Source organism: Limanda limanda, chromosome 7, assembly GCF_963576545.1.
Source record: "Limanda limanda chromosome 7, fLimLim1.1, whole genome shotgun sequence".
Classification (NCBI taxonomy): domain Eukaryota; kingdom Metazoa; phylum Chordata; class Actinopteri; order Pleuronectiformes; family Pleuronectidae; genus Limanda; species Limanda limanda.
Window position 1 is genome coordinate 15,328,593 of NC_083642.1, and position 116,082 is coordinate 15,444,674.

Genomic DNA, 116,082 nt, shown 5'->3' on the forward strand with positions numbered 1-116,082 from the left:
CTGATCAAGCAGATCCCACGTATCCTGGGTCCTGGTCTGAACAAGGCCGGCAAGTTCCCCTCTCTGCTCACCCACAACGAGAACCTGAACACCAAGGTGGACGAGGTCAAATCCACCATCAAATTCCAGATGAAGAAGGTATGTTCAGCGCTACCTCAAATTTAAAACAGTTTATTCTTCCACATAGACTATGAAGCATCCTTCCACAGTCTTTCAGGACTGTCGTGACTCAAGGCCTCACGGCAAATATCTGCTCCAATTAAAATATTTGTTACCTCAATTTGTAGATATTGTAATGACTCAACTTCCAGGATGTAGAACCATTGACCGCTGCCAGCACATAACATTTAACTGAAATGCAAACATCTCTCGTTTAGCATTATTTTTGCAAAGCCGTAGTTGCACATTTTATTTGTCAGAATCCATGTCTGACCTGTGTTTTTTTTTTTCTAGGTGCTCTGTCTGGCCGTGGCCGTCGGTCATGTGAAGATGACAGAAGACGAACTCGTGTACAACGTTCACCTGTCAGTCAACTTCCTGGTGTCCCTGCTGAAGAAGAACTGGCAGAACGTGCGTGCCCTCTACATCAAGAGCACCATGGGCAAAGCCCAGCGTCTCTACTAAATGACTGCTTTTCTATGAATAAAAAGTGGAGATGCCCCAAAGTTGACTGTTTGTGTTTGTTTGTCAGATTTGCTTCCTGATGTGGTTTGAAATGTAGCTTTTTATAACTTTATGGTTGTAGATGCTTAATTTTATATTTTTGTTGATTCCAATGATCTCTTTCAACCTGAAATAATCAGGACTACTTGGTTACGTACCCACTTGGTTCAAGGTGTAGATGAAATATAATAGGACACATTTGAAGGTCCTACGGAAGAACTATAAAATAAGCTTTACAAATGCCCTGCACCTCTTCAAAGTCCTGGTTCATGTCATGAATTTGAATATGATCCATGTGTCTTTGCCGTTGATGCAAAATAGGCCTGAAACTATTGATAACATTCATAGACCAGGGTTCGTACGGTCATGGAAAACCTGGAAAAGTCATGGAATTTTAAAATGTGTTTTTCCAGGCCTGGAAAAGTCATGGAAAAAAATAATCTGCCAAAAGTTTTGGAAAAGTCATGGAAATTTGTTCTATTCTTATTTTCATGTCGTTCGTTTTAGGGATGGGCATAATTACTTGACTATTGATTAATTGATCATTAAGAATTTCATTGATGACATTTTTTCATTGATAAACTATTGCATGTTCGCTATGTGGCAGGAGGTCGGAATATCCGAGTTGCCCTGAACGCAGCACAGCGTGTCTGTTAGCAGCTGGAGAAAGCAGCCCGGAGTTAAGCCTCCGCGGCTCGGCTTCATGTCCGCACACGGACCGTCAGTCCAGGCGGAGGGTAACCCGGACAGACCCGGGTCTGGGTGAGGGGTTCCGGGAGTGAGGGCGTTACAACGACCGGACTGAGAGGTCGAGAGCCGTCGGATCGAGCTAGCTCTCAGCGGCTAGCTGCTCTCTCTCGGGGCTCAAGATTACAGCAGCGCATATTTTCAAGTGTAACATTGAACGGATCCCGTTTAACTGCCACAAGAGTTGTTCATCTTGTAATAAAGATCTCAATGAGGAAACACGCTGTTTTTTCTATTTTCACTGCATTTTAATATAGGCTATAAATAGTGAATTTTAATATAAAAATATGAATGATTAATCGAAAAATCGATCGTTAATTCTTCCGACGATCGATTAAGACAATTTAATCGAATGCCCATCCCTAGTTCATTTACGCTGAGTTTTAAATAATTCATATATTTTTAAAGAAATATGCTCAAAATATAAGCAGGCATACTTGGGTTTGTGTAATTTAAGGTACACTGTATGCCTTGGAATTCTCATTGTTAGTTTGAGTACTACATTTTGTCACTTTTTCGCGTATACACCGAGATTTCACGAAATGTTCGGTCATGGAAATTTGGTTTAATGTCATGGAAAAGTCATGGAAAAGTCATGGAAATCCATTGGTCAAAATGTGTATGAACCCTAATAGACTAAAAGCTGATTGACACCTTCCTGCTCTGAGATGACCAGTTTTGAGGGCACAATAGTTCCAATGTGTGAGACACCGGTAGAAGCAAAACATTTATAAATTTAAGAATTAAACTACTTTTAAAATAGTAAAAAACAAACCATGATTGATAAACAATTAGAAAAGAAAACCTTACAACAAAACAAATTCTTATTTAAGGGGATTCATGTGAACAGTTGTCATAACTTCATGCTGTCCTTATTCTCAGGCAGTCACTTCCAACGACTTAAAGCAGAAAAACAAAGTTAACTGTTTAAATGCCATGAGACAATGAAGTTTCACTGGATGGACAGATGGGTAGACTTGAGTTGCACAACAGCCACTTTTGATTCTCCTGAGACAAAACACCAGCATTTACTTCTACAGATAGAACATAGCAGCACTGAGAAATTACCCATGAGCCTCTTGGGCCAGTTGTCCTTTACTCTGGTTTGTCTGTGGATCTCATAATAGGATTATCTGTTCTAAGTACACGAGAGAGACTGAAGGAGAAAATGAAACAAACACAGACGGGAACTTCTTCAAATATACCTGGGATTCTAGCAACAATGGAAATCCTCTGTTCACTGTGTGGAGGCTCTGATGTAATCTGAGGGAGACGTTTGGATTATTGTTGTGAAGATGGCAGCTAAAGAAGTGATGCCTGCTGAGGTGAGTCCGGTAATCTGCCTCCTGCTCCTGTTAATACTGTTCAACCCTTTCGGTTTAATGATCCGACCTGATGTTTGTGAAGCGGTTGCAGCCTGATGCAGAGCCCAGCAGCTACCGCCTGGCCACCATGCTGGGCAGTGAGGACAGTGAAGAAGGTACATATACACAGCCAAAACAAAAACTCTCATAAAAAAGTTACAATGGCTCTAAATTTAATATGGATTTTATTTTGGGAGCAGAAACCAGTCTAGAGGAGCCGCCAATCACGAGCTGGAACGAGCTGTCCATCATAGAGCGAGTGGGCCTCAACAGGTGCAATATACTTTCACTCACAACCTTCACCCTAACATCAGAATTTATATATCTAAATAATAATGACTTTTATTTGTATTCATTAACCCTTCTTTTTTATCACAGTGTAGAGATGTCAGAGAAAGATTTGGAGGTAAGGCGCCCACTTGTCCTGCAGATTATGATGTTTATTGAGATCTGTATTTACATTTATTCCAGACATGAAAACACATAACATCACTTGCAAGGAGATGCACACACACATTTCAAATCAGACTAAAGATGAAAAGAATAAAAAAGAGGTGGTTGGAGCTGTGACACTGCTCGTAACCTGGTACCCTGGTGGCCCGTGAAACCTTTCTAGATTTCCCCCTTAAAATGATCATGATATATTCTGTGTTGTCATGTGGTAAACATATTTTATAACACACGTCTACTATCCTTCTAAGATATTTCTCTTGTGAATTTCTTTCTCTTAACTATATTGGAAGAGTTAAGAAAACAGGCCATGTCAAATTATTCCGAGGATGAAAAATTTGCTACCTCTGATTATACTTTAATAAACACATCCAAACTCGATCCTTCCTACTAACAGGAGGTAAAACCAGTTTGCAGATTGCTGGATCTAATCAACCCCAGGATTTATATGTGTGTGTGTGATGTATTTTGCATTTCACCACTCGATATATTACATAATCGCAAGTTTTTGTGTTTTGAATTATTTGTGACTTTAATCCCTAATGTTGGTTTTGAGTTTGTGGATTCTGATTTTGACCTGAAACCGAAAATATTCAGTATTTTACCATTACCTTTTAAAATAGTCTCCTCAAGCTTACGTTTTTTAAATTTGATACGTTTAATTGTCATTTCAAAGAACGTATTACAGCTAAATCAATATAGTTTATTTTAGTTTCTTGGTGAAACCCGACATAGATTCAGACAAAAACACCAAAAGAAATGTTCCCTCACTGAGAACCTGAGTGAGAAGATGTTTGTTTGTTTGTCAGTCGGCCTTCTCTCAGATCAGTCTGGCGTTCTGCTGTGATCAGTACACCCTGAAGCAGCGGCTGCAGGCGGAGGAGCACGCCCGCAACATGGCCGAGGAGAACATTCAGCTGGAGCTGACCAGAGGCAGAGAGACCCTGGAGGTACAGCCAGTATGAGGGGGTTGATCTGAAGTCTCTGTATGAAACCACCACAGAGCGGTTCACCTATGTGTGAGTGTGTGTGTGTGTGTGTGTGTGTGTGTGTTTTCAGACACTGAAGAGCTTGTGTCTGGACAGTAAGCGCAGTCAGATCCTGCAGAAGCTGGAGCTCTCTCTGGACATCCTCGGTGGGACGGTGGAGCGAATCTCCAACACGGCCGAGGTCCTCGGGGCCGTGCACCAGGTAATGTGAATTGTTTCTGGATGACTTAGCACCACTTGGGACATTTTCATTTCATTTTTATTTTTTGAATTGTGACTCTCAACCTGGCAACCCAACAAAATATTGATCCGTAACATATTCACAATTGATCTGCATGATTGTATACATTTCTAAACCTGTTTATTAGTCAGGACCCCTTGTTGTGGACTAATCTGTTATTTCCTGACAGGAGGCTCGAGTGAGTCGGGCAGTGGAGCTCATGGTGGCCCATGTGGAGAATCTGAGGAGGCAACAAGACAGAAACACAGCCGAGCTGGAAGAGGCCAAGAAGATGATCCCGCAGCAAAACTCCTCCAGAAACAGCATCGACCCCAGGGCTTCACCAGGTTTCTTCTTTACTTTAGTCCGTCTGTTTGTCTGAAGAGTTTGTCATGGGCGACATTTGACTGATGATCGCATCTCTTGTTGTAGATCCAGGGGACAGTGACAGCCGACTGAAATATCAGCAGGTACGGAGTGAACGGGACTTACTGCACCTCATCTCTCTTCAGCTCATAATCTCTTCTCCCTCTTGTTTCTATTAGCACAACAGCCGTCGAAGGATCAGTGTATCAATAATCAAAAGTCCCAGTCAAAGAAAGGTAAGGTTTCTTTACTGGGCTCTCCCACCTTCTCTTCAAGCATCATCTGTGATTTCAGTTTCTGTCGAACACAGAGTCAATGCTGGAGATTCAGTGACAAATATCACATACATGAAATGAGAAAATGAGCAAAGTGAAGAAGTAACATCAGTGATTTTGACCCGTTAGTTTGGTCACACATGATCTGACACTTACTCATGCATTGCCAACACTTAGAGAATAAAACAATATTTTGAAGTTCCTGCTAGACACTGTGTTAGATGAGGAATGAGAAATAAATTGTTCAAATTAAATTTAGAAAGTCCATACAAAATAATGATAGGCTTATTTTTTATCTCTGCAGGAGAAGAAAAAGCGAGACTCGAAGAAGCGGTCAGCTCACGGAGGCTCCTCCGGCAGGAAGTCCTCCCCCGCATGTCCGTCTCCATCCCTGAGCTCGGAGTCCAGCTGCTGTGCCATCGCCAAGGACGACGGCTACTCAGTGGACGACAGGTCAGCTAGAGACTGAGTGTTTGTGCTCTGTATCTGATCTACATGATAAATGTTTAGAATCAACAAGCATACCTGACTTTTTATTTTATTTCAGGCCAATTGATCCAAATGAAAAACCACCACAAGCTTCAGCTGCTCAGCTTCCTCCGGACACCGCGGACCCCCCGGACCCTCCTCCCACACCCAACACAGAGCCCCTCACCTTCAAACAAGTGGTCACCAGGAAAACACAAATCAAAAAGTACAGTCGGGGAACAAAAATCCATGAAAAAAGTCTGTGTTTGGCCCCTGTTGTCTTCTAGTGCTGCCACGTCACACTACTCTGCAGCTGCATCAGACCTGTTTATTTACTGATTATTATGTACAATTCAGTCAGTTTTCAAGGCAATTTACAAACAAGTCAGATTTGAATGGATCTGCCCTTTGATCCAGATCCACACCAAAAGTAATGTGTTCTTTCCTAACTCACAATGCATCCTTGCACCAGGTGTCTTGGTATTCTGTCCAATAGCTTTTGTGCAATGCTACAATCTAACAGGCAAACAAGATGGCACCAAGTAAAGCATAACCTCCCGTGTAGAGATAATTAATTTGAACCCACAGGTTTTATGTATGGAGTTTGTTTATCTGTTTTTTTAACGGCTGGATTACTGACCTTGTCGCAGACTTTGTGTGACAATGACTTTGCCGTCTGTAATTTAAGTAATTACAAGTTAATCTGGCAACATGCGTCAATGAAACACAACTGTTGACATTTACCCAAGATTGGGTAAAAATAGCAGACTCTGTTTGAGGCTTTTTCTGTTATTTTCATTTTAGTTTTTTTATTTCCTTTTCAATGTTGTATGCATTATAAAACAACATAGGCCATGTTACGCAGTTCCCATTATAGCTTTGCTTGATATTGTAGTGCAATAATTCAGCCAGAGTAACATCTTTAAATTGTGTGCCTCTATCACAGCTCCCCTCTGGATACTCTGCGACAGAGACACAAGGGCAAAGCTGCATTGTCAAAGAAGAAGTTAGAAAAGGAGAAAAAGAGAACAAATATCTTCCGACGGATCTCTGCGGGAACGTAAGTAAAACATATTTATTCAAATAATTTAGATGACTGCGATGAATATTTCCTCCTCACACACACCGACTGACTGACGCTCTCACCAGGTATAGCTCTTCTTGGAGACGTCCTCTGGCTCACTGGCTGTATCGCTGTCGCTGGGTTGTCCTCTGCTTGTACCTGTTTGTGCTCTTCTTTGTCATCGTGCTGACGTACGTTCTGTGGAAGCTTCACAATGGAACATTTGAGCCCTGATCTTCTGGAACCATTTGACTTGACTCGACTGAAGAGTACGTGTGTAAACCACCTGGCTGGAAAGCTCTTTGTGTGTACAAAATAAAACATTTTGATGTAACTCTGTTCTGAAATACTTTATTTCATCTCCAACTTCTAGATAAAAGAAACACCACAAACATCGTTTTCAGTCACATTTTTATATTTATTATAAATATACAAAAAAATATCAAAACTGATACAATCCCTTGGTTAGTAACAAAACAGCAAACTGCAGTGAAAACATTCATCAAACCACCGTTAAAGGCATCAGTGATTAATTATCAAGAGTAACAAGCAAACGTTAGTTATTCTTACTTCACGTCATGGATAGACAGATGTACAATTGTAACTTTATATATAAATTTCATTTTCAAATTTCCACAAATAAGTCTCTATGTTGCAAAGGGAAATTTTAAATAGTAGATAAATATAGTGTATCGGTTCAAATTATATTAGGAATGAGAAAGCTTATTTGAAAACTACTTGAGGTGTGTGCAAGCCACAAAGCAACTTTCCATCTGACACGTTTATTAAATTTATGAACCGCAGTTCACCATTTCAATTTTTTATCAACATGTAAAGGAAAATTATTTTAAAATAAATAAAAGTGGTATATCACCTTACATTAAGTTTTAAATTAAAAGAAGAGAGAAATGTGCTCATCGGGGGACCAAACAGGTCCGTGGTTTCTGCATCATGTCAACATTAAATCTCACAGAGAGTCCAAAGACGTAATAAATACAGAGATAAATAAAAAACGAGTAGCACAAAGTACATCCTACTGAAGAGGCTGCAGAGGCCTCAGCTACACCTGGCTCACGATTTCAGCGTCCTCGGCCACAAACCACTGGAGCGGAGTCCCGTCTGCAGCTCTCTGGAGAATCACATTACCCGAGCCCTGCAGAAAACACATCAACACATGAGATCAGGGCTCATCTTGTGCATTCTGTACTTTTTTAAAGCCAAAAAGCAAAAACAATTTGATGGTTCCACTTGTGGTTCAATTTACAGGGGAGCTAAAGGGAACAAAGGGGAACTAGGCCCCTCGGAAAAGGACCTGAGCTCCCATGAAAGCCAACTGTGAGATTATTGGGGGAACTCGTACACATTACTGTCACAGGTCACCGGCTTTGATTTTCTGTACAAAATGGATCCTCAAATAAATAGTAATCATTCAAAAGTAGAAATAATCCAAAATCATTCATGAAAACAACAATATGAATATTATATTTAATTTCTGTCAATAGATCCTAAATCCTACACACTGGTCCTTTAATTCCTCCTGTCCGACACACAATTCAAAATGGGATCAAGGTGTGTTAGTGGCCTGTTAAATTTCCATAATTATAAGTACCAACCTGTTTAAATGGATGCAGGTGAGGTAAGGTGGAGCTCTGCTGATCCAAGCTGTCCGGCCATAACTTCTGCAGCTGATTCCTCTGATGCCACGATCTCAGCTCCTCCGACACAATCTCCCTGGGCATCAGCCTGATGGCGTGGTTGGGGTACTCCTTCAGAGAGGGCGCCCGCACCAGCCTGGTGTAAGGCGGAGGGGGCTTCAGGATTCTCCTTGGGGACGACGCTCCGTCTTGACACTGTCTTTGCAGAGGACGGCGCGTCACAGGGGGAGTGGAGAAGAAGCACTTCCCCGTGGCCAGGTCCTGAGGGGACAGGGGGCCGTCTTCTGCCATGGCCTTGACACAGCTGGACTGGATGTTGTTCTTGTGGGAGCCCGGGAAGCTGGAGGGTGTTTTTTTCTGCGCTCCGAAGTGGAACCCGTAAGGCGGCGGGCAGAGCTTTGGCATCTCAGTCGGGCCCTCCATGCCAGGAGAGCTGATGTAGGAGGAGGACGAGTGCTCCGAGCTGCTGTCCTCAGAGCTGGACTGGCACAGGCGCAGGGGGGAGTACTCTGGAGAACGCACCATCAGGTCGGCCAGGCAGCGCAGCTGGGGAAGCTTGGCTCGTCCTCGGCTGTTTGAGCCGAGGCGCTCCGGCTCAGCAGGCGGCTTGTTTTTGGCGAGTCTGAGAAGACACATCATGTGAAACTGTAAAACTGAAGTTCATGGGTTTTTATGCTCTTTGAACATCAGGTGATGGATAAATCTTATGCCATTTACCTGAAGGACTGGGTGTATTGGCGACGTATGTGCAGCTCGGGGGTGGAGGGGGCGCTGGTGGAGTTGTTGTGGCGCAGGGCCGAGTTCTTGATGAACTGAGACAGAGGAATCCTGCAGCTCTCTGTTGATACCGGGGGTGGTGCTGGACTACTGCACACAGCAAACACAGGAGGGACAACATGAGTCATGCAGCATGGAGCAGATCTCCTGACGGCAGACTGTCCTTCATAAAACCTGAACCAGTGGCAGGAGGTCATCTTTACACATGGATCTCAATATTATTCATTTTTAATACTGAAGATGTTCTTGGCTTAGAAATTCTAACTGTATAGTATAGTACTGGTTTGGCACATCCATCCAAAACATGAACATGTAAGCTAAGCTTTGTGTGAACTGACATTTGACCATGTGTTTATTTTATGAGCTAAATGTGTGCCAGCCACAAACAACTGTTAAAGAATAAAGTGATTTTTCTCTTTTAACTATCTTCTCCGTTTTGATTCTCATGTTAATATCGTAAAATGGAAAGATATGTTAATATTTATTTAATGTTTAAATCTCTTTCTGTTTTAGTTTGACTCTAACGGGTAGAGTTGTGTATTTCAATGTTCTCGCTAGTTCAAATCTGGCAGTGATAGTTAATTGAGCCATTGAAGTAGTCAAAGGGTTTCCATTGGCCTTCCCAATAAAATCAAGGCTTGAGGCTGACCAGGTTTCATATATTTACATATATTTTTACCCGATAACACGTTTATTACCCGTTAAACAACTGTTTAGGAGTTTGTCTGTGGGTTTCCAACCCGCTGCAGGACTCATTTCGTCGGGTTGTTAACACACACCTGGACCTGCTGCTGCACGTGGACTGAGCTTGTGTCGCCTTCTGGTACGGCTGGTCCAGACTGGTCTCCTTCCACGGAGAGTTCTGGATGGGAGAGCGCTCATACTCCACACTGAGCTGGCCTGATGACTGCAGGGACTTGGCTGACAGCTGGAGGGGGTCGGGATAGGAGGTGCCCAACACAGGAGGAGAGATGGAGCTGGACGAGTCCAAGTCTGTGGACGGCCAGAGAGAAGATCAGGAGTGTGAGAGAATGCTTTGTTTTTATCGTCCCTTGACTTCAAGAAACGCTGATTCCGACTAATCTTTTACATTTTCAGCACACAACGATATGGATGCTTCATTGAAACTGCTGTCTGTTCAATTGGCCATCACACTGCTTCAAAATAAATCTGATCTACATTAGCTATAACGTACAATGATAGAAAGTAACTAAGTACATTTACTCAAGTGCTCTTCTTAAGTAAAATTTAGAGGTACTTGTAGTTGAGAATGATACTTTCTACCCGTACTCCATTAAACTTTTAGACAGAAATACAATTACTGTGCTCTTTACTTCACTACATTCTTTTTACATAACTGCACATTACATTGCAGACTCAAACAAAATATAATTAGCAAATAAAATATGATACATATTTATAAGTTAAGATCAAATATGGCTTGATTCATCCATGGAGTACTACATAATAATATATCTCTTATTCTAAAATATAATATTCTGCATCATGAGTGCTTCTACTTTTGGTACTTTGAGTATACTACAATGCTTATACTATTGTTCTTCTACAAAACATTTAATTGAATGCCTTGCTAAAGAATATGTCTAATGAACTGTTGATTGGCTGATTCCTCTCCCGCTGACTTCTGTCCTCTACATGTTTTAAACAAACAATGAGAGAGTGATGATATGCATATAAATGAACCCCCCCACTCACCTTCATCCAGAGCCACCACATCAGACAGGGAGCTGTCATCAGACATGCACACATCTGCAAACAGAAAACAAGCATTATATTAGTCTGTTGATGAGTGCAGTGTGCACATGGGCCACCAGGGAGCAGCAGCCTCCCTCACCTTTGTTTCGACTGGTTGCGATGCTGATGCACGGTGAGTTGCACTCGCTCCTGATCCTGGACTGGAGCACGGCCTCCTTCAGGTCTTTCACTTTCTTCTCCTCCCTCTTGCACTGCTGCAGCCGGCTCTTCTTCTGCGGTTTGCTGAGTTTCTCCTCCAGTGAGAGTTTGCGAGCCGCCTCATAAATCTGCTGCTGTAGAGCCAAGTCAGTTTCCAGCAGATGCAGCTCTGAATCCTGCGACAGAGGCAAGTTCTGACATTTAGATTTAGCTCACAGGTTGAAGCCTCTTTTGCTCGCTCATCAAAATTACTGAACAGGCTCGTACCTGTTTATCCAGATGGATGAGACCTTCATCCAGCTTGAAGGAAGCTCCAATCCTCCTTCGGATCCGAGGGAGCTTCTCATCTGGCATCAGAGGATAGTCAGAGGGAAGTGAACCAGTCAGCTCCTGAAAAAAACAAAATAAAAGATGTGATTACATTAATGGAAAAACTAGAAGGCAAGTCCTCCACCAAGGCTCAACAAGCTAATGACACCACATTTAAATTCAATAGATCCAGATTATTGTTTGGATCCAAATCCAAACAATCAAGATCCTTGAATTATTCTCAGTTAAAAAACTATCTTGTAAAGTTTCAGAAATCCTGGATCTGCTCCCTGATCCAGATCCACATCTAAATGTACTGGTTTCTTCCCTGACCCTGACCCATGCAGCCTTCCACCTAGTTTGGTGGAAATCCGTACAGTAGTATTTGCTTAATCTTATAATGTAAGAAACAAACGGACAGGTTTGAACCACCTCCTTGGCAGAGGTAATTTTGCCACACAGAACACTATCCTAACCTTTCATTGAGGAGCTCCTCATTAGAAATAAAAGCTTGTTAGGGCCTACACGCGTTTGTCTACCAGGGCTACTTACTGCCTCTCTTCTGCAGAGCGTCCTCAGCTCCAGCAGGCACAGCTCCAGACTCTCCTCCAGAGACTGGTGCTTCAGCTTCAGGGCTCTGGTGTGAGTGGTCGGGTCCTTCCCCGGGGACGTGGGGCTGTCTGGACCTGCAGAGGAAACACAGAGAGGATCAGATCAAGCTCTCCTCACCAGCCTCTGTATCTACCATGGAAATAAGTATATATTTAATATAAAATATAACATAAGTATACTAGTTATAACTATATTTCTTCTGGATTTACACTGGCATTGGTTCTTATATCTTCTATCTAAGCAGGTCAGTGATGCACAGTTTTTGTTTTTCGGTGTTTTCTCATGGTCATGCCTGCATGGTGCCGTGTCATGTGGGCTGCTGCCATCACTGTGAGCCTATTATGTGAGCAGTACGTCAGAGAGGGCCATTATTAGCTCAGAAAAATATAACACTCAGTGTTTATAAATAACAAAGAAAATCCCCTGAACTTTATTTTTAAACTTGAAAAAAAGTTCCTCTAAGTAAATAACATTTAAACATTATCAAAACACACATTTTTATTGAAAAAATAAGTCACTAATAGCTGACCATTAAACTTTCAAATATGAATATTAGCCCTAAAATGAGCATTGTCATTGTGTTTTGTTATTGATAGTTCAGCCTGAATGTGAAGATGAAATGTTTGGGAGTTAGAGGGGTTATTTCTGTGCTGATAATCTCCTCACATGTTCTTACCAGAGTGCAGGATTATCCCACTGTCGGTGTCACTGATCTCCTCTTTACTCTCGATGGCCGTCATCTTCACTCTGGGTTCTCAAGTTGTTGTTTATTAAATACCTGTTGAAAAAGGTTTGTTGGGGTTAGCGAAATCAGATTGGTCACTTAGTAGAGGAGTAAAGATTCTGCTGTTGTTTTGCAGCCACATGGCTTCATTCATTCAGGCTCCTCCTCCTTTACTTAACAAAGGTGAATGACTGGCGAGTGTCCTTTCACACACTTATCCATGCAGCTCTGTGTCTCCCTCCCTCCTCCTCCTTCTCCTCCTCCTCCCTCTGCCTCCCATGCTCCATCACAAAAGAGGCAGACCCCCACGGTTGACTCGGCACATGTGCAGGGGTTAATCCGTATCGTGATGCCATGGTGACGGGGCACGGTGCGGCTGGCTAGGGGAGCGTGTCCCAGTGAGGCGTGTCAGAGGGCGTTTAAAGAGCCCAGACCCCAAAAAAGAAAGCAGATGGCGGCAGGAATTACCCCACTCAGGCACTGCACCTGTTCCCCCCCGAGCACCCCTCCCTCAGCTCCCATTCAACCAGTGTCCAGAAAACCCTCTGGGGGCTTTGAAGTGGAAGAATGTCTCAATGCTGGGCTTGTCCACACAGCATCGGATCACAAGGTCCCTGCTGACTCCTGTGCAACGCTGCCCATTTTCAATAACACACTTTCACAAACAGGCGAGCACAATACATGTTTATGGCCCACACTGCTCCATTGTCGCTTTCCCACCAAACATCTGACTGACAATGACCCAAAATGACTTCTGGAGCTAGAGGAACAATGGCAAGAAGAGGAAAACAACAACAACAAATTGGAGGTTGCATTTAAATGATAAGTCAAGGCGTTTTAAAACAGGCCAGGAGATCTGTGTGTGACTGATTTCGGGAAATTGCCTCAGGACAAGAGAAAAAACAAGTCCAAGAAATGCTGCCTTTATTTTTATTTTAGCTCAAGTTCTTGATCTCACATGTCTGCCAACACACTCAACTTCTTCTTAAAAAGGCCAGCAGGTCACAAGAGACCTTGTTGGCTTATTGGCCTGCATTGCATCAATGCCACACATTCATTCAAGGGACAGTTCAGAAACTTGATTAATCATGAGGCAGCCTCTTTGTTAAAATCATGTAAATACTAGAATGTCACTCCGTAGAGCACCTGCCTCCGCCAACACCTAACAGGCCCCTTTAAAGTCAATCAAGCTGCACCAAAATACACACAAACATAAATATCAGTTCCCTGAATGTACCTGATGTTTTCCATCAAGAACCATGAATAATTCCCTATTTAAAAAAAAACAGTATCTGATGGAATAGATCAGAACCCTGATCCCGAGCCACACCACACTACTCCTTGACTCATATCACATCCTTCCGAGTTTCAATCCATCCAGTAGTTGTTGAATAATCTTGCTTATAAACAAACTGACAGGGCAGATACAATTCATATAAGAAGTAAATGATATCCGGAATAAAGGGGTGGAGGGGTGGAGGGGGGTGGGGGGGGCAGGGTGACTTAAAAACACAACATGAATGAGTGTGTTGCGAGGGGCTGCTGTTTATAATCCCCAGCTCCTGTCTCATGCTTAGTGTTTGGAGATCGGTATCAGGCCTTTTCCTGCAGGGACCAGGAAGACTCAGAGCCTGTGAGGATGAGAACGTCCTCTAACAGGATATTATTGTGTATCCCGTCGGCCGGACCCATTCACCACAGCAACTCATGTGAACTGACACAGCTATACGAACAGCCAGTAGCACAATGAGGCAGAGCCAGGCAGCTCGAGTCAGTAAAACAACAGTGCAACAAAGGCCCTGTATCCACCGACCGGTCTGAATAATCTGCTGTAGGCACAATATCTGCTGACGACTCTGCTTCAGGCCTCAGCTGCATTGTTTGGCCGATATTGAGACACGGCTGCAGCTGAGAGGTGGAGAAAGGAACAGTGCTGAGTTAAAACATTTTACCCTGCGAGGCCCGGGGTCTACTGTACTCTCAAAAAAACGCCCGGCTGCAACTCTGCGGCGCTCTCTCCCTGAAAGACGTCAACAGGAATCCAGCCCGGTAATCAGACACAGGCAGAGTAATGTGGGATTTACCCGCTTACACCCCATAACTCTCTGAAGACTTTCACAAGAGTCTGTGGTCGGGGGATGTAGGCTGAGTGAGTGGGTGGGTGAGGGAATCTCACGAGAAGTTGCAGCTTATTGCAGAACCATTTATCATAGCTTTCAAAAAAAAAACTTGCAAGAAAAAAACAACACTTTTCTAACAGAAGCACATTTCCTGACGGATTAGGAGCCGATAGCACTGTCTCCACCCGGTAGACTTGATTGATGTATTCATAACATCATAATTGAGATGAGCGTGTGATCACTGCTAATGAAGACTCTGGAAATAGGGGATGCGAGCTGAAGGTCCACACCCATCCTTAGCTCGCTCGCCCGACCGTGACAGCGCAACATCAACGGAAGTGGGTGTTTATGGCAAGAGATCACGATGTGGACTCACTGTCTCGCAGACTTCCCCCCCCCCCACAATTTCCCATGAGCCTCTGGAGCTGCGATCTCCTGGAATGCCGCCACCGCCGCCGTGCTCATTACCACTGTGGTCGGCCCAGGAATTACCAACGGGGACCGGCCTCGGCGAGGAAACAGTGAGGGATGCCTGAAACCAGACCAAGGCCTGTTTGAACCCTGTAATTAAGATTCTCCGCTGAGTGCTGATACTATGGAAGAAACCAAACGACTTTACAGCATGCCTTATTTCAGAGTCTGATGAGGAGCCAAAATCCATTCAGCAAAATGGATCCACTCTACACAATATGGGCTGCTGGAAGAAAAGTGCATCAATGTGGGGGAGCGGCAAAATAGGAAAAAAAAAATTGAGTGTTGTATTACACAGCAAGTCACTGGAGTCAGATCTTCGCCTGGAGAAGCCGTGTTGAGTTTGGAAACTCCACAGACAGCAGCACAACGCAGAGTGGAGGCTATGATAACATGAAGTTAATGTGAGCCATCGCTGTGAGGCGGTGATATTAAAGGCTTAAACACTGTGAGCCTCTTTTATTTGTCAGTGCTCATTCAGATCAACACTGTGGAGCAGTGCAGAGTCTTGCAGCTTTCCAACAGACACAATACAGGGTAATGAGCACCACACCAGCCTGCACTCGCTCTCTGGAGGCCATATGCTGTCCAGACACAGCAGCACTGTCACAGCCCAGCGACAGCGTAAATACAGAGGGCAAGAAGAGATGCTCCATTGTTCACCAGAGGCTGAAGGGCTGCCCGGGTATCACTGCACCTTGTCCCTCTGAGGCTGAGGCATCCGAGTGGACACCGGTAGTCATCACAGCCCACTGGCAGGAAGTGGGTTCTGTCTTTCACCCATAAGTGGCCTCAGTTAACACATAAAAACCAGGGGGACTCCAGGGGCATATCAACACAGAGGTGTTGTGTTTGGCACCACAGTAGCACTGCATGTCTGTCAACATGACGACCGTTGGGGGATTGTGTTTATTCTGCTGCAGTGGCAGAAACATCTGCCACCCTCAGGTCTGTGGTCCCACATTTTTATTTCTTAAAGTGAGAGCAGCCTATTAAACTAATATTAATGGTAAAATACAGACCAAGTTATCATTTAGCAAGAACCCGACACATCATAGTTAGTGATATTAACAATACTGAAGGTTAATAACCTTTCCTTTACAGGTACTCTACTCTATTCTACCCTTCTCTTCTATATTCAATTGTATTTTTATGGGCTTTCCGATTTTGAAATGGAACATTACATTTTGTCTTTGAATTGTTTGTATATGAAAAGTGATATGTAAATAAAATTGCCTTGCCGTGCCTACACTATACTATAATACACCACACTATACTATGCTATACTGTACTTTGCTATGCCATGCTATACTATACTATAATATACCATACTATAATAATCCATTAAAATGAAATCTCTGCAGTGGTATCAACAATAATATGTATGTCAAAGTAAATTTACTCACTACAAAGAGTCATTCCTTTCATATTGGTATTAGATTACTATAAGGAGCCATTTAATTGAAGTACTGATGAGTACAAGGAGAAAACACTTGAGTACATTATAAGTCCTTAATCACTGTGAAGTACAGATGGTTGAGTAAAGCAAGTTACCAGTGTGGAAAAGTAACTAAGTACCTAAGTACACAAATACTGGAATAACCTTTGAGGTACTTGTATTTGAGTATTTCAATTTCACACTGATAGTTTTCAGAGAGAGAGGTGTACTTTAAACTGCACAAGATTTATTTTGTTATTACCACTCACTTTAAGTATAAGACATGACCACAATATGTATCATATGTTTTTTCATTTTGCAGCACAAGAGGGGGGGTCGATTACATAACACCATGAAAGTGGACATTTACATTATAAGTACTGTCTTACTAATGCTACTTACTCTGAATGTAGAACTTTAAAATATTTTGATAGGATCCATACATTAAGTAACTCCATTGCTATTACTATGCAATAAGGAAGAAGAGTGAGCACTTATCATTATGACATGATGCTTTGTAGCATTTTTGCATAAGGTATTATAAACAGCAGAAATATTCACTTCCATTCCACTGGTGTCTGTTCTATAATGTTTATTAAAACATTATGGTCTTGTACCATCCCTCCCTGACCCCTCTCACACACTGGTTAGAATCATGTTGCAGCTCTTCCTCTGCTCCTTCTCTCCCATCACAGTAGACCTTGTTATAAAGTTGTGTACTCACTTTGTGTTGTGTCCTGTGCTCCTCTACCGCATCTTCTCTGCACACAGCAGCAGTCCACACTTTCTGATCCTGTGTGAGAGTGACGCCTGGGACATCTGTTTCAGACCAATCCACTTCCGCTTGGGGGGGGGACTTCAATTAACTTTACTGAAGTAGTCAAAGTTAAATACCTCTTAAATTTTACATGTTTGTTTTATTTATTTTTACTGATGTTCACAACTGTTTGTTATCAGGGAAGTGTTTTTTTTTTATGGGAGAAAGTAAAGAATTAGCTGCTTCTGATCCCCCCTGCACATTTTTTGTAAATGGTTCAGTCCAACACTGCGGACTCTCCAGACACACTCTGACTATTGAGGTGGGGACACAGCACGCGACTCTCTGAGGGGGCTTTTAATTTGAGAAGACCCTCAGACGATGAATGGCCGCAGGGAGAGACAAGTTTTGGTAGAAAAAAAGGGAAAAGACCAGAACAGCTGGCAAGTATATGTGAGTGTTGAACCAGACCTCACTCACTATGAGAACTATGATGATGAGCCACTCTTCATCCCAGAAGACGTTCAAAGAGCATTCAATAGACACTAATGCACTTTTGATTTCTACACATGCAAATATGTATCTACTGTGTTGAGAGTGTTTCTTGCATTTGATTTCATTCTCTTTTTCGTTTACTTTATTTTTATGTAAAGCTGCCAAAAGCAACTATAATGCTTAATTATTTAGTTTCCATTTACCATGAGGACACAATTTAAAATGCCCTTATAATCGGTGATCTATGGTTAATGCACCTTTTTAAGCCAAATCAGGTCAGTTGTAATTTGTGAATAAATGGTCTGTGTAAATACATTTAAAAAATAGTTTTTTTAATGGTCAATAGATTGCTTAGTACTATTTAATGGATCAGTTGTATGTCATTGAACATGATATCACTTTGGTTGCCAGTTTGTGGAATATCCTCCTTCATCATGACACTTGAGTTTATCAGCGAGAACCCTCCAAACCTTAGTAAGTCATTAATACATTTCACAGGGTTTCTTTTTTGTTTTAAGCTATTAGCAAACGTTAGTCAGCTGCCTGTAAATGTAAATACAGTAGAAAGGCTTCTAATAACACATCAAGTTTTAAAATTTTAATAATGTGCTTGTAACTCAATTTCGGTCCAGATGCCCTTTTCCCAAAGGTGACTGGTCAAGCGTTCCCATGGAGGAGTCTCCCTAATGACACACAAGAAAAGGTGCCATATTGGAAGAGGAATTTCCATGACCTGGCAAATACATACATCTATAAAGCATTGGTCAGTGATTTATTAATTGAGCCATTGATTACGGCTTTAAACCCTTTATAGATATTAGCGCTGCCTCAGCAGAGAGCACCTTCTGCTCCACTACATTTCACAGGGAAGTACTTTTTACTCCACTATATTTATAATATATTTTTATATATTTATATAACCAAAGATTCAGCTTTTACATACAAAACATGTGATAAACAATTATTGATTGTGGTGTTAAATCATGAGAATCTAAAAAAATATTTGTATATACATATATTGTAAATTAAAATAATCTCTACCTTGACAGTGCAGTTTTTTATGCATTTACAAAGTACAGTTTTAAACACAGCAGTATTACTCTTATAAGATATTTCTAATTGATATTGATAGTTTTACTTTACTAGCAATAGGTCCGACTACTTCTTTCACTATTGATTTTATGTTGAAATGCGACTTTTATTTGCTTGCAGCCGGTGGCTTCACCGACTAGCCCAAATGTCTCTGGTGCTTTAACCAGGCCCTTGGGTATTCCTGGCCTGTGTACCCTGAAAAGCCTCCTCCAGATGGCCTGTGCTTTCTCCTCTCCTCCCGTGATGGAATGAAAGGATCAGCTAATTAAACAAAGTCCCACATCCATGTGAAAGAAGCGTGAGAGTCCTCGGGGAGAAGAGCTGCATGCAAATCAGTCCCCAGTGCTTTGAGTTGTTTCCAACAAAACAGTTGCATTTCTGCAAACCATAAAGCTTTTTATTTCCACAGAACACAGACACGCTACAAATAAAAAGTCATGACAGAAACAAATAAACAAACATGCAAATCTGTAGCACTGGGCAGGGTTTCTATTGATGCAAATCAGTTCTGCTGAAATGTGTCTGTGAGCCATTTCATAACAGTGGTCTAATAAAGTAAGAATGGTGCTTGACTGATGTGACCCCAAAGAAGCATGAGAAGTTGATTTGATAAAACAGATTTTCAAAATGATTATAGAAAACATAAAAAAAATCCAGCCTCTGAACAGTAGCAGCTTCTTCCTTAACAAGTGTTGATCCACATTGATATATATTATAAATAAATACATACTAATGATAAAAAAAATAAGCAATTCCACTCAAACATCAGAAACAGAACCGGGACATTTCTAAAAAATGGATAATGCATTTCCTGGTTTGTCCTCAAACAAATTCTGGTATTCAAATGATAGTTAAATCCACAAAGAGATGTAAAGTCAGAAGGTGCATCTTTTTGTTTTTTTTATGAGAATCATATGTGAGTCACAAAGGTCAATCAACAATGAACTCACAAAACAGTGAACAGAAACATTCAGGGCCACTATGGTGAGATGCTGCAGGGGCTGATGGGAGCCCGGAGGCCTCACTGCTCCGACGTCTGAGTGCGCCTCAGGTTGTCCTTCACACGGACAAACTCTGGGATCTTCTGCTGGTTCTCCCGCTGCCTGATCTCCTCCTGCTCGTACTAGCAAAACAGAGCACGAGTCAGTGTTACGGTAGAATTGATGGGACTAACAACTCATAGACACATGAACACGTGACAAGGGGCCTCACTACATGGGGCTTTTTGTGAGGGGTCACAGTCACCAAAGGTTCGGAGACACTGGTTCAATCTTAACCCAGTGCTGACATCTGTTAAATATTATTTCCTCATGAAATAAAAGTTCCAACACGACATAACAGAAAATGAAAATTGTGAGTACTTCATAAGTGTACTCAAGTACACTAACTATGTTGTAAAAGTTATAATATAGTACTTGCATTGGCCAATAAACTCCGCCTCTGCCTTGTCAAACCCTTATGGTAACAATGGTAACACCCGCAACAAATGTGTGGTTAGGCCAAAGAGAATTTATTTATATTTTGTCATGTTTTTCTTAGATGTCTCCCAGCTGCGTGTTATATCTGACCTCTTGCATCTTCTGCTGCCTCTTGCGGAGCTCCGTCTCCAGATCTGAGGGCCGGCGTTGAGCCATCTCCTCCTCCTTGTGCAGCTCCAGTCTGCGCTGCTCCAACACTCGCTTCAGCTCAGGTTTCTCCTCCAGCAGCAGGCCCCTGCAAGGTCAGTACACACAAACACAGTCACATCATGCCCTGCTCCATCTCTGATGCTGAGAAGATTAATGGTGTTTTTAATGTTTGACCTCTTGTACCTTTTGTGGCTTAGCATCAGCTCGCGGTGCAGGTTCTGGTAGCTCGGTGGGTCCGCTGGGGAGCCGTTCAGCTTCCTGGGGTGGACGGTCTCATCGCCGCTGCTGTCTGCTGTGGACTGACGGGACAGTAGCTGGTAGCCTGCAAAATTCTCTGAGGAACACAAAGCAGCAAATATCTCAATCTGTTCCTTCAACTCCTCACAGCCCACACACTCAACCCACATGGCAATAAACAAAGGAAAAACTTGACCCTTCTCTAACTGATTAACAGTTTGTATGTTCTTGATTAATTGACTCATAAAGTCAAATTAATCAAAGAGAAAAAAACAATGACGATTCAAAACTTAAATATAATGGAACTCGACTTAATTTGATCAGGTTCAAGCTTATTTTAACAAACAAATCAATCAGTCAGTCGTTTAATCAGACTGATTGATCCACAGCATTTGATGGGTTAAATAGTTGATACTTCATATTCAAATCCACTGTGCTATCAGCTGTGTGCATGTTTGAATTAGTTTAACTACTATTATTTCGGAGCAATCGTGCATTAAAGTACCTTTTTTGTGACGCCCATATCCTGGTTTCTGTCGCGTGAAAGTAGAAAAAGAAAAGATGTGCTGTTAGTCATTGGACAGAGTTAAACATGTTGGTGGTGTTTTTGATCTTCACCTGACTGGACCGAGTGCGTAATCAGATGAAGGCTAAAAGGGACAATGCCTGCTGTGCTGCTTAAGCAGGTGAGCTGTGTTTACGTGGAGAACGGAGGTGACGTAACTCTGTCCGTCAGAGGAACAATAACGTTAGCTTTAACCACACTGAAAGGAATATTGTTATATTTGTTTGTTTGTTTGTTTATTTTGACAGGGACAGTGCATATTAATAGACATTTCTGTAAATATGCCAGATTTAGCCAGAAGGTTAGTTTCCATCTGCAGTCCTTGGCCAGATGTAACAATAGGCTCCCTAAAAAGCAAATAAGCAAATAACAGAAAGAGTTTTAAAAAAGAACATAGAAAAGCAACAGATAAAACATTAATTATAACCACATACAAGTATTCAGTAGTTCAAGCATTAAAATACATGAAGCATGCAGGACAAACAAGAGTCAGCATCAAACAAACACAAATTGAAAAGGTAGACTAGGACTTATAGAGGACATCTATATGTGTTAGACATCGAGGCAGTAGCCCACCAAAGCAGACAGTACATGCACAACAAACTAACAAAAAGTCGACATGACAATAGTACATGAAGCAGCACAGGAGAGACATAGAACGAGCTACAAAAAGCATACAAACAAGCAAGCATACAAAGTAAGTTGCAGGACAAATTCACAGACACGCTGACACAAGGAGGCAAGAGCAGGCGGGTCAAGTTTAGTGCTGGCAGATCATATTATCAAACAAATATAGAGGGATTAGGAAGAAAACGATGTAAATATCTTGATTTAGACACTATGCTGTAGGCTCCTATGGTAACAATACCTCTGCCACACCCTCTGAAACCAGATAACTTTGAGGAGAGGATCACACTGAGCCGGGAACAGATGGCAGATGCTGTTGATGTCTAGCCTTTCTCAGAGAGACTACAGGTTTTTCTCTTTTATAAGCTGTCCTACAGAAGATCCAGGGCTGGGATGGATTCCAGCAAAATCACTCATCCTCATGTCTCAAAACTTCTCCTTCTCTCTTGAACAGGCACTCTGAATTGATTTGTCATAACCTTTAAAGATACTTTAACCCTAAAATACATAAACACAATATTTATGTTTTGCATTTAAGTGATCAAGCTGCATATCTGTTAGTAGCTAAAGAAAAAATACAGTTTATTTTTGACCCCATAGTGAAAACGCTGTGACCATGTTTTAAAATTGGGTTTTAAAAAGTCACATGAGTCACATGTTCACCAGCAAGATGTGTCTCTATCAGTTTTCTGAAGTGGTACAACAGCTATCTGAGAACGAAGGAAGAATTTGTCCACAATTAAGAAATAAATCTTTAGATATGGAGAGCAATATCTAATGACAACTCATATTTTTTTTTATTTAAATGACATTATGAAGTAGATAGAGATGTGAGTGGTTGTTTGTCCCAGTGAAGGCATCCTGTGTCAAGACGATCTATATCGTTGATCATATGAACAGGAATATAAGGTCTGTTGGACACATTGTATAAAAGTCTAAATAAGCCTTGTTACTGTTACCTCTCTCAGGCCACCAGACCAGACACTGACCTGTCCCTCAGACAGTAGTGAAGGCCTCAGAAATCAACTTGCAAGAACTCACTTTTTTTGCAGTTGACCCCTCCATGGCAGGAAGGTGGAGGTCCACTGTTTCAGCGCAGCAGCAGTGAACCTGTTTCAGTCCATTTTTTGATAGAAAGAATCACAGCTCCTCACGTTGCCTGTTTGTCTGTTGTGTGGTTCTTTCTGTGCTCGAGTCCAACATGCTGCTGTTCACGAGGGAGCCTCAGACTCGGAGTGAAGCCTGGAAGTAGTCAATAGTGGTAGTAGACGCTGAAATCTTATTAGGGCATTCAAGATTACCTCACAACCCCAACAGGTCACAGGATGCTAGATTAGTTAATTGCCACCGACAGAAATGCAGCTTAAATCCAACGTGTTCTCACAGGACTCTCTTCCTTTTGCAACACAGAGTCTTTGTCGATCTTCATGGTTTCTGAGCATCATGTATGTGTTTTTACCACTTCAACATAAAATTACATGACACAGACTTTGTTTATGTATTTTTATGACATTTCTTTTTTGATCATCTATTGGGAAAATACAAATTATTATTACATACTGTACAGTTTCATACATCCTACAACTGATGGGATGCATACAGAACAGAACACGGTATGACACGTGGATTCATTCAAAGTTCATTGGGTATTCACATTTTTAACATGAGCTGTGTCCAGGAAATGCTTTGACTGACAGAGAGTTGTTGATAGAGAACGACAGATCGATATGTCTAGTTTTTATTATTTCTATTATTTATGGATGGATTGAAATTTACAGATGAGAAAAGAGTAAAAACAAAATAAAATAAAATATTATAAAATTATTAAAAGGTAACATAAAGCAACCTTCTTAAAATACACTTACAGTCATACACCTACAGCTTGCTGTTTACATATCTTTTTATTTACTGTGCCTATAACATTGTGTTTTATCCTGTTTTGGTCTTGCTTTGTTGTATTTCCATATTTAAACCCAACATGTGTGCTGTGACGTTAATTTTGTTATTAAAATATCGAACGTTTAGTCTGTGTTGATGACCTTTCTAAGGCTGTAAAACTGTAATTTCTGAATTTAAAAGTAAGTAATATCGAATAAAAGGAGAAAGAAGAGAAGATCGTTTCCGTTAATGGCCACACGAGGTCCCTATACTTCCGGTTTTAGTTTTTCCCATGATTCTTTGCGGCCATGTGATATAAAAGCTCCCCGGAAGTTCCGGGTCCTTCATAGAGTGAATGGCGTGTGTTTGTGTCGTGTGTGAAAGAGAGAGAGCGCGTGTGTCGACTGCTTGTGTGAGTGAGTTCGTGTCGTATGCTTGTGTGAGAGAGTGTGTTTGTTGGTTCTAAAAATCTACACAGTGATCTTATTTGATCCGGTCGGGCCTGGCTCGGCTCTGACCGGAAATGATAAGAAACATGCTATCGAGCCTCCAGGGCGATGAGCAGCTGCATCACGAAAAGCTTCGAGCCTTCCACTGCTTCTGGTTGTGGATCGAGATGATGAGTTGATCAGATATACTAGTTCACTGCGGTGTTGAGTTCATCTCAAACCTCCGCTTTGGACAATGAGTAAAGAGGCGATTCTGATCTAACCACAACAGCAGCAGCAGTGAGGAGGGGGAAGGGGGGGCATGGATTGTGTTTGGAACTTCTCTCGTTCCAAGATGCCGCCATGATGTGAGGAGCATCGAGGGGGTTACCTGGCTTTGACCTGAGATGGACAGAAACTCGGGGTGTTTAGCCCTTTAGCCTCACGAAGAAATGAACATGCATGCTTTTACCTTTGACTGGGTAACTACCCTGTTACCCAGTCTGTTGGATGATAACTGTATCAGTCAATATCAACCGAGATAAATAAATTATATCAATCTATTTGTGTAGCCCATTTTCACAATTTTCCTCATGACCTGATTATATAAAAACCTGTTAATATCTCGTGTGTATATATATATATATATCACAGCACACAAAGCACTCTACCCGAAAAAAAAGTGAAATAACCTTTAGGTCGTAAACAACTAAACTTGACAAATTATATAAGGCCATCCATTATTATACAAACTAGAACTCTGTAAAATCAGAGAATGTAGTTCGATAAAGTACTTTTTAAGCTTTGATTCAAAGGAAGGAATCCATACTGACTAAAGTCTGCAGTTTTACATGGACTGGGTTAGAAGCTCTGTCCCACTTAGTCCTCAGTGGAGAATAACTTTAACTTTATTTGTAATAGTATACTTCTGGTGACACAACTTGTTTTGCTGCCTCCCAAGTGGCCTAATGATCTTATCAGAAAAAGGTGATTGCAGGTTTTACCACCACATGTACACACAATCCATCATATCAGGCCCGGACACGGGTATGTCACCAAGAAGTATTAGTAATTGAGTTAAAATGAAAAGCTTTATGATAGATTTTACGATATTAGACTGTGCTGCTTTTATTTGTGTGTAATTTTTCCATTTCAAATAAAATCTGTCTTCATCCAAAAAAGCTGCAAAAAGTTATTTTTATTGCATAGAACTCACAAGTATAAACACATTGTCTACACTTCCTTTTATTCTATTACTTTGGTAATTTAGCCTTTCAAATTATAACATCCCACAAGATCAGAGAAAGAGTCAGGGCATGGTGATTTTATTTCACACAAAGTACGCTGGAATAAAAATGCAGGTAGTAGCATGTCCTTTATAAGTCTTTATCAACATCATTAATGTATTTAATCAAAGAACGGTCATATAATTTAGATTCCAGCTCAAAAACACACTTTATATGAATGAGTATTGACTGGGTTGACTGTACAGTAATGCAAAACAGACTTTCATTCAAGTAAGAATTTGTTTTGATTTTGTTTGTGATCAAACCAGAGTAATTTTCCACATGGGTTTACATTATTTGAAATAGTTTTTACAGATGTCCATATACAAACTGATATCACCAGTGGTAGATTGAAGGATAGTTCAGGATAAGTGATTGAAAAATGTTTCATGAAACACAGCTTAAGTTAATATTACTTGTATTAACATTATTTTATACAAGATTTCTTTGCCTTTGTCATCTTTACAGATACAAAAATACCGGAAATTTGAGGGTGCTGGACACTTTTTTTTTACTTAACTGCTTTTACATTGTCAGAAGAGGAAAGAAACATGTATAAAGAGTATATTTTACTTTGCTTCTATGAATGTGGAAATAAACAAAGAAATTAATGAATTAACAACAAAGAACACGTGTTCAAAATACGAAATCAATTATATACAAGGGTTATATAAACAGCTATGTCCCCAGTTTGACACAAGTTGCAGACATTTGCTGCATGTCACCCTCCTCTCAACGTATTTTCTATCAGTCTCAACTGTCAAAGTAAAGGTGTACAGATCCAATTAGACATTGAAAATTCCTTCAGAATACGTAAATTTTCACCACTTTCTAACTTTCTGCAAATTTTGGTAAGAAATTGAGCATGTTAAAGCCCTCAAAAAGCCAATTCATTTGCCTGAATAATAATAATAATAATAATAATAATAATAATAAAAATTTTAGGGCTGCAAAGCAGCACTGGGTGGGCCCGAGCACATCCATTTTGAAGCGTTGCATGCTTTTTGTCTGAAAAAACAAAAATAACCAGTTCTGAGAGAGAGAGAGACGTAACCTTTGCAAGACATAAAGTTTCCTTTGATCTAGGAAGACTGAAATCAAAGGATTCATGGTCCATGTATGTCCGCGTTACAGAACATCGTGTTTTAATGGCGTGTAATCAAACTTTGACACCACGCCACGGTCACACCGTGTGATTAAAAAAAAATCTGTCAGTCAGTTTTTATCTCCATCTTGTTGTGATGACACTCATCTCAATTTGAAGTTGATCCGATGAAAACCCTGGTACAAGTGTATCAAAGAAAAAATGTGGAATATGGCCAAAATGGCCACTAAATGCAAAATAGCAGGCTTCCTGTTGTGTTTTTCCAATTGCACCAAGAGACTTTTTTGTTTGTCTGGTCATGATACACCTGTATATCGATTTTTGTGAAGATAGGTCAATGGGAACACCTTCTGGGGGTCTCGGGGGGTCTCGGGGGGCACCGTTGAGCCATTTTGCGACGCCCATTGAAAATTCCTTCAGAATATGTAAATTTTCACCACTTTCTAACTTTCTGCAAATTTTGGTAAGAAGTTGAGCATGTTAAAGCCCTCAAAAAGCCATTTCATTTGCCTGAATAATAATAATAATAATAAATAGAAATAGTACAAAATAGAATAAAATAGAATATAAAAATGTTTAAATAGAAAATAAAATGTATATATCTAAAAAATATATATATAAAATAAATATATACAGGAGCAGTATCAAATGTGATTCAACTTGTAACAAGAATAATATAAAATTTTTAGGGCTGCAAAGCAGCACTGGGTGGGCCCGAGCACATCCATTTTGAAGCGTTGCATGCTTTTTGTCTGAAAAAACTAAAATAACCAGTTCTGAGAGAGAGAGACGTAACCTTTGCAAAACATAAAGTTTCCTTTGATCTAGGAAGACTGAAATCAAAGGATTCATGGTCCATGTATGTCCGCGTTACAGAACATCGTGTTTTAATGGCGTGTAATCAAACTTTGACGCCACGCCACGGTCACACCGTGTGATTAAAAAAAAATCCGTCAGTCAGTTTTTATCTCCATCTTGTTGTGATGACACTCATCTCAATTTGAAGTTGATCCGATGAAAACCCTGGTACAAGTGTATCAAAGAAAAAATGTGGAATATGGCCAAAATGGCCACTAAATGCAAAATAGCAGGCTTCCTGTTGTGTTTTTCCAATTGCACCAAGAGACTTTTTTGTTTGTCTGGTCATGATACACCTGTATATCGATTTTTGTGAAGATAGGTCAATGGGAACACCTTCCGGGGGTCTCGGGCTGTCTCGGGGGGCACCGTTGAGCCATTTTGCGACGCCCATTGAAAATTCCTTCAGAATACGTAAATTTTCACCACTTTCTAACTTTCTGCAAATTTTGGTAAGAAGTTGAGCATGTTAAAGCCCTCAAAAAGCCAATTCATTTGCCTGAATAATAATAATAATAATCATTACAATAGGGTCTCACCAGACACCTTTGATGTCTGTGCTCGGGCCCTAATGAGGTGTAGGAGAAGCAGAAAAACCATTGCCGACGCACAAAAGCTACACTGAGCATCTTGATCACATTTAACATCGAATAAAGTTGTACAATGCGAGTCGAGGGGTTAATGATCAGCAGGGAAATTACTGAGATCCCGCGATAATGACCGGGAGTTTTTACGATGACGTCGACCTAAACACACGTGACCCACATTGTCCAACCAGCCGTCAACAACAACGGGGCAAAGCGCGGGAGGGAGACGCTCACATGTAGCGCTGCAAACAGGAAGCTGGTGTTTTTATTATAACTTCTTTTAAACATGGCGGCGGCCGTCAAGCGCCCGCGGTCCTCACAGGCTCACAGCAGCTCGCAGACCAGCGTCAGCAGCCGGCCCAAGGAGGAGGGTCGCTTCGTGGAAGGATCCATTCTTCGCATCACCATGAAAAACTTCCTGTAAGTCACCTCCCCTCAACTGTCAGTCAACAACCAGGACCTGTGCTAGCTGCGCCGCTAAGCTAACATGTCTGCCTGTTGCCAACGTGCGGTCTGGCCCCTGTGGGAGCAGGACACAGTCGTGCACGTACAGAGCTAAAGCAGAAGACTGTTAGTAAAGATGGACGATGTGTTTGCTCATCGAAGTGAAGCCAAAGCGACTCCCCTCCCGGTACCCGGCTGCCCTAAAGCTCACAAACCCCGCCTCCTCCATGTGAGTGGATGGGGCATGGGCCTAACAAAGAAATGAAAATACACGTAAAATAACGATCTCAAAGTTAGTCTCTCTGTAACGTTAAGTAAGTTAAGTTAAAAATGTCATTTATAACACTGATGTAAGTTCAAGAGCTCATCCTCCCCATAGACTGTAGATGTGTCTCAATTCAAGGGCTGCATCCTAAAGGCCAGTGCGTCACTGAGTTGTCACATTTCATAAGCACTTTCAAATGTGTCCGATGAATGTGTCCTTTCATCCCTGAGAAACAAACCTCACTGCCCAATCTATCATTGCACTTTTGTGACAAACTGTTTGTCAAAGAGATAACGGTGCAGGCAAGTGACGTCCACTGCCTGAGTATCGGGTTGCATCGTCTTGGAAATTTGTGAATAATAATCGGTGCGTCTGTTCTTCACAAATAAACACCCAGTGGATGCAGATAAACACATAATAAGCATTTAGTATGAACTCAAGGGGATTTGCAGCATTTCCCTGAGTAGATTCTTTAGCAGAGGCATATGTCTAATGATCAGTTTAGTCTCTAGACAAACCCTGAACTGAAGATACATGAAATGGATCTGCTCTCATTGATTTATTTATTGTCAGTAGAGGTGCTCTTTATTTCAGAAAAAGGTCTGTGTCTGCTCTATGTCTGTTGTAGAACACTGCAGGAAAACCTTTAATATTTGCTCTGTACTTTGACAGAACCTATGACCTCTCTGTGGTGAATCCTGGACCTAATCTGAACATGATTGTTGGAGCTAATGGAACTGGCAAGTCCAGCATTGTTTGTGCCATCTGTCTGGGCCTGGCAGGCAAGACCGCTATCCTGGGCAGAGGCGACAAGGTACACAGCAGAGCAACACTGTAGCTGCACTTTATCAGGCCTTGGTTTCTTGAATTGTATCATTCAAGGCTGACATGTAGGTTTTCATCTGAGAGGAACAGCACAACTGTTCTTTTTTTAATACATTGTTATTATAATGTCATTCATCGTCCTCTTGCACAGCAAGAATCACCCAGTCTAATTATTATAAACTAATATTAGCTGACAAATACTTTTGATAATTATGATGCCTGTTAAAAAGATTTGTCTCTTTGTTTGTTTTTTGTAGGTTGGGCTTTATGTCAAACGTGGGTGCACGAAGGGATTTATTGAGATTGAACTGTGAGTTATGTGACACACACACACACACACACACACACACACACACACACACACAAACACACACAGTATTGTTACTAGGAAAGGTAAGCTTTTAGATATAGTCAATTTTATCCATTTGTGTTTCATTTGTACGGATGGCTCTGAGGAACCAGTTTAGAATGTCGATATTAATCTTTGTGATGTAATTTAGCAAAAAATAAACATATTTCAGAAGCCATGTCATGATCTAATGAATAATAATTGAATAACATTCTGTCAAGTCTGACCAGTGCTATGTTTACCTGATTGTTGGAGCACACCCCCTTGTTGTTATTGAAGGTACAAGGTTGGTGGCAACTTGGTGATCCACAGAGAGATTCACGTGGAGAACAATCAGTCTCAGTGGATGTTGAACGGAAGACCCAGTAACCAGAAAACTGTGGAAGAGGAGGTTAGAGCTCTGCACATCCAAGTCAGCAACCTCTGCCAGTTTCTGCCTCAGGTATGATGTTATGCTTAATTAATCCTGTTATGTGGGATAGAATTATTTGTGCTGTAATGTCTTAGCTCTAAGAAGTTAAAAGCTCAGGTTATTCTTAAAAGCCATATCCGAATAACTTTTTACTCACCATTTTCGATTGATTTGGCTGGTTTGTCCCTTTAGGAAAAGGTGGGGGAGTTTGCCAAAATGTCCAAAATTGAGTTGCTAGAAGCAACTGAGAAGTCAGTGGGACCACCAGAGATGTACGAGTACCACTGTAAGCTCAAAAACTTTCGCAACAAGGAACGAGAACTGGAGGTAAACCAAGTCCTTTATTTAAGGGGAAATGCTTTGGATACAATTTTGTTGATGTTGAAAACTCAGTACTTTTTCAAGAGCTAGTAAAAAATACAAGAACAATTTTGTGTGTTTATTTATATATATATATATATATATATAAAGGTGTATGTCTTAACATTAAACATAGTTGTAATTTCTTTGGATTCTGTACTGTAGTCACAATCAGTTCTACATCATCGATTATTTATATATATATATATATATATATATATATATATATATATATATATATATATATATATATATATATATTTTTTTTTTTATCTGTATTAAAAAAAATATATAAAGAGCATTTTGCTTCTGGCACCTACAGGTTTATCAGTGTCGGTTGTGGTTTGTTTCCCTTTAGAACGCTGTGAAAGACAAGGTCAGCTTCATGGAGAAGGCCAAGCAGAGGCACGAGAGGAACAAACTGGATGTGAACCGTTACTACGAAAAGAAGAGACATCTTGACGTGATCCTGCTGCTTCAGAAGAAGAAACCGTGGGTGGTGAGTGGTTGAAAAAAAACATGAGAAAGGGAGAGAACTGAACATTGTGCGCACTCGGACAACACTGAATTCCATCCCTCTTTAGGAGTATGAGGCCACCCGTAAGGAGCTGGAAGATGCAAAGAAGGAGCGAGATGAGGCTAAAAAGCAGCTCTCTGCCCTGAAGCAGGCCCAGACACCCATGCTGAGGAAGATCCAGCAGATTGAAGACAAAATGAAGCCCACCGATGCACAAATAAAGGCTAAGGTAAAAAGGCAAATATTGATAGACTCTGAGTGATGTATCTGAAGAATAGCAGTCAGGTCTTAAAGAAGAAATGTGGGAAGTTATGTTATTTTCTGTAGAGCTGTAGAATACCCTTGAATTAAACTTTTCTACTTCTTTAAATGCAGTTTTATAATAAATGTACTAGACAATAACATCCAATGAAGAGCTATTGTCACGTGCAGGCACCCATGACTATAGACTAAGTATATTTCTTAAATGTTAAATAACCATGTATAAATCAGGAATAAATAAAATTACTTAACGTTTTTGGCCTAATATTGTTATCAGAAATCAAAGGCCTGGGTTGTCAGTATGTTTCTCTACAGTGAAATGAACACTGAAATTTATTATTTGTGATATGACAGTTAAAATGAGTTGAACAATTTTTCAGACTGCGGCCATCAGAGACGCATCAAACAGGTGCAAACAGAAACAAGATCAGTTGGATGGAAAAGAAAAAGAGGTAAGACTTCATCTTTGGGACTGAACAAAACATTGAAAGTCAAATTTGAATCAGTTTTTTGCGAAGAACACAAACATGTCATTATACACTAAATATACTTCCATCTTAGATTCAGCAGCCAAGAATGCTCATGTAAACATTTGTTCAATCAAGCAAATTAACAGCAAATATTTATTTTTTGAAGAGGTTTCAGATTATTTCAGTTCATTTGAAAATGGTATGCTTTGTTAGTACAATATAGTCCCACTTAATAACATTTAAGTTGTCCATATTCTGAGTATAAAGTAGCCTTGATCTGCAGCTGTATGTTTTTCATAATAAACAACAACTCTCCTTTGCAGATCGACGATACTAAACAAATACTGAATCTCAAGCAAAAGGAGGCGGAAGACCAACAGAAGCGACTCAGCAACACCCGACGCACGATCGATGACTTGAAGACAGAACTCGCCAAAGTCGGTGATCAACAAGATGTGACGCCTCAGATCAATGCCATCAATGTCGAGCTGAGAAGCATCCAGGAGGAGAGAGCCAAGCTTGAAGGAGAGAAGGCTGACCTTCAAAGGGAGAGGAACAACGTCTTTGCTGAGTCCAGGAGTGAGTGTTGTCCACAGTGTCCTCTGGACCACATTACAATGCTGCCTACTCAGGGACTTGAACTCTGCCTTTGTCTGTAACACACAGAGTTGGTTTCATGTAGGTTATGTTTATTCATTTTTATTGCCAGTGTTGGAGAGGAAGCTCAATGACATGACCAACATGATGAACGCCAAAGAGGAAAAGCTGCGAGGACGCCACAGGGACACACATTCTGCTCTTCAGTGGCTCAGGCAGAACAGAACTGTTTTTACTGGGAATGTTCATGAGCCCATGATGCTGATGGTGAGTATCAGTGAACCATGTTTAGCATTGTTTCAGAACATTTAATAAATGGATAATAACACACTATAATATAGTTGTAAGCAGATTTCTATTTTTCAAATTCTGTACATACAAAAATGCACACACGATAAAGATAAGTGAGTTCAGTTCCGTCAGGTTCAGAGGTAAAACCTGAGGTAAATGGGAATAAAAATATTAACAATTTAGGACATGTTCCCTTAAGAAACTGAAACCTGGTTGGTTTACTGATTAGAATTGTGATGATATATATTTTTTAAATGAGCCATGTATTGATTCTTTCATTATTTGTCAGATCAATGTCAAGGATTCTCGTTTCGCCAAGTATGTGGAAACTCACATCCCGTTCCGCGACCTGCGGTCGTTTGTCTTCCAGAGGAGAGACGACATGGAGACATTCATGACTGAGGTCAGCGTTATACAGAGCGCAAATTCCAGTTAAATTTAACGTCCGATGATTCAAAACTTAGTGTGAAGAGTTTTACCCTCCCAAATCCAAAACTGTACACTGTACCCTCAGGTCCGTGACAAATTGAACTTGAAGGTGAATTCCATTTCTGCCCCAGAGAGATCTTGTTCTAACGAGAAGCCAACCCTACCTATCGAATCTCTGAGGTGAGAGAAAAATAATTAATGTAATGAGGAATAAAATCAACGTGAACTGTATACTTTTGTTTAGGTCTCTATATTTATATAATGTTTGATCGCTGTTCTTGACCATTAAGTTTCGTACAAATTTTAAAAAGTGTACATATTCGCAGGCGTTTCGGGTTCTACTCCTACCTGCGTGAGATGTTCGATGCTCCTGATGAGGTGATGAGTTTCCTTTGTCACCAGTACAAAGTGCATGATGTCCCAGTTGGCAATGATCAAACCAAAGCATTGATCAAAACGGTACGTCCATCTTTCCACATTATGTCTTCAGAACAGCACAACACTGAAATTATGATGTTAGAAAAAGGATGTACTGGATGTCGGTGATGTCTGGAAAAATGCAAAACCCATGAAAAATGCAAAACCCATGAAATTACACACACATCACCTCTAAATTGACCAAACCTGACAGAATTGGTCTGTCAGGTTTAATTTTCAAGTTGGGTGAGCGCTAGTATCTGCCAAACTTTCTGTGCATTTTCTCTCTCAAAGGTGATTGAGGAGCCCTACCTCAAGGTGTTATACACGACAGAGGAGAGGTACACGGTGAAGAGGTCTCAGTACTCTAAAAAGATGATCACGAGCAACTCTGCATTGAACCCGTCTCAGTTCCTCAACATCACTGTGGATGCTGAGGGGAAACAGGAGCTGGAGCAGCAGATGAAGGTGAGATGCTGCATTATATATCTGAGCACAGCCCAAACACTTTTCTTTAATGATTTGTTAGTAGGAAATCTGGCATTTCTCGATATGTACTGTGCCTTAAGAACTGTCTGTCAAGATCTTCATTGTCAACACCCACTGTGACCAGGCAGGTGAACTGAAGCTACGAGACATTGAAGAACGGCTCAAGGCCCTGCAGAAGGAAATCATCGTCCTGGAGCGTCGAGACAATGAGCTGTTGGCCGAGAAAAAGCATCTCTCTGAAGTCAAGGGCAAAAAGAGACAACTGGAGCAGAAAATCAGTACCAAACAAGACAGGTATGTCTGTGGTGTAACATGAACAGTAATGTCTTGTGTTTACATAACTTAAGGTTTGGATCTCTTTAAAGACGTGTTAAGGCTGTTTTACTCTTCACCTTCCTGAACATTTATACTTGGTGTACAAAAACACTCTGTTGTTGCCCTGCAGAATAAGGTGTTTTTTTGTGCTTGTTTGACCAGTGAGAGACATTATAGCTGTTGCAGTGTGTGTCGATTTTATACAAAATAATAAACCAGCCTTTATATGTTGTCTCTCCCTCCCCGTGTGTTTAGTCTCCGGCATATGGAGCACAATGTCATTGACCTGAATGAGATTGAGAAGGGGATTAAAGTGAAAATTGCAGCTGTCAATTCACAGAAGGTTTCCATCGTGGCAGAGTTCATGGCCCAAATGAAGGTATGGCTACATTAGGTTGTTCACACAATAATAGCTGTGGCAAGACGTTTCTGACATTTTCTGTCTATGCCCTCCTCCCTTCTTTTTTTATGTGATATGTCACTGTAGGATTTAGCTAGATTTACAATAAATATCTGACAGCAATTAGGTCTTGCATTATTAACCAAACGCAAAGAAAGACTGTTTATAATTGGATTAGTTTATGAATGGATTTTTAAGAATAATGCTTTTTCATGTAATTTTTCTAAGAATGCACACCTATCCTCATGAGTTCTCTTGCCTTTGTCTGTCTGTCTTGTCTTTGACTGTCATTGTGCTCTTTTCGGTGTCTGTAGCTGAGGGCCAAGCTCACTATAGAGAAGGTGTACCTGGCTCTGGACACGGTGGGGCTGACGGAAGAGAAGGCCCAGCTGGAGAATGACTGTAGAGAAGGTGCCTCGGAACTTAAGTCCACGGATGTAAGTGTTTCACATAAAAGGCAGGATGGATTGAGAACACTTTGCTCACTGAAAGGAACAGGGGTCATGTCTGCATTTGTCCTGCAGGGCTCTCCACGATATTCCCTCATTTATTTCACTGGCTTATAACAACCTATTAAGACCTAAGGCACTGAACAAATCATACTCTAAAGCCGAAGCATTGTTTGAAAACAACCACCTAAACCTGATGGTTTTCTGAAGGACTGAGAGAAATGCCAACATTAAAAAATACTTTTATTTTTCAGCCTCCGAAACAGATAGAGGCATGAAATAAAAAACATTTGAGAACTCCAATACTTGGCTTTGATTGTAAAACATTGCCCCCTCCCAAATGTCAGAAACTTTAAAAAATATACACTCCACTTGCTAATATCGTCAGCCATTGTTTGAAGAAAATTTTAAATGGGAGACAAATTATGCTCGTTTTTGGGGTGCAGAATTTGAATTATGGGCATTAGTTGAATAGGTATAAAGTCTCCAAAGTTCAGAAAACGCTTTAGTTTTTTGAATTGCATTCACTGCTCCAGCAGCTGAAGAATCTCGCAGCTTTAAAGCCCAGTGTGCTGTGATTGGTCAGCTCGTGTTGAGCTCAGGTACGTCAGGACGAAAGGAAGCTGTGAACAGATGACGCTGCAATTAAACACAACACTGAAGATTATTTTAAATTATACTGGTATGATTCATTGCATTGTGATGTAGACGTAGGGAGGAGCCTGCAAACATATCGGCTGGTTTTAAGTATATTCACACATCCGTTCTAAATATATTAAATGTCCTTGTGTTCTTGCAGCAAAAATGCCAGCGTCTGGAGCAGAGGAAAGTTCAGCTGACAGAACAATGCAAAGGCCTGTTGAAGAGAGGGAAGTCGATCTGTCGGCTGCAGCCTAATGAGTCCTTACCTGAAGACCTGTGTAACGTTAGTGCTGAGCAGTCTTATCACTGCATTCCCTTTCTAGACGATTATCTTGTAATGCAGGATAATCACAACTGTGAACAACTTTTCAACATAAAAAAACATGATTCATAATGCTTTATTAAATGTTAATGGTTCATGTTATGTTAACGCAGGCATTCAGCAAGCTGCCAGACACACTGGACGAGATCGATGCCATGCTGAATGAGGAGCAATCCAGAGCCGAGTGCTTCACTGGCCTCAGTGAAAGTGTAAGGATCAGAAGCGCTTAATGTTTTACAAACTCAATTATGTTCATTCTCAGAAGGCAGTTAGAAGCCTTTCTCAGCCTGGAAATCATGGATGAAATACAGATCATTTTCTATCACGATTGGCAGTAAATTCCAAATTGAAGTATTTGCAAAGTCATGAGTTTAATCGTAGCACCAATATTTAGGAAAAAATTCAATAAAGATTTTAATGCTTGTGTAATGATTTGGACAGATTAAACTGCTATATAAGAAATCTCTACAGAAAAGTATGAAGAACAAATAGTTTGATGCCCGGAAAATTATTTGTTGTGTTTTCCAGAGTGTGAATGTTTGTTTATTCTTCTGTTTGTTTATTCTTTCTGCTGTGAAGGTTGTTGACGAGTACAACAAAAGAGAGCAGGAGATCAAAAATCTGGAGAACGAGCTGCAAGATAAGAGCACTGCTCTAGACACCTACCGACAGAGCATAGCTGAGGTCTGTAACCAATTTTATTTTTATTATTATACAGTTCTTTTTCAAATAATGCTTCAGTCTGTTCTTCCTGATATGACAGAAATGCCACCTTTTGTATAAATTCATGTATAGAGACGTTGTTTGTGTCACAGGCGAAGGAATGTTGGCTGAACCCTCTGAAGCAGCTTGTTGAACAGATAAACGTCAAGTTCAGCGACTTCTTTCGCTCCATGCAGTGTGCCGGTGAGGTGGATCTGCACACGGAGAACGAGGTAAATACAGACACACACTCTTGATTAAATTAAATTTTTTTGATATATTAGTCCAAATTTATTTTTGGCCTTTTAAAACCTTAATGCCTGAGTTGCACAGGACCCATGTGTAGCGAATGGTGGTTCAGGCTAGAGTGCCAGCTAGAGTGCTTTTATTTTGAAACAGGTACAAAACATAATGTGACATATTTCACTGACATTGAAACTGTGGTGAAAGATCCCTTTCACTGTCTATTCTGCTGTAAAGTGCATACGGTACATGGAAACAATAGGCAACTGAATCTGTGTGGTTGCTTTCCGACGCGCATTTACTTACGATGTGGTCTGGGCATAAAATGTAATACTTGATTTCCACCGTTCCACCACCTCTGTGTCACACGTTTCGGTAATGCGCAAAATGTGAACATTCATGTGTGTCAAATTTAGCATTTTGAATGTCTTGTGTTTTGTTTTATACACATTTCTCTTATACTCAGCACAACATATGTGCTACAACTGAAACACCAGCCAGTTCAAACTGTGCTTTATTGTAAAACTTACCTCTTAATAGTGGATCCCACACTACTTCTAGCAAGAGGACTAAAGAAGAATGAAAGAGAAGAATAGGAGCATTCATAGGACGCGTTTAGAATAAAATGTGTTATCATATCATCACAGTGACAAAGCTGTTTGTCCACTGCAGGAGGAGTACGACAAATATGGGATCCGTATTCGGGTTAAGTTTCACAGCAGCAGTCAGCTTCACGAGCTGACGGCGCACCATCAGAGCGGAGGAGAGCGGAGCGTCACCACCATGCTCTACCTCATGGCCCTGCAGGAGCTCAACCTCTGCCCCTTCAGAGTGGTGGATGAGATCAACCAGGTAGCTAACGCACACACACATTACTTCAGTCTCTTGTGGAGCCAGTGCATTATTTACAACCTACTATAACCAAAGACTAAGAAGTTTGTTAGTAAGTAATTATATAAAAATAATCCAAGTGCATATAGAACAAACTCTTACCTTAGAGTGCCTAAAAAATACTTGGTGATTGAAATATGAAAACAGAAAAGTTCAAAGAAGTGGGAGAAAAATGATAAACCCTGACAGCAGTGGGGGGAAAGGATGTTGCTTTGATGTCATGTGTCAAAATGACGTTTGTTCTGCACTTTTTCACGTTATGAACAATTAGAAAAGCTGTAAACTTGACCTTTTTTATCTTTGTCTCCAAAATGAACAGATACAGACAGATTTGAAAGGATCAAAAGTTCATACCCACTTCCTTGATCAATCACTTCATAACAAATTTGTGACTGTACATATTGATTCATTCTTTTGTCACCTTTATACGCCCCTTGGTTTTACAAGTATCTCAAAAATGTGGATCCAGCGTCACTGCTCACTTGTTTGGATGTTACAGAGTCTGTTTCTCTTTTGTGTAGGGGATGGATCCTGTAAATGAGAGGAGAGTCTTTGACATTGTCGTCCGAACAGCCTGCAAAGAGACCACGTCCCAGTACTTCTTCATAACACCCAAAGTGAGTGTTGCTACTTTCTAATGAGTCAAGAGTCTGATCTTTACATTAGATACCATTTCCCCTTACTGATACTGATTGAGATGCCTGGCTTTTCAGTATTACAGATACCAAGTGCAGAACTGCATTTAACAAAACAACATATTTTAACAGACGTGTGCTACTAACCCTTTATTGAAATGATTATTGCTATCGTTGTTGTTTAACCTGTCTCAGGTTAAACCCTGTGAAAAAAAAGCCACTACTAGGCATCTCTTTGCTGCTCTAAATACTCTACTGTCCAGTGGCAGTGCAATGCAAAGAACAAGTGATTTATGGGAAAATAAAATTGCTTTTTTATGATATTATTTAGTGAAATTAATATACTTTAAAGGGAAAGATTCACATCCCTGTCGATGGCCGACCTGGGATTTTGAGCTTTATCCGAGGCCTTTCTGAAGCTGGTATCTGAACATCTCCACTGAATTTGTTATTAAAAGATGTTGCTCATAGTGACAGACCCAAACCAGAAACAACCACAAAGTTAGCAACCTGTTAGTGAACATAGTCGAGAATTAAGCTGCTAAAGAGACAGAATTTAGAGTAAATATTGCCAGACACATGGTTTTAAATAAAATGCTCGACTTGCTTCATATCTGGATGGATGTGTAAGACGGCAACAGAACATTTACAAACTGCGTTTAATGACCAAAAAGTCAGTGAATGCAGTTTTTAAATGTTCTGTCGTAAGCTGTCTATCTATTGTATTATGTTTATGCACAAGAGTCTCTCCTCCTCTTTTTCCTGAACCTTGTCTCCCACTGTGCGTCTCCAGCTGCTGCAGAATCTCGAGTACGCCGAGGAGATGACCATCCTGTTTGTCCATAACGGCCCCCACATGCTTCCTCCCAACCAGTGGGACGAGAAGGCCTTCATCAGACGGGCGTTGCAGAGAAAAGCCCGGACATGAAACCATCCAAAATGTACAATGAACAATTGAGCATTTGAAAGACAAGGTTATAGATTTATACTGAGGGAGTTTTTCATTTTGAATGAGACATTTAGAAAACTGCTTTATTGAGAGTAAAAATAATCCCTGCAGCGTTTGCACTTTTGTTTGTCCATGCAGAAACATGTTAACATGTGCAACAGTTCCTTGCATATTTATATATTTGAATAAAATGTTCTGCTGTTTTTATTTAAAATGGGTATATTCATTTTTTATTTTATTTTATATCTCACTTGAAAACCTCATTCAGTCTGCAGTACAGCATCAAGTAGGTAACTTTTTAACTGAGAAATAATATTCGCATGAAAAAACATTCATGCTATTTTAACTAACCATATGTGTGTCTTTGTTTATGACATATCTTTCAATCGGCACAGAAGTAAAGACAAAATTTAAATATCTTAGTCATGTATTGGAAGAGTGAGATAAGTGTTATTTTTATTCCACTTTTATTCTAAAAGATGTTCAGTGTTTATCAAGATATTTGTGGTTCAAGGGTTTTATCAAATCAAATCACCATCAGTCACCTTTCAGTGTTCAGCGTCAAGTCTCAAAAACGCTTTTAGATAAGTACCCGAAGCTTCATGTACAAAAGAAGCTGCCCATGTTCTCCCTGAGGTATTTAAGAAACACTTTCCTCCAGACCGAGACTCATAATAGATCTGAATCAGAAGCATTGCTTTATATTAGTTTCTGAACAAAGATGTTATCTGCTGTGATGATAAATGTTGGGAATTTTATTTTAACTGAAGTTCCTCAGTTCTTCACTTGATGCTGTGAACCGAGCGCCTCTGTGGGTCGACCCACACGACGATGTCTCTCTTCGGCAGATTTTCGTTTTCATGTTTCCTGTAAAATATGATAGATATTGTTGAACACAGTTTCAAGAGAATCCAGAAAGGCCATAATGAAGCCGGTCCATCACCACAAACACCCACCTGTGGTCCTCAGACACGCTCTCCTTCTGATATAAAGTCTGGTTCTTTTTATAGAAGAGGTCCTTGTCGTGATCATAAACTGAGCTTAGATTGAAGTCGAGGCTGTCGTTGGGAGCCTGAGGTGAAGAAGACGAGTGGTGCATTTAATAATATAGTTTTGGCTGTATAAGAGAAGGTGAACCCCCACCTGCTGGAGCTCACCTGGAGTTCATCGGACATAACACTCCGTCTGGTGCTGGCCAAAGTTGCTCTATCGTAGAGGCGACTCCACGGCTCCTCAGTCTGGGCCAGGTGTGTCGGTTTCTTGCATGTTTGTCTCTTCACAGAATGAGGGCAGGGGAAATGTATTCAAATTTACAAAACAAATTAATGTAAGTTAAACCAAATTGGCATCGCCTGATGGGTCACTCGTTGCTGAGGGTCATTTTAATTTGTATTGGCAAGCAGCAAGAGCAATGTTGTAGCCATTAGACTCTACAACACTCTGGAAGGCCACATTAACTTCAGATTAATATCAATAAGCACAAGTGAGTTATCAGTAGGTAAACTATAAAAACATCAATAAATATAATTGAGTTATCAGTAGCTAATCTACATTAACATCAGAAACATTAAACACCAGTGAGTAACAGGAGCTAAACTATATTAATATCAGATTAACTATGCACATTAGTGAGTTATCAGTAGCTAATCTACCTACATTTACATAGGTAACCAACAAACATCAGGTAAACATATAAACATTTAATAACATTATATGGCACACCCTTAGGGAATTAATTATAACACTATATTCATAATATATTGAATAAAATTGTCCTTTTTTGAATATATGGAATGAAAGCTTGAATATATGGAATTATCATTTGAATAAATGGAATTCTATTTTGAATATATTGACCGAAAGTTTAAATATAGATAAATATACTCACCAGTTGCGGTCTGAAGCCGCTGAGGCTGAACTCGTTTTCTAACTTTGGAGAGGGGAAAGGATCCCTGCTCGACATCTTAAATAAGAACACAACGCTAAAACCAAAACACCATCTGGTTTCTAAGCAACCAACACTTTCCGGTTGACCCTTTCAAAATAAAACCTTTGTTGAGGAACTTTTCCTCCCTTCAGTATTTTTATTTTTTTTAAAGTGTGTGTTTTCAATCCACTTTAATATTTTATTCCATTCATAAACATAATTAATAATTTCCTAAATTAGTGACAGATTCATTTTTGCAATTGTTTCACACCGAAAAACATTCTTAGGGTCTGACTCTGTTCAGAATTGTTCTCATGAGACTGGGGGCTTTGCAGATTAAACACCTCTGATCATCCCACTGAGCTTCAACTGTAAAATGACACTTATAGATGAATGCATGAGTAAAACTGATCATATAATGTAATATTAGACTTGAATACGTAATAAAACACCATTAAAATACTGTTAAATTACACTTATACAAGTATGCATCAGTAATAATTATCATATAATTAGGGCCCGAGCACTGACAGGCACTGACAGACAGTAAGGCCCTATTGAAATTGTAAGGATTATTATTATTATTTTTAAGGCAAATGAATTGGCTAAAATGAGACATAGACCTATGAAATTATCCTAATGAATACTTTTAATTTTGAGGATTCAAGTACATTCTGCAAGACATCACTTTTGTAGTTTTAATTGTGTATTTTTACAGTGGGATCTAGTTATCTTTTCTTACATTTCCCACCACTGCTTTAGAAATTATTTTCCCATTTATTTAACTGCTATGTAAATTTAGAAATGTATACTTACTGTTTATAAACTGTTTGGTTATGCAGCTCCCAATACGTCTGGAGTCTTTTCAGGAGATGATAGCAAACAGTTACCGGAGCCAATCAGCTTCCAGTTGACGTGTTACACCCGCCTCCTGCAGCACCTGCACCTGAGGGTTGGGGTCAGACCTTCCGCTGCTCCATCACTTCAGCACTGACGGGAGGCGACCATGCATCGAGGCCTGATTCACCTGAGCCACGTTTCATTGTGGCTGCTTTTTGCACAAGCCTCTGCGGATCTGCACCTGTGCACGGAGGTGAGGATCTGCGTGACTCTTTTGATCAGGGATCAGGAACAACCCCTTTCAGAGTTTAACTTAGTTTCAGGTACAAAGCTTTTCTCATGTAAATACAAAACTTTTTTTACACTTACAAAAAAAATAGCAGGAATATAAGATAGACATTTAATCTAAAAACCAACAAATTATCCATGTGTGTTGCTCTGAGGGTAAGAGACTTTTATAATGACAGTTGAGCCTTTTTGTGAACACAAATTCTAGTTATTTCTAGTTTGACCTAAAGCTTGTTTAACAGCTTCACTCCTAATGTCTGACTACAGTGAAACCTGCTCAAGTTCTGTGTTTTAAATGTGTTCTGCCGGAGAACTGACAAATTATAAAAGTACATTTTCTAAATGGCAGTTTTGAATAGGTACATTTCAACGGTGTGTTTCAGCAGCACCCGACGTTCAACACTTGAACATGTCGTGTGTTTATGGGAAGTGAACAAATGTTTGCTCTCTGAGTGTTTGAATTACATTAGTCATTCCCTCACACTTGTTTTACCAGATCTACCATATGCTGCATCGACAGCTGCTGTGCACCCCCGTCCTCACACCTTCCATGTTTTTCACTTTGCATAGTAACAGAACAGTTTGATAAAACATTTAATCAGCTGACTTTATACATTACGCCTGAGTGTGTGGTTTACCAGGGAGATGTGAGCTTTTATTTTCATGATAAGCAGGGAGCTCTGGTCGCTGGCACTTTTTCCAGCTGACTCTGTTTCCATGCCAGTCCATTGACCATGAGAACCAGCGGTCACGATGTCCCGTTGCCGTGGTTTCCTCATGTTTGTTTCCAGTATAGGCGATTAGGCTGCAGCCCATCTCCACAGTTTAATGCATTTTTACATCAGGTCCTCCCACATAGAGCCATGTTCACCTGATACCCCCACAGCTAATGTAGCAGCTCTAATCGAAAACACAGCCCAGAAGAGTGCTTCTGCTGCTGTGTGTGTTTCTGTTAACTATTAATCTCACAGGGGGGCCTGGATTAGTGCTGACTGACCTTCCCAGCAACAGCAGGCTGGTCAATGGACAAATCTCAAGATCCCACTGTGCTCAGTATTCATGACTTGCTTCAGAAGGCGTCAGATCAACAAGATAACCGTTAACGCTGTGTCACATCATCCCAAATAACATCATTAAGGGTGGGGCAGTGTTTGTCAGTCACTTACTGTAATTATCTCAGACGCAACGAACAAAACACAAAGGGGGGGGGGGGGAAGCTCTGCACTTGAGCTCCCTCTGTCTCCAAAGTTCCGTGACAATACCGAAATTCCCTGTTTACAGAAGGAATAGATGAATCACCATTTCTCCCCCATCGGCCAAGTAAATAAACCCTGAGGCTCCAGACTCAGCACATCCTTGATGAATGAGATTAAAAACAGTTGAGACCGACTCCTGGGTCAATATTTGCTCCGACTTTTATTTGTAAAAGAGGCTGGCCTGGTTTGAGAAAAAAAAAATCCAGAGGTATAAAACAATCCGATCGTGCATTTTTTATGACCATCGTAAAACTCTATTTCACGTGCATCTCCTGCAGAGCTGCAACAGTCAATGATTCCATTAGTCAGACTGAGAGTCAGTAGCTTCCTTCAACCAAAACTTAAAACTTACTTTTTTTTGTGCAGCGTTCTGTGATCTGACCTAATTCTAGTTTTTATTATTGTTTTTGGGACATGACTTCTATTTTTTGTATGTTATTTATTTTAATATATTTGTTCTTGTGTGGTTTTTAAAAATGCTATACAAATAAATAAATGGATAAAAAAATGAATACATAGATTAATGGATTGTTTGATTCTGTTTTAAGATTTTCTAGTTTTAGTTTCCAAAATGTGAGGATTTGATGCCTTTCTTTGTGATACATGAAAGTAAACCAAATATTTTCTGTTTTGTAACATTTGGTTCGATGAACCACAATATTTGAAGATGTCAACTTGGAAAGTTTTTTCTCTGGTCCACCTATTTTCTATAATTCAATGAATTGGCAGATCGTAGCTCTTTTAATTCTACTGTGGTGTTTTTCAACTTGCTGTGTGAACCTCACACCTGTGTTATGTCCTTGCAGTCGGATTATCACTTTGAGTACACCGAGTGTGACGTACTGAGCTCTCGATGGCGAGTGGCGGTTCCCAACAAAGCCAACACGTGCACAGGTCTACCAGATCCAGTCAAAGGCACACAGTGCAGTGAGTTTCTTATTTTTACATGTTGTATTTGTAAACCTTCTGAAAACCTTCACCCTATGTTCCGGCTTTCAGGTGTAAATATAAAACTGTATTTATTCATTGCCATGGTCACGTCTCCATGAATCCTCTCTTTTCTGTTTTTGCCCCTTGTTTGTTTCCTCCTCCAGCCTTCTCCTGTAGTGAGGGGGAGTTCCTGGACATGCAGTCACAGAAGTGTCAGAAGTGCGCTGCAGGCACCTACTCTCTGGGCACCGGGGTGGCGTTTGATGAGTGGGACAGCCTGCCCACAGGTTTTGTCACCCATGGGGAGGTAACAAATGGAGGGGAAAGCCAGACAGACTGCTCCAAGTAAATATATACTGTTCCTCACAAAGTCTTTATTTTATCTCTTTTGTCTCGATCGATAATTCTCAGTGTTTAGTTGGTTTTAAGAAACATTTAACAGTCTCTGCTGCTGATGTTGTTACAGCTCAACCTGGACTCCAAAGGGTGATTACATCGCCTCAAACACAGATGAGTGCACAGCCTTGTTGTCCTACGCTGTGAGTCTGAAGGAGCCTGGGACTGTGTCCTTCGAGTATTTCTACGAGGAGAGCAGCATCTACTTTGAGTTCTTTGTAAGTGATTTAAAGTGACTGTGGGTTGTGATGAAGCTGTTTTCAGGGGGAAATACCTGCTGACCTCGAGTTATTTTCCCTCCTCTCCTGCAGATTCAGAATGACCAGTGTCAGTCCACAGACTCTGACAACCGCTGGATGAAGACTTCAGAGAAAAACTGGGGTAAATACAAGGTTAGTCCGAGGGCAATCTCTAGCCTCTGGGGGCAACGGAGAATATTTTGGGGTTCCGATGTAGACAGTGGACATCTGGGCCAAGACTCTTCTGTCCCCTGTACACTGTTTACAGTGCAGTTTCGCTTATAAGTTAAATTGAAGGTTTCTCCAAACAAAACACAAACAGCGATAGATTTTGTAGGTGTTTTAGGTCCAGATGCTGCCCAAAAGCATTTCCGTTAATGGGATCTGCAGCTTTTTCCTCCAAAGTCTTGTCCCCTGCTTACAGATTCTGTATATTCACATACAGAATCCGTTTATAGAGATTTATCTGTGCTCCTCTATTTCTCTTCTGTTCATCTTTCACTTTTCACACTGACTCTGTGCAGGTTGAGCTGAACAAGGGCAACAATGTGCTGTATTGGAGAACCACAGCATACACTCTGCCGGCCGACACTGTCAAACCTGTGCTTTTGAGAAACATCGCCATCTCAGGTAGACTTACCCCTGAGTGTTGTGAGCAACCCGGCTAAAAACCCTTCTTCCCTCCTCCTCTTCTTTTGTCCTCTGTTAATGATTTTTTTCCCTCCAGGAGTGGCCTACACATCTGAGTGTTTCCGCTGTAAACCTGGCACCCACAGTGCTAAAGCAGGATCTGCCCGCTGTGCCCCCTGTCCCGCGAGTACCTACTCCACTAAGGGCGCCACTGTTTGCCATCAGTGTGAACCAGACAAATATGCAGGTATTATAATAACGCTCTGTCCACAAAGAGTATCATATCACTCACTGCCTCGTTCTTTAACTCGGCATCGCGTTTGTAGATGAACCACTTTGTATTTGCATATTCCTGCACGTATAGCACAGTATAATATAGTAATATCTGCATGCAAATACAGCATTTACAGCTCTAGAGGCCACACAGAATGTGCAGTTTCTTATCACTGGATCTTAATGTAAGCTGTTCTTTTCCCTTCTTGTATCCGGCTTGGTTTTCTGTTTTTCCAGAGGCTGGTTCAGGGAGCTGCATACCGAGACCAGCATGCACAAACAGTGACTACTTCTACACTCACACACCTTGTGACTCTGAGGGAAAGGTAATGTGGACACAAAGCCTTGATACGTGGAGGCAGCTGTCATGCAGCCTCACCTCTGCTGAACCTGCCTCATATTTATGCCTCAGCGCTGCCAACAGCTACCGGCCAGAGTCAATATTATTCTGTTAGTGTGTCTGTCTCATTCTGTTGAATGCTGGAGCTGTTTCAGTTTGGTATGAATTACCACCTGGACTCGTGGATGAACTTATTAGAAGTTAGAAGTTCAAGGTCAAAATTTTTGGGCGTTTTAAATTTGATATCTCAAGAAAACCTGGAGGGAATGTCTTCAAAAAATGCAAAAACATTGAATTGCCTTCACAGATTAATTGATTCGATTGTAGTGGTCAAAGGTCAAAGTTCAAGGTCGCTGCGGCCTCACAAAACATATTTTTGGCCTCTTGAACACTATATATCAAATCTGAATTTTGAGAATGTCTTCAAATTGTGACCCTTTGTCACTTGGACTCAAAATTAATCAAACTTTACTGGTTGATGGTCATTGTGACCTCATATGACTCTGGAAAAAAACATATGATGGCTGACACTGCACTGGTTGATGGAAACACACAACAACTGGGAGATCTTTCAGAATCCTACTGGTCACAATCATCTGTTGTAGCTGTTGTGTTTCCTTAGATGTACATTGTCGTAGCTGATTGTGTCACAGAGCCACTGGTCACCTCTTCCATGTGTTTATATCTGGCTTGTTGTGTGTCTCAGACGCAACTCATGTACAAGTGGATTGAACCGAAGATCTGTAACGAGACCATCGAAGGAGCGGTGACGCTTCCTGCATCAGGGGAGAAACACACCTGTCCACCATGTAACCCTGGCTTCTTTGTCACCAACTCCTCCACCTGCCAACCCTGCACCAACGGCCTCTACTCAAATGGAACAGGTACAGAGCCACTATCTAACTAAGAGTCTTTTTTGTTTATAAAAGCTTTAAACACTGATTATACAGCACTTGTTAGTGGTACTACTTAACCCCTTTTTCATCCAGTTTTGAGTTACACACTGAAACCTGTATGTTAACGTGAAAACACATTATCTACCCGCAGCCTGTTCTCAGTGTGATGTCGGCACGGAGCCAGTGGTGGGGTTCGAGTACAAATGGTGGAACACGATGCCGAGCAACATGAAGAGCTCCATCTTCAGCAGAGAGTTGAGGGGCTCCGACCACAGAACGGGTAAGAAAATATCAGGCCGCACAGCGTCCAGGAGGGTAGACGTCATAACAGCTGATCTGATAATGACCTCAGAGCATCATGGAATAAATGTCCTGTATAAAACAATCCGGTTTGACAGAATAACCTTAACTAAATATTTCACCAAGGCAATTTCCTGGATGTGCAAATATACTTGGCAATTAAAAGAATTCTGATTCTGATTCTGATTCTAATGGTGCAGAGGTTTGTAAACAGACCTTAAGATCATTAAGTCAATTATTTTGCCTGTGGTCAGAGATAAATGTAAATGTCTAAACCTAACCCTGTTTTGTGTGTGTGTGTGTGTGTGTGTGTGTGTGTGTGTGTGTGTGTGTGTGTGTGTGTGTGTGTGTGTGTGTGTGTGTGTGTGTGTGTGTGTGTGTGTGTGTGTGTGTTGTTGGTCGGACACAGACGGTATTTAAAGAAATACGAATTAGCAATTATAACCGCTTGGACATCGGTTTGATAAGAATCATGTTTGTCCATGTTTTCAATGATTTGTCCTGTACTCGTGAGTTTTTAGTTTGGGCTCCGTCCTATCCACATGGACGAGGCATTGGGGGAGCTGTTAATTCATTAACCTAAATTAATTTTGACTTGACTAGTGAGTGCTTTCTACCTCATTTGTGCTTTTTAAAATTTAGTCTTGTTCCACATCGTATATCTTTTTTTAGAACAAGCTATAAAAAGGTTTCTCACATATATTATGTGTCTTGATGGTTCTCCCACATGAATCCACCCACTACAAACTGACTATGATGTCCATGTAAATGCATGTGTTGACTTCCTGACCTGACTTCCTGTGTCCTATCCACATGGACGAGGCTTTGGGGGAGCTGTCAGGTCGTCCATCTTTATAAACAGAGTAGGGTTTAACAGCTTATGTATCACTGTGTTTTTTAATCTGTATTCACAGCATGGGAGGTGGCTGGAGAATACGTTTACACAACCCCTGGGGATCAGGACACAGATTATCTGATGCTGATGCTCAACGTCCTTGGATACAGGTGAAGCCAAACATTTCTCTTGAGGAAATTATTCAACCAACTTTCTGTACAGTGTGTGTGTGTAAGAAAAGTTGATTGAATTGTCGCGTGTCTCCGCAGGCTGCCTCAGTCTCTGGCCAAAGAAGGTGAAAGGACTGAACTGTCTCGCATCACCTTTGTCTTCGAGACCATGTGTACAGCCGAATGCAAACTCTTCTTCCTCGCTGTGAGTTAAACTCTCTGGGTCAGGTGACGATAAAGACATCGAGCATCACATGAACCAGAGTGTGAATAAAATGCATTTCTCTGCAGGGTTATAATCAGTGGAATAACGTTGTGGTGGAGCAGTGGAAAGGCAGCAGCAGCAAACAGTCGTACTCCTACCTCATCCAGAGCAACAGCACCGTCGGCTTCACGTGGACGTTTCAACGCACAGAGGAGTTGAACATTGTGAGACACGAACACAGCAACACAACCCAAAACACAATGAGATGATCTGTCTCAGTCCCTCGGGCAGATATGAACATAAATGCAAGAATCAAAAACTTTACATTACTGACTAATCAAAATGTCAGCATCATCTTAAGAAGGACGGTTAAAGACATTTTTAGTTTTAAAGTTTACCTTGTTAATTCTATTCTCCCTGTGATAGTGTTTTATTTGTGTTGCCTAATCAGAGAGAAAACCATATAAATAATTATCATTACCAGGATAAGCATAAAATAATAAACTAATTTAAACACTGCGTGAGGGAAGCAGCAAGAGGTGAATAAGATAAAGCACAGAGAGAAGGTTTTACCTCCAAACATTGCTCTTAACACTAGAGGGCACTGTGGAGCTGTGTGTCTGCTTCGGAAAAGACAACATGACCTTTGGAATGCAAGTGCACTGAGGATAAGATATACCGTGGATATACATTCATGCATTTTCACTTTTACTTAAGTAAGTATTACCTTACAAATTGTATTTAAAGAATCAAAAGTAAAAGCATTAGTTAACCCCAAAAATCAAATTTTAGAATATGCAAATTATATATATTATTTCCCCCCAGGATCAACCAGGTCTTATCTTTATCTAAAATAATACATCATATTTATTTGTTGCTTCTATTTTTATATCTCTAATCGGAATCTACAAAGTAATGGGATAAATAAAGTAGCACAAAATGTAAATACTCAAATCCAGCCCCTTCAATTTGTGAATAGTTACAGTACTTAAATTTATATTTATAAAACATCTCACTGTGTGTAGAAGGACTCGCTTTTAAAGGACTCAACTGGTTACTGAGACCTAATGCTTCTCTTCCCTCAGGAGAGGAAGTACAGTGGTGACATTGCAAAGATCTACTCCATCCACATCACCAACGTGGTCGGAGGTGTAGCCTCACAGTGTCGCCGCTGCGCCATGAGCTCGGACGAGGCCTGTGTTCCCTGCCCACCGGGACACTACATGGTCAACAGGACCGGGTTCTGCAAGAAATGCTCGGAAAACAATATCATCAGGGCTGAGCAGCCGTTCGGAGAGGACGCTTGTATCCGCTGTGGTCCAAGCACGAGGAGAAACAAGGTGAGATGAACAAAATGCTGGTGACTGAGAAACTCCAAAGACAAAGCCATGACGGAATCCATCAGTTGTGAGGTGACTTCATGTCCTCTGGCTTGTTTCTGGAAGATTGAGGATTTCAATGTTTTCTTTCAACACATGAACATGACTCTGTTGTAGAACAAATTACAGTATTAACAATAATGAAATGATCAAATTAAGTTATGTTGATTATGATTTAATATTTGCTTCCCTGGCAATTTGCATAAGGCTTCAAAATATAATTTGGGGATTAATGGATGAAAAAAGGTGAAACAATCAAATCAGACAATTTAGCAAATTGTCATTTGACGGGTTGAACCCTCAGCATATCTAAAATCCTAGAGACTGAATTGAATTCAACTATATCTGTATCTATATCTGTATCTATATCTATACATGATAATGCTTGTTCTTGTGTACCTTTTCTCCCTTATGAAAAAGAAAGGATGAAAAAAAGGAGTCATTTTTAGATTTAATTGTTTACAGCTTATTAACCTAATTAATTTTGACTTGACTTAAGTGCTTTCTACCTCATTTGTGCTTTTAAAAATTATAATATACTGTATATCTTGTTCCAAATCGTATATCTTTTTGCATGTAAATGCATGTGTTGACCTCCTGACCTCCCCCTCCAGGCCTACTCAGCGTGTCTCAGTGACTGTACGCTGGATGTGCAGTCGAGAGGAGGAGAACATCTGCACTATGACTTCTCTGCTCTGGCCAACGTCACCGGCTTCCACAGCAGCCCCCGCTTCACCAACAAAGGCCTGAAATATCTCCAGAGCTTTAATGTGGCTCTGTGTGGGAAAGAGGTCAGAAAGTCAGAATCCATATTTATGTCTTTGTGTAAATTACATTTTCACCCGGACTTTCACCTGTTACATCTCTCACAGGGTCGTATGCCAGCTACCTGTGTGGACAATGCAACGGGGAGTGGGAAGGAAGTCAAAGGTTACGTCTGCCAGTCCACTGTGGTTCCGTCTGAAATCAGGAGTCAGAGTGTGGTGTCCTCACAGCCGTTCCTCATCGGGGACTCACTTGTCGGTACGGACTGAATGACCCACCTGTGCAATGCCATGATATATTTGTACGATCAGATATTCAGTCGTCTGCTGAAAGGTGTGATGAAAATGTCCAAACATTACTGAAGGGCAGTAAACTGTGGTAGCACAGTCTGTTCTCTCACACACGCGCGGGTGATGTGTCGCATCAGGATTTTTTCACTCAGCATCATAATGTCTCAGTGCTTGGAAAAACCTTTCATTCTCACACTAATGTGAAACCCTTGGTAAATATCACCTAAGGATGTTCTTTCCATAACTTCTCTCTCTGACTGTGCCTTATTTGGTCATGAGTGTTTCATAGATAAATAGAGAGCACTCTCATGTAACTCCTCTGTTGGTTTTATTGACGCTAATGGTGCTTCAGCTACTCGTGTTTTTCCCATCGATTATTTACTCTGCTGTCGTATAGAACTACATCTAATTGCGCCTAGATTATATAATATTACCGTCGTCAAGGAGGTTGTGTTATTGCCCCTGCCTCGTTGTTTGTTGGGCTGTCAGATTGTCACTAGAATTACGCAGAAACGACTGCGTGGATTTCCAATAAACTTGGTGGAAAGATGGGGAATTGGCCAACAAAGAACCCTTTGAATTTAGCTGCTGATCTGGACAAAGGGCCAGAACCAGGAACTTTCTTTAACATTGCGAAATAGGATGTTTTTTCATTTCGCAAGGAATAATTCATCGGTTTGATTTAAAACCATGATTATGGCACTGATATCTATGAGGCTCTTCCAATCATGAGTCAGTCTCAGTTGTTTATCATAAGGTTTCACCTCGTTTTTATAGCAACAAATAACCAAACACACCAAAAACAGTGTGATATTGACTACCTTAAATAACAGAAACTATCTTTGAGAATAATGTATTTATTGTGTACTTTGACTTTTTAGTTTGGACCATGTCCCATCCATTGACACAAGGCAGGGTTTATAACCTATACTGCAGCGAGGGGGCGATAAAGGCTTCACTTTAAGGGACCTGTCATGTCGTCCATCATTACATCAAAACAGGCTTTGTTATGTGGGGTGTTGCAAGAAAAAGATGGTAGAGCCATTGGTATGAACTGTGTTAATATAATTTATCAGATAACAAGCGTATGTTACATGTTGTCATTGTGAAGGTGTGACCACTGACACGACGCTGAGCAGCATCTCCTCTCCTGATTGGCTGTTCCCCTCTACGTCCATGCTGCCAGACGTCATCTTCTATTACAAGTAAATACGATCAAGATTTATCCAGTTTTGTTCAATCCACTGTGATGAATAGATAAGTTTAGACCTTTACGTTTGTCCTGTTTGTGACATGTCCAGGTCCAGTGAGACGACTCAGACTTGTAAACAAGGCAGGTCGGCTGCCATCAGACTGAGATGTGATCCAGCACTGACCGCTAAAGACCACATCACACTGCCGAGGTATCTCACACCACAACCCAGCTCGGTTTTTCTGACTCAGCTCTTTGAACAAAGTGGCTCCCTGGAGAAACATTTTTTCCACGCGAAGCTTCCAAACATCTCTTTTACTTTGTTTTCCTCCACAGAAACTGTTCAGAAGGGACGTGTGATGGCTGTGTGTTCCACCTCCTGTGGCAGAGCCAGCATGCATGTCCACTCTGCACCAAAAGCCACTACAGAGAAATCGTCAGCGCTTGTATCCAGGGAATACAGGTATAGAGACAAAAAACACTTTACCTCCTCAACCCCACAAATCCATCACAGATCAACACGAAACTCATCCTGTGTGACAATAAATACTTAATAGATTGTAAATATACAGAATATGTAAGAATAGATTACAGGAAAGAAGATTGTTTTCCAGTTCATGTGATCATTTAACCACAAAGAGCAGCATCTTGTATTTTACTTACTGTGCTGTGTGTGTATGTGTGACACAGAAATGATGATCTTCATCTTCATTTAAAGGAATAGATCAATCATTCAATCAATCAATCAAGCAATCAATCAATCAATCAATCAATCAATCAATCAATCAATCAATCAATCAATCAATCAATCAATCAATCAGTCAATCAATGTTATTTATCCCTTAAAAACAATTTGAGGATTATTTCCCCCACAGAAAACCACCTACGTGTGGCAGCAGCCGTTGCAGTGTTATGGAGGAGTGTCTCTACCAGCACAAAAAGTCAGCGCCTGTGTGAGTCTGGATTTCTGGCTCAAGTTTGGTGTGACCACTGGAATAATTGCTGCTGTGCTGCTCATCAGTGTCAGCTGCTATTTCTGGAAGAAGACGCGCAAGTGAGACCATTGAGCTCCACATTCTCTTTTGGTTGTTTGTTAAAGTAAAAGCATGAACGCTTTTCCATTCAGATTTCTGTATCCCTGTCGTCCTCCACCTGCAGACTGCAGTATAAATACTCCAAGCTGATGATGAGCTCCGGCGGTCAAGAGTGTGAGCTGCCCACCGCAGACAGCTGTGCTATAATGGAGGGAGAGGACGCAGAGGACGACCTCATGGACCTCACCAAGAAATCTTTTTTCACCAAGATTAAGTCCTTCTCACGAGAGGTTTGTAAACAGCTCCACTCACACATACACACAAACATTGTTGTACTTTATCTTAGTGAGGACACACATTGGCATGATGCATTCCCTCACTCCTCGCCCTAACATTAGCCATCATGACTAAACACCAAGCCTAAACCTGATTTATAATTATTTGATAAAAATCCTTCCCACCCCGCAATTATTGGAATGGCTGCCTTTCAACCAAACCTCGGTGCGTAACCTTTAATAATCACAGCTCAATGCTTTTTCATTTTTGTTTTTCTCCCCCTTTAAAATCATAGAAGGTTAATTTTTTATTTTAAAACTTAAATAAAACAATTATTTTCTCACCTTAACCATTTAGATTCTTTATATTTAATCCAGCCCTGCTATTCTTTTCCTAACCCTAACATTTTATGAGTATCTCAATATCCAACATATCCCTGACATTTAGTTTTTTCCATTATTTTCTATTTCAATATTTAACCTAACAGATTTTATTTTTGCTCAACCCTGACCTCCTCCTCCCATTGTCTTTTCTTATATGAAGCTAAAACTAGTTTCTACGGCTAACTATGCGTTTTATATATATATTAATATATGCCTTAATCAGAAAGAATAAGAATCAATATGACATTCAAAAACCAGTGGCCAGGGCTCGCTCCCTACTATTTAATTGTGTTATCTTAAAGTTCTCTATCCTGACCCTAAAAGCAAGTCTGAGGCTACAAACAGCTCTTTGAAAAAGTGAGGACCGACCTAACACTCCATGAGGGGTATTCTCAATATGGTCCTCACAAAGATATAAGTAAAGATACAGTACACACACACATACAGTATGGGGCTGCTTTTCATGCTTCTTGTTATTCTCTCTGCGTGTTTCAGAGGTCGTCAGACGGATTTGACTCTGTTCCACTGAAGTCGTCATCTTCTCGCCTCCAACAGGACGACGAGGACTCGGACGAAGCTTGAATCAGACGATGATCAGATCTTCGATAGTTTGACATCAACACGCCTCCAGCAGATGTTTCTGTGTTGTTCTAGAGAACAGAGATGGGCTGTGAACGGTTTTCATTTGTTACAAAGGATCTAGGCTTACTGAGGGAGATTCAAATATTGTTACGAGTAGTGATTAGTGTTATTTTTCATGTTCCAAATCTAATAGTTAAATACAAAGTCTCCACATTGGGGATATTCTGTATTTTAAATACTTCAAAACTGTGTTTCAAAGATTATCTGAGACTGTGGATGAAGCTACACTTTTTATAGATGTGATTGTTTGTGTACATTTTACATAAATGTTACTATGTATTTCATTTTTCTCTTTTTATTAGACCACAGATCTAGTTCAGTCAGATATTGTTATTTGGTAATATATTATTTTTATTTGCTGTGGCTTTTGAAACCCTTGTCTGCTGCATTTAAGTTTAGGACATTATTTTGTTTTACTGTGACGTAAAGACATTTTCTACACTGAAAAACTACAAATGTGCATCTCTCAAAATGAATGAACTCAAGTGCTGCCTTCAGGTTCTTCTTGTAATATCACATCGCAGAGCACGAAACATTTCATCACTTCATACACGCATGCACGCACACACGCACAAACACACAATCGAACACACACACACATTGTAAATGTTGCTTAATCAAGTATGGTAAACATTGATTAGTGGTAAAGAAAAGAATTGTGCTTGAGTAGGATACTTCCGTTTTCTGCTACTTTACACTTTTTATTTGGAAGACGTACCACTGTGTTGAAATACTGTTACAAATGACTTGAAAGTCATGCATTCAAGATTTTGCTCTAGTAAAAATTCTAAGGTTTTAGCATCAAATATCCTTCAAGTACCAAAGGTAAGTTATCAGCCTACAGAATGTAATGTTTCCGAATTTATTACATGATCGATACTCGATGATAAATATTGATCCATTTATGTGTACATCACTTAAGTTGCCGCAGTAAATGCAGATTACTTACTCATCAAGAAAGTATCATCTTGTCCTTACCTACAACAACAACAACAACAACAACAACAACAACAACAACAGTAATAATACAATTATAATATTTGTATTTAAATAGTAGCATTCAGCTGTTATAAAGTGCTTCACAAAGAGGACCAATAAAACAAGAATACACAACTTTAAAGACAAGAAGCAAAATAAAACTATCATTTAAGATCGAATACAGCATATTATATAACCAAAAAAATCCCAAATAGAATATAGAATATTAAAAAAAAAACTTAAAAGTAATGTAAAAAATACATTATATGTCTTATTTTATATAAATAGTCTAATTTCCAAAATTAACAAGGTGCTACAGTGCTTGCAGTAAGGACACCCATGATGTGTCAAAAGTACGACATTTGTCTAGTGGTAGAAGTATAAAGTAAAAGTAGAGTAAAGAGCAAATTTCAAAACTCATTTGCAGAACATATAGCAGAATATTTGTATTCCCTTATCTATCTCATTCTGACTTCCCTGCTTCTGCAACAACGGAATTTCCCCAGTGTGTGGATCAATAAAGTTTTATCTTATCTTAAGGAAATGTAGTTGGTTACTGTCCACAACCGGGTGTCGAGGAGGAGTCCCCTTTTAATTGCCTGTTTGAACGAACTGTTATTAGTCAGTTGTTCTCATGTGTTATCACATATTAGTTATAGACGAACAGTTGTTTCTGTAAATATGAAACATAAGACTTGACTTCCGGGAGCACTTGAAAGCAGCAGTCCGTCTGTCCTCCCGTCGGCTCCTCTCGCTGTCCCGGGTCGTGTGTTCTCGCGGGATTTGGCGGTGCAGGCGGTTAGTGGGGGGGCTGTGATCTCGGAGGTGCAGAGCAGGGAAACGTGCACGACGCAGCGGCAGCAGCAGCAGCAGAGGACGGTGGTTCTGCAGCCTTCAGCGCCAGGGCGGCTCGGTAAACACGACACAAAGTTGTCCCACGGTCGAAGGATCCCGCTCGTTTCGCGCCTCCTCGCTTCGGAACTTGTGGAGAAGTTGAACTCGGGCTCGCCCGGAGAGAGGACCCAGGCTGAAAGTGCAGTCGGCGGCTGGTGCTGCAGGAATGTCGCAGAAAGAGAGACCCGTGTTCTACCGACAGGAGGTCAACAAGACGATATGGGAAGTCCCGGAGCGCTACCAGAGCCTGTCCCCGGTGGGCTCCGGAGCCTACGGGTCCGTGTGGTGAGTCACTTCCACCGTCCACCGTCCACCCCCCCTTCCCCCTGAAGTTAGCCCGTCGCCTGGTCACCTAACTTAACCTCCATTCATTTAGACGAGGCCTGTGCAGCAGATGCTAAAGTTAGGTTAGCTCGTCCTGCTTGTTTGCTAGCGAGTTGGAGCCTCGACTCGAGAGAGAAAAAACATGCGGACTTGTGTTGTTTTACGGCGGATTCTCCACCTGTAAAAACCATAACTCTCCTCTGGAGCTCCACATACAGGAAGTTGCTCACTTACATCTAAGTTTAACTGCGGAGAAAGCATTCGTGCGATCGGTGTGTTGCATGTGTCAGCCTCGAAACTGACTCATCAACTGTCGGGTTCCTCTGCAAAGTTTCAGGTCTCCAGATCAGGCTTGTGATGATCTGGCGATGTACGAATCAAATGGAATCGAGTCGATCACTCTTGATAGTTTCTACACTACAAGGTTCTCGTGTTGTTGCCTGAATATCAATTGTTTTACAGTAACACTGGAAACTCCCACCAGCACGTTTGATGAGGTTAGCAGACAGCTGTATCCGGATAGTTCATGTGTTTGTGACTCACCACCACAGACTGTGCAATATCTGATCATATTAACCTTATATCTTTTGAAAACAGCCCGTGCATGTTATTGTGCTCATGTTTTCATCACACTGCTGCACACGCACCTTCATTTGACAGTTTACAATCTGCGAATATCTGTATTTTCTTTATATTTAGCTTGAAAAAGACTGAAGCTATTAATTTTCTTTTTAAATAGTTGCAGATTATATTTACTTGAATTGACTTATTTGAATCAGCTAATCATTTTAGCCCCAGGTGTCATGTTGTTTGTCAATATTGGCAATCATACAAATATGCAATCTGAATAATGTTTCAGATATGGCTGCAACTAACCACAATCAGCATTATTGAAATCTGCATAATCTCTTCTGAGTTATTGTTAATTTATTGGATTTCTAAAATAATAGAAAAAGCAGCCATTGTCTAGGTTATTTCCACCAGTTACATGTCGTCTTAAAAACACTAAAAGCTCTTAACTACCATTGTATATTGACTATTACCTCTCGATATATTTTAGAGGAGAACCTGCTCCCTCCGTGGAGCCCATTCTTTTTATGACTAGAATTGTTGATGAGAGGAAAATAGCTGATCCATGAGTTATTTTAACTCACAGTCCATTGATCACAGTTACTGATTAACTATCATTTTTGTTATGTTTGTCCTTTTTTTGGACTGGTTTTCTGGTAGTTTAAAAAGCATTGTTGTAATTGTGTATGACTTAATTACAATCCAGCACGTGTGACCCTGCAAGCATACATTTTCTGGTCATATAGTTCTTATGTGTTAGATTGTCTCATCCAATTAATAGCATGTCTTAATTAAAGCATTTTTACAGTGCAAAAGAAAAAAAAGTATTGATAAAACAACCTGCAGAACAAACGTTTGTATTTACCGTTGAGATCCAGTCATACCTGCTCTCTTATTGTTCTCTTATGAGAGCAGCTTGTTGTTCAGGTGGATTAACCTATCATGCTCTTTGGTGGAGGGAGAGTATGCTTTCACTGAATGACGCTTTCTCTTTGGTGTGTTGATGAAATAGGTTATGCTGTACTATCTAGGACACAAGACTGTCAGCCGTGCACTTGATTTAGTGGGCAGATGTTTGTTTTGCAAATGGAAGCTGACAGCTGTGCTGTTGCTGGGCAATAGGATAATCTGTTGCTGGCCAGATTACTGACTGCTCACCAGTGTGATTGTTTTTTTTTTAGCACTCTGCCTTGTGTATCTTCAGTGTTTACATGATGGACTCTACCATTAAGTTATGAAGAATCTCTCACCAGTTTTGTTATGCTGGAACGGCTCCATCTTAAGATCTGTTTGACATTGTAGTGATGACACACAACTGAAAATGTCTACATCACCAACCATAAGAAAAAATACTTATCATTGTAACATTTATTTTAAAAATGTAATATACAGCAGCATTAGTCTTTATACATTACTTTTATTTAAAGTGTTTTTAATTGATCTCTTATTCAAACTTGCACTACAATGGCACCATGGAAGATCTCTGCAATATGGCATTCATAGTCATAGACATATGGACACGAGGAGCCAGGGAGTGAACTCTGGACGACGACCTGTTTAACCTGTTTCACCTACTGATGAATATTATTTATATTTCCTTATCAAAGTGGAAGAAGGCGAGGTAGTATCAGTTTGTGCAGCCTCATAGTTTATTTCAATGTAATTGTGGACATCTTTTGAACAGAGATCTTAAGAACATACCTTTTCTACTGTCTACTGTTAATCAACTCATATTTTGAGCTTGAGCATCCAGTTTCTGGAAAGCATATCTACAGTATTTTCTTAAATCTAGTTGTTGTGGAAATCTTAAATGTCGACAACTTATCTCAGCGTGTATTAATTCAACACATTTACACAACATTTCATCAAGACAATAATAAAGGCTGGATGGGAAAAGTGTAGATTTTGGATCTACAAACTCTTGATGTCTCCAGTCTTGGGTCGGGTGTCTGAGTCCCCAGTTTGACCCAACTTTTGGTACATTCGTTTTTTCTACGCTATTCCAAAGCTTTCAAGCCCTTAATGCAGAGACCCCTGGAAATCTAGATGGCCCATTTTTGTTTGAATAACTTTTTTTAAAATATTTGGTTAAAAAAGAAATACACCCATGTTTGCATCCTGAAAATACTTGTCTTGCTTGGAGACTGGTTTCGTTTTAAAATGAAATTGAATTAGTGTGGATGTATGTTCGGCTGAGCAGGAGGAAATGTTAGGTTTGAGTAAAGGACACTCAGCCTTCAGAGTGAAGGAGTGATGCAGGCAGGGCTGCTGCCCCCAGTCTGCTGAGAGATGACATTTTCTGCTGATGTCGTCTTTTTTCCTCAGCCTTCAGCAGCCCTTCCTGCAAGTAATTTGATTTTGAGAGCAAACTCAGCCCATTCTGAGCCATAGGAAAATGTTGTTCTCATCTCCCTAAAAAATGACCTGCTTGCTTTTCTAAAGTTCATCTCTAGTTGAACCTGCTCAGTACTTGTTTGGCAGGTTTGTATCATTAAAGCAGCCCTTGCTGGCACAACAAATGATCCGAAACAAGTTGTTAATTATTAATGAGCTATAATATTTAATGTTTTCTTCAACAGTTCTGCATATGATAGGAAGAGTAATTTGAAGATTGCTGTGAAGAAGCTCTCTCGGCCATTTCAGTCCATCATCCACGCCAAGAGAATGTACAGAGAGCTGCGGTTGCTGAAGCACATGAAACATGAAAATGTGAGTCAAATTTTTTCTATTTTGGTTTTGTCTGATGGTAAACAGAATATGTATTTGATTATGTAATGCCTGACAGTCTGTAGCTACAGACTTTAAATCTCTGTCCATTGCTCTTTGGGTTGTGAATCTGTCAATATATAAATCATTTTTGTTTTTGTGCAGGTAATTGGCCTCCTAGACGTCTTTTCCCCAGCTACTTCTCTGAAGGAGTTCACTGATGTGTAAGTTTACCCCAAGTAAATCCCCAGTTTCCCTCTCTGTGCACATTGACTTGGGGTCAGAGAGTCACCTCAGCAACACTTGTGCATAATTTAACAACAGGGTTCAACAAGCTGCAGCCTTTAGTTTTGCAGCAGTGGACAATCCTAGCTTTGTCTAGAAAACACCTGGAGGCCTGCCAGGAGGCCAAAGCAGAGTGGAACACATTTTAGGCAGACTACTCACTCTAAGTTATTCAATCTCTGCCTGTTAAAAGACTTACTTCAATACCAGCTTCCTTCGCTGGGTTCCTCAGTATTTAGCTTTGTTGCACACATTGTAGTTACGTTGCTTATGGCAAACATATAGTTGTTATTGGTTGATGTTGAAAGTTGTTAGAAATGGGAAGTGAGAAACTAGACAATGACTCATTCCTCAGCCGTGCTTGCTACCTCCCCCGTTGTATGTAGACTGGATTTTTCCTCTTCCTCTTCTTGTCTCCAAATCAGATTGTGACGGATTTTAGTCGACACCCGTCTTAAGAATGTGCCTCAACTGTAACTTTGAGCTAGATTTATTTTCCTTATGCATTTTCGAGTTCATATTTAAAATGTTCTTTGCCGCAGTGAGCTGTGCTGCACCCAGTTTGAGATCCACTTCAAATCTGAAGCTGTGGCCAAGAACATTTCCTCATACCTAACACGTCATAAGTGTTGGAGGAAACACACCTAAATTCTGAGAGAAATAGCTGACTTCAATTCCCAGAAACGCTTAGTTCTGAGGGTCAACAACAGAACTCCCTGATCTTAAGGATGATGTTTCATCTCATTATTCCTGGACAGCTAGTCAAAGCTCATACTTGCTGTCTTTGGCGGACCAGAATTTAATTCAAAATTTTTTATATAATTTCTGATGTTGGCAAAATTCCACCATAAATGATTTTATGCATTTGTTTCGTAGTTCTATTATATTGGAGTATTGTTAGGAAGAAGTGGAATCAAATGGACAATAACTCTGGTTTTGTTGTGTTATTTTTTAGCTATTGGTTTTTTAGGAGGATGAGTCAGGAAAGAACCATTAAAGGTTGGTGTAAATCTGGGGCGAATCTAGGATTTTTATATTTCACTTCCTTTAAACATTTGACAGTCATAGATCTTGAGGAAAAACCAAAACAGGCACATGTAGGTAACTGTTATCTATGAGGTTGTGAAATGTGTGCAGCTTGATGGAATTTAAGAGAACTGTTGGGCCTTGGTGAAGTAATGCATCTTCCTGAGTGACATTCTTGTTTTTTTATTAACGTTATATCATGCATATAGCAGTGTTAAAGAGCTTTAATACTAAATTGGTGCAGGGTGTCTTTGAATGAGCAGCAGTTTTGCAGAATTGTTGCATAACTCGAACAGGAACATAGACATTTACTGGAACCTTTCCCCCACACGTGAAGAAGCAGTAACTGCATGTTCTGCTGTTAAAACTGAAAGTTGTCCTCCGAAAAATGTCCCGTGCTCCTCCCTGATAAGCACAATGTGAAGGCAATGCAAGATCACACATGTTGCCTGTGTGTACACTGGAGTTCCGAGGGAGACTAAATAGGTGGGTCGTGCAGAAGCAGAAACGCATTCTCTGGAGCTTCTCTTGCACAACATGGAAGACAGGTCGTCACAAGGAGACATGGCTTTCTTTGTCTGCTTATCTGCTGGAACATTTGAAATGTTCTGCGTGCAATGTGATCTCTAGAAAAAATCTCAGATATGCAGGTTCTGTAAGTTCGGTCTCCCCTCTGCTCTAAAAATACAAACTGAGTCACAACGCTGCAGTAAGGCTCCTCGCAGCTCCAGCCATGCTCCTGTTTCTATAGGAGAGAGGAAAACAGAGGTCACTATTTATATCTCCCTTTTTTCCAAGGCGGGTGAACTTTGCAGAGAGTCTGTGTCCCTGCGAGTGCTGCTTAGAACAAGTTCAAGCATAACCTGGTGCTATTTTAAAGCTGTGCTCTCTGTGCCGTGTGAGAATAGAAGATTATTCCTGACATCGATATTTGCTGAGCAGCAGACTGACGGAGGAGCACGTGGCTCTGTGTGTTTTGGCCGCAAAACTGCCACTGTAGCATCCTGCTGCTCCTTTTCTTCCATCAGTTCTGACATTTTTAAATGCCCTGGGATTAGATTTGAATTATGCACTGAGGCGGTCCTATTAAGCCCATTTATCTGGGTGTGTTGTTTAATGACATTCCATTTGTGAAGGGCTTGGCCTTCTCAGTGCCTCTGGAGAGAAGTGAGAGTGGAAAGAAGTGGCAGCTAAACTGGCTTTAAGCTCACACAGCCATATGGGAAATTAGTTTCATCCTGCAAACAACTCTGGGGGTAAAAAAGATGGAAGTGCAAATATATTGATTTCTATCCTGGCTTTTTGTGATGTTAGAAAATATGATAGAACTTGTGATGTTTATCTCTTTAAGGTGTGAAAACCATCTTTTCTCATCGGCAGGTATCTGGTGACTCACCTAATGGGTGCAGATCTCAACAACATAGTGAAATGTCAGAAGCTCACAGATGACCATGTGCAGTTCCTCATATACCAGATCCTCCGAGGATTAAAGGTGAGATTAATATATTTGATCGCAAGTGGAAAGCTCTGAATGGATGCATTAACCCCTGGCATTATAATGATGAATGCCAGGGGTTATAATTCATTAATATAATGAATTATAGTGACCCCACATGCGTCTTGTGAACACGTATGCCATTTCTGTTAATGGAGACCGAGTTATGTTGTTTTTACCCAATCTGAGTGTATAAGCGCGTCCATTGTCACTTTGTGTATGTGTATCTCGGTCATAGTTGAGTTGGAAGCTTTTACACTAAACAAACTAGATATTATGTGTTCAATAATGATCTTAAGAGATGGTAAGATACAGATGTTGTTGCCTTTGGATAGAGTTATGTCTCCTATTTGCACTTGTTTCCAGTCTTAATGCTAAGCTAACTGGCTATAGTTCTGCATATTGAACTTCTTCATCATCCAAGTCTCAGAAAAATTGGGAATAATCCCATTTCACAAAATGTGGAGTTGTTATTTCAAATTGTTCTAAGAATGATCAGGTTAGAAGAATTATTTTAGAATATTTTTTTTACTGTATTATCAACATACTGTATCTTAGGTGAAATTGTAATTTGATGTACGTGCTCTCCATCTCTCTCCAGTATATCCACTCAGCAGACATCATTCATAGGGTAAGTGTCACGTTTGATTTGAACCTGACAAATTTTAGTTTAGTCAGTTTTATCCCAGTCCCGGGGCCTCCCCACACCTTCTGGCATAGGACCTTTATTTTCCATTTATCAGTCTTTAATTTCAATATTAATGAAGAAGAGACATACTTGTTTTTATTTTATTTGACTATTTCTCTCGAGCAGGAATGTTTTCTGGAATCAATATTGTTTTTATTATCACCTAAACTTAAATCACAGTAATTCACATTTATGTATTTTCTCCCTACAGGATTTGAAACCCAGTAACCTGGCAGTGAATGAAGACTGTGAGCTGAAGGTCAGTGAACTGCTGCTTTCATTTAAAACATCAGAAACCCCAAAGCTTCCCACAAATGTGAATATTTACAACTCTGTTACACTGTTCTCAGATTTTGGACTTTGGTTTGGCACGGCACACTGATGATGAGATGACCGGGTACGTGGCCACCCGCTGGTATCGAGCCCCAGAGATCATGTTGAACTGGATGCACTACAACATGACAGGTACAACCTGACTGACGCAGGGTTTTTGAAGCCCATATCAATATAGATGTTTGTTCATATTGAGTGTGGGTACAGTAACAGAAAAGTTTTTTAGTGATATATCAGCTGATAGTCATTTATCCACCTTAAACCATGAAATAAATTGTGATTTTTAAAAGGTTCACTTAAATGTATTCCTTTTTAAATATGTAACTTCGGCCTCTTGGGATCTCTCGATCCAAACAAAGAAGCACAGGATCATGGGAGTTATTATCTTTAACACCACACAATCCTCAGAATATGGCAATGTATGATCCATTACAAGTGACCAATACAAACAGCCAAAAGAAACAGGAGACTGGCTATCGGTGTGCTTTTCCTTCATCATAAGTCATTGCCCTGGAAGTGATAACAAAGCCACAGTTACTTCTCAATTATCAGCTGACATAATTTAACTGAAATTGTACTAATATTTGCTGATTTATTGTATTAAAGCTCCTTTGTTGTCTTTCTGCCTCTATACATCATGATGTTGTTTTACAATCAAATCTTAACATAATTTCCCTTCTTTTCTGTGTTTCAGTTGATATTTGGTCAGTGGGTTGTATAATGGCAGAACTCCTCACTGGAAGAACCCTGTTTCCTGGCACTGACCGTATCCTTTTCATTTCGAGAGAACAGTATATATGGGACATTGATTTTGTTATGGTTTCACTCATTTATTTAGTTTTTGTTAGCATAGTAAAAGGGGTGGATTTGCAATCCTTTGTTTTTTGTGTCCACTCACGACAATCTGCTTTTCTGCTTTTCTCTTCCAACATGATGCCGCCTAAGGTGCCTTTTATATACATTTTTAAAAAAAAAGTAATGAAAACATAACACACAGTACCTTTTGCGAAACATCCCTCTGTCTGGACACGTACCCTCTGCTGCAATGTTTCTACTGGCGTGCTTCAACTCCTCCTACACCATCAGTATGCATTGTTGGCTGGGGTCCACTTTCTGCCTGCACCACTGCCAGTCTTTGTAAGGGCCTAACAATCTGCAGTGTCTCTGCTTAGAATTGTGTTTATCTCTCTCTCTCTTCCTGCCAGTGTTTTCACACTAACGGCTGTGCTTGTATGTAGGTGTACAGTTGGGCTGTCTCCACTCTTTTCCTGTTGTGCGCTGTCATTATATAATTTGTTCTGCTTTCACAGGTTTCACATTGACTTCCTCTGCTCCTCTCTGTGTGAACCAGTACAGTAACTATAGTAAAACTGAATATCAAACATGGTTTTTAAGTGGTATAAGTTTCAAATGGAGGTAAGATTCCTCCAGCATCTGGTCTTCCTTTACCGTGTGCTTGTAGACATTGATCAGTTGAAGCTAATCATGATGCTCGTCGGAACACCAGGGCCCGGGCTCTTGATGAAAATATCTTCAGAGTCTGTGAGTTCACAAAAACAATGCAAGGTTTTTCTCTAACCCAGTTTTCTGCTCTAAACTAAAACTTGCCCCTCTGCTGTTCAGCATTTGTATAAACTGTAGCAGCTTTCTAATGGACAGCATGTTTTCCATCCTTCAGCTGTGTGGGTTTGAGACTTGCTTTCTCCCTCTTTAACTGAATGAATACAACTGTTTGCTGTGGGATCATTGTGACACAGGTGATTGAGTGCTGGCTTTCACTGACTGCAGTGCAAAGTGATGTGTAATTCTCTCCTCTACATCTGATGATCCCTCCTCCTCCTAACTTTGTTTTTGTCGCATTTTGCTTCAAAGCTTGAAGTTTGCTTTTCAACATAACATTGTAGTGCATCTTCGAGTTTAGCCCCACGGTGTTGGGTTGAGAAGCAGCTTCTTAACCAACTCTGCTCTATCGCTATACTCCCCTTGACACAAGCTTCATAGATATAAACCAGCTTCAGCAGATAATGCGTCTGACAGGAACGCCCCCAGCATCTCTAATAAGCAGGATGCCCAGCCACGAGGTGAGCCGGATCCACAGTTGCTCTCGTTAGACCAGACAGAAGAGCGGGGTGGGAGGACAGTCACACCTACTGTATTATACTCTCCCTCTTTATATTTTATGCTGCCCAGCTCTTAGCTTAATGTGCTCGCTGTTATCAACCACACTAATGATAAGAGTGCAGACTTAAGGGACTACTCCTTTTGTCAAGTGGGGTATAAAGAGGAGCATAACCTCTTAAGGCAGGGGTTGAAGTTTTTGGCTTTCCTGTGATATCGTAGTGTTTGTGTGATATCTGACATGCTTGCATGTGATTGTAATGATTGCCACAAGCAGCTCTAAGCCTGTGTGGTGAATACATGTCCATGCTTGTCACTTCACCCCAGTAGTGTTAGGGTGTCTTTTCAGAGATAAACATGCACATTGAGCAATAGCCAGGCCTGCTGTTACTAACAGGATTTTCTGTGTGAAAGATCCTTCCCTCTGTGGTTTTCCTTCTGTTTTTGTTGCACAATTCTTAAAACTTTATTTTCTTCCATTATTTTGACATAATAATTCAATGTGCAAGCTAAACCTTTTATTATACACTGACAAGGCACTTATTTAGTCAGTGGTTTATGTTAAAATACATCTTTCCTCAAAATTTCACAACTACATGAATTCACTACATTATCCAAAAATTATGTTGTGGTCTTATTTTAAAAAGGATTACAATTTACTCCAAAAATAAAAGGGAATATTGAAGATATTCATAATGTTAACAATTTGTTGTCTTACTGTCTGGACATTCTAAATACAGAGCTGCAGCAAATGTTTGCTAGTGTAGTAAACTGCAAAGGGCTCGAGCTTTAAAACCAACATGTATTATTATCTTTGTGCCACATCAATATGACATTGAATACGTTGAATAGAATCAATAGCATGAAATACTGTGAGGATGATGAAACAGGCGGTGCTGAATTTGGGCGACATGTTGCTGCTGGTAGCTGCTGACATTTGATTTACTCTATACATTTTCTCAGGCCAGGAACTACATCAGCTCCTTGCCAAACATGCCCAAGAGGAGCTTTGCTGATGTTTTCGTCGGTGCCAACCCTCAAGGTAATATGAGAACATGATTAGCTCTGTTATTGTGCAACCCCTGTAAACTGTAAATAAATATTTATTTCTAAATTGACCATTGATCTTGGTTTAAACTCTACATGAGAGGACACTATGATTTTCAAAGAATCTTTGAGTGAATGAATGAAACTCGCATATTTAATTGTGTTCACATGTTTTTCAGCTGTGGACCTTTTGGAGAAGATGCTGGTTCTGGACACGGACAAACGGATAACAGCAGCCGAGGCTCTGGCCCACTCCTACTTCGCTCAGTACCACGACCCAGAGGACGAGCCTGAGGCCGAGCCTTACGACCAGAGCTTTGAGAGTCGCGAGCTGGAGATTGAAGAGTGGAAACGTATGTCTTCATGAAATTAAATCCGATGTGCCTTCATATTTACTTAAATGACTTAAAGCTATAAAATGTGGGTTGCCTCCTGACAGTGGTGGAACTCTGTTGCGTGTTGAAGTCTCCTGACGTTTACTCTTGTCTTGCAGGATTAACCTTCGAGGAGCTGTGCAGTTTCGAGCCACATGCCTTTGATGAGGATGACATGGAGTAGTAGGACGTGCCACCCACATCCCAGCATCCCACAAATTTGTAGCGACCTTAAACATTAGTCGTAAACAAATGCTCAGACACTTGTATTAGTCCTTATTGATCAGGAAAATATTGTCCATGATTAGCCTTTAGGTAAAGGAGACCATTACCAGCGCATAGAAAGCATGAGCTCGACCAGTTATCATTAATTGTCAATTATGAACCACTGATGGTCCAATGCTGGGAAATGTCACTCGTTGCCAATAAGTGGCTTAATTTTATATTCTTCAGATATTAGCAAAATTTAGACGTTGACTTATCACTGTGACTCTGAGATGCTGAAACACCTGGTCCTATAGCTGTGCTATTTTGTGTTTAAAATTTTCTATTGAGTAACTTATGAATAAGCTTTTGTATCTATCTATCAATCAAAAAAGAAATATGCTAATATGCTGGTCTGCCACTCACCCTGCCACGGTGTCACATATAGCACTGGGTCACGTGTATTTGTAACATGAGTTTTGATTCAGTCATCGCCATGATTGTTCTGTATTTAAAGAGATACGTTTGAAGGGTTTCATATCTGACTGTGAATTTTACAGTTTTAAAGTTTTTAGATATGTCACAAACTGAGAATATGCTTGTTCTGGGTAGTCACTGACCTTCAGTGCTCACCAAATGAATTTCACACATTTTAATGTTCATAGTTTAGACGCCCTGTGAGACATTTCTGCATATTTTGGCTACACGGAAAAATCTGAGCCTCAACTGTTAAAGGACAGTGCTTTTCAATGTGGCACCTAAGTAGGAATATAAATATTTATGGGTACCTGCTCTGCTCAAAAATATGTAAATATCTGTGCCATATTTTTTAATCTCTGATATATTGCAGTTCTGTTATGAAGCAATCACTTAGCATGTACAGTACATCAGTTACAAGACTTTGTGTGTGTCTGCAAGGGTGTGTTGTTAGTTTACAGGCATTTTAAGTGTCATGCTGAAACATTTAATAGAAATACTGCTTAAATGTGTAAAAGAGGGATTCTACATGTATTTATACTTTGTGGAGGTGGTATTTATAGACAACAATCGAAAGATCCCTTTAACTATTTTCAGTCCAGCAGAGTTACTACTATCTTCAGTCATTTGTTTAACAAATTAAAGACTTATTTTTAAGAGACATGTGCTGTGTTTATTGCCTCTACTGAAAGGTTTTTTACATCCTTATTTAAAAAAAACAAGATCAGTATGGCTAGTGATCAGTGTATGAATGAATAAAATAATGTAGACGACCATGACTCCTTCATAGCATCTGTATCTGCCCTGCTGAAGTGGCATCAGGCAAATCTGAGACGGACAGAATAAGTAGAGAAAAGAGATGTAGGATTTGGTGGTCAAACTGACATGAAAATAGTATTTTATTGTCATTTATTGTTTTGTTTTCTCCAGACATTTAACTAACACCGAGATATTTATTCTGTAGACGAAAAAGAAAAGCTGCCAATGTCTGATTTTTTTGCTTGAGAACTTACTAAAGTTGTTTATTTAACAGTAGTTGAATATCCTTTGCATTTAAAGCAGGTACATTTCTCCCGTATTGCTAAACTTGTGCACAGTTTTTTAAAAGTACTTGGTAGGTTGTTGAAAGAATTTCTGAGTACTGGCTGCACTCTCTGTGGATTGAGTTTGTCTCAGTGTCCTTTATCACCTCATGAAATGTCAGGCTGACTCCATGATGTTCACATCAGGGCGCTGAGGGCCACGCCATCTACTGCAGGATTCTGTTCTTGTCTCTGGGAATAGTTCTTTATGACTTTGGCTCTATGATGTAAGTCCTACACAATGTATTGTGTACAGCAGACCGTTGTCTCTTGTGGCTTCACTCTAGTAAAATACAGAGGTGGAAAGTAACCAAATACATTAATGACAGCCTTGTTTTTAATGATAAATTTATGGTCAGTATTTTCTTGCCACTTCCCTTTTCAATACAATTCACAGAGAAATATTATTGCTCTATTCCAACTACTAAAATGATCCTATATAATATTTTACTTTCAAAACATATGAAGACCTACTATTAAAGGGATAAAAACACTTTTAAGTCAATCAGATAACATTGGTTGATTTGTCAATAAAAAAGAAAGTAATCCTTCAGACATAAATAATAGCCTCTCGGATGTGCAGATTTGCTCAGTTTTCCTTGTATTTATTTTGATAATTACTTTTGATTGATTAAAAAATACCTTTGAAAGTGTCTTTGGGCTCTATGATTAACATATCTCACTATTTCCAAGATAAACAAACTAAATATTGAACAGTTTAATCTGTTATCAAAATAATATTTATTTGCAACTATATGAAAATATAAAAAATTGTTCCATCTCTAGAAAAGTGGTCAAAAACAAAACCTAGTCTTTTGACCCTTAACCTGAGCAGAACTCAGAGGTCTGTCTGTGCTCATGTTGATGCTACCATTAAAGGTTCAGTGTGCAGAATTTAGTGACATAAAGTGGTGACGTTTCATGTTGCAGCTGAACACCCCTCACCTCACCCTCCCCTTCCAGACATGAGAGAGAACCTGTGGTTGCCTTCGGTTGTCATAAAAACTCAAAAGGTGTTTAGTTTGTCCAATATGGGCTACTGTAGAAAAGATGGCGGCCTCCGTAGAGAAGACCCGCTCCTGATGAAAATATAAAGTATTTAATATAAAGGGCCCATTCTAGGGTAGAGACAACAACAATTCATACAATTCAGATGAAACACACTAGTGAAAACATCCCTAGTGTTATTTCATGTTCAATATTTACAGATTAATCCCTTTCACCTAAATAATAACTTTAGAACAAACGAAAAACATCTACTTTATGAACTTCTGTCCATTCCATCATCATCCTCCAGTTGAACTTTAAAAAAAAGAAGAAAAGGCTTCATAGTCTGCTTGATATGAATGGTAAGAACATCTGTTAAAAGCGACCCAGTTGTATTGTGCTCTACTGACAGGTGATGAAAGAACTTTCAGTGTAATGCAACACAGTTCAGCAGCACCACAAACTACATCCTGTAAATGTATTATTGAATCTACACCTCTCTAAAACTTCCTTTCTTGTTAAATCGGAACATAAAAACATTCAAAAGGCCATGGTTTATTGCAGGACTGTCTGCAGACTTTGATAGCGTCTAAAACATAGACACATGTCAGCTTTTGTTTAATGCTTTTGAATTAGTTTAGTTTATATATGATGAAATGTGTGTATATACAGAGTATTGTGGATTTGCTTCCTTTTCCTTTTGTTTTCTCTTGCATCTGCTGAGGGTAATGTGATGGGAGATGTGAAAAAAGCTTTTTATTGCTTAGGTTTATAGATGTAATAGTTCTATATGGAGTAATTTTGTATTATCTTTAAAAGAAATAAACTAAAATTCAGTACAGCGTAAACCTGTGACAAGGCCCGACAGTCCCCAACCAAGCTGCACCAAATTACACAATGTTATGAATATCAGTTCCCTTAATATAGCTGATTTGTTTTATTAAGATTAAGGGATTTTTCCGGGGATATATGGTGAAAGTGTCAGAGGAATGGTTTCAATTGTTTTTGTGTAATCTTTCTAATAACGAAACCAGCAACAGACAGTAGTATTATGTGTATGTATACTTGTATGTGTATAAAGTTTGGTTTGAACATATTTTTAAAGTAAAATAAAATCTATTTGTTGAAAAAAAGTCACAAATAGATATCAGTGGCATAAGTAGTAAAATAAACCCCACAACATAAATATTCAGTTACATAAATAAACATAGATTTCATTTTCCATCCAAAAAGGAGAAGCAACATGCTCGTCACGTCCTTCCCTCATTTATACTAAATCATTGAACAAAAATGAGAACTAACTCCTCTCTCCCCCTTGTGACCATCGTGTATAAGTAAGTTGTGTCTTATGAAACCATAAGCAAAGCTGGCAGATACCAGCGGCCCAGATCTCCTACTCCACTTGTGATTTAGTTTTTGGTAAATTAACAAACTGCACATAACTTAAGGAATCTGAAACACCTCTGTAGAAAATCAAAGCCCTCGATGGCACCTGAGTAACCTTCAATGTGATTGAAATGTGACTTGTCGTTTCCATATTGAATCAGCTATGAATGCTTATAACTGATACACACACGGTGCAATAACTACTCACACAAACTCCACCCAGTTAAAGTTGTTACTTCCTTTGCAACAAATGTCACACTGCATTGTGCTGTTGACACTGTGTTAATTTGCATAGGACAAATAAAACTCGTAACTTGAAACCAATGGTTGTAAAAACAAACAAAATTCCCTTAATAAACTTCGTCCGTGATGTTGATTCATCAGTAAACAAATGTTAAAATGTGGCAGCAGCTGGTTGATCGTGGCTCTGCCTTCAGGGGTCATGTGGTTCAACCCCGATCCACACCCGGGGCCCGACAGCACATGTCTGCACACAGGGGCCTCCTGAGGGACTCATCCGGACATGATGTGTCTGACCTGCATCTTCACCTTCACTGGAGATACTTGGATGCTCAGGAGGAGACCTGCTCACCCTCCTCCTTGTCATTACTCTCCTCACCTTCCTCATCTTCTTTACCCTCCTCATCCTCCTCATTTTCCTCTTCCTCCTTAACTTCCTAATCCTTCTTGTCCTCTTCATCCGCTTTATCCTCCTTATTCTTCTCACCCTTGTCATTCTCCTCATCCTCCTCATTCTCCTCATCCTCCTTGTCCTCCTCACCCTCTTTCCGTACCTTCCTCATCCTTCTTGTCCTCTTCATCTGCTTTATCCTCCTCATTCTTCTCACCCTCCTCATTCTCCTCGTCCTCCTCACCCTCCTCATCCTCTTTCCTTACCTTCCTCATCCTTCTTGTTCTCTCCATCTGCTTTATCCTCCTCTTTCTTCTCACCCTCCTCATCCTCCTCGTCCTCCTCATCCTCTTTCCTTACCTTCCTCATCCTCTTTATCCTCCTCATTCTCCTCATCCTCCTCACCCTCTTTCCTTACCTTCCTCATCCTTCTTGTCCTCTTTATCCTCATTTTTCTCACCCTCCTCATTCTCCTAGTCCTCCTCACACTCTTTCCTTACCTTCCTCATCCTCCTCGTCCTCCTCATCCTCTTTATCCTCATCATTCTTATCACCCTCCTCATTCTCCTCATCCTCCTCCTCCTCCTCTTTCCTTACCCTCCTCACCCTCCTCATCCCCCTCATTCATCTCACCCTCCTCATCCCCCTCACTCTCCTCACTCTCCTTACCCTCCATATCCTCCTCATCCTCCTAACACTCCTCCTCCTCTTCACCCTCCTCATTTTCCTAGTCCTCCTCACCCTCCTCATCCTCTTTTCCTCCGCGTCACCCCGTGAGCAAAACCAAGCAGTGCGCATGCGCGGAGCGTTCGATCACTGCCCGCTGTAGCTAACGGCTAAGCTGAAGCCAACATGGAGAGGAAAGGTAAATGTCCACACGGACACTCACTGTTAGCGGCGTATTGTGTATGCCTGGACTCCGGCACTGTGTGTGCGAGACACACGTTGCGTTTAGCCGAACTGCGTGCATCCGGTCCGGGGTGTGAATTCAATTGAACGCGTCTGTCACGCACCGTTGAGCTGGGGCGAGCTGCGCTAGCCGTTAGCTTTAGCTTCAACCGGGTCTTTGACAGGATTAGCGAGCTGCGTTGAGCCTCCTCAGCTCGTTCGGTCTCGTTCTGATGCTAAAGCAGAGACAGATAGACCGTGTTCACCCGAGCAGCGAGCCCCCCCCCCATGCGTGTGTGTTTTTATAAACGACTCCATGAAACGTAGCGGGGCTGAGATGAACGTATGTGGGCAGCCCGGTGACTTAACTGACAGGGTCTCCGGTGCGAAACCCGCTGACAGATGCAGCGCAGGTTCTGATTTAAAGACCGTGAACACGATCTACCGTGAGCCACAATGGCACGGGGCTGGGAGCCGAGGTGTTCGTGTGCTTCACCTCCCACTGTGTCATCTGGCTTTGTGTGTCTGAGAGTGTGTGAGTCCGAGATCAAATGTCAGCTCCGCACGATCCCCAGCTGAGTTCATGTGTGTGTCTGCTCTCTGCTCACAGTTCTGGCACTGCAGGCGAGGAAGAAGAGGGCGAAAGCGAAGAAGACCAGCAAAAAGTGAGTGGGATTCCCAGTGTTCATCCCTCCTTCTCTTCCTGATCCCCCGTCACACCTGCGTGCGTGTTTGTGTGTTGTGCTCCCCGGGGCTTGTATATGTTGCGTGTGTTGTCTTCTTGAACGTGGCCCCACACAGATGCGAGACTGACAAGTGAAGGTCATTGGCTGCATGTTTGCACTCCCACCTAGTTCTGGTCTGTGCCCAGTCCGGAGGTAAAGGAGAGAAATGCTTCTTAATATATCTCAGAAGAATCCGGAGCACACTGGGTTGGGATCCATAGCTTTCCATTTGTTTCCATGGATGATCAGTAGTGTTTTCCATAAAGCTCCGTTTAGAAATTATAAAATCCCATTTGTTATTTCAATCCAATTAAATTGTATTTTAATATACTGTACATAATCTCAGGTCACTTTATGGAGAAGGTCAAGACCCTTAAAAACTACAGAGAAACCCAACTGTTTATGAGCTGTGGAGAGAATAAACTCCCTGATTAACTGGAAGAAATCTCCAGTAGAACCAGACTCATCTGCTTTGACCGATGGGGTTCAGCAGAGAAAAATGGGGAGAAGAGAGGTGGGTGGAAAAGAGGGGAAAGAGGAGAGAGAGATAGGGGGGGAGGGGGAGAGAGCGACCTGGAACGGTTGGGTACCATGTTTCAGCTCTGACAGACTCGTTGTTATAATGAAAACAATAATGGTGATAATTATGGACATAAAGATGTTATTAATGATAATAATAATAATAACAATAAATTCTAGGACTGCAAAGCAGCACTGAGCGGGCCCGAGCACATGCAGTTTGAAGCGTTGCATACTTTTGCCTTTTGCCTGAAAAAAATAAATAATGACTGAGGAAATATTGACACATAGACCTGTTCAGGCTTGGACTCTGATCATGAGACAGAAGTTTGGCAGGGATAGGACAATGCACGGTGGAGTTATGACAACATCGTCTCCTTTGGCGAAGGATGCACATTCGCCGTACCTCAATGTTCAAACGGTTTGAGGAAATGTCCCAATTCTGAGAGAGAGAAAGAATGAGGGAGAGAGACGTCACCTTTGCAAGACATAAAGATCACTTTGATCTTTGACCACTGTCATTACAGGAGTGGAGTTATTTGTTTACGGCTCTGCATCAAAGGATTCATGGTCCATGTATGTCCAAGATACAGAACCTCGTGTTTTAATGGCGTGTAATCAAACTTTGACGCCACGGTCACACCGTGTGACGATAAATCGATCTTTGAGTTAGTTTGTATCTCAGTCTTGTTGTGATGACACTCATCTCAATTTGAAGTCGATCTGATGTAAGCCCTGGTACAAGCACCTCAAAGTAAAAATGTGGAATATGGCCAAAAGGGCCACTAAAGGCAAAATAGCACTCTTCCTGTTGCGTTTTTCAAATTGCACCTGTAGACAGTAAGTTATTTGTCAGCTTTGTATTTGTCTGATTGTAAAATAATATGTCATTCAGGTCCAGTATCTTCAGCAGTTGCACATACACAGGCACTATGTTGTCCAGTTGACTTGTACAACTCCTGAATATTATAAATTACACTACTCAAAGGTTATGTCATACAATCAAGGATCAGGGAGAAGATAATACAACATTCTGGGATGACAATATACCACTCAGGTGTCGAACTTAAATACTGATTGTTTTGGCGTAGCTAACAATCTACTAATCATGCCATCGGCGCCATCCTCGGGAGCCTTACATAACAGCCTGTGCTATATTTAAAACAGGAGAAGGAAGAAGCCCACATCAGCTCACCGAACCATGGTGTTTCACTGAAAAAGGCGCCGCTGCAGATATTTATCTCCTCACAGTGTTATGCTCATGGCTGAAACTTGCGTATCCATCAGGCACAAGAATTATAAGACACTAAGAGATGTGACTTGAAATAGGACTGTCAGATGATTTTAATATTGGATCACACAGGCAAAGAAATACGAGAATCCAATACAAATTTGAGCCACAATGCTTTGTTTTTTCAAAAAGACTGCTATTAGAACAGTGTTTGTCTCCACAACCACGTTTCATCCCTGTCAACACTGAATGAGAAACAATGTCTGCAAAAAGATAAATGATCAGTTCCAGGCCCGATTGGATCCATCAAATGTGTTATTTATTACATAGTTTGTTCTTATGCAAGAATAGCAGATGGATTTCAAATGGAAAAGCCTTCATTAAAACATGTTTAGTCCAAACTATTAAGTAATAAATTGCAGCTGTTTGTTCAGCAATTGGTGCACAAACAAGCTTAAAACCTCTTTGCTTCAAATAACGACGTCATGGCATGCATTTGCAGATTAGGTGGAAACCAGCAGCTCATTTGTTAAGGCTCTTATATACTACTACGAGTCCGTTTCTCGGAGAGGTCTCAGCGGGAGACAAAGAGTCTTTTTGATTTTTACTTCTCCGTTAGTCTACGTCCGAAAAAAATTCACCGCCAAACCCATAGGTGGCGCAACGGAAGACGAGCTCAGAGAAGCCTACCCCATTTGGGAAGAAGAAGTCCACGTGTCTCTGTTGACATGTTAGCTTGCGTCCCACACACTGAACCATGGCAACTAACAGAACTAAATAAAGTGAAACCCAGCGGGTCAAAATGCTGATGTAATCGTTTCTTAGCGCAGCGGTTCCCCGGTCTTGTTTCCGAACTGTGTTGCTGATTCCACAGCTTGAATCTGCTTGAGGCTACATGTAGCTAGAAGCTACCCGGAGCTAGCTCCCCCCCAGCTTCCACACAGAGTCAGCAGGGACTCCCGACACTAACTACTACTATCCAGTGTTTGCTTCTAACCTGACGGTATTATAGAAACAGTATCATGATAGAAGTGGAATTAAAGTCGTGACGGCGGGTTCTTGCACTGTTACCACCGCAGTTAGCATGGTGGCTAGCCTAGCCCGCTAGCCTAGCCTGCTAGCGCCGTTTTGAAAGCTCGTTCTAACCGTATGTGACCGTGCACACATGTCGTCAGTGCTCGAACGAGCCATCGTCAGCCGGACAACTCCGCTGGCTTAACACACACGTCACATTAATCGTAGAATCATAGTTGTGTTTGGGTTTGATGCTACATGGAAGTAAACAGGAAGTAAACAGGAAGTTTGAGGTCCGGAAATACGGAAATGACGTCATACGGAAACGATGTCGTTCGCGGACCAATCACAGCCAAGAGCGGTCCGTCGGGTCTCCAACACAAAGACGGATAGTTAGAAAAATCAGACGTGTACGAAAAGCTGTCCGACGCCCTCGGAGAGGACGTTTCACGACGGATAGGGCGGTCTTATCTGTCCGTAATAGAAAAAACGGAGAGGCATAAATTGGCCTTTAGACATTAACAGAGCAGAGAGTTTAGGAATTCATTTCAGTGTGCGCTCTGCTCACTTTGCTCCCACCGTGATGAGCAGCCTTAATCTCCTCTGTGGAGGAAGTAACATCAGGCTGCCCGGCTTTCAAGTTAATATTAGCAACCGAACTGTTGGCAAACACATTATGGGATGTTACACATTATCTTGCCCATAAAAAGGTCGTCTTGTGCTTCGAAGAAATGCCAGGACCACAATATTTTTGTTTCACATAGATAGTTACAGGGCTAAATTCAAGAAACCTCAAATGAGAAATGAATCTATAAATCTGAAGTACTTGACTGCCGGCCATCCTCTTGTATATTGATGCCTGCTTTGATTTTTAGCTGCAGTTATGTTGAAAACACCAATCAATATATAGATCTATATAAATCTGAAATATAAATGGTGCTAGGACACTTGCTCGTCAGGGTGGGGTGGGGGCTCAGTCTTCTACGACTCGCTCTAGATGGACTTTGTCTCCTCTGTCCGTCAACTTGACACAATGACAAAAAAAGCTGAGAGTTTTAACCGTGGAACACCAGTGGTACACAAGCTTGGGCAATCATATTTTATCTTATCAATGTTACATGTATTCTTTCCTCTTAAATGCAGCTTACTCTTGCGATTTATGACTGAGTGCAAAAGTCTTGATGCAGCAGAGTTTATATATATGTTTTCCTCCTTAACGGGGATTTACAGCGGACACTTTGCCCGAAATAGGCCTGGTGTAAAATTAGTAAAGTCATTCTCATGCAGACATGTGTCGACAGCTGTGCATTAAGATACGAACCCTGCAGCGCAGATTCCTTTTAGAAGTTTGCTGTGTTTTGTCGTGTTCTTCAGTGAGACGTGTGTGGAAGGAGGATGATCAGTGCGGATCTGTTGTGGCAGGAAGGTTTTGACAGGCTTGGCACGCATGAACAATTATTTTACAACCCACGTAATTTTGCATTGCTCTCTTACAGTCGCTGCAATGAGGCTGTTGAGTTATCAGCGTATATTTGTTGCAAAAAATAAACAGATAAAAAAAACGGTATCATTGCAGATTAGCTCTGGACATTTCTTATTTATCTGAGTAAATGTAAAAGTTCAAAGTAATTTTTATTATTTAAGTTTCTGAACGGTGTTTAACACATATTTAACTTGAAAGTGTATCTTAAATTCAATGGCTCAGGGCAGAACTTTAGAATCCCTTCTTTCAATGATATTCAGGTCAGTTTACATCTTAATTCCCAGTCGATGGTTCAAATTAACAACCTGGCTCGGATTTAAAGCAAAGATCGAGGTGTGATTTGATATAAAGGGTGGGGGCTGATGAAAAGAATTTATTCAGAAATTCTTGATGAATAACATCTCTATCTAATAGAGACTTTGCCGTGAGGGCCCAATACACTTAAGAACAATCTGCCAGAAGAGATTAGACCAGTTGCCTATTTTATTTATCTTCTTAAGACTCATCTCTTTTATACTGTTTGTTGTAAAGCACTTTATTACTTGTAATGAAAAGTGCTTTACAAATAGTAATTATTATTATTATTGTTATTTTCCATGTAAAGCATCTGTTAAAAAGAAATGGATTTTCAATAATTCAATCACAGGTTATTGGTGAAAAGTCCAGCAAAGGTTACTGCTCAGAGGACTTTTCACACTCGCACTAGGACTGTGTGAGAGACTGTCAGGGACTGAAGTCTGCGATGGTTGGTTTGTTTGTCCTTTAGGCCCCAGCCAGCCAATCCCAGAAGCCGACAGCCGCCCCAGCTCGAAGCTTCGCCTCAGGAGCCAGAGGAACCTGAGGAGATTCTTGGCTCTGATGATGAGGAGCAGGAGGATCCTAATGACTACTGCAAAGGTGAGTCCTGTCTCACTCTGTGCTCAGATTAACCTGGTATTACCTGGTAAAGTGTTACAATAACCAGTGTATTTTCTTTAAAGCCAAAGGAGTTTTTAATTGGTTATGAAACGGTCTTATTTAATTACCGCTGCCTCTTTATGATCTACAACAGTAAATGAGACAATCAAAACATAAATTCTCAATGTCTGTGACCCCCCCACTGCCCGTGTCGCATTTGGTACTATCACGCAGGAATCACTCTCTCACTCTGCAATTGGAGCTGAGAGAGACAGTGGCCAGAGAAGAGGATGTAAACTGAGGCAGACCTTGATTCATGTTTGGGTGACGCATTGTTTTCTTGGTGTGTGTCCTGATTTCACTATGTGTGTCTTTTCACTCCTTCCAAAACAAATGCACACACTGTCTGGACCGAGGCTTTTAAGACCGATGACAGTTGAAACACTCCCGCTTTGTCCACAGAGTAACCAAAATCAACGAAAATTAAAAGTTCCTAATAGGACCTTGAATGATGTCATAATCGTTTTTTGCACTTGAGATGTTCACATTTTTGAGCTAACCAGTAAATGTGCATGTTCTTCTCTTGCAGGTGGCTACCACCATGTGAAAGTAGGAGACCTTTACAACGGAAAATACCATGTAATCCGAAAACTGGGCTGGGGACACTTCTCTACTGTTTGGCTCGCCCGGGACATCCAGTATGAAAAAAAGCTTTTTTCTGTTTTGTTTTTGAGACCTGATGTTAAATAACAGACACAGTAGCAGCTGACTGAGACTGTTGTGATAAGACTTTGAACTGTGCTTCCTGTTAGTGAGCACTTCTTGCTTTGTGGTTGCAGGGCGAAGAGGTTTGTTGCAATGAAGGTGGTGAAGAGTGCAGAGCACTACACAGAGACGGCAGTGGATGAGATCAAACTCCTCAGATCTGTAAGTTGCAGAACTCTCTGCACATAGTAGGTTCAAGGAGTTCATGTCACACAAATCAGGAATCACTGTAAACTTACACAACCATGTTTTTGTGGTACAAGTATAGACAAAGCTTTTACAGTTAATTATAACACATAGGGAACTAGACAACAGGACTGTACAGTACTGTGTGACAAGTTTCAGTTGTTTAGTCATGTGTAACAGTAACGCATGGTTACAGAATGCTTAAAGGGACGTTAATGTCCATCTTATATAGGCCCAGTCAAATATTAGTAATTTGATCCCTTTCTTTGTCCTCAGGTAAGAAACTCTGACCCCAATGACCCCAAACGTGAGATGGTGGTGCAGCTGCTCGATGACTTTAAGATCTCTGGTGTCAATGGGACTCGTATCCTTTGCAGCCAAATAATGCAAATCCTAACTGGTCTTTTCTGACTCCAACTGGAAAGACTGAAGCCCATTAAATCCTGGAAAAATAATTTTTCAGGGAAATGATTGTTTCCTTTCCTCGGTATCAAATTTAGCCGGGAAGCAGTGTATAAGTAACAAAGTAAACAGCAGGTGTCGGTTTGAATAAATGGAAACTTGTGTGTCAGATCTCCACTGATCACAACACTTTGGCCCAGTTAGATCCCCGAATGCCACCAGGATAGCTATAGCTGTAATATGATACTCCTGAACAACACTGTGCTGTGTAGACTCAGGACCTGCCCTCTTTTCAGTATAAATAATGCTCCGCCTCTCGTAGGGGAATGACCTCAGGGCCTTGACTTTTTCATTAAATGCTAATTCCTTCTAATGTGATTTCAGTTTGGTTTTACCTGGACATTGTTTATACCTTGACTGCTGTGATCTTCAGATGTCTGCATGGTGTTTGAGGTGTTGGGGCATCACTTACTAAAGTGGATAATAAAGTCCAATTATCAAGGGCTGCCACTGCCATGTGTGAAGAGCATCATAAGACAGGTAATACGATACTGTCAGTGCCACACCTTGTGTATGCAGATGACACGTGATGAAGCTTCAGCTGTGTGGCTGTGTGAATGGGTGGAAACCAGTCAGGCCAGAGCATGTTGTTATGATTCAGGATATATTCAGTGAGTGAGCCTCATAACATGCCTCATGCAATAAGAAAATTCTAAAGTGTTTGCATTTTTTAGCCAAGGAGCTTTTGTGATTGAACGAAAGAGTCAGTAATGGTGGCCTATGTTGCCACTGAAGCCCCTTCCTCTGCTGGCAATGGCAAAGGAGTCCACCCCTGTTTACCTGCTAATTTTGGTGTAAAAGAGGTTTAGGCATTTCCTTTTTTTTAAACGTTATGACACATTAATTTTCTAGGTACTCCAAGGTCTGGACTATCTGCACACAAAGTGTCAGATCATCCACACAGACATCAAGCCAGAGAACATCCTGATGAGTGTTGATGAGCCTTACGTCCGGAAACTCGCAGCCGAAGCTACAGAGTGGCAGAGGACTGGGGCGCCACCTCCCTCTGGCTCAGCAAGTACGAGACAAACACACGTGTTCAAATGTTTATTCATGAGCACAGTCTGATAACAGTTTGTACTCATCCGATATTCTCTTTTCAGTAAGCACAGCACCTGCTCCAAAACAGGTACAAACCTTTTGTTATTATTATTTACTTTTTGTTGCGGACATCAGTCTCCCATGTTGCTGTATGACATCATTTTAAAGCAGTCCTAAAAGTATTAAGTATATAAGAGTGCGAGCCTCATTTAATTCCCTGTGTTTATCGCTGACAGACAGTAAAAATGTCCAAGAACAAGAAGAAGAAGTTAAAAAAGAAGCAGAAGCGTCAAGCTGAACTTTTGGAGAAGTGCATTATGGACCTGGAGGAAATGGATAAAACCACAGAGACAAGAGAGGAGGAAGATGAAGAGGATGAGGATCCACAGTCTCCAAAGGGGCGAGTGTGTGCTCCTCTCAGACAGGTGTCTCTTCAGCAGCTGGGAAATGAGGAAACGGATGGTGAGGGGCCTACGTCACTGGAGTAACATGAGCCGGTTCAAGTTGTGCTGTGGTAAGAGCCATTTCAAGAAAATAAAAATAATGACACCTGTCCTGTCCGTCTGTCTGTCAGAGAGCAGTGTACCAGCAGATCTCCTGAGGGCGGGACCAGAGGGGCTGCCGGAGGTGAACTGTAACGGCCATGTGGAGGTGGAGCAGAGACAATCCCAGTGGAGGGACGAGGACCAACACAATGGCAACGCAGAGGCCACAGAGAAATGTGCCAGTGAGGAGGAGCAACACGAGGAGTCCCCTGCCCACCACGCCTCCAACGGTGTGGAATCGGCTGATCTCAATAAGCTGGACATTCAGACGGATGGCGGGGGCGATCACAGCAGTGGAGTTCCTGAAATACTCCTTCCTGCTGGGCTGGAGGAGGGAGAACTGGATCAAAGCGTTTTGGAGGATGAGGAGGGAGAGGACGGAGCCGACTGCCAGTATAGAACCCAAGAAAGCCCAATAAACGGTCAGTTGGCCAGAATCCGTGATATCTACTATGTGCTAACAGGTTTTGTGGTGTGGTTTGTTTTGGCTGGGCTGCCTCGGATGTTTAACGAAGGCTCAGCCATGTGAACTTTGTAATATTGATTGTCAAACAATTTATTAGATTCCTGGTCCATCCTCATCGCTCTCTGTCTCTCTCTGCTCTCATTCAGACAAGCTCACAGCAGGAGCCCTGCTGGTTAACCCCCTTGAGCCACTCAATGCAGACAAGATCAAGGTCAAGATTGCAGACTTGGGAAATGCCTGCTGGGTGGTGAGTAGTCTGCTAATGACCTGAGGGATTTCCTGATTAGGGATGAAGTCTTGCAGCGAGGGACATATCCACTGTCATCTTGCTACCAAAATAGAAATGCATCCAGCTTTCATCTCTTGGCTCTTATACCGTGTACTGACTCACTTCAGATGCTGAATGGCAAATGTGGCCTGGCACCGTGCTTTTAATTCTTCACAGATTTATTGTAGGTTTTCCATGACGAACATCACACGAGAAAGACAACATGACACTACAAAGTCATGGCTATTACACACACAGGACTAGATTATCTTCTGCGGGCATTACTATTTAACACAGTGTCTACATTGGAACATATGCATGCACATGCTTTGCTCCAATACATTTTTTAAAATAGATATTAGAGGAACAGACATAATGGTTGAGGGTAGTAGTGTGAGATGAACAATGGCCTTGTTGTATTACAAAGTTCCCCGAGTTTCATGTTTCAAACTGAAACCGCGTCATTTCTTTAGAAGTCTAGAGGCAGCGTTCAATGCTCTCTGCAGTATTTTCAATTGTGATATAGTATATTGTTCAAGTTATGATGAGCACGGTCACACACACGCACATTTAGCAGTGAGGAAGCTTCGCCTCCAATTCACTTTCAATCTGTGCGTGCGAGGAGGCGAATAAAACATTTGTTTCCTGTGACAAAGCAAATCAACAGTATGGCTTTGAATGGAGTTCAACTTTGGTGCACTTCTACCTGCAATAATGGCTTCACGTTCCCATATGTGTGACTGTGCCCTGATACAGTTCTCTAGAGTCTCCACTCGTTTACAACTTTTGAATTTATCTCTTCTTGCCTCTTTCAGCACAAGCACTTTACAGAAGACATACAGACACGGCAGTACCGCTCCTTAGAGGTGCTCATTGGGTCTGGATACAGCACACCAGCCGATGTATGGAGCACAGCCTGCATGGTGAGAGATGACACTGACAGGCAACTTGTATAATAATACAACCCAAGAAGAACAATCATAGTGTGCCTCAGTAGAGCTCATTATGGGATTGCAGCAAGTTGTGTGGGGGAATAAATCTCCCCCATCATACAGTGACGTTTCCTGTGTTCATGATGATTGTGTTGTCTCCGCAGGCCTTTGAGCTCACCACAGGGGACTATTTGTTTGAACCACATTCTGGGGAAGATTATTCCAGGGATGAAGGTAATGCTGGGACTTTCTGTTTTGCTCTATTTTCTGTCAGTTATAATTGCACAATGTTAATTTTAAGGGTTTTTATCACTGTTGGTAAATGGTTATTGCTCCTGTTAAACAGCTTCATTATGTTTTTCTTGTTAAATGGCCCCACAGCCCTTTTTATTCTCACACTGAGTTATATAAATTGTTAAACGTCTAATAATAATTTCACCACACGCGCTACATGTTCTTCACTGCAATTCATGTGCAGTTTGCACAACATTTTGCACTTTGCTTAAATCTCCACAGCGTTAACACTTCAATGAGGTACTCCATTACAGTGATGTCAAACTTAAAAGTAATATAGCCGCGGCTCACGTGATGATGAGTACCAGCATTCCTGTGTTTATGTCCTCTCTTAACTTCTTAAATCACAATTTCTGCCGCACTGGATACGGGGCCATCTTTCCCTTTCCTCTCTCCCTCTTTCTTCACCTCCTCATCACTCAATTTCTACGCTTCTTTGTTCGCCTCCTTGAGGCGTTCTCCACGTAAATGTTGGCTCGTTGCGTAGCTTCTGCTGTGGCATGTCTGTCTGAGATTCCAGTTTTTGTTCATCTGCACATTTCATCTGCAGCTGTGAATCGACTTGTTCACCTTCGTGAACCTATGACTCTGCTTTTTTTCCATTCTACCTCTGCTTTCTCTGTTGTTTGATTTATGGGCTCTTTTTACTAATCACTCCTCCTGGATCAGATCTGCTGTTCCTGTTTTTATGCAAATAGGGTAGTTGGCTGTGCTCTAGGCCTTTTTTAATGCTATATTTACCTGTTTTCCTGAAGGAAAGTTCATGGCCTATATGTGTTCAAATGTTTGTAAATGCGTAAAAAAATAATCCAGAATTCTCATACATGTGCTTCTTGTCATACCACATTGTCATCCATTGTTCCTAATACATTGTTCCACGACTGTTTGCCATCTCTCTCCGTCCCCATCTCATCTCATCTCTCCCAAACTTCCTATCTTCCCTCTCCTCCTCTGATGTGCCTCATTTCCAGACCATCTCGCTCTCATGATTGAGTTGCTCGGTAAAATCCCTCGCCACTATGCTCTGAGTGGGAAATACTCACAGGAATACTTCACCAAGAGAGGTATGCAACCCCTCTGCCTGTGGCCTGCTGTGGGAACAGTGGTGGACGGCAGAGAGGAGGATAAAGGTTCCCGACGGCACGCTCACAACTACCAAAGCTGTCGGTGTGCCCATAGCACCGTGAGCAAAATATTCAATACAGACCAATAAATGTCTGAATGGTGTCTTCAGTCATGGATTCAAGTATCAGTAGCTCTGCCAACGACTGCCTGTCAGAAGCACATTCAGTGCCTCCCTTGTTGTTGCCAGAGGGCTTGGCTGGATACGTATGGTACTGATCCCTGCTAGGTAATTTCTCCTGACTTTTTGTCTCTCCACAGGAGAGTCGTATATAAGGTCAGTCACAGCAGTCGAACAAATTTAATCAAATACATTAAGTATATCACAGATAAATTTAACTAGATTTCATGGCTTGTTTTTAAGCACTGGTCTAAAGTGTATAAAAGTAGTTTCCTAATATAAAATGAAAGTGTTTTAACCAAAATTACTTAATCTTTTAACCGTATCAGTGAAAATATCTAAAATTTAAAGTGAACCCAGGCTCAGGAGCTGGTTGGTTTCAGTGTCAAGCTTTAGAGCACGTGTGGAGGGCAGAGCTGCCAATCATTGTGACTCAGATTCTTGTAGAGCGGAAATGAGTTGTCGATTAATTGATTAGTCCATGGACATGTAGTCCTATAGTCTTGATAATGTTATATTTTAGTTTATAGATTCAGAGATTTATTTTTATTTGTTGAAATTTGATTGCCATGAAAAAGTCCAGAATTCAGTTTGCACCCGTTAATGAATTAGTGAAGAAAAGGGATAAAGCTCTGATAGAATTGGCTTCAGCAGATCTCGGAAAGATCACATCTGCCATTTGTACCTTAAAGTAGGAATACGTTATTGAACCATGTCTGATGGCTGTGTTTGAGATCTGGCCTGTGCACACCGACCTCTGCAACGATCTGACCCGTGTGCGTGCCGTCAGCCTGATGCCGCTCGTCCTCCGCCCTCCGCCCTCCGTCCACACACCCACAGTGGGCCTGTGACTCCGACGCTGTCTGATGAATCTGTGGTTTGTCTTGTTTGTCTTTCCCCTCTTCCTTTCGGCAACCACCTGCCTTGTAGACCATATAGCGCTCATCATAGAGCTGCTGGGGAGTGTCCCACGCAAACTCATAGTGACTGGCAAATATTCCAAGGATTTTTTCAGCAAGAAAGGTAAAACAAAAAGTGTCGGTGTCGAGTTTGGAGAGATTTCCGTCCGTCTGTCCTTAGGATCATGGTCTAGTGTTGCTGATAATACTCATACCTTTTTATTTTAATTTATTGTTAAAAACCTTTTGGACATTGAATATAACCTTTTTAAAAAGTTTAAAAAGATCAAGTATTCCCTGTATGAAATATCTCTAGATAGTTATAATGCATGTCCATGGTGTTCTCATAGATTTAACTGTCACACAGTGTAAAGTTGTGCGACTGTGCCTCTGATCCAGCGCTGTGTGTGTGGTCGTCTGCAGGTGACCTGAAACACATCACCAAGCTGAAGCCGTGGGGGCTGCTGGAGGTGCTGGTGGACAAGTACGAGTGGCCCCGCGAGGAAGCTGAGTGCTTCACTGATTTCCTGCTCCCCATGCTGGAGCTGATCCCTGAGAAGAGGGCCACGGCTGCAGAGTGCTTGCGCCATCCCTGGCTCGCCCTCTAGTGGACACCTCCAGCCCTTGCACCTCCCCTACCCTCTTCCCTCCTCTCTCCAGAGACTGCAACAGATCACTTTCCAGTTTGGGCATATCAGATGAATATTTATTTCTTTTTTGTTTTGGATTTATCATGTTTTTGTTATTGAGCTAATGCTTCTGTGTATGTTTGCTTTGTATTTGTTGGTTCTTCTCTCGGTGTGATGACGTCAGGAAAACGAGAGGATTATATTTCTTTGTGGTTACGTTGGCTCCAACTGCTGTGCTTTGTCCACCCATCCGGCTAAGCAAACCTGTTATTGTACTGCTAGTGACTCATCCTTGTTTGTTACACTCCTGCACTAAAACTTCAACAAACCAAGGGTATGTAGCTTCATTGATCATTTCGTCCCCGTAAAAAAGGCTTCACCCTTTTCCTCCTTTTCATTAGTGCTGTGTTCCTTTTTTATGGATTACTTTATCTCATATTCAATCTAAGGTATACATTTTGTATTTGTAAAATAGTTTTAGGAAGTTGCACACTGGGCTTACATTCACACTGACTGCGGTAACGACTACTTTCTTACCGAGACATCCACTGTCTAAAGTAGGTCATATTATTTAGCCACAACAAATCACCTGGTATTTAGCGTGGTTAGTTACCTGTTGGAAATTAGATAATTCTTTCCCATAGGAGGCTGGTATTCTCATACACTTAGTACAATTCAGGAAAATAGTGTTTGAAAGGTTTCAGAAATTACAGCGTTTTAAGGAGCCCAATTCAAAGGAAAAAAATAAGTGAAAATAAACTGTATATATCTGTACCAAAGAGTTTGCCTTTATGTATATTACAGTTATGTACAGTTTCTAACAAATCGTATATCCTAGCTAAAAGGATTTAGCTGGGTAGCTGTGTTTTATTAAGAAACGTATGGAAGGTGTGTTTGAGCTCAGTTGTATGTGTGGCCAACATATCACTAACATCTGTTTTTACCATAGACATGAGATCTGATGTTACGCCACAAAAACGATCGTATCAGAGTGACTTACGTTTCTGTCGAGACCTCTGTGAAAATGAAATTTACTGTTTCAGTGTCAGATTCAAGAGCACCGACTTTGTGTGAGCTGTCGATTTACAAATCCGTACAACACAACATACAATAAAACAGATTCATACAATACACAATGACTGTCATGCCTGTTTTTCAGTCTTTATTAGGTTCTGGACATGAAGTATGGAACTGCTATAACTTTATAATTAATTTGCTAATGAAGCAGTAAAGTTCTACATTAGTATAGCTAAAAAAAAGATAGATACAGTTGTGAACCAAACTGCATCATGACATTTTGAGATCCTTGTCTTGACCCTTGTTACCTTCAAACTACACCACACTTGTTCTGAAAGTCTGTCCATCAGTTTTTTTCTGAAAAAGAGCAGACAAACTTTGTTTTAGGGTTTTCCAATTCTCGTTCACAACTGGTAACACTGGTCAGTAGACATCCAAACCATAGACTGTATATAAGATCCAAACTGAAGTTTGAACTAAAGCAGAGAGACAGGTCTAATAACTGAAGAAAGCAGGAGCAGTATAGAATGACAGGACATGCAGCACATGTCTTGGCAAACGGATCCACAAAATCATGTATATAAAGTAAATAAAACACAGAATTGCAATAATTACAAAATAGTCAAAAGGCCCAAATTAACTAAGTACATTTTGAAAGACTACACATTAAACATCCACCTCTCCTAAAAACAGGATATGCAAATATATAGCTCAACATTAGTTTTCACCTGAGCTATGACAACGATGAGAGATAAAAATTCTAAAGTTCTCAAGAACACATGCATCCACAATTTTCTTGACATCTGAACAAATCCCATCTGGTGAGGATCATGGGATATGATCAAAAGCTCCAACATCGTCACTTAATTGACCTTTTGATATGATTTGCAAAAAGCTTTTTGTGACATGTCACAGTAGGAAAATCACAGGTTTAGATAATATAATCAATGATAGCTGAACTGTGTTTTCTGGGGCACCTGTGCTTTTCAAACTGTGACAAGTACGAAAACATCTCCGGTAAAACGTCCCCCCGAACTAAGAACAGGGACTTCACTTCCCTCGCTTCTTCCACACCCTCAGCCTTCACCAGTTTTGCAGTAACTCACCTGCTCCGTCCATATCGAAGTCGTCCGGCAGCAGTTTGTCTTGTCGGTTGCCGAGGGTGAAGGAGAGAAACGCCAGGAGGAGGGCGTCCAGGATGCTGATGATGGCCAGGATGTAGGCCCAGCGCACCGTGCAGTTCCCCAGGCTGTACTTATCCGTCCTCTGGCCACACATCCTCTTCACCTCCGGAGAGTCCCAGCCGTCCGGGTAGATCATGCAGCCCATTACCATCAACACGGCTGCGGGGGAAGAAGGACTTAGAAAAAGCAGAGTCTTGCAATAATTACCCCTTGTGTGCTATTACACATGCTTAATAATTACGAGAGAGATTTTTTTTTTTTAGCCCTGTGTTGATGCATCCCAATAAAAGACCAAAGGTTTCATTTATTCATGGTGCAGCAGGGCCAAAGATGCTCTGTGGAGCTCTTTCTATTGTGTATTCTTACAAAAGGTCTTCAATCATTTATGGTTTGTATCTGGTTTTAGTTTCCTCTGGGTTTCTGCCAAAGTTGCTGTACGAATGTAGAATTTAGTAAGTGTCAACCTAAAGATCAATGAGCTGTCCCCTTACACAGAGTGCTGGTAATGAACAAGTAGATACACTCGTGAACTGGGATTTACTTACTAAGGGGGACAGAGCTTTTGAAATAAGAGCCCCGAGGCTCCTGAACACTGGGCCTGAGGAAATACGACAGTCCGATTCAGTAGCTTCCTTTGAATCAAAGCCGAAAAAGTACTTTTATTTAACTACATTTCCTAAATTTAACTCTACTGTTTATTATTGGACCGGCTGCTGATTATTTATTCTTCCACGACTGTTTTTATTTGTTTTCAATGTAAATGTTTATGTTTGTGTGGTTTTTATTTGTAAAACTCTGTGTAGCAGTTAAAAAATTCTCAGGTACTTTATTCTAATAATGTATGTTCCAGTCTATGATACTTTATACACCACCACATTTACTTAAAATATATAGTTACTTGTTACTCTAGATTAAGATTCAGATTTTATATAAAAAAATCAACATGATAAGCCTAAATTAAATGTATTGTTCTTGAATTGTTGGTTGAGGCTCCTCACAAAAAAACCTATTGTAGCTTCTTATCAAAGTGATGTTTCTGCTCTCTACTTCTGAGGGAGTTTCACTTAAACGGCTGTTTGAAGCCCCAAGAGGTCACATTTTACAATACATAATAAGAAAAATAGAGAAAGTAGAAAAGATCTATGTTACCGAATTCTATTTTTATTTATTTATGCCACATTAATCCTCTCTCAACTTTTCAGATTTATAACGTGAACCTTTTGGTCCTTATCCTTAGCCACAGGCTAACTGAGCAGCTATACGTCTTTGAAAATGCTGCTGACAAGTCGTTGCATCTGTATGAACAATCTCTTTTATATGAATTATGTTATATGGTTCACACAGGAGATATTTTTACACAAAATTTAGACTTTTACCATTCTTATAGTGTATTTTACTGACTACAGGATAATTTCTTAAAAAACTGTTTTTACATCATTGTATTACTGTATTTCGCTTGAGAGAAGGATCTAACTTCTCCAAACACTGGTTAGATATGCCTGCACCTTATACAATACAACTATAGTACATATGACAAAGACCTGGCTCGTTTCCTTGGCCCTGGTATGTCTCAGGTACAAGTTTAGATCGGTTAACAACACAGCGACACCTGATTGTGTTACATGTAACCAATCCACCCACAGAGGTGTCAGAAACCAGATCCTTTATTGGCTTCCACAGCGATGAACAGCACATCGAGAAAGAACAGCACATCATGTGTGAAACCAGAGAGGTGAGAAGGCAGCTAGATGAGGGTTCATGAGAGAAGCACAAGTTTTACTCTGAGGTGCAGAATGGTGGTTAGATTTAAAATATTTAGTTTGATCTTTTCTGGGACAATGAGAATGTTCGGTCGTTTGAATTGAATGGTTACAAACTGATACTAGAACAAAATACAGGGGTTTAAACTTGCAATTTATTTTTGTATCACATTCATATATATATATTTTGCATTTCTCCACAGACGGTAACTTTTAACCCCGGCCAAGATTTTGACAGTAACTCAAACACATAATATCAACAGTTTCCTTTTCTAACTTCCACTTTAAACTTAGTGGTTTTTTTTGACTGGATGAAACTGCAATACTATTACCACAGTCTTTTTTCATTTAGCCTTAATTCCTATTAGTGCCTTTTGTGTTTTTTTCTTCTTATCTTATAAATGAATGAATTGTGAAGGATTGAGCAGGTAAATTAATTAACAAATAATTAAATTTAGTTGGGCTCAGAGTTTTCTCAATTAATACTATCTTTTAAAATAGGAAGAGCTAATGTCATCACAGGATTAGAATAAATAGAAAAACCAAGAAAGCAGAAGCTAAATTATCTCTAAGCAGACAGAGAAACAGACAGATAGATAGATAGATAGATAGATAGATAGATAGATAGATAGATAGATAGATAGATAGATAGATAGATAGATAGATAGATAGATAGACAGACAGACAGACAGACAGACAGACAGACAGACAGACAGACAGACAGACAGACAGAAAGATAGATAGATAGATAGATAGATAGATAGATAGATAGATAGATAGATAGATAGATAGATAGATAGATAGATAGATAGATAGATAGATAGATAGATAGATAGATAGATAGATAGATAGATAGAGATAGAGAGAGAGATAGAGAGATATATAGATAGATAGATAGTTAGATAGATAGATAGATAGATAGATAGATAGATAGATAGATAGATAGATAGATAGATAGATAGATAGATAGATAGATAGATAGATAGATAGATAGATAGATAGATAGATAGATTGATTGATTGCCGGATAGATAGATAGATAGATAGATAGATAGATAGATAGATAGATAGATAGATAGATAGATAGATAGATAGATAGATAGATAGATAGATAGATAGATAGATAGATAGATAGATAGATAGATAGATAGATAGATAGATAGATAGATAGATAGATAGATATTAATCAAAAGGATAAGTAGGCTATACAATTTTATATTATTATTATTATCATTATCATTATTATTATTATTTATAGTAGTTGTGATAGTGGTATAAGCAAATTCATAAGGAGTAGATTTAGGCTACACACTCATATGAAATGGAAGTACATGAGTAAACTGCAGTACAGCAGTGTAGTAGCCCACATGTACCTGTCTCTCACCTGAAGCCAGCTGCATCCACGCACAGATCTTGTAGACGTTCCCCGCGTTGCAAAAGAAGAAGAGGCTGAAACAGACCATGGTGCCCACCACCAGCAGCATGGAGGTGCCCACGAAGAACATGGCGGTCCTGAAGGCAGGCGAGGGGATGGAGGCGAAGTCCAGCATGCTGCCTTTACATATGAGCTCCGACGTGAGCGCGTTGCCGATGCAGTAGTGGAAGAGGCCGAAGTATCCGGCCTGCGGCGTGTTGACGCTGTCCCCGATCCAGAAGGGCTGGATGAACACCACCACCGTGATGATGACGAAGCAGATGGTGAACACTGCCCACATGACGCCGATGGCCCGGGAGTTCCTCACGTAGTTGGTGTGGTAGATCTTTGCCGCTTCCTGCGCTGGAAGAAGATCCATGTCAGCAGAGAGGAGAAGAAAAGCTCAAAGAAAAAGTTGGAATCTGATCCTGCAGCTCTTAAAAAACTCTCCCAGAGTGTCTGATTATCTCTCCTGTAATAAACCTACACGTCCAGAGACTTCACACCACCACAACACACAGACACACACCTGCTGTGGCAGCTTCACACTCACAGACCTCAGGGTTCAGCACCCTGGACAGCAACTCACTAATTCATGACGTGTTCTGACGTCACACTCAGACAGGTGCAGTGTGGGCAAACAAACTTTTTACTAGGACGCTGGAAAGTAAGTAAATACTTTGAACTTTTATTTACTTCTAGGTAAAGGTAAATTTGAATGGATGGCTTTTAAGTGGTAAAAGCATTAATAAAGTTTTCTTTAAGTTATACCTATTAATAATCAGTTTATAACAGTTTTCTGGTCCAGGTCACTTTACTGCTGTTGTTGTATTTTGGTAACTGCACTGGGTCTAGTCTTAAATGGTCTCACATCGCACAGTGGTATTTAGTGAACCCATGGATATTGATTCTGATAGTTTGCTGAAGGTTTTATGGCTGATGCTCAGGAAGCTTTAAATAAAGTTTGCTGATATTAAACTCAATGTGGTGCCAGGTAAGTCCTCATATTGGAGCCCTGCTTATCTGAAAGCCTGCTCCCAGCGACGGGAACGCAATAATAGATTTTATTCTGATAAGTAAAGTAAAAATAAAATGAAATCCCATGGATAGATTATGGCTTTTGACCGTTGGGAGATAAGACGCTTCCCGGTGCACTAACCAACAATTGGCCCACAGGTCTGTTTTTAGCTCAGGGACATATGTGACAAAACTAACAATAAACACACAGCTAGCTTCAGACGCACACGCACACGCACACGCACACGCACACGCACACGCACACACACACACACACACACACACACACCTCTGCACGCTGTATTCAACACTAGAAGTAAAACACAACTAATGTCATCAATACATATATACAGGCCCAGACCTATGAGTCTTAATACAGTTATTAATAAAGTATTCTAAATAATTTTCTTTGTATATAACATTTTAGTCTGAAGTAGTACTTATCATGTTTTGAAGCCCCACCCTCTCATTTATCAGTATAAATCAGTGATTTTTGTTGTTGTTGTAAATCATTTAAACAACATTGGCATTAACCTTGAAACCACAACAGCACACATTGTTTCACTCCATGCATTTCACTCCATTCTTAATGCCATCATTATCAATGATCATTGACAACCCTGCCTCCAGGCTGACAGGGGCAGCCGGACAGAGCGTGCCACCATCTGTGCCTGTCTCCCTTGGGGGAGAGTCAGAGTCGGTAACAAGGAGCTGGAGGACCTCCTACATGACATGATGCCATGTTGTGGAGAAACGAGGTCCAGGGATGAGTGGTTGTCCTGCTTCTCCACGGGAATGATGTCTGTCGGCTTCCTGCAGCTCCCGAGGAAACAATCAGCTGCTGGGTCGAGGGGGTAGAAAGAGAGAGAGACCACCAGCTCTGGAAGTTGAAAGAGAGAGGGATGAGATGGAGAGGAGACGTCAGAGTATAGATGAAAAAACACTAATCAGGAGCATTTTGTGGAGAGAAGAATGTGGGGGACGCTGCTTCTGAATGCTGCTCTAATGAGGTGTAATCCCTGAGACGTGTGACAGCTTCTCAATCGGCTGACTGTCTTGTTAGGATTTCACCGAGAATCTTAGTTTCTTCAGTGAGACGAGGAGATGTGCGGATGGAAACAACACCTCCCCACACACACACACACAAATATACCTTTAAACCTATAAAGCTGTGTTGATAATGAAAAAATAACAAATATAATGTTTACGGGCTGGAAAAAGGCAAACACGTCCCTGTTTACAGCTGGTGGCAGATATTGCAGTGATTGGACAGAAGAGCCCAGAGAGGTGGAGGTGCACATCTTGATAATTGCCTGTCTTGGACATCACACACATATCTCATCTGTAGAAGAAGCTGCATTTTTGCTGGCGTGGTTGGTGGGATAGTTATAGTTACAGGTGACCTATTCTTTAATTAGATGTCCTATAGATTAATGTGCTGCCATTTGGGGGTAATTGATAGAGTCCTAATTGCCCAAAATAAGCTTTTGTTGGAGACTGTTAAAAAATACTGCCCTCGCCATAAATTAAGGTTACAATAGCGTGAAGTAATCTCTGTTCTTTCAATAACTTGCAGGTCGAAAAGAAGCCAAAATTGGGAAAAAGCAGCTTCCATCATTGCTTTCATTTGACACAAAAGGAAACTAATTAAAGCGCTAATGTACTTCCTAGTTGTTGAACTGCTAAATTGATTTCATCGTGAGCCTAGAGGAATTAAGAAAAATTCTATTCACATAATAAAAAAATAAAGAGCATTGTGTATTTTGAGTTGAATCTTGTTGTTATTGTTTGGGTGCATTTGTATTATTACCTTACACTCCAGCTCAACCCTTTCTCTCTCTCCCTCTCTGAATTGAGAGAACTGCTTTAGTGGATGAATTTTATATTTATTCATTAGAAAATTCTTCTTCTTCTTATGACCTTCCTTTATTTATTTGACATCCAATTAGAGTCCCTTGTTTTAATATCTTTGTTGGTAAATATTTAATTATTCCATTAATCATCGCAGCAGCACTTATCTTCTTGTTTGTGTGGGTTTTAATTGACATCCTTGTTAAGAAGGTGGAAATGCTTTAACAAACAAAGATGACTTTTGCTTAATGGCATCATAATGCAAGACTGAATGATTGGTTGTGACATGTACGGCATTACTATCTGTACAGGCTGTGTGGTTTATGTCTTACCATTAATGTGAGTGAATGTATATTTTTAATGTGCTTTCATACTGTTTATGTTTCTCTTCTACACATTACATTTTTTTATTATTTCTTGTTTTATGTGATGGACTGTTGGAAGAATAGCTCAGCAGGAAAGAAAGAAAGAAAGAAGTCAAAGTAGAGAAAGGCTGAGGTGAACTTGGGGAATTTGTTTAATTCCACTTCCACCTGTTGAAGCCATCTGTATTTGACCCAGAGCAGAGCTGCTGTGTCACAGCTCCTAAATGAAGATGAACCTTGATGTGCATGTGTCTGAAGGATTGATGTGTTGGATTTATAGCAGATGTTAACCAGGAAGTTAATAAAGCTTTTCTACAGCCCTGTTGATTTTATATCCTCTGTTCGCATCGAGATCCAACATTAGCAGAGGGAGGAAGTTGGAGAACTCGCAGCTTTGATTTCTGTGGCGTCAACGTCTCATGAAAATAAATGAAAGCTTAAAGCTCTTTCCGTTTAATGAGGAGGATGAAACATTGTTTGCATTCACTTCTCACGCATCCCACCATCTGCTACTTGAAAAGTTTCTGCACTGGAGAGAACAGAGACGGAAATTATTTTAGTTTTAGTCAAAATCATTTGTCTTTGAGCTGCAAACTAATTTGGCACATTTCTGACAAAAGTAAATGTGATGACATTGCATGTAAAAAGTGTGGCAATGTGGAGTCTTCGAACGTAGGATTAAGTAAGATGTAAGGTTTTATCAGGAAATATAATGATTGAATGATAAATAATTGAACAATCCTCCATGTGCATCCTTCTGTAAGTGTGAGCCCTGAGATAACACAGGACCCATGATTCAATTCTATAAAATGTGAAGTGTATAGTGGCAAATCCTAAAATTCATTACCTGTAGGCACTTCACAAACCAGCTGGCACAGAGGGAATCAGACTTCTGCTTTGCCCAGTCGCTGTAGCCAAGCTCAGTGTGGATAACATGACTTCAACCAAGTAATTAAAATGAACCTGGAGTCATTTAATGACACATCCTCATCATCCATAAGTAGATGTGACATGAAATGATGACATGCATCACAAGTCTTCAACTCTAAGACATCAGGACGCTGCAGCAACATCCTGTTTGTTTTGTGGTTGAAAAGAAACAATTCCATTGAAGGTGCAAATAATGAATGGATGTCAGGACAGGCATTGTTAATTATTACATCTACTACTACTTACTTAGAGGAGCCACAGTAACACTTGAAGGACTTTTGGGTTGAGTGTTTGGACTCTTTACCTCAGACGAGGGAGTTCTTAAGTGAACCTGATAGCCGAGCTCTTCTGCCTTGTCACTCTCGTACCTCGGGGAGTCAGGTTTGTTTATCCATTTGTTCAGTAATTCCTGATCCTCCCTGCAGTTCGGAGAGGCTGTTAAGATGATCTGCCACTTTGGTTTGCTCTGCAGCAAATTCACGAGCTATACTGAGGCACCCAAGAGCAAAGTGAAGAGGGCTGCAAGTAAATACATATAACCCAACTCTCTGCAAACCACGGCTTGCAGAACATAAATGAAGGGATGGATAAACACACTGCAGAATGAATGAGGGCTGTTTGAAAACGGTTCCTTCGTTAGCAGGGTTTAACACAGGAGATGTTGCAGAGGGCAGCAGGATGCCTTCTCACTATTTTGAAAAGAATGTGACTTCTTGTGTACAAAAGGGTGCAACATTTAATCCATGTACATTTTCCAGTCATAGACTATAGGCCTATATAAAGATGGAGAATACTTCCTCCTCCCACTATCCAGAAATGAAGCCAAAATATCCAGGATATGAACACTGCCATCTTGTCCAGTTGTGTAGTAGCAACGGAGGGATGGAGCGCGCTCTGCTAATCAGGAGTCAGTCTCAGCTGACGACATTTCACTCCATATGTATAACATCAAATAACTAAATAAGATGAAACCTACTGGAAAAAACATGAACATAAGAAATAACAGTGTACTTTTACTTTTATTTTGCTCCATGTCCCGTCTGATAACATGGAGGCAGGATTTATTACCTTTACTGCAGCCAGCCACCAGATGGCAATAGAGATACTTTGGCTTCACTTTTGGGCAGCTGTCATGCTCGTCCATCTTTATAAACTATGTCTATGGTTCCAGTATGTCATGTGACCTGTTAAAGGTTCAGTGTGTAGAAAGTAGTGACATCTAGTGGTGAAGTTTCATGTTGCAGCTGAATACCCCTCACCTCACTATCCCCCTTACAAGCATTAAAGAGAACCTGTGGCAGCCTTCAGTTCTCATTAAAACTCAAAAGGTGTTTAGTTTGTCCAATCTGGGCTACTGTAAAAAACATGGCGGCCTCTGCACAGAGGACCTGCTCCCAATGTAAATATAAAGTATTTAAATATAAAGGGTCCATTCTAGGGTATGGGGAACTTTGTACAATTTAGGGGATTAAACAATAGTGGAAACATCACTAGGATTATGTTGTATTCAATTTCTTTATGTGAAATCCATTCACACTGAACAGTATATGATCCATCCATCCATTATCCGCACACCTTGAGGGTCACAGGGAGACAATCTCACAAACTCACATTCACTCCTAAGGGTAATAAATGGCATGCTTGGTATATCATTGACTCCAAAAACTTGAAATGAGTAGTCTCAGTTCAATCAGTTTAACTTGATTGTGAGTCTATAAAAATCCCATTAGAGGCAAATAAACACTTTAAGATGTTGATATTGGAAACTCCAGAGCTTGATCAACTCTAATAAACTGGAACAAGCCTTTGATCAAAGCTTGGGCAGAGTATATCAGTGGTCTGTTTTTGCTTTATGTTGTGTGTGATGTACACAGGTAACTCATTACTGACATCAGGTCAATTACAGCACATCTTTAAAGGACGACTGTGAGTTTTCACTGAGCTGTGATGAACCACTGCAGATTGTCATAGCTCCAGGAATTAATGTGTATGAATGGATGGAGTCACAGGCCATTAAACCTCCCCTGGTCCTTTTTAAATGGCCCTAGTTCTATCTCCTCGCTTCTTCATATATCTCTTCATAATCCAATATGAGGGCTGTGAGTAAAATGGCCTGTGGCAGTTTTAATAACCTGGCAGCTTTATTACATTTATGGCCAAACTTTCATCAAATGAGCGACATGCTTATTCCTCGATGTGATTAGGGCCTCTGGTGGGATGGAGAGCAGGGGACATCATAATGTTTTCCAGAGAGTGTGACAGATATTCTATCATCATATGTTCCTTCCATTGTATTGTTGTTTAACGTTGTGTGACTCATCCTACCTCGCACTGAGGAGTCTGTCTTTGTTTGGGAAAGAAGCTGTTTAAATCCAACAACCAGTTCTCACCACAGCCGAGTAGATTTAGACGCCAGCGGCCATTAGAGGTGAAGCCTTTAATCTGAATATTAAGTCTTTCAAACAAATTATTTATTTTGTGAGGGCGCTGATCATTGATATTGGTGGGAGGAGACAGCCAAGATTTAGTTAGTCCTCTCTACTTAGTACTCAGTTGAATAGCTCACTCTGATGAGCACGCAGAGAGGTTGTTACAGGGGGAAACTGTCCCTGAGTGTTTGTCTAGCATCCCGCCATTTTTGCATTTTTATTCTCATCAGGGTCGTGCACATTTCGCATTATCCTCCTAAACACCTTGTTGTGTTGCATCAACAGCCCCGGCACTCAGCTGTCTACCGTGGCTTTGTTTCCCTGCAGCAACAGCGCTTGAAGATAATGAGCACTGGGAGATTAGTGCAGGTGTAATAGTTGCAGCAGCGAACGAAACAGCGAAAGCCTCATTCCCTGCTCCCTGATGTCTGACCCTGCACTAACGTTGTCTTACGGCAGTGCAGCTCCACAGATGCTTGTTCAGCCGGCTCGGAGGCCAATTTTCTTTCGGCCCACCTCTGTAAGATTCATCTCGTTTTGGCAGCAGAGGAGCGGTAGATGATCCAGACCCCAGATCTCCAGATGCATTGTGTACTATCAGATATATAAAAGATATAAAATGGGTTTCATATCCCCAGCATCCGCAGCTCTACTGTATTTAGAATCACTGAGGCACACGCCATGGTAACAGCCGTTGGAATGTGCGTATGATGTCACACTAATTGGACTCCCCCACCATCACCACCGCTATAGACCTTCAGCCTCTGTGCAAAAAAAAGCATAAATGAAAACACAGAAAATTCCTCAAAGTGGTTTTCCTTAGCTCTCATTGCTTCAATGAAGAGGATCTTTTAAATGGCAAAGATTGTCCAAGAGGGGGCAGTATGCCATTGAGTGTATGGAGTTAGTAGTATTGAGTGTGTAAGTCTTCCCATACTTCAGTGAAACAAACAACCCAACACCTAACACCTACAATAGAGAGAAAGTATGAATTGAACACATTCTAACAGCCGTGTTCTTCCTGGAGTTTATCTATGTTGTGTTCTGAGGTTGAAAAAGACCCTTATGTGTTTTTTAACTGAATCCTCCTCAGCGGCTTCTAATCCTCCTGTGGGTGATTGCATTAATTCACAAAATCTTCTGTCACACGCACTGATTTTCATATCCAAACATGCACCTGAGGAATCTTCCCTCGCTGCCTCCTTCTCTCTTCCTCTTTTGGATCTGTGACTGATGTGTTTATCCCCTGCACGTTTTGCAGATGGACCTTTATGGTTTCTTGGACCGAGGCCCAGTGAGTGTGTGAGTGTGTGTGTGTGTGTGTGTGTGTGTGTGTGTGTGTGTGTGTGTGTGTGTGTGTGTGTGTATGTTTGTGAACATGATAGGTTTTCGATGAGAGGTAGGGGGGCATCATTCAGTGCTCCTGACAGACTGAATCCCAGTGAAAATCCCACTGCTGCCTCTCCCTGAACTGCTGCAACGACACCGTCTCTGAAGCTCACACACGCTGCATGAGATATCAGGGGTGCAGTTATGCAAGGGCATACGTGACAAGGGCGGCATATTTTATCTCCTCTTTATTCTCTCCCTTCTTACCTCCCTCGATTGATTTGATCGCGTGCAAAGACCCGAAGCTGTGAACTTTGATTGCGTGTGCACACTCTTTATCGTCTAATATCAAAGACCCTCAATTGATTAAAGGGAACACACCTATAATTTCAATCATTATGTTCGGTGCCCTTTTGAAATGTCACCATCAATATGTCTGTCAAGAGGCCTGAGCAGAGGCGAAGGTAGCCGACCCCCCGCGCTTCTCTCTGTTCTTGTCGTGGCTGCTCATTTATTTTTATGTACCGTCTCTGTGTCAGATCAGATGTGATTTAGATTGTCGGTGCATGTGACAAGGCTGTGCTGCCAGAGAGGAGGTATTCTTGCTGTTAATTGAACTGTGAATGATTTTTTCTTTTCTTCAGCCCACTCTCCATGTCACCTTTGTTCCTCCTCTGCAAGTTCACACCATGCTCTGCAGAAGAGTTTACAGCACGATCTCAATTTCTTCCTCTCTGCCTCTACATCCCCATTACATGCAGTAACCGCATTCAGCGTGTACCATGAAATATTCATGCTATACAGCTTCTGCTCTTACTATACAAGTAATCAGTGCTTTACTCTTTTGCGAGCGTCTTACTTTAAATGATGCAAGTGATCCACCGACAAAATGCCAGTTTGGAGAACGACTCTGGGAAATGGAGACAAGTGGAGGTTTTATCAAGCACACCTCCAGCACATGCACAGTTCACCTCTGGGCTCCACCAGCTAGTTCCCTCTTTTCATCCAATCACAGGCTGACACACTCACCTTGAGCCAATCACCTGCTGTCAGGTAAGATCAATGAGCCCGCCTCCACCCCTGTACCACCTCAACTCTGTGTACCTTCTCATCTGCCTTCAAACCATCCAATCAGAATCCCCTCAGTCGTCCCATCTTTCATGCTCCATTCCTCATGACCACCAGCAGTGACCAGGCTCCTGGTGAAAGTCTCCTTCATAATCCATAGCCCCTAATTCATAGGACTGCTCCCATTGCGCTGTACTTCCTGCTCATGTCTAAGTGACACAACAAATTCCTATGTTCACAATAACTTAACATAACTTAATTTCATTCTTATATAGCAATTTTCATTTGTTTCTCAATAAGTCTTCTCAATAAGGGAAATGTAGCTATTGATCATACACAATGTAATCATGTTCATTCCCCCTATGTATTGATCATGTATCGTTCCTCATTAGTTAATCAGAGTGGGATTTGGAAAATTGCCACGGCAGTCTCTTCAGGTTGAAATACACAACTCAGAGAGTATTGATAGCACTCTCATATTTTATATCACAGCACGTAGCCTGGAAACTTGGAGGACACTGTGGAGGACACTCTGTCCAAAGTACACATTAATGACAGATGGGTGGCTTTGTGACTCGGTGTCAATCAGGTCCACAAACGCTGCTCTCTGCTTCCAGTCTGTAAGCTAAGCTAACCAGCTGCTGCTTCCATGAGAGAAGTATTAATCTCCATATCTCAGCAAGAAAGTGAACATGAGAGTGAGAAGAATTCATTTAATTGAGAACAGTGTCAGTTCATTCAGGTCACAAAGACAAGCAGAGCCACGATCCAGTCCATCCACAGATATCTATACCAGCCCACATCGGCTGATGGCTCTGCTGATCCACTTCCATGCATTCACTTGGCAACAGCTTATATGAACCCACCTCCACTTCAGATCCTCCTTTTCATACTGAATCTGACTTAATCAGTTGTCATTGGTGCCTGTTCTGTGTCAGAGCACATACATCCATTATCTACGCCACTTATCCCTCTGATGATGATGGGAGGACTGGATCCAATCCCAGCTGACATCGGGTTAGAGGAGGGGCACAACCTGGACAGGTCATCATCACAGAGACAACATACATTAACACTTATGGTAAAATCCATGCAGAAATGGGGAGAACATGTTAACTCCATCTGGATTCAAACTGGGGACAGGCGTCAGTGCTTACTGTACCACCGTGTCGTCAGAACAGAGCCACAAATACAACCTGTTAACTTGTAATTATTGAAATCAATTGATTTGATGAAAGTGGTCCTAACTGAATTGTGTTTCATTTCTTGTTGTGTGTGTTCTCACTGGAGCTGCCTCAGCACCATCTGCGACCTGTTATGATACCTTATGCATTGCAGTGTGGGACAGTGTAGTGCTCATCAACAGCACGCTCAAGCATGAAATTAATTCAGAGAGCACATTGATGTCTTTGAGCACACTTATTGTTGTCATTTTAGATTATGCATTAATGTGGTGGACCAGGTGCCACAGCCTCTGTGTCTCGCTCTCTCCTCTTCTTTACACATGCACTTACTTTTCAGGAGGGTTGTTGAGATAAACGTCAACCACACAAACACTATTTGCATGAATTACATGTGAAACAATGGTGATGATGCCCAAGAGCCACTGGGTCGAGCATCTCTGGGTACAAAGAAGATTTCTTCTCTCATAAACTTTAGTTCTGCTCTCTTCTCTTCATGTTGTCTTCCTTTGCCTCTACTAGAAATCTCTTTTCTGGAGATTTACAGTTGGTATTACTTCGCTGAGTCGAATTTTAAATCACTTCACACCGCTGGGCGTTTAGCCATTATGCTTCTCTGTTATCCACGAAGGTGCTCCATCACATAAAGCGGTGGCTGTGGCTAAATACCGCACAGCGTGAATGGGGATCAAATCTTTTTACGAGAGCTTCTGCCGACCCTGAACAAGACGTTAACGTTCAGCGCGTCTGCTTCTTTTCAATCACAGACAGACAGGCAAGGTTGAGGAGCAATGGTGCAGCCCACTGATCTTTATGAAGCATAACAGCATCCAGGTTATGTGTCGTTTTGTCATCTGGCTGATAGTAACACACACACAACACATTCTATAAGCAGGGGCGGATCCAGTGGAAAGCTGAATGCAGAATATTAATATGAGGAAGTTATGAGTCCTTCTCACTTCAAACACCTCCTGTCTGGTTTGATGGTACAATGGAGGTGAGCAAGTTGTCATTTCTATGGAACATTTCAAGTGGCAGCTGCTGCTGCTGCTGGTGCCGAGGTGAGGAATAGCTCAAGGGGTTAAAGACACCACAGAAGGCCTGTGCTGCTACCAGCTCTCAGCACTGATGACTTTTTTTCCCCCCTGTTTGTTATTTCTTCCTTCTCTCCCCCCAGACAGCACTGACTTCCCCAAGCCCCTCTGAGCATGTGGATGCCCATCAACTTCACCAAAATCACGCTGCTCCTGTAATGAGCGAAACCATAATGGCAAATCCTGCACGGAGCCTCCCCCGGCTGTGATGGGTGCACCAGAGGGCATGTGCACAGAGAGCAGGGAGGGGGGGAGGAGCTCTCCTCATTATTTAGATGTGAGCGCCACAAGGGTCGAATAAAGGGAGTGGAGTCACATTAATCATCCTGTCACACGTGTGAGGTTCCACTCCAGAGACAGGAGTTCCCGCCATCACACGCTCGACAACAACTAGTGTGGACGTTGAGTCAACACTCAGCGAATACCGCAGGAATACAGCTCTCTATATTTCTCTACTTTCCCGGCAGATCCCCCGCGGTAATATCTGAGGATGTGTGCTGTAATGATAGTCCACCTTTTTGTAGCTCCGGCTCAGTGGTACTCTGCTGCTCCTGGATCTGATCACTGTGTGGGAGGAATCCTTCTATGTCTCCTCGGTGAGCCATTGCAGGAGCACGGCGCCTGCTGGCAGCCTTAGCCTACCATGGCAATGTTCACATATCACTATTCATTCATACGGTGCACATGGGATGAAAGCAAATATTTGCATAGATATGGCTTTGAGAAGTCCCTCCTGCACGATAGAGAAAACAAACTTTGATCAGGGTGGAAAATGTCTCGATGGAGGGGCAGGGGGCTACAGAGGGGCTACAGAGGGGCAGGATATGAGATGAGACCCTCTGCTTGTTGGACAAATAGATGTGATCAAACTGTGGGAGAGGTCAAAGCCTCTGGTTGTAAACCAGCCTGCAGGGTGATGATGCCACTGCCACTGCCATCATTTTTTATCAAGCACATGTATTATCACTATTTCATTAATAATGGTTTGAGTTTGAGTGGACACAAACTAAATAGCTTCAGTTAGCATCCTGAGGTACAATGATGACTGGGTGTTTCTGTTGCATGAAGAAAGTGAAATTGAAAATGTAAATGATGCTGTGGCCTGGGATCCTGTGGATGAACAGATGATACATTTCTCTCAGGCTCCCTGCCTCTGAGGTAATTCAATTCATTTTCCATAATTGATTGACATCGGACGATGTGCCGTCCGCACTTCTTGCAAGCAGGCGGCAATAATGAAGGAATTTCGTGCAATTTGGCTCCTGACTGCAAACTGTATCTCTTTGGAAGCGATGACAGCTTGTGTGTTTGTGTGTGTGTGTGTTTGTACTTGTTTTTGTAACCTCTTTTGGACATTTTCCAGCATAAATACTGACCTTGTGAGGACCAGTAGACCTCATGAGGACCTATATCCTGGCACCAATGAGGCTAAACCTCTTTTCTGAGGTCCTGGTTACAGGTAGGGCTGAGATATGAATTATGCTTAGGATGGGTTTAGGGCAAGGTAAGGATCGGTCATGGTTAAGGTAGGGATAAGGTTTGGGTCAATGCAAAAATCCCAGTAAGCATAGACAATTTACTTTGAAAACCAGTGTGTGTGTGTTTAGTCTAACTCTATATTTGTAAGAGAGAGATTTTATTGTGACCAGTGCAGTAATGCAAGTGTGCGGGTGTATGTGTCTCTTGTTTATCCATGTTTGTAAGGACCGGTTTGAGTTTTAAACCTTGACAGACGGAACAGTTCGTCAGCTTTTCACTCCCTCAACAGGAGGAACCTGTGGACCTGTCAACTCTGCCTTGCTTCTGTTTGTGCTGCTGACATTTTCACTTTTGCAGCCTTTGAAGATATTTGGATTTTCTTTTTGCCATTAAGCTCTTTCTGTCTGTTGCTGTCAAACGTGATACTGGAAGAAGAACAATCATCTTTTATTTTGCAGGTGACAGTCTGGCTCTTTCTGTGTCGTGCCATACATGATTTTTTTTTTAGAACTGTCTCCATCCTCTTAAACAACTGAGATGCATTAACTTCCGAATTTGCAAAGTCAGACCTCGGAGGTTTTTTACTGGAAATATTTTTATACATGTTCATTCATTATTTTTTAACAGTTGTCTGACTCAAATATTTGTTATTTATAGGTGTCGTTAACTGATAACCAGGAGCTTATGTTTTTCACCTGTTTCTGTTGATGCAGGATTACACAAAAACTACAAAACTGATTTCCTCCACACATGATGGAGGGATGGGGCCTGATTCTTTGAAAGATTCCATTACATTTTTGTGCGGATGTGGATTAAGGGCCAGTTCCAGGATATTAATTCACTTTCTTTAATGTTTAATCACAAATATATCATTGAGGTTATCAGACCACTTCCCTTTGTCTTTTATATTTCTAAGAACTAGACAATTATGTGCTAGATTGTGCTGCTTTGGTCGTCACTTCATCAGTACTAGGGAGTTATCAGCCTCACTAATTTCAAGCATGTCAGTGTTTGAAAATCTACTTTTGCTACACATGTATGGTCACAGTTAGTAAGAATGCAAGAATTAGGTCTGCGATGGGACACAAACAGGGATCCCTCCTGAAAGTCAGGGAAGGTGCGACAAAAACAAAGTCAAGATGCATCATGGGAGGAGTACAGGGATTCAGGGTATTTCATCTTATTTCCGCCTGTCTTACAAATCTAACAACTTTATGAAAGAGAAACACTGAATACAAAACACTAATCGCAAATGTGTCTTGATTGATAATATTTTTGATGAATTTATTTATATCATAATAACTTTATGACATTTGATAGTAGTATGAGCTTAACAGACTCACACAGACACAGTGGTTTTAAAAGTCAATGCATGCAGTGATCTGATGCAATCCACAGCTACCAATATAATCAGTCTACAATGAAGACTTTTATTTTATGAACAGTGCCATTTATAATATTTGTTTAAGTCTTAATGTCCTGAGTTTGCATGAATGACCAGTGTGTATCTGGACTAAGAAGATAACAGTGATACACTCTGCAGAAGGTGAGCATTATATTTATTTCTCTGAGAATAAGCAGCTCATACCTCAATCACACAACATGGCCTCTGAAGCTCTGCCTCTTCAGGCGGCTTCAAGCACACATCATGTGCTTACTCTGAAAAACATAATGTAGCAGAATGAGAGCCATGCAAATTCATCGTGACTCCTTGAAGGAGTGACCACATATATGGCAGAAGACAGACAATCTTGCATGTTGTCACTTTCATGCTGCAGCAGCGGCAGCAAACGGGAACAAAAACATGTGGCAGGCAAGACAAACGCAGCCCAATGAGCCGCCGTCAAATGATAGCAACTAATTAGAGTTTTCTCTTCCGCTCAAGGGTCTGTCTAATGATTAAGAGAACCCGATGAATATGTATACAATTTTGAGCACGGGGATGGATCTAGGTCAAGATGCTGGTGGATGATGAGCTCTCTGTGAAGTAAAGCAAGGAAACGTGAGGCAACACCAAGCTATTCAGAGAAACCCTCGAGAGGCACGCAGATGTGAGGGGCCTTAACTTTTGCAGATTACGTCTCAAACAACTTTATGGGGCTCTTTGGAATTCAGAGGAAGGCGGCTCATCCAGCTGAGAGGCCCTAAATGACTTCTCTGGGGATCTCTTGTGTCTGTTACCGCCTGGCATTTAAGCAGAGCAACTGGATGCATTGATTGGCTCATCGACTCACTGGCAAACAGAATGTGAAACAGATATTTATACAGACATGGTGAAGCTGTGTCATATGTCGCCGGAGCCTGGAGAAAGTCTCACCTTTATTGTGGGGTTTACAGATGGTTTGTATGCAACATCCCTCCATCCATCCATCCATCTATTTATCCACCTATTCATCCATCTATTCATCCATCCATCTATTCATCCACCTATTCATCCATCTATTCATCCATCCATCTATTCATCCACCTATTCATCCATCTATTCATCCATCCATCTATTCATCCACCTATTCATCCATCTATTCAGCCATCCATCTATTCATCCACCTATTCATCCATCTATTCATCCATCCATCTATTCATCCACCTATTCATCCATCCATCCATCCATCTATTCATCCACCTATTCATCCATCTATTCATCCATCCATCCATCCATCTATTCATCCACCTATTCATCCATCTATTCATCCATCTATTCATCCATCCATCCATCCATCCATCCATCCATCCATCCATCCATCCATCCATCCATCCATCCATCCATCTCTCGGATATGAACGCTGCCATCTTGTGAATTTGGAGCCCAACACATGTTCAACTAATGGTCAGTCAGTGTAAGCAGTAAATCATGATGTTTCACTCAATTTGTATTGCATCAAAAAATTTTAAACCAAATGTGATGGTTTAAATGTCCCATACATTCACATAGTTAGGTAGGGTTTATGCCTGTACAGCAGCGGACCAATAGGAGGCGACTAAGATGCTTTGGATTCACTTTTGGGAATAAGTCATGTTGTGCATCCCTACATCCAGTCGATTGCTGGAGCTGTTTAGTTACTAATGTGTAGATTTTAAGATCCACCTATATTTATCAGAGGAGCTGGAGCCGATCCCAGCTCACATGGGGCGAGAGGTGTGGAATCACAGGGCCTGGAACACGAGGACGAACGATCATTCACCTTCTTTGGACCGGAGGAGGAAGCCGGAGTACCCGGAGACAACCCATGCATACATGGGGAGCACATGCAAACTAATAGTTCCGGATTCAAACCAATAACTTTCTTGCTGTGAGGTAACACAGCTAATCACTGCACCCACATATTGACCTGAGTGATAAATCATTATCAAACTCAAGCCAGAGTTTATCTGTCATGATGAGGATCTCCCTGGTCCCCCAGTGGTCTCTGAGGCAAACTGTGTGCAGTGCAGTATTTGCTAATGATGTTTTCAGTTGTTCTCTCTGGGATCATTACTACTGGAATTACAACAGCTGACAAATTTCACAGCCCATAGTTTTGCTCCCACCAAATTCCTCTGTCTTACACCGTCAGCATTAATAATCGGGTCGATCTAAAGAGCTGAGATCGACGTTAAAGTTTGCATCGAACGTGAGGGGGAGGAGAAAAGACTCTCAGCCCTCAAAACACATCTGAGGGCTGCGAGTAGCCACAGACACGTGATCTCTCAGAGGATATGAGAAATGCCCCCAGTATTATTTTCTGTTATTAAAATGTGCCAGCATTTTTCCCCCCTATCAATCACACTTGGGAATGATGAGAGGTAATATGAGTCTGTGGTGCATGACACCTCTCAATAAACGCCGGGATTTCTTCCAGCTTATATTTATTTTTTAAGAGAAAATGATGTGAATGAATTGCCCCCTGAAAATCTAAGTCTGTGACCCTGAGCTTTTACTTCTTCACCTGCTATCACAGCAGAATCTCAGATATTTCCTCTGTGAAAAAGCATTTACGTGCAAATTCTTAAACAGTTTTCAGCCAGAACATGCAGCACAAGTGACAGTCAGAAATACTGCATCTCTATTGGAAACGAGAAGTGCCTCCATTTTACTTTAGGACTGGGTATCTCTTCCTCGGCTTAATGAGCTGCCTGACAGGGAACTGGCAGCAAAACACGACTGGGTCCATTCACCACCACTGAAAACAGCCACGCTCCAGTGTTTTAGTGATGATGGTGTTGCAGCGGAAGACAACCACATTTCCTGGACGTTCAATCACTGTAACAGATGAGTCTCTGCTGCACACACGTACGTCTACATATGTGTCACCCCTGTACAGACATTCCCGACGTAAAGAAGGGCCTGTCCTGTGATGTCCCTTGTAGTGGTCACACCTCACCGTGTCTCTGTCACATGGTAGTAAGATAAACAAGACAATATCTCACCCCCGTCCTCCATGCATGTTTCGGTGGAGCTCCCTCCACCTCACATTGGTGCAGTGGGGCAGTGATGGACAAAACCTTGCCTTTCAGTAGAAGTCAGTTTTCTTATGTGTGACTGGAGATCCCCTCACACGGCTCCTCTAGTTACAACCTTAACATCAGCTTGCTGGAGGGATTTAATGCTCCTGTTTCATTCTCCTCAGAGAAACCACATTGACACAGTAATCAAATCATCTGAAATGGAGAATGACAAATGTGTTTCCAGCTCGGCACGGGAACATCACAGATATATATGTCACGTAAGACTGAGTGTGGCTGCACTGTTAGGATTAAAGATACTGCATCATGGAGCTGCAGTGTGTGAAGTTCTGCTGGCGCTGAAAACAAGTTTATGTCTAATTTATTTATGTATTTCTTCTTCTTTCTTCTTTTTAATCTTTAATTATTTTAGAATTTTCTGTTACGGGGCAACACGTGGGTAAACCCTAATCCAAACACATGCAGGTTGTGATTGGTTTATCTGAAACTCTTAAATTATTGTCTGTCATGTATGAGAATATTGGACACAGATGTTAACTTTGACGAATGCTGAATGCATCTGGCTATATTAATGCGACCGCAAGTGTCATTAGAGCTGACTGATCTCTAGGTTTATGTATTATTTAGCATCAACCTTAATTATAATGTGTGTTGGCCCAACTCTGTTCAGAAGGTGGTTTTGGATGTTTTAGCTTATTATAAAAGGTTCATACTTTACAAAACAGGCTAATCTATCAAAGTAATATTAAAGGTAAGATGGAAATTTGTTGTAAAAACACTGTTTATGCTGTTGCAAGCTCAGTCTGTCGAGTTACTTTCCGCTCTGTTTTTCTCTGGGTGCTCCGGCTTCCTCCCACAGTCCCAAGACATGTACTTTGGGTTTAGGTAGATAATTTCTGTCAGTTTTCCAGTTTTTTGTTTTCTTCCTTATTTTGTGAATGAAGCTGTGCACAAAGCTGAAGTATCCACAGATTTAACCAGTCACTGATTTTCAGCACAGAAAACTTTTCTCCACTTCCTGAACTCACTGAAAGTATCGCCCCTGGACATTTTTCCACACCTCTGAATTCCACAATGGATTCTCAGACTCAACACTAAAGTTTTTAGAGTGAAGTTAAAAGTTCAACGTAAAAAGTTGCATAGTTACAAAAATAGATTTCATTTCATTGAAGGAGTTATAGAATAATTACATATATCAAAGCAATCTTTACAATGTCCAACAGTCTCATCAGATACAGTAAACGTAGCTAGACAAAGTCAAACAATTTAGTTAGAGTCAAAACATTGTACAAGCAAGCAAAGTGTAAGCAGATGATAGATAGTAAAATATACTGTGTGTAGAATACAATTCATCAACACATTAGTATGATTCATTCGTACGTCAGTTGTTTTGCACTGCAACACACGGTACTATACAGATGGCACACTTGTCCTTGGAATGTCCTTTTCCACTGAGACGTTGAAACTGAAACATAAAGATAATACAAACAAAATTCACTTTTAGCATCAATTAGAGAAATCACAATATTTCTCCCACGGTACTTGCAGAGGATGTTGCTTCAAGGATTTGAGTTAGATGCAAGCAATGTTTTCAGACCGCACAGAAGAACGATGACTTTACCATCTAGTGTGCTTCTGGTTATTATAACCCTTTCATAATAAAACTAGAAATTCCAGCAGTATGTGGATGCTCATATGTTTTTCCCCGCTTCTCTGACTGTCGTCTCCTTCAGTGGTGGAACTAGCATTCACATGATTAATGTAGTAAATGTAGCAGCACCGCTGTAGAAAAGTCCTCAATTAAAGAGTAAAACTGTCTTTTCAGTGAACGAGCAGTGTGACATTAAAGTCCCAACTTCAATTCACAATCCATACATCTGTTTACTTTTTGGAAAACAAGTCAGAACTAATAACACTTCCTGTTTTCTGATTGCTGGATGAACTCTCCTGTTTGACACTGATACAACCTGATGAAGTTTATACTGAGATTTCTGAAGGGGTTTACACTCATTTATTTTCAATGGATGTCGGAGATGATTGCCTCCTCAGATAGACACTCTGAATGTAAATGCATCCTGTTTGTGTGTTGGTATGTGACTGAACTGGGACCTGATTGTCTCCCTGAGCTGTGCCTCACTGCTCCTGCAGCTGCAACCGAGCTGATGAGTCGGTCAAACTACAATAACTGACTTCCTGTTGTTGTAAAGCACCTGTTTGTCTCAGAGTCTTTGCCTCACGTCTCTCTGTCCTCCGCCTCCCTCACAGTCTGAAAACCTCAGGTGTAATGTCTAACTTTGTATAGATGGAAACTACCTTAATGCTATAAAAAGTATAATTTTTCTTTAATTTGGAAGAAGAAGAAGAAGAAGAAGAAGAAGAAGAAGAAGAAGAAGAAGAAGAAGAAGAAGAAGAAGAAGAAGAAGAAGAAGAAGAAGAAGAAGAAGAAGAAGAAGAAGAAGAAGAAGAAGAAGAAGAAGAAGAAGAAGAACGATAACAACATGGCAGCACATTTGATGAAAATTATGGATCTAAATGTTGTTTGATTCCAGGAAACATTATTATCACTGACAGCAGACATCTGCAGATTGTAAAAAAAAGAATCAACTTTTGATTGACTGATTTATTTGCACAGGTTTATAAATATACAGAGTAAACTGACAAATAATAGACAGTGCAGGGGGAGGCTAAAAACCAGCTGATAACTTTGAAAACTCAAAATTACACTCGCAGAAAATGATATGACAACCCATGAAGGTTTGCAAATGTACAATAACGTGTTAAACTGATTAATTTCCACAGTTTTCAGATGCAGGCTTTCCTTAAACAGCTCACATGCAGACTATCGTTCGACACTACAACTTACCCATGGAGAGAGCAGCAGCAGCAGCAGCAGTAGCAGGTCAAAGAGAGAAATCTACTGCAGTGCACACAACTACAGGTGAATATTTATTGCTCTGTGTTGATTGAGTGATTGTATCTACCTGCACAGGTACACGCAGAGCCTGTGGGGGTGCTCAGGTCTGCAGCAGCGAGGCTAAAGGTAAAAAACAGCTTTGAGGTCGAATCACTAACTTTCCTGAGTCCTGAGCTCATGAACTGGTCAAACAGCAGTTGAGGAAGTAAAACACACCCTGTACATTCATTGTGTAATGCTATATATCATAGCCATGTTAGAAAATTAGGTCTTATGTAAATCTGGCCCTTCTTTTCCTGGGGAACAATTTTTGTTTCGCTTTAAGTAGCGTTAGAGCACTTTGAGTTGATGTTAATATTATCAAGCTGTTATGGAGAGCAGATGATACAGAAGAAGATGATACAGAGATTATTTCGTCATTTCAGTACGAGTAAAACTGGGCTGTCATAGAGACAATTCCTGGATTCACAATGTTGCCTCATGCAGTTAAAACATGTACGATACGAATTACCAGGAAAATATGCTTTAAGCAAAAGTTGTGATACTCAAGGCTTCTGTGATTATAATATTTCATCACACACTCGACTGTGGCTGAGGGGTAGAGCGGTTGTACTACAAACTCAAAGGTCGGCAGTTCAATCCCCAGTCGTCCCCATCTGCATGCCGAAGTGTCCTTGGGCAAGATGCTGAACCCTGAATTGACCTCCACAAGAAAGTGCTGCTAATAGATGCACTGTGTGAATGTGTGTGTGAATGGGTGAATGTAAAAATGTACTGTAAAGAGCTTTGATTGGTCATCCAGACTAGAAAAGCGCTATATAAATACAAAACCATTTACCATTTAGTTTGCAAAAGAAATACAACAAGATTATGATTAAACCACTGGACAGATTACCATGAATCTTGGTTGAAGGATGGGAACTCAGTCAGATCCAGATCAGACCCAGGAATCATTTTATCACATTAGTAAACATTGGTGTCATCTTGTTGAAATCATCGGCCACATTAAGGGAACTGATATCTATATATGTGTTTGTATGAAATGTGTTGCAGTTGGATTGAATTTACGTGAACTCCTGGGCTTGGTGGAGGTGTGCACTTATTTAATTCTGTACACGTGCTGTCTATAGAAGCTTCTGTTCCACGAGGACAGTACACACAGTGATATATTGGTGCTCATGCAAAGGTGCAAATTACACCTAGTTACACCCATCTAAATGTAGAACAGCTGTGAGACCAACAGATCAAACTGTTCTTTCGCTGTATTTTCAGTAATTGAAAGTATTTAACACCTGAATGAGCATCCTCAGAATCCCCCTGCAGGTGTTAAGGTGAGGAAATGTGAAGGACCTGCCCTGATCTTTCTAATAACAATTTTTTCTCTTTTACTCGTCTCTGAGGCTCTATTTGATTAATTCCTCACTCAACTTCTTTTTTCATCTTTTTATGTGCGTATGAGTGCTTTGAGTGTAGCAGTTGTGGTAATTTTAACTAGATAGTTGAACTTTTTGGGATGAAAAGTCTTTTTAGAGATGATTTACAGCTTCAAATACAAACAAAGAAAACTTGTCTGCATGGGGGGGACCTGTAATTTAGATATACATCTGTAGTTGAATGTAGTGGAATAAATGTTCCAATATTCCAACAATCCATTATATATATATATATATCACTTATCCTGTCAGGGGTGGGGGATCTGGTTTGCTACAAATAGTCACATACAGTTCTGGAGTAACTGTAACTGTCCTTAACTTTAAGCTTCTGTTCTTGTCGCACACACACACACACACACACACACACACACGCACACACGCACGCACGCACGCACGCACGCAAACACACACAAACACACACACACACACACACAGCAGTAATTATGCTCCTGCCAGAGCTGTAGGAAGCCGGGCGGGAACAGCAGAGACCCACTCAGCAGGCAGCTATAGGAAAAGCATATTTAAGGGTGTGCAAAATCAACCAACCTAGGGCCACCCTGAGGCCTAATTACAGAGGGAACATGAGTAATGAGGAGGCAGTGTCCAAAATATGCAGCCCTCCTCCCCCAATCAGCCTCAGTTCCCCTCCCAGGTGTATAACTGTACATACAGCAGCACTTTACCCATGTGCGTAGACCTCCTACAGAGCTCACCCCTCTGAAGCGATGCTTGAGAATGATGGATATCTTGTAGCATGGACCACGAGTGTTCAAGTGTGAAAATAGAAGGTGCCACAGTGTGCGACATGGAGAGTACGATGATGTCACAAACGGAGGCAGTTCTGAGCGAAAAACGGATGATTTGTTGAGAGTTTATCCTCCATCTCCATGTGAGAGGAAGTTGGCTATTTACCACGGATAACTGAGTGGATGGTTTCAGGGGACACGGGGAGTGATTTCTTAAAAAACAGTTTTGCAGGAGAGAAACATCACTCTGGCCACGGATCCTGTCGTCTGTGATTTCCCGGTAGTTGGTCGCAGTGACTGATGGAGGTGCCACACAGATAGACACATACACAGTGTCCACAGAGCTGCTGCCGCGGTTTACCTTTGAATTATTCGATTCACAGTTTGAATTCCTTCACAATTCACCAGGCGGATTACTGATGAATCGGAAATGGAGCTCCCCAGGGAGAGCACAGCCTCCCACGCAGTCACCCGGTGATGAATATACAGTAGCCATGGGTGTGTGTGTGTGTGTGTGTGTGTGTGTGTGTGTGTGTGTGTGGGGAAATATCAAACAACAGTTTGTATTGGCAGGATAAACAGGAGGGAGGGTGTGAGGAGTTTGAGGAGCTGTCCAGATGCTGAAGGAGCATCAAGCAGCCTTTCAATTAGTGTTAAGAGCTGGTGGCTCTGCAGGAGCTGGTGTCATTTTAATAATCTGTCAAAATGAACTACTCATCCATTCATGTGACCTAAAGGTTCTGCTTCAACATTTCATTCTGACTTTAATTTGAGCCTGAAGTTTCTTGAATATAAACAGTAACAGGAAAAAAGGTTCATTAATAGCTGGATCAATTCAGCCATATAATTTCACCTTTAGGGGATGCATCTGCTCTGAGGGGATAATGGATGAAATGCAAACTATTCACGACCCTCTGTGCTTATTTGTTTTCCTGTTTGAGCCTCTTAAAACCAATTTGGACTTAAAATAACGATACATCCAGCCACAGATCGATAGCGTGAATCTGCA

The 116,082-nt window shown here is 41.0% G+C and overlaps 9 protein-coding genes and 1 non-coding gene across 11 annotated transcripts in view; 6 read left to right on the plus strand and 4 right to left on the minus strand.

Annotated features, from left to right (window-relative positions):
• The window catches only part of rpl10a (ribosomal protein L10a), a 2,516-nt gene extending 1,851 nt beyond the window's left edge, over positions 1-665 (plus strand). The window contains exons 5-6 of the mRNA XM_061075015.1: positions 1-138; positions 454-665. The exon at positions 1-138 is cut by the window's left edge and continues 35 nt beyond it. Coding sequence (XP_060930998.1) covers positions 1-138; positions 454-624 — 309 coding nt within the window. The 3' untranslated portion in view covers positions 625-665. The remainder of the gene's footprint in view (positions 139-453) is intronic.
• Positions 666-7,550: 6,885 nt separating this feature from the next.
• Positions 7,551-12,612, minus strand: inavaa (innate immunity activator a). Its single transcript, XM_061075540.1, has 9 exons — positions 12,549-12,612; positions 11,813-11,946; positions 11,219-11,341; positions 10,893-11,127; positions 10,754-10,807; positions 9,817-10,030; positions 8,978-9,127; positions 8,219-8,882; positions 7,551-7,758 (listed from the first exon to the last, which is right to left on the minus strand). Exons 1-9 carry the CDS (start codon positions 12,610-12,612, stop codon positions 7,666-7,668), a joined length of 1,731 nt encoding a protein of 576 aa, XP_060931523.1. The 3' UTR covers positions 7,551-7,665.
• Positions 12,613-19,990: 7,378 nt separating this feature from the next.
• Positions 19,991-23,091, minus strand: zgc:195245 (uncharacterized protein LOC565483 homolog). The gene is made up of 5 exons (XM_061075588.1): positions 23,068-23,091; positions 21,340-21,367; positions 20,781-20,931; positions 20,538-20,682; positions 19,991-20,092 (listed from the first exon to the last, which is right to left on the minus strand). Exons 1-5 carry the CDS (start codon positions 23,089-23,091, stop codon positions 19,991-19,993), a joined length of 450 nt encoding a protein of 149 aa, XP_060931571.1.
• A 1,152-nt stretch (positions 23,092-24,243) lies between these two features.
• LOC133007922 (small Cajal body-specific RNA 2) lies at positions 24,244-24,615 on the plus strand. Its single transcript, XR_009680213.1, has one exon. It is a non-coding gene; the product is annotated as a small Cajal body-specific RNA 2 (non-coding RNA).
• A 3,765-nt stretch (positions 24,616-28,380) lies between these two features.
• On the plus strand, positions 28,381-40,040 carry smc5 (structural maintenance of chromosomes 5). The gene is made up of 24 exons (XM_061075372.1): positions 28,381-28,588; positions 29,550-29,691; positions 29,960-30,012; positions 30,331-30,493; positions 30,656-30,790; positions 31,182-31,322; positions 31,408-31,569; positions 31,982-32,053; positions 32,395-32,650; positions 32,781-32,935; positions 33,249-33,362; positions 33,474-33,568; positions 33,715-33,847; positions 34,100-34,273; positions 34,419-34,588; positions 34,865-34,988; positions 35,324-35,446; positions 36,258-36,383; positions 36,536-36,631; positions 37,002-37,106; positions 37,238-37,357; positions 38,040-38,219; positions 38,780-38,875; positions 39,687-40,040. Exons 1-24 carry the CDS (start codon positions 28,455-28,457, stop codon positions 39,819-39,821), a joined length of 3,204 nt encoding a protein of 1,067 aa, XP_060931355.1. The 5' UTR covers positions 28,381-28,454; the 3' UTR covers positions 39,822-40,040.
• A 584-nt stretch (positions 40,041-40,624) lies between these two features.
• cfap276 (cilia and flagella associated protein 276) lies at positions 40,625-42,646 on the minus strand. The gene is made up of 5 exons (XM_061075124.1): positions 42,586-42,646; positions 41,731-41,805; positions 41,000-41,116; positions 40,799-40,914; positions 40,625-40,709 (listed from the first exon to the last, which is right to left on the minus strand). Exons 2-5 carry the CDS (start codon positions 41,803-41,805, stop codon positions 40,625-40,627), a joined length of 393 nt encoding a protein of 130 aa, XP_060931107.1. The 5' UTR covers positions 42,586-42,646.
• Positions 42,647-45,264: 2,618 nt separating this feature from the next.
• Positions 45,265-55,416, plus strand: elapor1 (endosome-lysosome associated apoptosis and autophagy regulator 1). Its single transcript, XM_061075123.1, has 20 exons — positions 45,265-45,428; positions 45,550-45,697; positions 45,791-45,871; positions 46,243-46,348; positions 46,446-46,595; positions 46,859-46,947; positions 47,668-47,845; positions 48,009-48,137; positions 49,072-49,162; positions 49,262-49,367; positions 49,454-49,591; positions 50,453-50,707; positions 51,361-51,537; positions 51,619-51,769; positions 52,913-53,006; positions 53,103-53,204; positions 53,330-53,456; positions 53,869-54,047; positions 54,152-54,317; positions 55,182-55,416. The coding sequence occupies exons 1-20, from the start codon at positions 45,280-45,282 to the stop codon at positions 55,266-55,268; spliced, it is 2,703 nt and encodes a 900-aa protein (XP_060931106.1). The 5' UTR covers positions 45,265-45,279; the 3' UTR covers positions 55,269-55,416.
• A 1,689-nt stretch (positions 55,417-57,105) lies between these two features.
• On the plus strand, positions 57,106-69,508 carry mapk14a (mitogen-activated protein kinase 14a). Of its 2 annotated transcripts, none has more exons than XM_061073974.1 (12): positions 57,106-57,485; positions 60,674-60,803; positions 60,966-61,024; positions 63,492-63,603; positions 64,208-64,237; positions 64,506-64,553; positions 64,645-64,759; positions 65,322-65,393; positions 66,090-66,169; positions 67,709-67,787; positions 67,972-68,145; positions 68,286-69,508. In XM_061073974.1, exons 1-12 carry the CDS (start codon positions 57,367-57,369, stop codon positions 68,348-68,350), a joined length of 1,083 nt encoding a protein of 360 aa, XP_060929957.1. In that variant the 5' UTR covers positions 57,106-57,366; the 3' UTR covers positions 68,351-69,508. The 2 variants fall into 2 exon arrangements, with proteins under 2 accessions (XP_060929957.1, XP_060929958.1); XM_061073975.1 differs by lacking the exon at positions 66,090-66,169 and adding an exon at positions 66,629-66,708.
• A 4,227-nt stretch (positions 69,509-73,735) lies between these two features.
• On the plus strand, positions 73,736-88,556 carry srpk1a (SRSF protein kinase 1a). The gene is made up of 16 exons (XM_061074261.1): positions 73,736-73,798; positions 74,432-74,486; positions 79,560-79,690; positions 80,280-80,388; positions 80,530-80,617; positions 80,918-81,005; positions 81,477-81,583; positions 81,956-82,121; positions 82,207-82,232; positions 82,381-82,606; positions 82,719-83,111; positions 83,302-83,402; positions 84,239-84,346; positions 84,520-84,589; positions 85,621-85,713; positions 87,215-88,556. The coding sequence occupies exons 1-16, from the start codon at positions 73,786-73,788 to the stop codon at positions 87,397-87,399; spliced, it is 1,959 nt and encodes a 652-aa protein (XP_060930244.1). The 5' UTR covers positions 73,736-73,785; the 3' UTR covers positions 87,400-88,556.
• Positions 88,557-89,520: 964 nt separating this feature from the next.
• lhfpl5b (LHFPL tetraspan subfamily member 5b) lies at positions 89,521-93,173 on the minus strand. The gene is made up of 2 exons (XM_061074615.1): positions 92,765-93,173; positions 89,521-89,780 (listed from the first exon to the last, which is right to left on the minus strand). The coding sequence occupies exons 1-2, from the start codon at positions 93,171-93,173 to the stop codon at positions 89,521-89,523; spliced, it is 669 nt and encodes a 222-aa protein (XP_060930598.1).
• Positions 93,174-116,082: the final 22,909 nt, after the last annotated feature.

Excerpts from the sequence above, each read along its gene's own strand:
- inavaa (XM_061075540.1), bottom strand. The coding sequence starts at position 12,612 with ATGACGGCCATCGAGAGTAAAGAGGAGATCAGTGACACCGACAGTGGG. Across the intron at positions 11,128-11,218 it reads TCATCCATCTGGATAAACAG|GATTCAGAGCTGCATCTGCT; the intron begins GTACGAGCCTGT and ends CCTCTGTCGCAG. Across the intron at positions 7,759-8,218 it reads ACCTGCATCCATTTAAACAG|GGCTCGGGTAATGTGATTCT; the intron begins GTTGGTACTTAT and ends TGTTTTCTGCAG.
- zgc:195245 (XM_061075588.1), bottom strand. The coding sequence starts at position 23,091 with ATGGAGGGGTCAACTGCAAAAAAA. Across the intron at positions 21,368-23,067 it reads AGGGGTCAACTGCAAAAAAA|AAACCAGGATATGGGCGTCA; the intron begins GTGAGTTCTTGC and ends TTCACGCGACAG. Across the intron at positions 20,683-20,780 it reads CTGATGCTAAGCCACAAAAG|GGGCCTGCTGCTGGAGGAGA; the intron begins GTACAAGAGGTC and ends CTGACCTTGCAG.
- smc5 (XM_061075372.1), top strand. The coding sequence starts at position 28,455 with ATGGCGGCGGCCGTCAAGCGCCCGCGGTCCTCACAGGCTCACAGCAGC. Across the intron at positions 30,013-30,330 it reads GGATTTATTGAGATTGAACT|GTACAAGGTTGGTGGCAACT; the intron begins GTGAGTTATGTG and ends TTGTTATTGAAG. Across the intron at positions 36,384-36,535 it reads TACCTGAAGACCTGTGTAAC|GCATTCAGCAAGCTGCCAGA; the intron begins GTTAGTGCTGAG and ends ATGTTAACGCAG.
- cfap276 (XM_061075124.1), bottom strand. The coding sequence starts at position 41,805 with ATGTCGAGCAGGGATCCTTTCCCCTCTCCAAAGTTAGAAAACGAGTTC. Across the intron at positions 41,117-41,730 it reads GCGGCTTCAGACCGCAACTG|AGACAAACATGCAAGAAACC; the intron begins GTGAGTATATTT and ends CATTCTGTGAAG. Across the intron at positions 40,710-40,798 it reads AGCGTGTCTGAGGACCACAG|GAAACATGAAAACGAAAATC; the intron begins GTGGGTGTTTGT and ends CATATTTTACAG.
- elapor1 (XM_061075123.1), top strand. The coding sequence starts at position 45,280 with ATGCAGTCACAGAAGTGTCAGAAGTGCGCTGCAGGCACCTACTCTCTG. Across the intron at positions 46,349-46,445 it reads GAGAAACATCGCCATCTCAG|GAGTGGCCTACACATCTGAG; the intron begins GTAGACTTACCC and ends TTTTCCCTCCAG. Across the intron at positions 51,538-51,618 it reads TGGCTCTGTGTGGGAAAGAG|GGTCGTATGCCAGCTACCTG; the intron begins GTCAGAAAGTCA and ends CATCTCTCACAG.
- mapk14a (XM_061073974.1), top strand. The coding sequence starts at position 57,367 with ATGTCGCAGAAAGAGAGACCCGTGTTCTACCGACAGGAGGTCAACAAG. Across the intron at positions 57,486-60,673 it reads GGAGCCTACGGGTCCGTGTG|TTCTGCATATGATAGGAAGA; the intron begins GTGAGTCACTTC and ends TTTCTTCAACAG. Across the intron at positions 64,238-64,505 it reads CAGCAGACATCATTCATAGG|GATTTGAAACCCAGTAACCT; the intron begins GTAAGTGTCACG and ends TTCTCCCTACAG.
- srpk1a (XM_061074261.1), top strand. Across the intron at positions 82,233-82,380 it reads CAGCACCTGCTCCAAAACAG|ACAGTAAAAATGTCCAAGAA; the intron begins GTACAAACCTTT and ends TATCGCTGACAG. Across the intron at positions 83,112-83,301 it reads CCAAGAAAGCCCAATAAACG|ACAAGCTCACAGCAGGAGCC; the intron begins GTCAGTTGGCCA and ends GCTCTCATTCAG.
- lhfpl5b (XM_061074615.1), bottom strand. The coding sequence starts at position 93,173 with ATGGATCTTCTTCCAGCGCAGGAAGCGGCAAAGATCTACCACACCAAC. Across the intron at positions 89,781-92,764 it reads GTGGATGCAGCTGGCTTCAG|CCGTGTTGATGGTAATGGGC; the intron begins GTGAGAGACAGG and ends CTTCCCCCGCAG.